The following is a 135,557-nucleotide window of genomic DNA, read 5'->3' as shown; positions in this document are numbered from 1 at the left end:
AAGTTTATGACATTTGAGTGATTATTAATTTAATGCTAAATCTCTAATATATAATTTATTTATAGTTGCTAACTTGAATATCACAGCAATTTGGTTTTCATGTATGTTTGTGTGCTTGAACTTTCAGCAGTTCACTGCTTACATTACAGTTGTCCTACCAAGCTTGATTTTGTTTGTATTGGGGAAATCATTCCAAAGAGGGTTATACTGTGATGACGAGAGCATTAAGCACCCCTACAAGACTAACACAATCCCTACATGGGCAGCCTCATTTGTTGGCTTATCACTCCCTGTTTTGTTTGTAAGTTTATATTTCCTTTAGATAATTTTGGAAAATGTTCTTTAGTTTTTGTTTTTGATTTTCTTCCTCCTTCCCCACATAAGAGGAGAATGTCAGTTCGAGTCAATATAGTATTAATGACGCATAAAGGGTTATTTTTGCCCTTTGTTTTTTTTGCTTTAGTACACAATTGCAAACAGTTTCTCCCTGTCTTGAATTTGCCAAGACACAGTTAGAAATGGATATTCTTTCCAATTAATGGTTATATTTTTAATAAATTTTGCTCACTCTTAAATTCACCCACTTACAAGGCAAAAGGTTTTATGTGAAAATAAAACCGAGGCAAATATGTCCCTGTAATCAGTGATCTCTCTCTCTCTCTCTCTCTCTCTCTCTCTCTCTCCAAACCATTTGCCTTCCCATGACTCAGAGATTAAACTTTTGGTTGGTAGTATGATGAAAATTAATTTTTTCCCTTAAAACTATGAAAAATAATCTTCATTGAAACAATTTCTAATGAAATGAAAATGAACTTTAAAAAAGCTATTAACAATGGAATAAAAATGGCATTGCTCTGAATTAAAAAAAGATGCATAAGTCAGATATACTTGTTCATTTGTTAATAAAGAGAAGGGAAAGCAATCAATTACTCAAGGTGATGTGACTTAATAAAAGTCCCAGGAGGGGTGCAAAGCTCTAAAATATCATAGAAATACAGGGGAAAATGTTTTAAAAATTTCCTATTAAAAATTACAGTACTACACTATGTTATTATTGGGAAAGCAGCCTGTATTTATACATGTATATTAATGTAGATTTAAAAAATATTTTTAAAAAAGTATTCTTTTCACTATTGATACAATTGTACAATTTGTAAAATAACATATTACAATTCATGTATCATGAAGATCGAAGGATATACAAAAATCAACATACCGGGGTACTAAAAACTGAGAAACTGGGGTGAATGTCATAAAAAATCCCTTTCCAATGCTAAAACCATTGCATCAAAAATACCAATATTTATAACAAAGCTTCCAGTATGTATTGATAATGCTAGCAAAGACCAATTGACTAATACTGATACCCAAGAAGGGGTTCGAAGTTAAAGACTGAAAGATATATATAGATTAATGCAAATATTTGTAAAATTATTTTTCTGAATATCTAATATTCTACAATTTGTGATTGTTTATAATGTTATTTAAACTCAATTCATTAACAGGTAATTGTCATAGAAGCTTCCAGATTTTCAGTCTCCAAAAGAAATTTCCTTGATGTGACCAAAAGAAAGTTTGTGATCTCGGTGTACAGAACGTTGAGTTCCTTTTTTTATGGGGCAGCTATAACCCAACTATTAACTGACATAGCTAAGTACAGTATAGGGCGACTGAGGCCTCATTTCTACACTGTGTGTAAACCTAATATCCAGAACTGTACTTGGAACACTGGCTACATCGAAGACTTTTCATGCACAGGGACAGATTTGGAAGCTATCAACGAAGCAAGGTAATTGTGTGATGAAATACCTCAGTTATTTGTATGTCAATATAATATCAAAAGGAAAACTCAATTTCAGTGCATCTTAAGTCTGTTTGTCCGTGTATCAGTAAATGTTAATTTTAATATATATATATATCAAGCTTATAGTGTTGCTTATTTGGTCGTATAACGTACACAACATGTACTACATGTAGCTTACAATTTCTTCTGTAGATTGTCTTTTCCGTCTGGCCACAGTTCCATTACAATGTATTGCATGTTCTTTGTTGTTGTAAGTATACTAAAACCAAACCTGCATGACAACTTAATCATCCATATTTAAAAATTATGACATTAGTCTCGTACAATGTACTGGTAATAGCTAGCTTATCATTTAGACCCACTACCATTGTCAAAATTAGTACATGTAATTTGTTTTTACATTATTGTACATGCATATGTATTTATAAAAGATATTGTAATTAATTTGGTATTGAGGTCATCTAATTCATCAGTTGAAAAATTGCTGTCTGTTTTTGCCAGTCGTATGTCGTGCATCACGTTCGTTGTAAACGTATGGACATTTTCAGTTTCTCATATACAACCGCTATCCTGATTATATATAGTGTGTAGCATCTCCAGGGAAAGAGGAACATAAATTATTTGAAAACATTCATATTACCATTGGAATTGAAATTATATAATGAACCAGAGTATTACTAGGTTAACACCTCCACAATTTTTTTTTCTCATGAATTGCAAATTACAATCAATAATGTATTTTTCAGATTTGCTTTCCTGACTCATCATATTTCTTTACCAGCATGAAAACTGATTAGTCAATGTACTTGACAGAACAGTCATATAAGAAATATTAAAAGGGCTGTATCATGCTCAGTATCCTGACAGGGCTGTATTATGCTCAGTACCCTGAAAGGAATGTAACATGCTCCGTTTCCTGACAGGGCTTGATATGCTCAGTACCCTGACAGGGCTGTAGTTCGCTCAGTATCTAGACAGGACTGTATTATGCTCAGTATCCTGACAGCTCAGTATTCAGATATGACTGTATTATGCTCAGTATCCTGACAGGGCTGTATTATGCTCAGTATCCTGACAGGGCTGTATCATGCTCAGTGTCCTGACAGGACTGTAACATGCTCAGTATCCTGACAGGGCTGTATCATGCTCAGTATCCTGACAGCTCAGTATTCAGATATAACTGTATTATGCTCAGTATCCTGACAGCTCAGTATTCAGATATGACTGTATTATGCTCAGTATCCTGACAGCTCAGTATTCAGATATGACTGTATTATGCTCAGTATCCTGACAGGGCTGTATCATGCTCAGTATCCTGACAGGGCTGAATCATGCTCAGTGTCCTGACAGGACTGTATCATGCTCAGTGTCTTGCTAGGGCTGTATCATGCTCAGTATCTAGACAGGAATGTATCAAGCATAGTATCCTGACAGGACTGTATTATGCTCAGTAACTTGCTAGGGTTGTATTATGTTCAGTATCCAAACAGGGCTGTAGCATGCACAGTATCTAGGCAGGACTGTATTATGCTCAGTATCCAGACATGGGTGAATTAGGCTCAGTTTCCTGGCAGGGTTGTATTTTATTCAATATCCTTACAGGGCTGTATTATACTTAATATTTTGTCAGTACTGTATATTGAGGTGATTGTTTGGACCCATGGGCCGCAAGTTTGATAGTATGATATCCCTTTAAAATACCTGGCAATCATAAGAATCATGACTGATTGCTGACTATTTGTTTTGTAGATGTACCTACAGAACAGAATGCGGTGGAGGAAATGCTGGCTGTTGAGGCCAGTGATACAGATCCTTGTGTTTATCATAGCCTACTACACCTCCATCTCCAGGATCTCTGACTACATGCACCACTGGAGTGACGTCCTGGGCGGATCTGTCCTTGGAATCTCTGTAGCCATTCTAGTGGTCAGTTTCAATTCCAATTAAAATTAGAACTTTTATTCGCTCTCCGGTTTTCGATACTTCACATAGAAGATCTAACAATAATTCCATGAAGGGTCATGTCAAGGTTCAACCTGAATACGTTATCTTCTTCATGCGTTCACGGTACCAGGTATATAGAAATCTGAGCCAGTATGACATGTTCTTCAATATATATAGTGTTGTGTACACTGTACTTCCTCTCACTGGTTCTCCAATCTAATTAAAACTAGATTTCTATATGATACGCTATCTAACAATCAGAGAGGATTGAGGGGATAAACAAGTGTAATTTTAATTAGATTGAATAATGCTCTATTCTGTGGGTCATCATTATTGACAGATACATTGTACATACATGTACGTATATAACCAACCTTTGTGTGAGCCTGAATCTTTTATTCCTTATCTTCAATTCTTCAATGAAAATACAACATTTGAATTTTGAACTTTATTTCAGTACTTGTATACGATATATTTTCACTTTAAATTTCCTGCAAAGTGAATTATAATAAAACATTTTTTTTCTGTGCTGCAAAGCAACAATTAACTTGCGTTATTGGTGTAAGATCTGGAAAACATTTTCGAGGTTGTAAATCTATCAGAATGTGACCAAAGAAAAGATTTTGGATTACTTTATATTGCATGAATGTCTGATAACAAATTTAATATAGCGTCCGGTCACACTGTTGACTCTTATCATAGAGTTGGAGTTATATAGTTGGTACACCGTACATGTAAACTCTCTTACGTGCTTGCTTATTTGCTCCAAGCATTGGGGCTTATCTAAATTCTCAAAACTTTGAAAATGTGGTCATCATAACCTTGGAGATTAACAAGTTGTTTTAATTTTATTTCAGATCTTCTTTGTGTCTGACGTGATGTCAGATGTTGCCTGCTGTCAGAGCGGCAGTATCAATAATCCCAGCATTCCCCTGTACACAACACACTCTGAAGAGGACCGCATAAGTGTAAAGCATTCAAATGATTCACACTTATCTCCTGGGGGTACAAGCCATGCTGCTTCCTCCCAACCTTGACCATATTCACCTTTTGGTGTTTGTTGCACACTTGGCTGTTAATTACAAAGTGCTTTGTTAATACATTTGCTTTTTATAGCCTTTCTTCTGATTGATATATATGTATTCATGTATTTATTAATTCATCAATATTTTCCTTTGTATACACATTTATTAATTATATTATTTTTTTTTTAAACTTCTTTCATATTTTTCTGTGACATACAGCTAACAATTTGATTCAATAATTCTTTATCTTTCAAGAAATGCTTGTTCTTCCAGCACATTTTATTTGTGTGAACTTAACATGGATCTGTTTTAATTCATGGGTTTCCTAAAATTTCTCACAAGTTGTTGGGGGTTCCTTAGATATCTTAAAAGTTTATTTAGAGAGACTATTTACCTAAATAGAAGTGACAATAGTGGAAAATAGCAATTTTATTGTGAAAGCCAAGTTCAAATTTTCTGTGTAAATGATTTTAATCAAATTGATTTTAAAGCACAGATATAAGGCCATCAATCTGATAGAAGTTCACTTGAATGACTTGGTTAAGTATTAAGGTGGAATAACACACCTGGAAAAAGTCACTCAAATTAACAGGAAATGTTTTGATAATGAAAGATATAATGATAAATAAACTGTACAAATGTCAAATAAGCGAAATATTTGTAGTTTGGGGATAAAAAATGAATATCTAAAATAATTATTCAAGTAAGTAACAACAAAAGCCCCTGCGGGATTCGAATTCGGGATGTACGGATCACAAGTCCGACACTTTATCCACTCGACTATGGGGTAAGTTACAAGTTTCAGTCCTTAAAATTCTTTTAATAAAATGAAATGTAGTTTCGATCAGCTGTCAGCCATTTTGTGATGTTGTGTTATTCCACCTTAATAGTAATATTCTACAAAAGAAAGGAAATTTTGCACGATATATATATGTAAAATTAAAGTACAGATATACCTTTTGAGCGTATAAATCTTTACATGTTATAAGTTAATTATAAATTTATTTAATGTCAATTTTATCTTGATATTTACATTTCTGACATAATTTTGGCTACTAGCTGGTATATTCTGTTTATTTTGATGTATGATCTTCTTTCAGCCTCTTAAAAAAAAATTTGCAACATGAAGAACAGCTCAAATTAAAGCATGCATTCATTGTAAGTTATTTAGATATCATCAAAATTTTGACATACCAGTACCGGGTACATAATTTTTTTGAATCCCAACTATATTATTACTGTACATACAGGCCAGGGACACCTAATTTGTAAATACTGGTAGCTTTACTGAAAATTTCATTTCACTATAAAATATCATGTACAGTCAAACTTAGTTATCTTGAACCAGATGGGACTGTTTAAAAACTTCGATATATCCGAGTATTCAGGATATCAAGGGAAAAATACTTAAAAAATAAGACGTTGGGACTTGCAAATCACTTTGATGTATTCATTGTATTCGACATATCGAAGTTCAACTTTACTACATTTGATTTTCAGTACCAGTATATGTAAACAAATGAATTTTTCCCAAATGGTCCAAGAGATTTCTAGATTTTCACACTACTACAGTTTTTAGTGGTCTTGTTTTTTTTTTTTTATAGTTGGTGTTTAATATTCATAAAACATTTTCTTTGCTCTATTTAATACAATAACATGTATATAGCCATGTTTAATAGTAGGATATCTCTACATATCCATTAGTTTAGGTTTTTATTTATTCTTTCATCTTATATCTTTTTTTGTTTGATATATGTGTACATGCCTTTACCCAATATCTGTTTGATCAGCGAATGCATACCTTAAATTTCTATAATCTGTAATTTTTCACAGAATATTAATCTTTACTATGTTGGTTTATGTGTGGAATATTTTGTAGAAACAATGGTTAGAATTTATATGTGATTGAGGAGGAGGGGGATTGATCAGTAAATAAATAGTGCATGCTTTTCTTTTCTAGCTGCCTGATAACTCTCCAGACTATAGTGGTATTCTACAAGAACATTGACTTTTGTCAATAAAAATTGTTGAAATATTTAACATTTTAGTTTTTTGTTCTTTACTAAGATTAAGTTGTACAAGAATTCATTGATGGTGACCATCTTAAAGGGTCATGCAGCTTTAGTAATGGATGAAAAGAATTAAGAAGTCTTTGATTTTATCCTCTGATACAGAAATTCAGTTCTAGGTTTATGCACATCTTGTAACTAACAAGCATTCTGTTTTTGTAGTATACGAGAGAAAGATAGGGCCAAGAGACCAAAACAAAAACCAAGAATTTTACATAAAGGTCTGCTAAGATCCTGATCTTGACAAACATATTCAAGGTCTATGTACACCCTTTACCTACAGACAGTTTTGTGGTAATGTTTGGGCAAAATTTTAGGTCAAAGAAATTATGGCTCAAAATTGGATTTCAAAAAAATCAACTATGACCTTTTTCATTGACTTATAAAATAAGTTCAAGGTCTATGCACACCTTTAACACACAAACACTCTATGTGAAGTATAAACCAGATAAGTAAAAGGTAAAGAATATATGGTCACACAATGATACCTTAGCCTTTCCAAGAAATGTGTTTCAAGGTCACTGCATGCCTATTACCCTATGGCACTCTGCTGGTTAAAGTACAGACCAAATTGGGCCAAGGAGAGAGAAAGCTAGGCAATAACTACATGTGACCGTATAATATAACGTTTATCTAGGTTGCCTGGTATTACTTTCAGCCCATTTTTTCCCCTAAAGATCTGCAGCTGTGCAGCTAACCAACATCCTGCTGTAATTCAAGACTACTATTTTCCTGTTTCTGGGGACAACTGTTCTTGACATAAAAAAGAACAGTCGCTGAACATTTTGCAAATTATTTAATTCATATTTTTATGGATAATGTTTACTTGCATGATTATCACATCACTTGCACAATCACACAGACACAACTTCACTGACATCATATATTCCACACAAGTCTCCACACTTCTTCACGGAATGTTGTCTACTCCTTGGAAAGAGATTCCCAGTATTTCTGATCCCTCAATATAGCTTCTTTCTTTTTCTCCAAAAGGATTCTTTCCTGGAAAAAAAAAATACCGTAAATCTCAGTCAAGTTTTCTTTAGTTGATATGAAAAACTATCTTTATAAGGTACATGTATACATAAGTTAAACTGTCCTTGCAACTGCTTAATTGCAACTCTGGAGGTACATATAATACCTATACATTGGTCCATTAAGTTACCAGTAGTGTGTAATAGAATTTTCTGTGCTGATAATGTGGATGGTCAACGTATTGGTACCTATCAGATCTACCTTAAAATTTCAAATGGGATATTTGTGGCTAAAAACTACCGAGTATTAAGTAAAGAAAAAATCTAAAAATCTTCCAATATTTTCCTGTATCTTTATTTATTTTCCCTTGGACTGAAATGTCACACTTTCATTGGTTTAAACATTGCACGTGATTGCCTCATATATCTCTATATTTGTGCTGTGATAAATAATATTAGGCAATGTGGCCATCACTGGCCGACGCTTCGCTTACTCATTTCGACATTTCATAGTATTTAATACATAAACCGACTGCCGTATGTTCTTAAAGTATTTGGAGTAGTTGCCCTTTGAAATTCTTTAAAATTAGAGTAGTTGCCCTTAGAATATTGACGTCACATTGTTTTGTCTGGAGCACAACAAAATGGCAGCGTCAACGTTTGCTCAAATCTCTGCAGAGGAAAGGGAGAAAACATTTAAAATTGAATAGCAACAATCATTGTAAGTAAAAATGGGTGAAGCAAAGATTTTTCAAAGAGTATTTGAAAGGTGAGATTGAATATTTTAAAGAGTTTAAATGTATTGAATTGGACGAAATGTTAGGAATCTTGTACACGGCGTTGCTTAGATCATCGCTGTTTGTAAATAAATATGTCACTTGATAGTTCTCGAGGAAAACAAAACACTTATTAGGTTAGTTACTGACTCACTACGTAAATATATTGGGTTGATCAATCTCCTAGATGGCGAGGCGAAGCCGAGCCGTCTATGAGATTGATCAACCCAATATATTTACGTAGTGAGTCAGTAACTAACCTAATAAGTAATAATAGAGGTCTTCTTCTCCAGGAGATTAATAAATTCTAAAAAAAAAAAAAAAAAAGGTCTAATCTTCAACTCAAATCATCTTAAATGTTCCAATTTCCAATACAGGTACTAGTAATATGTCATGTTAGTTGGGGTAGACATCTCCCATCTTTGGCTTCTATGTCAATTTACTGTTTACTTCAGTAATTATGGTAGATGTTTCATACTCGTGCAGTCACCTCTAATGCATTCACATTTATTTAGATGGACACAGCTAGAATATGATAACTTTGAATTTATTTGCAGAACTTCAAAAAGAGCTTAATTAACTCTGCAGTAATGGGATTGAAGCAGTTTAAAAATGTTATTCATAATGATACTTACACCCTTTAAATCTTTTTTCTGAATTTCAGTCTGAAAGAATAAAGAAAAACATACATGTATAGGCATTGTATAATATTGGAAACCCACATAATTTCCAGGTATATAAAAAATTGTAAAAACTAACTAAAGTAAAACATTTATGTGACATCATCCATTGTTAAACTCACTCCAGAAAATCTTCTATTGTCTTGCTCCCCATCCAATAACTTGTAGCTGTCCAATAATTAAGTGTTTACTTTTTAGACAGCTACAAGTGACAAACTGTACAACTGCAGATAATAATGAGGCAACCACAAAGAAACACAATAGAAGGGAAAAAAACCACAAATAAAAAGTTTCTCAAATTTCATGAAAATTTATCACAAATCTCCATGCAAACTTGCGTAGAAAATTCATGAGGAATATCGCACACATACAGAGAACACTTTACATACAGATGTACATGTATTTGTTTACATATAACATTTTAAACTCACGATGAGGTCTTGAATGATGAATTTCTCTGTCAACTGTAAATTCTGCATAACCACTACGAAAATTGGGAACCCAACATAGCAGGCTGTCTGTAGAAAAGAAACAATTCATGACAAACTGAATGACAGCTGGTGTGGGGATAAATACATGGTCAAACTTACTGTCATCTTGATAATAATAATGCATCTATCATGTTTATTAACCAATTTATTATCACATATTTACACGAAAGGTAAAAATTTGTTTACAACAGTTCACTTGGTCTAATGTACACCGTATATTGTATACAATGCATACATATTTCATTGCTATACATGATATACTTATAACATATAAAATATATAATGAATAGACCAATGGTTTGTGTTCATAGATAATATAAAAAATTGACAGAATAGAAGAAAAAAAATTAAGAACACAAAATATTTTTTCAAAATTAAAGGGGTTTTCCTTTAGGACATATCATGCATGTTATAAAAAAATTACGCATTGGAATATGTTTACTTGAACCTAAGATAAAACTCGTTGGCTGGTAATATTCAATCATATGTAATATCAAACTTACCTTGAAAACCTCAAATCTCCAACTCCCCATTTCAATTTAGTTAGCAATAAATATGTTCCAAATATGACCTAGAACTACATTTCGTAATGGTGAAGTTACTGTTGAACAAATTCGGGAAAAAAAATATTTGTAGCAGGGTAAGTCGTTCACCGACTATTTCGAGTTAATGGTTAAACTTATCTTGTTTAAATAAATAAATTACTATTTATTTAATCACAAATAATATAACCCCTGTTCATGCCCCTAACGCATCAAGTCCGCTTTGATTTTCAAATAAATCCACTATAAAAAAAATAATCTGCAAATTAAATGACACAAAATTCAAATATTGAATGTAATAGATTTCCGTGTTGTAGGAGATGCATCTTATCCCAAAACGCTCGACAAATAGAAAATGTTTGTTATAATTTATTATCAATATTTTATCAAGAGCTAATTTTCAGATTTCAGTAATCATGCACGTAGCATCAGCACCCCCCCTTCCCCCGGGGGGTTTTCTCGCAGCAGACAATTTTAAAAATTTACATTAAAAATAGAGTCCCCCCTCCCAATTTTTTTTTTTTTGGGGGGGGGGGGGGGGCATACAATAAATTGAAGTGAAAGTGAGAAAATAAGGAAATCAACAGTGGAACTGAAGCTACAGGAATACTTCGCTATACCCCCCCCCCCCCCGCATTTAAATTTTATTTTACCTATTTATTTTTTGGCTTGTCCCTTACTTTTTAAAATAATGCTACGTGTCTGGTAATCTTATTGATTTTAAATTAATACCAAAGACGGATATACCTACAAATGAACGGTCCCACATATTAATTTTTAACAAACTGTCAACTTTCCACACCAAGTCCCTGAGAAGAATCCTAAAAGTATTTTGGCCAAATACTATCTCAAATCAGGACCTTCTCAGCAGATGCGATCAGGAGGATATGGCCACTATCATCACCAGGAGACGATGGACCTGGATTGGCCACATACTCAGAAGGGACCCTGAATCCATCATAAAGACAGCCCTCTTCTGGACACCAGAAGGAAAAAGGAAGAGAGGGAGACCAAAAGTTACCTGGCGGCGAACAGTGGAAGCCGAGATGAAAGAGCATCAGAAAAGCTGGGGCACTCTCCAGAAGCTAGCCAGTGACAGACAGGGATGGAGAGCCCTCGTTACTGCCCTATACGCCAAAGGCGTCACGGGCAGTAAGTAAGTAAGTACATATTAATTTGTTATGAATACTGAAAATACTGTTTCTACTTAAGTTAGCATTTCAACTACTCTTCAGATTTTCATCAGCTTTTATTGACCCATTGTGTTTTATTAATGAAAGTGGTTTAAGCGTTTATAGAGAATATACACGAAGAAGAAGTGCACAGAGTGAGTGCAAATATCTACATCTACATAATATCTACATCTACATAATATCTACATCTATACACGAGTTAGCCGACATGAGGATACCATCACTTTAAGTCGGCGCAACACACCCGTCATTTATTCTTTGGATCTAACACGAATTTTCAAAGGATAGGCCGTTGGTTTGGTTTAAACTTATTTTATTGTAATATAATTACAACGGGATTGGGTGTATGTTCTATAACGTATGTAGCCCTCTCCTTGTTATATTAAAGTTTTGTTTTGTTGTTGTTGTTCTTTTTTTTTAATTAAAAAAAATGTTTTAGTTGCAAAGAAGATTTTAGATCTTTGGATTTGCTCTTATGTGTAAATACTAGATAGGTATCATTTCAATTCAAATCAATGATAAAACCGATATTGGGTGATACTGGAAGGATACAAATCATTAATGTTGTCATGTTGTAAATTTTGCGGAATTTACCGGGTAGCAGTAAATTCAAAATTTACAACACGACAATGTACATGTATAACTGTACACAATCTATCCTGGTACCAAATTAAACACTGCCAAGCAGGCAGCAATGCGCCAGACAAATGCTTTCTGTAAAGTAAGAAAAAATAACCAAACATTCCTAAATTATGTATCCTTCGGGACCGATATGGAAAAGAACAAACATCGACATCATGCAATGCGACAGAGGTGAGTTCACTTATTTTTTGCAAAGCAAAAGGTTTCCAATATTGTTATTTTTTTTTTTCAAGTGAATAAAGATTTATTTATGAGCAATTTACAGAAATTTGGTGTTATGACTGGTAAAATAATAATAAAACCAAATTAAAAAAAAAATAAACAGTTGCGGAAAGACGGTACCACATAATACCAAATACATAAAACTATTTTTAATTTGATATACATTATACAATGTGTGAGTAAAATACAAGCTGCAGATTTGTTGCTCACTGGTCTGAAAGTTTTTTTTTAGATCAGTGAGCTTGTATTGTACAGTACATGTGCTTTTCATATTTTAAAAATATGACTTTCTTAAAGAAAAAATAGGGGTTAGTTATGATCATTCGTTCTTACATATTAATGTACAAATAATGTACGATAAATAAGATTCTTTTTCATGATTGATTCTGATGTTAATACATTTAAAATATTTTGTTTTTCTCTATAACCTCTCCCCACAAATTTGACCATCAAACTATGTATATCGAGTGGTTCGTTCACATCCAAGTTGTGATAAAACGCAATAGGACATATCAAAACCTTACAATATTTATCCTGGTGATGAAACCAAATAAAACACTGACAGAAGATCTAGAGTTCTTTATCATTTTTATTTCAAAAATTATATTTATCTCGATAACGTTCAACATCCTCTTTAAAAAAAATGAATAAATTAAACCATCTAATGTTACATGAACTACAATAAATAATTGTGTCAACTAGGATGAGTTAGAATGACACCAAAATAAAATCTAATATTTATGAAAATGAATTAATAATTGGTGAATATAAAATATATACAAAAAAAAACCCCCGCTACAATAATAAGGTAAATTTGCTTCATCTGGATATCTATCGTTTATCGTATGTTTTAAATTGCTATTATAATCGTTTTAAATTGGCGCTTTTTGTTTGTTTGCTTGTTTGTTTTTGAAAAGTCCTCCGCCCAAAATGACGAATTGTTAAATACAACAATACCATTAAAAGAGTTCCATATTTCATGAATGTATCATTCTGAGCATAAAATGACATTAATTTTTATTCATACGTTGGAATATTATCAGATAGTTTATCATGGAGTCAGACAGAATAATGCACACATTTCTTCTGATATACATTCACATATATAAATCTTATATATAAAAAATCTTACAGAGTTGATGGATTTTGTTGCTGTAGACAGCTGTCATTAAAAATAATTTCTGATTATTGAAATGCATACAGAAATATTTCTGTAAAAGATATTATACAATATGTTTTCAATATTCATCTTCAACACACGGTTATTAGTAAAAGCAAACATTGGTCTTGCACATGTATTAATTGTATTACTTGCTGTAATTGGTGTTTACAGCCCCATGAGTAACCACACTTACAGTATTTAGTATGGGCAAGAGCGACTACTGTACTGCTGTTGATATAAATTAACATACATGTAGGCGACCGATATCTTAATATATCAAAGAAAAAAGAATCCCTCGAGGATTTAAATATTAATTAGCTGCATCTTTTTTTCTTATTCCTTCCCTTTTCTTTATTAATTGAATAAAAATTAAAAATATATGCAGAAACATGTTTTCTTTCAGACTTTCCATTTTTTGTATGAGCATGTACATGTACTCTCTGTTTTAAATGACCGAGTTCTGTGGCAGAGAGTCAATAGATTCACTTAAGCGCGTTATAATCGTTTGGAGACATAAAGCACAAACTGTTTGTACTAGAGAGTAAAGCCCGCTGTTAACTAAGCAGTGTTGACATAGCAGAATGTGAACTTTTCACACAAAAACGCCATAGAGAGGGTTCTGGCAGGGTCTTGTTTGTTCAGAACGAGTAGTTTCACCGGTATAGCTATTTAAAGCGATCGAAATTTTACAGAAAAAGCAAGATCTATGAAGCTTTATATATTTTATTCAAGAAAATGAATTGAAAATCATGTTCTCTTATGACAAAGATTAATGCTGAATAAGAGGTTCTTCACAGGATCAATGGCCTTAATGATAATGATCTGTCCCGTTCGTAATTGGGACACCGACATAAAGAGTTGTAATCTCCATGAAAAAGATTTTTAAATACAGATTTCGAAAGTTTTCACTCCCCGCCTACAATTAAACAAACATGCAAAGAAAGCGCCAAAAGGCGGCGTGGTGAAATCATATCAACTTCCAGATTCACCTTGACAACTTCCTCACATCTGCAAAACAAATCTCAACCAAGACCAAGAAGGATTGAATTTTAAATAACTCTAAATTTACTAAACAAATATACGGATATACATGTGTAATCCGTGCAATATTCCAGTTTTTGCCCTCCGTAGCTATAGAGGTTGACAACAGGCACCGGAAGTGAACATTTTGACCACATCGACAAAATCGTTTGTACATACAATTTTCTTATTTGAAAGACTTTGGTTGCATAAAATCAAGATATCAAATGCATATATATATAAAAACATAAATCATCAATTTAAACATTCATAGCTGCAAACATGAAAACAATTTATATAAAATGTCTATTTATTGCATTTTTCTGCGAGAAATAAAAATGTTACCATAAACCTTAATCTTTTGGATTGCTTATAATTAAGTTGCAAAAGAGATCTCAAACACAAAATGAAAGCGAAAGCAGACTAAATTTAACATATATTTATAGACAACAATTTAGTTTAAAAATCATTTTCTGTTAATATTTCACGTACACATATCAAGCACTTGAAGAAACGGATTTCTGCAGGAGTTGGTCACTTTGCTGTATCACGGTCACTTACCGTGATTATCCAACTGGTTTCTGAGATTCTGGTTGCTAGGGATGACCCAGAAATGGCAGCATGTGACAGAGCTGAGCCTAGTCATCAGCTATGCCAACATCTTGCCTAGTCTGAATCAAAATGCCTTATATCTCACATCCGCCATTACCTGTAAAACAGAGGAAAAGTAGGTAGATTTTGTCAAAATTGATCCACACAACTCAACTCATAATAGCCTGGTATTGAGATTTCCACGGCTCCGGTGCAACGCTGCAAGTTCTAAAGAGCCGCTCAATTGTTAAGGCTTGAATGAATTTTGAAAGTACTCGATTGAAAGACCGTCCCGAAAACCTCAAACATAATTACAACATTTCTAGCTAATTATTCTACATAAAGAAAATTCTTTAAACATCTCTTATTTGCTCGATGTTGTGGCATAATCGATCTTTTACACATGTGTTAAACTCCCCGCTTTATTCAAACTATTGATGGCTTCCCTTTTGAATAGGAAAAATTGGAGATATCGAGTTTCAAAAAATGTCCTTACAACATTTGGTGACGTCACTTGTCATAATTCAATATACATCAATACAAGTATTTAAATGGAACGTATGGAAAGCTCGTTGTCCGACCCTTGATAAACAATCACAATACAAAATGTAAATTATTCAACATCGATTCAAATGCTCGATAAACGATGTTGAGCAATGCCTCTACGGACGACTAGATATAAAGTTTCTTATTAATATATCTGATTCAAATTATCATAATGGTTTTAATTTTAAATATGATGTCATCTGATTCATTAAAAAAAATGGAGTGGGAAACAAAAGGCCTTACATTCGTTTTTTGTTGGGATAATTTTTTATAAATATTGAAAAAAAAGACAAAAAGTAAAGAAAAAAACCAACTGATTTATAAAATAGACTGTTTTGCGATAGATTTTCTATTAAACATAGAATAGCAGGCCATATTAAACAACTCATGAATGCGTGATTTCACCCCAGTTGTAAAAAAAAATCCCGAAATGTGATGCCTGAACAATACTGAAAAGAACAGCAGAATAAAAGAGGTGAAATTGATGAGGCGGTTAACGCCACGTGGTAAACGGTGAACGACATCTAAGGTGACATCTGCTGACTGTTATATATACTTACAGTAATGAAGCCGAGCCGCCTTTCTTTCTGGTCATCCCCCGCGTCCGTCATGAGGAATTACCATAACCAATGGACTTACACGGACAAAGGGCCCCAAACTCCAACACAGTGAAGTTTTACTCCATAAATGGCTGCCTCTAACTTGTGTAAATGAATCCCCTGAATAAAAAAAGTCAATATTTGTTAAAGTATGAAATGCTTGTTCTAACATATAACCGGTTTTTATGTAGGGCTCCATTAGTCGTCCAAATATAGCCAATGGATTAACGTGGGACCGCTGTGGAAACCCCTAATGTTGACAGGACTTCTTAAGAGATCTCAGAATCTATGGCAAAAAGGACACAACTTATACATACACGGGGTATTACATTTTGTTAGGTCTAGCACCCCTCCAACCCAATCAAAATACGGTCTCTGTCATTATGAGAGTTGCGCAATTTAGAATCACGTTCTAAGGAAATAAGATCCTATCTAAATTTAGAAAAAAAATTGTGATTGAATAAAACCGATTTGATTTCAATTTATTCAGAGCCTTTCACTCTGTATAATGTTGTTTAAATCTAGAAATCACGTGCGTTCAGGCATTTCATTGTTTATCTCATTGTTAATCATTTTTAAAACAGGAGGTGTTTAAGATTTGTTACACATCTATATAAAATAGGGCATTTGTTGAAAAAAGAAAGATTTGTAGTCAATAAGTTGTTAAAATATGCCTCGAATAAGTCACAGAAGGAATGAAAATATAAGCTAAAATAATATTAATTTCGAAATCGGTATGAAAAGTTTAACGCATCAAAGAAAATGAATAAGTCTGAAGGATGACACTGAAGTATTGCACAATTCCACAAAGGACCGTGTTCCTTTTCCTTGGGGTGTGTTCCGATACTCGCCAGATAACATCTTCTAATGATAGAGTAACAAGCTGAAAGATTTCACTTGGTAGAAATTCAAGACCTCTGATTGCAAACAATTTCTAAAATTTCAACTTTTTAAAAATCAATCAGAAACAAGATATCAAAATTGGAATTTTTCAAGGCTATAAAATTTGATCCCATGTTTGACCGATGAGCAGATTAAAAAAGCGTTTTCCTCTTAAAACTAACATAAATTAGTTCACTAAATGTAATTGAAGTATACACAATTTATCTGCAGCTGAAGTTTGCGGTAGACTGAAAAAAATATAGGACAAAAATTAAGATCTTTTTTTGTTCATTTTCTGGAATAATTACATCAAATGTTAAATGAATGAAATTGTACCCTGAACAACAAAGTCAATTAAATAAATGATGAATGCTGAAGTAAATGGGAATTTTATTTTTGCTTCACTGAACTATGTCAATATTGCTTCGTCGATTTTCTTACCCACGTTTAGAAATGATTGCTCGAAAGATTTTTAATACGACACCTCAAATTTAAAGCATTCCACGCTTTTCACTATACAATGACTGTTTTCATAAAGGATGTTTTCCTCTGACTATCGGGTATACACCTTAATTTTCGCGTCAATGCATGTTTTCGATATGTACAGCAAACATTAAGAGATTTTTTTAACTTTCCGATTTATTTTAAGTGATGACATTCTGTCAACTTTATGATGCCTCTTGGCACAAAATTAAAATACACATGTATTTTACATGTAATGCAAAATGTATATATAACATTTTTGGGACTTAAACTTCGATAAAGTTGATTCTGTCATAGATTATTAGGATAGAAGGGTTGAATGAAATACAACACGTATATTTCACTTTTTTTAACACACTGGCAACCTTTTATATAATGAACTAAAAATAATGATATATATATATATATATTTATATTAATTTACAATAAGTAGGTTTCTGGAGAGAAATCTAACCTTGTGTATTTTTCATCAGCTGTGTTTCGTCGGTGTATATCCACCATTTTGAAGATCGGCATTAAGGATTTCGAACGCATGCAACCTCTGCTGAGCGACCAATATAATTGCGTTTGAATCCCACGCCGCGTGAACTTGTTTCGACAAAGCTAATACTCTGTACAAATATAAGTGGTCAATTCTCAAATGTTTATTCTTCAGCTCTATGAGAGAACTCGCTCTAGGTAACTTTCTGTTAGAAGCAGCCAACGTGTGTACGTTCTTTCAAGCTTCACTTGGTTTGAATAATCGGAGTTAGGTTTACCAATTAAATTCGAGTGCAACACGGGTTTTCATATCTTTCACACATAAGCAATGTCCCCTTTTCTAACGTTTCGAAGTCATTTACAAAATGAATTGATCGTTTAATATGTTGGTATTGCATTTTTTAAAATGGACCGGTTTTCCGCCTGCATTTTGATTTAAATTGTAGGCGTGAAGTTGAATGCTAGATATTTCTTCTGGTCGGTTTCAATGGAAGTTGAATAGTCTGAAATGATATTAAATCTTGGATTCACATAGCCTTCATTGAAATGTAAGGAGCAAATCTTATACTCCATAATGAAAAAAGAGGAAAGATTGGATCATTCAGGGGCTATTAAAATTTTATACAGGCATTTGAAAGAAATTGAATGCAGATTTGAGCAGATGAATCATGAATTGAAACAGCTAGGTAGATTAATCATGAAGTTGTTTGGAAAGAATTATTGTTCCTACATGCAATATAATAAAATTTGCATTACCAACAACACAAGTCAGTTATGTAATGCAATTGTTTTAATTTTACATGGGCAGGACCTTAGTTCTTGCAGTATACATGTATATAACGACATTAGCGAGCAATGTTTTGTGTAAAATTATATATCTATCAATCAGTGATGTATGAATCATTGTATTGAATTATACAAAAAATGCATAAATTTCTTGCAATGCTCATACTAGTACTTGTATTAAATGGAATACATGCACACTGTTACCTGTTTTTGTAGAATTAGGCGTGTAAATGATAAAATACCGGTTATATACATTTTTTATTTTTAATCAAACTGAATATAAATACCACGCCTTCAAATTCTTTTGTAATTTTTTATTTTATGATTCAATAAAAAAAATCAACATTTTACACAATGAACTTCATAATGTTACATGTATATATCTTGTCAATTACTGGCAGTAAGGTGTAGCTTATCAGAAAATTAAAAAGTTTAATAAACAAGTTTATATCTTCAATAGTGTTTACTCATTTTTACCTATAAATCATGTAATGTATAGATGAGATACGTATAGATGATGATATAAAGACGAAAGATTGCAATGTAGACAAAATATTAAAGCATCACCGAGTTATATAAAGAAAAAAAAATTAATGCATCACCGAGTTTTATAAAGAAAAAAAATCAATGATGTCTATTCTTGCCAAAGCATTTACAACCAATTGTACTTTTTAGATTTATTTGTATATAATTGTAACACGTTCATTATAAACCAGTGTTCTGGTTTTAAAAGAATAAAAAATTGTAGAAAGTAAACTGAAACACAAAGCCTTTTTTGAATGTTGCAATTTAAATACAATTTTAGAGGTTCAAAGTATCGATTAAAAAAAAAGCAGTTTATGTACTTGTATTAACTTTTTTTTTAAAACTATTTAGAAATCCTTATACAATGCTACATATGTCTAAATATTGTCAGCCTTTGACCATGGAGAGAGAAAAGCCAATTAGTAAAAATACGATACTTAAATTGATAAAACATTTCCCTTTATTTTCTAAGTTTTAAAAAAGTTAAGAAAATGCGATAAACACTTTTTACAAAATTGCCCTTAAGCTTCATACAATAGTTTGCATGTCCCATGTATTTTCTAAACTGAGATATCTTCAGTAGTTTCCAAGGTGGACCATTGATATTTTACCCATAACATAAGAATGGTTTCTATCAGAGATATGGATTTACCAATACAAATATGTATATAAGCATATTCTAGTAATCAATCCTCAAAAAGTAAACATAGCAGGTACATACTTGATAAGTAGGTCATATTTAGTTTTCATGAAAATGATTAAATAATATTTTGATAACGTGCGTATGTGAATGATTGCGATGATATTAATTATAGTTTTATGATTATATTGTACCGTTTTAACAGTGATATCGCTTTTCTTTACGTTGTTGTACATTTACACAGTAAAACAATCAGGACTACAATACCTGGTATACCAAAGCAATATGTTTGCACTGTTTGAATAATTTAATTACAAAGAATATAGCCCATATAATTTTCATAGATTCAAGGTAAGTACACAATCTATTATTTAAATGAAGGTCACACATTTAAGGTTTTATCGGTGAACTTTTACCAATCGTTATTGTTATATATGGACATTGTCATGATATACATACATGTTAAGTAATAACTTAATCCTGATCATAATGGACAAGGCATAGTCATTGTTTGAAACAAAGTAACATGGTTATATTTTACAACACATATTAAGCACATTGTACAACATTTGGTGCGTTATACTGTAAAAATATCAAATTAATGCTGTACCCATTATCATGGTAATAATGTACAAAGTATCATACGTTCACTTTTTGGGGGAGATGAATCTCTGAGTGTCAATTTAAACCAACATATTTTTTTAGCCGTTCAAAGATTTATCAGAGATTGTGGCAGATTCTCGTAATTTCAATCTTTCAATCTTACTGCCTAGACCAAATTCAAACAGAACTGTTTTTTTTTAAATACATGTACGTTTGGTCAGTAATTTAACTATTTTAGTAATATCCATTTCTATGTACTTTCCATTCTAAACTACTATACAGTTGTAAATTGTTATACTTGGTAAGAACCTCGTAAGTTGTAAGAACTTGTGTTCGAAACATTTGTATTTGTTTATGCAAAAATATGTTCAAATCAAATCAAACCATACGTTCACTTTACAAAAATATCATGGTTGCCTTGCCTTGCCCAAAGTATTTGTACTGTACAAAATACAATATTTTACTTTATGAAAGTATCGCTGTTACACATTACACAGTAATATTGCTACACTTACAATAAAAAAGTTACTTGTAATATGTAACATTTACTCCTCCAAAGTAATAATGTACAAAGTTTCATGCTTACACTTTACAAAATTATCATGGTTGGTTACACAAAGTAACAGGGTTGTACTGTGCAAAATACCTGTACATTGTTTTACTTTAAAAAAGTATCATTGTTACACAATACAAAGTGAAATGGTTATACATGTACTCACAATAACAATGTCAATTCCAAAGTAACAGTGTTGCTCTTTACAAACCTGGCATTATAATGATTGCACTAATCAAGTTTATCCCTAAAAGATAAACAATGTTATGTAGAAAGACTTTGATTTTTTTAATGATAAAAATCCGGAATTTTTGTGTCCCTTCAAACCGTTTTTTACCTTTATTTATCAAAACCTTTATACGCTTGTGCATACTCATCTATTTCCTTTTTCCGCTGTATCAGAAATCCAAACCCACCCCTCCCTACCCCAAATTTTGAATTTTAACTAATTTCAACCATGTTTGTTTCAAATGCTCTGTTTCTGCCTGTGTCTTTTTATATGTTTCAGAAATGTGCAGAAAAAAGCCATCGTCATGACTCAATTCAGAACAAGCCTGGTTAACGTTATGAGGAATTGATGTGTAGCACACTGAATTTTGACAGTAAAACATTTGCGGTCGGATACTGTTATTTCCAGGTCCGACTGCACTTATATAAACCTTTTGTGCTATTTTACCATAAGCACTTGTTTACTTAATCAAAATATTGTTATCTAATAAAAGGCATGACATTTCTGCCACCCATGTGTTAAGTGCTCTATTTTGGTTAATTTTTGGATAAAGTGGAGCATATAGATGCTAAACCTGTTTCCTTTTAAAATGCACATGTTCAATTTTTAAAACTGATATTATTTCTAATTAATCCCATAATGTGGCATCTCTGTGTTTTGCTTTTAAGCAATAGTCTTTTCGTAATAACACGGTATTGTGGTTACACGGTGACATTTTTACATTTCACAAAGTGTATTTTTGTCATTCCATTCAAAGTCGCATTGCTACATTGTACATCGCATTTACATTTTAATTTCAAAAACTTAATCATATATCTTCATCTCTCAGGTAAACGTATCTATGAATATGATTTTAATCAGTATATGATTTAACTTTAAAACATCGAAATAATCGTAATTATCGTTCAAATCTTACTAGAAAATACTGATCTGAAGCAGACAAGCGAACCAGCAAATGCAGTTGCAGATTGCAAGCAAAGTATTGAAGGTACTGGTCTGCCTTCTAAAATATGTTGACATATCAGATTAACTACATTTTTACAACTATCATATGTATTGTATAACTTAAATTGTTAGAAATTGTGACTATGGGAGCTTGATACATCTATTTTATTTTAGAAATCCTCAAAATATTCAATACATTTACGTTCAGATTTTTTGGGATGAATTATATAATTTTGAAACGACAAATTCTACTTTTTGAACATCAAAATCATGTGCAATATTTTAATTGTAAAGATTTGTTTTTTTCTATGCCATTTCTATTTAAACCAGTTAAAATATATAATTATTGATCATTTCATTGTTTAAAAATCAAAATTTGAAACTTGGGTTATCTCTCTTCTTTTTTGTTAAACGAAAAACTATGTGTAATCTTTGGAAAAATAATAATAATAATAATAATAATAATAATAACCCGCCCTCATTTCTAACATGTTGGTTACTTACGTTGGTTAGAGATATGATATTTAGCCGGTTACACAATTACATAATTTTGTCACATTCATTTTTTGCAGAGTGGAAAATCTCAATTATGTACTAACAGTATCAAATACAGACGGGATTAATGCGATTTATTATTACATGTGTAAACATTATCATATTAATTGTTTAATTTGGAGTTTATTTATTTGGCACATTTACTAAAGAAAATCTTAAATTTTTCTGTATTTTCTGTAAAGATGAAATGCAAACACTGTAAGGCTTAGCAGTTATCTTCCCAAACAGAAGACAGTTGCTTGTTTTATAATTTCATATTTTTAAGAAAAAAATATTTATTTAATAAATCAAAACAAAATTGTTACTGATATGTACTGTCTCCCCACAAATGTTTATTTAGAAATAAAATTTGGTGTTATGACTATAGCAAGGGGGAAAATAGTCATAGGTTTGTTCCCGTTTTGCACACATTTGAAAATTAGGTATCAAAAAATGTGTGCGAAACGGGAATTTGACCAGGTGAGATAATTGCTTAATTGCTATAGTCTATATCACAATTCCTGCGAGGGTAATTGACAAGAAAATAAGTAAAACATATCTACTCGCAATTTATATATATATATATATTTAAATTTATTTTATCTTACAATATAACTTGCATAAAAGCACATTTACATAATAATCACCATCCATATTCATGAATTTGATTTCAAACATTAATTTGGTCATGAACAATTTCATTATTATTTTTCAAATAAGAAAGATTATTGCAAAAATGTTGAATATGTAGCGCCTTTGTTTAACTTACTGCCTACAGGAAGAACATGTACACGCTAAAAGTTTGAAGAGAAAATATCATATGTTAATATTTAATTATCGCTTTTCCTGACATAAATGGAGGAGATGTGTCTAGTGAAAACGCTGCTTGATATTTTTCATTTATGTTGTGGCTTGAATAATCGAAGAAATAGACACACTGTATGACGATAAATCGGCAATTTTATATGCTTCAAAAACTGTAAAGATTATTTCACAAAACGTATCAAACGTAGACCTAATTCATGCATTTTCAACTTTTTTCAGTATGAGTTCTATCGCATCAATATTGAAATATTATTTTTGTCAGATTTTTTTTTATGTATTTAACCTCGGATTTGAAAAACCAGAAAGTGATTCGCCATATACTAAAGCGGTGATGTCATAAGAACTACCGTCAAGGTTGCTACTTCAAAGATTGAAATATTTTGTGATAAAGATCTGTTTTCTTTCATAATATTCTTTCTGATGATACCAAACAATCAATTATAAACATGCGTTTTACATAATTTGCAACTCAATTATAAAAAGAGACACGGAGTACCCCATATAACTGTCCATGTAGTTTTCCCCTTCATCATATAACTATCCATTGAATCAGCTTCCAATTGGCTTGGGACCAGCAATTTTTTCTGATTCATTTTGTTTTATATTTAAGGTAAATGGACAAAAATATGATAGTCAAATCATCTAATCATTATTTTTTTTAATCAGTGTGTGGAAATTGAAGACTTTTTAAATATATCATTATCTTTATTTAATCAAACGAAAAAAATGGTGATAGTTATTAGACCTAAAACACAACAAAATGTCTATATTCTTCTTGTTTTATCGTTAAGGTGCTGATAAAACACAGGTAAAAAAACAGGTAAAATCTTTGACCGAAAGCAGACTATAATTGCTATCACAACACAATTCACACCTATTGTTCTATACCCAATTATCAAATGTGTGCAAAACGGGAACACACCTAGTCATAACACCAAATTTTATTTTTAAGTAAATTTTTTTTTGGAAGACAGATATGTATTAAATAGTTTCATGATTTATGAAATTAATAATTTGGGACTATAATTTTGGTTTTTGATAACATTTTCAGAGTTGATTTTTTTTACAGATGTCTCTTTATTATGCAATATAAATACGACATACAAATGTCCTTTTTTGGTGTTACCTGGGTAAATTAGTCTTTTAAAAAAAACGCAAAGGTGCTTCCGCTTATAAAAACATTGGCCTGACACGCTAATGGAACTCCATTGTATATATGTAATTGATTTACTTTGAGCTGTTACTGACCAATGTTTAATCACATCGATGCCCAAGTGATTATGTAATAATATTTAGTTCCTTTTGTTAGTTTGTCTTTTTTTGTTAAGAAGGCCGCAAGGCCTGAGGTCAAGCACAGGTGTACCTATTATCTCAATTATCGTGACTATCTTTTTAAGGTCACGTGATTGCTCATTTTAAATAATCTTCTTTATTAGGAAAATTTTTACAACTTTGTTTCGGTAAATCAACCAATCCTAAATTCTGATTGGCTAAAATCCTCGAATCCAAAGACGCAGGTTTGTCGGTGGAAATGCGCCCAAGCTTGGTCACTTCTATCGACGCCATCCTAAATAAAACATCTGATAACAATTATTATACTTATATCTCCTTTCTTTGGATTTCCAGCCACCGTAGAGGACGAGCCATATTTGGAAAGCTCCCACGAGTAGAGCTGTTAATTGATCCAACAAGGATAATATCCCTCAAAGCGAGTTATTTCCCCTTTTATAACGAAAATAATAATAACACGGGAAAACACCCAAAGTAACAACGTGTTAGTACATTAAACGATTTTTTAAATTTCAAAGTCCAAAACGAACGCACTTGCGTTGATTTAGTCCCAAATTTAACGCACTCTAGAAAAAAAATCCGAAATGCATATTTTTTTTCAAATTGCGTTGTCATACAGCGCTATATTTTTCCTCTGAAAATTTCTCTCTTTACCTTTTCCAATCGTTGTGGTTTTCTGTATGAGGCCGTAATGGTTAAAATTTGCAACAAATATAGAAAAGTACATGTAAAATATACATTCCAATTTCCGCTTGATTGCACTGAATGAGGAGCAGAATACTAATTCAGTTTCATGTTAGATTAAATTAACAATTGGAAAAAGTTAAATTAGTTTATTTAGGATATAGAAAATAGGAAAATGAAAAGTTGGTGCATCGTTTTCATGCGCAAAAAAAACCCCTCAACAACAATTTATGGACGATGATAAAAATTGATAATTACTTGGCTACCAACAATATCTTAGATATATCAACAATATCTTAACTGTTTTCTTTTATGTTTCCATTGCCTATTCTAAATAAAAGAAAATTATATTTAATGTTATTTGTGATTGATTTTTGTGGTTTCGAACCACCGTTCGTTCGATCCTCAAATCTTCTGGTAAATCGATTTACACATGTACAAACCTACGGATGCTGTGCGAAATTTACATGTATCTACGTTCATCAAAACTTTTGGAACTGTGTACAGTATTTGAAAGAACAGCGTTGTATGTGGGTATGTCCTTTACATTCTCTTCAGTGGTTTCGGGTTTGGAGTTGGGTTTCAGATCAGTATACTGTACAAAAGAAACACGAAGAGAACCATTTTGTATAAGTGATAAAAGTGTTACTTGCACACCTTAACGAGATAAGTACCTTAAAACTTTTAGATAAACACATCGTACCACGGTTTTATAAAAAAAAAAGTCGTTATATATTGTACTGATATAGCGATTCCTATCTAAAAACAGGCACTTTTTGGCACAGCAATGGTTTTTCTAAAATATGAAGAAAAAACATGGAATTGCGTTTCCCCCTTCACTTCTTTGGACCATGTTAAAATTAAATTGAAAATAAGGGAAGGAGCAGTGAAGTTGAAAATATAGGTATACCCCCCCCCCCCCCCCACACACACACTTTAAAAAACGATGCTTCGTGCCCGAAAAAGGTTATGAATTGATTTTGTACGGTACGATTCTGAAAATATTCCTTGATTACAGATACAAATGTATAATGTTTCAAAAATTCAGCTTGAACGAGGTACAATACTAGTATGTTCTAGTGAAAACTTTTTTTTCTCATGAATAAAACACATGTATTATCTGACATTTTTATCTTAACATAGAATGGGATTCAATACATTTCTGTCAAAATTTGCCATTTTGGGAAATCCAAACATTTATTATATCACTTTAGAGTTATCTCGCCTATCCTTTTCCAACTCTGCTCAGGTGCATGATTCGTAGATCCAGACAGGAAACCTGCGTTTAGTCCTTTTTGGATATTCCGTTTTGAGCATCTGATCTGTTTCAGTGCAAGACGTAGACATATAAGGTAATGTTAATAAAATCTTATAGAATTTTGAACACACGATTATGTACACACCAATATTTCTTCTGATTTTTTAAAAAATATTTTTAAATTCACCTACTGGCTTATTTTTACAGCAATTATATACAAGTAGATTTCATCACATGTTGTCGCATTTTACAAGGTTCTTTAAGACTTTAAAAACTGCATCTAAACTGTCAGTTAGCATAACAAAAAATAAAAAAGAAAAAAACCCCGAAAAAAAACAAAAAACAACAACAACAACACGCCTTTCTCTTACTTTAATAGCTTACGATGAAAATAATCTCATTATTATTACTAGAAAGTTTTAAAGCTTTACTCATAATAAAATCCTATTTCCATTATCTCTTTGACTTGATAGTTTCCAAGCCACGGTCGATTGACGGTAATCATGTAATGGCTGTCATCAAATCATTCCTCTTTCTCCACTGTCCTGAGTCTTTACAACATTCGGTATAGATGTATTAAATGTGTGTTTCAGATTATCCCAATCAATTCGTTAATTGTTAAATTTGTAAGAGGAATTAGACCTAATAGCACATAATGCATCTTCCAATGATAGAGAGAAAAAATGACTAATGTCATATATGAACTACTCGTTTTTGTTTCCCACAGAACACATAATAGTGTTTGAAATAAGCTCGTAACTTTTTTTTAGTTTTATAATGTTATTGTTCACCAAAAATAGCCGCATAACAATATAAAAACAGAATGTCCAACATTTTATCATGAGGGGGGCTGAATTTCAGATTATTTCCATCAGAGGAAGAGCAAACTCTTTCTTGAACTCAACCTTACATGTAACAAAAACGAACAAAGTGTCGATAAGATTTTCTATTTGATTTAATACAGTGCCCGCCCATCGTTAAGATTATATTGTTCTTAGAATCTTTCTAAATCTGCAATCCAAACGCAGGGAGACCGATTGAGAAAGATTTTACTACATTTAGAACACAATAAAACTCAAACAAAACGGAGATCCGATATCTGTGACAGGGAACACAATTTAAATGTCAAAATTGAGACGACTGTGGATTACGGCACCCAAAACTTGGTTTATAAAACAAGACCCCGGCGATTGTGTATACATGTACTCTTTATCTGTTATATCTTGAAATCTTACAAACCTCCATACACAGTATTGTAAAAACCATCCAAATTTTGTGTAATTTAGTGTGTAATCTGGGCGTGCAAAACATTCTTCAACAAAAGGCTATAACTTGACATTGAAAGAAAATAAAAGTTTTGTTGGATTCATTCAGTGATATGATATCAGTATAATTTATATGATGTCAACCTGCATTATAAAATTGTGAATTTTTTTTTACATATATAATGGAAATGGAAATGGTCCATGTTTGAGCTCAAACAGCTGATACGAGGGCCAATAAAAAAATACGAAGACTTTTGTCATAGCTATGTTACTTAGCGTCAGATCATTACTAAATTTGGTAGACATAATTTAGCAATAGTTTCAAACAATTTGCGAGAAAAAAAGTTAAATTTTCCCTTATTTCTAAGAGTTATTTAGAATCTAATAATGCAAAAATGAGGCAACGGCGCACGGTCAAAATTTGTGTTATGTCAACAATGAAACAATGTAATGTTGAAAGTAATATCTCTATAAATTGGGCTTAAAACCAAATGAAATTGAAACCTTAAATTAAGTAAAGTCATGGTATTCTATGTTGGTGCACATATATATCTGTTAGATATGACTTTCATAAAAAATATATGATAGAGAGCCACATTGTCTTTGTATTTTTTGATTGACCCTCGTAGACACGTAATGTTTAGCAGACATGCGTTTTTAGTTGTTTTAGTGCATACTGGCTGCAACTTTTACTAAACGATGTCGAACAGTGCTGTACTTTGTTGCAGCCTTTGTTACATAGTGTCAGATATAAGTGTATTTTGTTGCAACCTTTATAACAATGCAGTGTCGCGCTGCCTGTTGTTTCGATTCCAGGACTCGGGTACAGAAGATTTCACTGATGATACTATTGAGGGCAGAACAATGATGCAACATGATCATTCCCTCTTTCTCTCCTTTCTGTTCCTGCTATCTGTCGCCTAGTAGATATCGTCGCAAAAAAAGATAACAAAGAACGTTCGCATTCCGATACAGCGTTCAGTTATCTGGACGTTACGGGTACCTGCCACCTCGGCATATACATTATTTATCAGTCTATTCTCTGTTGTCACTGTATTAGTGTTGAGAAGAGATGCCAATTACCCATTACCTAACGTGTTTTAGACGTGACAATGCAAGCATAATGTGTGTTGACTTAGTGTTTGAAAGCCCCATCATACAAAGTGTGATCTCCGGCTCACACTGAATGCTAATATTGACTCCGTCCCCTGCCAACGAGATTATTAACGCGTGAAGTACTGAAGGGACGAAAACTTACCATTGTGTCAACGTTAGGGCATCTCCAAAGTCAAAAGAGATTGACCATTCACAGAGGTCCACAAGGACCAAAGAAGTACACCGCCTACTTTTGATGATCCCTAAGAAATCTACATTGCAAAGACTATATTTTCATATTAGATTACCAGTATGTATATCTTATGACGTTTCTTATATTTCCCTCAACAATATTTTGTTTCCTTACATTTCCTTTAACAATAGTTTGCTAGCACAAACCGACTACTTTTATTTACTCAATTTTATTAAACCTATAAACACAACTACATTAACTCTTTAAATATACTAGTTACCCGTATGTCCTTTCTCGTTAATTACTCGTGTTTTCACCTTTACACGGTCTCATATTATCAAATATTGACATAACCTTACAAAAAAATTAAAAAGGAATGTTATTAATTAATGATAAATAGATTGATCCACACCAGTACTGATTTTATACATCAGATTTATTCATTTTTCATTTCTTCATTAGATTCATGTTTATTTTTTTTAAAATCTTCTTTCGTATCTGTGTATATGAAATTTGGCACAATAGGAACACCATTTTAAAGAATAACATGTTTAAAAAATCTATCTGACAGTCAAACCACGGATTCCTGGACTACATCCGATGCACCAATGGAATCATTGTGCCAGACCAGAATTGTGTCATCTTTGTCCTCTATGACGTCATTAACGCCAAGAGTTCGAGACAACTGTAAACCATTTAGTTCAGAAGCAACTTCCATTTGGTTAACATATAAAGGATTGCGAGAGAGTGAATGTTCTATATCGAATACATGCAGGTTTCGGCTTTTCTTTTTATGGTTATACTGTCTTCGTTCATGCACAGAACTGCTTCTTCTGAATACTTCAGTTCTATGCTGTCCAGTTTCCATACTGTGAACACTGAACGTAGTATCGGGACTTCCTCCTCCCTCCAAGAAACCAGGAAGTACCGTATCATAACTTGGCTCCCATTCATCTAAGCGACTTAACCACACGCGTACACTGTCAGTAGTCTCCAAACGCTCCTTAGGCAAGCTATGAAGATTCACAAAAGTCATAGGGTTTGATGGTGGCCATGTCATGGCGCCATCAGAGTCACATGACATAGAAGACCAATCGGTTGTATCTACGTAATAACTGCTGTAACTGAGGTATTCCGAGTAAGATGATTCGGTGGAATCGCCTATGGTGTATTCTGCAACAGAGTTGCTCAAAATATGTTTAGGTTTGGGAGAACCAAACCCTTTGCTGCCTATTAAATCGTTGCATTCGTGTGGAAATAAAGGTATATCGAGTTTCTTTCCCATCGAGTATTTCTTCACTTCGGGTGATTTTGAAACAATGTTTGTATTTTTTGTATCACTGGGTTTAAGCGGGGGTTGTTTGTGTTTTGTCTGTGGTGTTTTTACTTCTGCTGGTATAAACGATAATCGGGGGCGTTCGTTGTATTGTTCTAGGGCACTGTCTACACTCCTGATCGGTTTGGTGCTTCGACTACTCACATTGAGGGTGTTCGTGTTTCTGCTGTTGCTTGAGTTCAGATCACCGTTGCTCTCTCCAACTACAAGGCTTCCATTCCCCGAACCCTTACTGGACTGGCTCTTTTTCGATATTGGTTTCTGCTTTCGCATGGATTCAGAAATCGGTGTGAAAATAGACTCGATCTTAATCTCAGATGCTGTATTACTTGATAGATGGTTTATTTCACCCGGTTTATTTTTCTTCGGCTTTTTATTTGTGTCACCAATTTTAAGATTTGTTTGATCAAAATCAAAAGCATCGTCCGTCGAGAAATTGTCATCCTCATTTTCCTCGATATAACCGCAGCTGCACGATTTTAGGATGACTCCGAAAACATAGGTACACAATAAAAACACAATGCCCAATAATTTGAAAACGTAGCTTTGACTGGATAGTAATACCCAAGTCGCAGCCATGACAATATTTTCCACAAGAATCACGCTGTAATACATAACTTCTGTACATCGTATCACTTTGAATTTGTTCACGATTGCATCGAAAATGGACAGGATAGAAAGGCCCAAAATTCTCGTTGTTTCTAATGCTGAGCATTGGTTATTGCACTTTGCTTTGATTGAGAGTATCAGAATGAGTGTAATGAAATGAAGACCTATTGGAATACTGATCCAAAACGTTAAAACAGACGACATTACTATGATAGCACCACAGCGTGAACTTAACATGAGAATTGTTCCCATCACGAGAGAAAAGATCCCACACGGTTTTTTAACACGGCGGTCTCCATCAAGGAACTCGTCAGATTCGAAAAGTAAGTTTCCGAGGTTGAACATAGTGAACACAAAACCGGAAGAGATGACGGAAACACAGATAGTGGCTATTGATATGGCTGAGAAGTCGTTCGTGGTCAGAACAATGAATCCTTTTAACAAAATGTACGGTAACGTCTGAATCAGAACCTGTATGGTTCTCAACAGAACAAATTCTCCCCAATCATGTTCGTCGTACAGCATGAACAGTTTGAGGTACCTCCAAAGAAGTCCTATCTGGCCACAGTGAAGGAGGCCACAGATGAACCTTCCACATGATTTCCCGGAGAAGTCCATGGTTCGAAACACCAACACAGCAGAAATGATATTCGTAACGACGAATCCCAACACAATGAGACTGGTCACGACTGCGGTTCTCCACAGATCTTCGCTCGTCGCAGCATCGTTCATTTGGAGCGATGTTTCCACGATGTATGTCGCCATACTCAGCAGAGAAATTACGATTCCCATTGTTTCTCACTGGAGACAGCATGTTACAGCGCCATGACTGTAACTCGACAATTCTTAAAAAATATTAAAAATTCATTGACTCCCGTAAATCCTCCAGGAGTAGCCTGATACTTCTTCGGGGTGAACAGTATAGTATTTCTCAATTATCTTTTCTTCTATTGTTGTCTTCGACTTTCATTTTAAAACACATATCCAGTAAAATGAAATCAGATAACATCGCCATTATCAATTAGCATTGGAGGTCGGCACTTTCTTTGCAGTCATACATGATAAATACGTAGATTACGACTACAAACAGGTGTAGTGTCTTTAAATCCTTTGTCTACAAAGCGGAGCCATTTAGAACTTTGATCCCGGGGTGCATTGCTGGGTCAGCGGCCAGTTGCTGTAAGAATTAATCATTTCTTCCGTTCCTGTGGGAGACCTACCTCGGTATCCTGTGAATGAAGAGAAGTCATAAAATGTACTCTTAATACCATCTAACGTATCTGAACAATGTAAATTTAAAGTATAACACCATGAAATTTAATGCAAGAGTAAGCCTCCAATTCGTCCATAGTGTGCAGAGGGGTATTGAATCGAATCAGATAAAACATCTTTTCCGTTCTCGTGAAGCGTTAAATCAAAACGAGGACCGAAATTCGGGATCTATTTCCAGCGCTTTAAATACATTTCCGAGATGTCCACACAACGGAGTTCATATTTATGCCGGGGTATTTAGTCCTAAGTATAATTTCTTTTTTGAACACAGAAGTCTCCGCATGCAAGATATCCGTCAACTGAAACATAATCGTACACGTTTTGCAATTTCTTTTTAAACTGAGTGATGTATGGACAAGATATACATATTTAAATTCTTCCATCGGATCCACGAACTCTATAATTACACATGGTAATTCAGGAAAAATCGGATATCTTTTGGCGAGTTTTTGTAAGCCGTAAGCCGAGATTTATGCCTGTGCTGAAAGCCAATTATCGCATAATCACTTGGTACCCGACTAATATATTCCGCACACGTTACATTACAGAGGTTGCCTTTCTCTCTCTCTCAGTGTCGCCTTTGTGAGTCTAAGGAACTGTATGGGTAATTGCAACATTTACATTCAGAATGTGAATGGGATCAGGAGGAGACAGTTAATTATGAAAATATATTCCATTCAAAGATTACCTGATGTGACTTAATCGTGTAAAGTGTGTTTAATGCGACCCTATATGCTTTAAAAAAAAGATATGGTATTTGGAAGTCGCTATAAAACCTAATTATTATCGTCTTTGACTACAAAAGTAACCGATATCATCTTGTACATTCAGGGGATTACAAATTATTCTGTGGACGAATTAATATGACGATCCCTCAATTAAACTATTTTAATGTGTTTGATCAGTAAGTAAAAAAGCAAGAATCAACATCCTTTGATAATAGGTTTTAAATGTACACAGCGCCAGAGAGTGAGAGGTACATAAAAATGGGTAATAAATAGTTCGAATTAAAACACTGTCACGTGACGTCTTTATGAGCATCAAATTTGAATAACGTATGCAGACAGAGCGATACGATCTTAACACCGAATTTGATAACTGGATGGAATTTGAGTAAGAGGATTCTTGTTGCAGGTCCTCGATATTGAGGTTTTCCTTTCATTTAATAATACAGGGCGTTGGTACAAGGGCCGGGCAGATTGAACCTCTCTCCCACGCCGGAACTCGGAGTACTTTAACACCGTCAATGTGTGGAGTCTCTTTGTTGCATAGATTCTTACATCCTTTCATTAACTAATATCTTAAAACCCGTAAATCAAATCAATGGCATAAAACAATGTGTTCCAGTTTGTGGCTGGGTATAATTACCAGGTTTATAACAAATGAGGAAATCTTGACCTTTAAAATTAAAATCACTAGCTTGAAATACGTCATATTTTAAAGAAAAAAAAATCATATTTTACCATTATGCAGCAAACATCATCATTAAATTTCCATATCAATCATCTTGTCGGTCGTAAGCGGGTGCAATGAAATGGCTAATGTCTTTGAACCACGAGACCTAAACAACATTACCTATATGAATAAAGATTTATGAACCTCGATATTAATGCCCGTAATTGCTTTTTTACTTCCCCACTTGTTGACCGAGGATTTAGATCTTCACACTGGGTGCTCTTGTAGAGTTTAATAAGTGAAAAAATGTCGACGAGAGCTCGGAATAATAATAATAACCCTGGTCCGATCGTGCTTATAGAGAGAGCGCAGGCGACGGTTTGGTTCGATGAAGTGGGGGTATAAGAAGATTATCTACCAACACAGTTAGTGATTGACTGTCAAAACGTAATCACTCCACACTATGACAATACCTGTCAAATCACTGCTATATCCGGGCTTCTGTCTCCTAATAAGGAGTATTCAGTCTTGTTCTGTCACCTGTGAATGATTCAGTTTCCTAATTCCGGATTAACTGTGTACTCCATTGAAAACATACACAGCTAGAGGATTACAGACTTAATTAATTTGTCGAGCATTCACCGTATAAGGATATGTAGTATTTGATTTTTTATAAATCACATCTTTAATATCTGAATCACGTTGCTTAAAAGGTAATCGATTTAATAAATCCAAATTAAAATCTTTCATTAATTAGAAGTATAAAATAACTTACATGAGCTTGGCGATGTCATTGCTGGACTATTGCCATTCAATCTCGATGAACTACCCATAAACATCAGAGCTCGTGTAGTGTTGCTTCGTTGCGAAAAATACCTGAAAACCATCAAAGAGTTTTTAAGGGATATATTTTTCACACACTTCACAATATTTTGTCCTTTGAATACGGAAGAATCACACATAGGGGTGTTGTTTAAATGTGCTATTCAAACAGTGTTACTTTTTCATCCACAAGAATAAGCTGGTGAAGCAAGCATATCTGTAGCCAAAATCGATGACACTTGAGATTTAAGACTCTTTGTTCGATATTTTTTAAATAACATGTTTGAATTAATGGAACAATAGTCAAAATGTGTTTCTTTTTATCTATTTTCCCACATTGCCAATACAGAAAATTCCTTATGTTTCACAGACGCATATGTTGCAATTTTCATTCTGTGACACTTTCAGAATCAGAATCACGTGATCTAACACATAGAGGCCCCGCCAATACGTTCTTTCATCTTTTTTGTAAAAGAAAAGATAACAAACAGCGATAATATTCTGTAATAGATTTTTTAAACCCAAACCTGAGAGGACGCGCTCAACACAGACTAATTTTGAACAAACAAATCGCCATGAGGCGCCATTGGCGGTCATTTACGAACCATTTCATGGAGTCCCCCGATTCCTTGTCACATTAGACTTGTAAAATATAAAACAAATAGCACGCTCGTCTGTCTCATCTGAATTCAGATTTTAATTCCACGTCGTAAGTCAGAGATAGAGTTTAAATTCCACGTTAGATCTAAACAATCAAATCAATAGGTTATCAATCTCCATGTTATATATTTCCACTGTAAAAATAAGATCCTTTAAAAGAGACGGGTGACTGGTTTTTTTTTTGTCGATAATAAAGTGCGATAACGGCGAGACAATGAGGACTTATCTACCCAGCTCTATCTTTCCTCTCTGCGGGCTACAGTCTATAGTGGGCCCCCAAAGACCGATGGAACTACTCGATGACCTCTTGGAATAGTTGGAAGTTTCTTGAGTATTTCAATTATTTTTGTTTATCTGTTTGGACACTCCTGGGCTCTTCATTATCCTCTGGTAACTGGGCATAATCTTATACGTGAATGACAAAACGGGATGAAAAATGAAGACTGAACCTTACTGCTCTATTGGACATGGGGCTGTGAAGGGAAGTTATTGTGTTTCAACCCTTTTGTTGATTCGGTGTAAGTTTTCCTAGTGGCTGTGTTCGGCTAAACAAAGCGATGTCAGACCTATCAAATCAAATACAATTTAGGAGAATAAATAAAAATTCTTGTTAAATTTTGTCCTCTTTGTGTTAAAACTCACGACAATGCCGCGATGTTAATTCATTTAAGACTTTCACTGAGAGCCCCCTCTGACTTTCATTCACAACTTACTAGTGTTACAAAGTCTTATTAGTTTTTTTTTAAAGGCTAAATAAATCTTTGAATACAGTTGACACAGTGTTGTAACCCTACCGAGTGTCTTTTCTTTATTCGGAGTGTTTAAATATTGAATTATTTGGAAGATCACGCCCTATCACAAAGAGAGAATTTGCATAAGACATCAAACTCTGTCGGTTTTTCACCCAACCTCTAAACATTCCGAACCTTTTAGCCCTGCTACATCTCGATGATTAGAAGGTATAAAAATATAAAAAAGCTATTTTCAATAAACATTTGCCTGAGGGTACCTCATGATGGTTTTGCATCCGCTCCTTTTCACTTTTATATTCTTTTTATGTGTATCCATTTAATTTGATTTTAACTATTAGCAAAAGATGGGAGAATTAAGCTTGAAACTAACTCAAGTCTGTAATAATCTAACATTCCGCCACATTCCACAACTATATGCAATTTCTTAGTTCTTTGAAGCCTTACACAATATGGATTAATTGGGTTTTAGCTAATGCACATCTGTGCTAACACAGGTTTAAACAGAAAGTCGGTCTTACCTTTACATGTTCGTCTGGCTTCACCTCGGGTCGTCTGCCGAAAATGTGACAGAAGAGGAAAGACTTCTGACGTAGCAGAAATCACAGAACTTTGTCGTTTGTATGAAAAGTGAGGCTATTAACAATGCATCAAAGATTTGTATGGGTCGTCCATATTGACACGCCGATTACAAATATCAACAAGATGAAACTATTGATTTTAATAATGGGTTCTGTATTACATACATGTATATCGTGTTAAATTTTGCAAACACGAGCTATTGAACGTTAACTTATAGTTTATTTTTGAACAAATCTGACTCATAAAAGAAGTTGCACGGTCTGTATTCTTCGAGAACCCAAAGACCCTGCTTTAAAAGATTAATATTGACCTATAGGATCAAACGAAATCCTTTAAACTACTCGGTCGGGGAACAGCTGAAATAGAATGTAGCTGTTGTAAGGAGAAATCGGTTAGTTTTGTTGTTTTGTCGCATTATTGACGGATAAATCAGAACTGGGGCCCCCAGTCAAAATCTGGGCATTTTCTTGTGTACATTATTTTATGACTGGGATCCGTCAGAAACATTCCGGTATACCCCTAGCCCTGGGAATCAGATTTGATCCCACTGTCTGCCACGGTGGAATTTTGATGTGATAGAATCAATGATTAATTACTGCGATATCTTGACAAACAAATTTCTACAGTGCAGCACACAAAGGTCTATTAGTTAAATCGGTTTGTCATGCAAATGATGTTGCATACATGTAGATGTGGTCTACTTACATGTATATTTAAAGTAAATGAAATCCATAAAACATCTCAATTATTAAACGTAGATAAACAAATAATATTAATTACAGAAACAACATATGATAAGAAAGTGACGTGAAACAACTGTCTGTTGTTTGGCGTCCTTAAATTTCAAGTCTTGTCGCATCTTATTGAAATAGAGGTCGGACATGCGACATTTGAATTCCAAATTAAAAAAGAAAAAGAAAAGAGGAATTACATGTAAGCCATGTCTCTGTGTCTGGTTCAGTATAATTAGTTTCGTTGCAAGCCAAAGTTTAACATAGTGGTTTGTATCGCATGTACTTAACAAAATAGGTACACGTTTGGGGGGAGGGACGTGCTTTGGTTCCGACCATGTCTTGGGTACACTCAACAAAGAATCAAAGCGCAGAGAACGGCGGGGACAGGCTGAATGAACCTTCTCTAGAGCGCTGAATGGAAGGGTCCTTGAAGGCATTTACTTTCAAACATCGGGTTATTTAGATTGCAACAAACTTAAATCAAATTAATTTCAATCTATAATTGCTCACAAACAAAATTACAAAGTGGATTCAACTCAAATTAATAGAAAATCCAGCCCAAGAACTCTTCATCTTTATTTATCTTGATAATGTGAATGAATGAGAAAAATGTTTTAATTGAATCATCCACACAGTTAACAGGTATAGAAACCACTCGGAGAAAAGTGGGTATCTGGCAACTTAAGTGAAGAAAATTCCCAAAGAAAGAAATATTAAATATTGACAAACTCTTGCTCTTTAAAGAACGCACGAACAAATCATAACAGAGGAGTTGATTACGATCCAAGATAAATGAGACAGATCTGGAATATTATTCCCATTTATTTCGCAAGATAGAGAAGGTGATTTGAAAATCGATATTAAAAAGTGTGTGAAAGATAACATAAATTTATCTACCCATAACCTACCCGAAGAAATTACAGCTGAGAACTTCATTAATTGGAATTATGTAACAATGAACCGCCGGCCTGAATTCTCTGGTTACATGTATACGTGCAGTGATTAATTGATGCACCCTGGCACGTGCTATAGAACCCCGCTGTACATAGATAAATACGGTATATACTCTCCTTCAAGTTAACAGTTCAGTTCAGTTTTAGAATAGCTTTACTCCTGATAAATGCCAAAATGTTACGTCGAAGTACAGTATTTACAAACCTATGGAGATGTATTCAATTAGTCATAAACATATGATACTACAGTATGTTAAATTAGACTTCATATTAAATCATTGTCGATAATATATTCCACATGCTTACGTACATAAAAGGCAAGCTTAATTGGTATAGATACTTGCTAGCGCTATAAACAATAAAAAGGTTGAATGTTTTGTTGCAAAGAACTTATGTCCTACATTCAAATAGGAATCTTGCTTTGAAAATGCACTTTACATTGTCATCAAATGTGCAATTCCAAAGAGGAGTAACTCTCATTGCCACATGTCATGAATATGTCGTACATTTGAGAGTACATGTATACGCGTAAACTATATATATTTCAGGTGTGTTCCCGTTTTGCACACATTTGATAATTGGGTATAGAACAATAGGTGTGAAATGTGTTGTGATAGCAAATATAGTCTGCTTTCGATCCGTGATTTACCTGGATTTTTACATGTGTTTTATCGGCGCAATAAACAAGAAAAATGACAAGATTTCGTTGTGCTATACGACTTATATATATGCCAAAGAACATTAATATTAAAAAAAAAATTAAAAATTCAGAAAATTATATTTTGTGTTTTATGATTACTGATAATATCTATAACAAGATTATAGAGATTTTGTGGTGTTTTACGATCAATCACTATCAGCGATTTGTTTTCTTTTTTTTCCATTTTATACTCGATTTTCATAAATGCAATAATGGTTTACATTAAATTTATAATTGAGTGAATAAAAGTAAAAAATTGTCGGTCCCAAGCCAAGTGGAAGCTGATTACTGATGGATGATTATAGGATCAAGGTGAAAACTATCCCAGTGAAGACTACTCCTCATCCAAGCTGGACCGGTTATATTATCACGATAGCGTGTCCATCCAAGCTGGTGAATTAACATTATTAATACTTTTTGCATCAAAGTGACTATAAATTTTGTAGTATAAACAACATTCAGTAAAAAATGATGTTTAATTCTGCAATCTCATTACTCACACTTAGTGGTTCATCATGGCTAATGCTATGCTTGTAGTTACTTTCTTGTCCAACAAGTTTGGCGGTTTACGTCTCGAATTCAACGGTCATCAATACATGGTATCATATTTCACAAATATTTACTATGGAAAGGCAATTATTAAATAAAAACACTATGCAATATGTTCATACTTGAAGAAAAAAATGAAGCTTTGTTAAGAACATTTTTAAATTAGATTAAAGAACACTTATGTCATTTTTTTTGTATGTGAACTTGTACATAATAATAATAATACTTTTCTTTGATTTCAGATCAATTCTCGGAGAGGAGACCGACGCTACTGGAAGTGTGTGATTCCGGAATGTGCTGCCAGACTCAACACGCATCATGAGTTCATCACAAAGTTCGTGCATCACCACAACCATGAACCAGATGCCATCGACGTTAAAGTACGAAGAATCATGGAGAAAACAAGTTGCTGTCCTTTAAAAAAAGGACAATACGTGGACCATTTGCATGTGTTTCCAACGAAAACGTGAAAGCCTTAAGATTATCTGAGATTCCACCGACTCTAGCCCTCTGCTTTTAATCACTAAATTTGTACGTTGTATAACGTATACATGTACATGAATGTATAGCCCTTACTTTTTATCTCAGAATTTAAAGGATTCATACTTCTAAAATAATTATGATCTATCTATGAATGAAGTTTGCATGTATAGTATCAGGCATTCGGTGAATTCTACTATTTGCGCACACATTACGATTCGCAATACTTTGTTAACTATGCAGTGACAGCTTTGTGTGCATTTTTCTTGAGATTAAAACTTTTATACAGTGACATAATTATTCAATCATACTTAAATGCTTAAAAAATTTAATTGTTCTCTAGCCTCGCCTACTATTAAAGTAAAGTTAAGTTACATGTGTATTCGGAAAACAATTTCCAATTTCCAATTGCAATAAATGAGAGTGTATGTATTATGATGTAAATATTAAAAAGTCTTATACTTTATGATAAAAAATGACATGTGTTGTAAGATGAATTAAATATATTAAATATCATTGCAAATAATGTGTTCTTGTTTCTTGTCCATACCCCCGTTTTATAATACAGACTATAGCAATTAAGCAATTATCTCACCTGGTCAAATTCCCGTTTCGCACACATTTTTTTGATACCAAATTTTCAAATGTGTGCAAAACGGGAACAAACCATATTTCATTACATGGAATAAAAGGTGAGCCCTCCTTTTCTGCATTGAATTTCAATACAGATGTTTCAATCATCATATGACTGTAAAAGCATAGGCGTCGGAACCGGGGGGGGGGGGGGGGGTAGAGGAGGGAGCTAACCCCCCTTTCCACTTTTTTGCAAAGTTATACATAACCATAATCAAAGACCTTTTTTTATTTTGCTTGTCAAGATTTTTGATCCCCCTTACTTTCCATTTGCTTCTGACGCCACTGATAAGTGAATTAAATTCGGCACATAAAAAGCCTATTGTATTTGCCAATTCGCAACGAGAGCATTGAGACAAATAAAGATTATAAATGGATATAGCCTTCTTTGCACCAGAAACTTGGGCATTGTTCATCCGTCTGTAATAATATTGTTTATAGCTGTGCCCCAAACCCCACCTTAATCCATAACCCTAAAATGGTTGCACTCTGTTGTTGCTGCAGCTGATGGCACTTGTATGATTGATCTTATATTGTAAAGAACACGACTTATTGTGACAGCACTGCTGCATTTGCCTCTAGAGGGAGCGCACAGGTGGAGGAACTCTGGTGGCAAAAAGTCATCGTCATCATCTACGTACATCATCACTCAAAACGAGGCCCTGCAGCCGCGCCATCTGGTGTTGCAAGTGTACAGAAAACAAACTTTATTGTCACGATATTTTTACATCCGTTATTTTAAAACTGATAATTTTGTATTTTACACGATTACTTTCTATGCACCTTTACAAACTGTTTCTTAATAAAATTACATATCGTTTTAATGTACTAAACAGTATCAAATATTGTCCAATAAAACATTTTTTTTTCGTTCGTGCACACTATGAAATACTTGCAACACACTGTATTTAGACCTTTAATCAGTCAGGAAAAGTACATAGTAGTAATTAACTTAAAAAGTACAGACTATGTCATGACCTGGAATTCGATTTTTCTCCAGATCGACTATTTGTACTTTGATTCATGTCCCTATGATGATTCACCTGTCCTCAGTTTCTAATAAGGAAACTTATCATCGGGTATTGCTTTATAACGTATTTCATCGTTTGATCACCGACTGGAAAAAATACAAGTACTTTTGTACACGATGAAAAATAACATCTCATTTTTGTTATTCCTTGGAATTAAGTATTTCTCCATCCTGAACATCAAACATCCCAAACAATCTAAGAACATATAAGTTAACAGTGTACTGTACAATTTTCTAAAAGAAATAGAATAGATGAGAAGTAATATACAGACAGTGATCCTGGAATCACTGTCTCACGGTACCGTATAAGCCTAGATTTCCATGGAATGGATATGCTTGTTTACGGAGGTAGTACATTAATAACTATCATCACATGCAATACTGAACATAAAAATTATACTGGTGCAATTCTCTATAAGAACATTACCGTACTTTTATAGATTAGGATAAAAAACCAACAATATCAATTGTACCATTATATAAAATAGAGGTTTAGATATAATAAACAAACTCGGTAGTCCAAATATTTACTTTAAATAGTCACGGAATGAAGCACAAAGAATAGATAAAAGAATTCGGCTAATAGGCCTCTTTTTTAAAAGCTTTCCTTGTGAACTTTTACAGACGCAAACTTTTCCGTGATACAAATAAACCCTTGTATAAGGCTTTTACATCACTGGGTAATACCGGTACCTTCCTTGGCTGAAATACTCATTAGATGTTTATCATTTCATCCAAACTGCTATGATTGAACAAAAGATGAAGACTATTACTGTGACAGAGAACAACAAATCACACCTAATCTTGTGATAGTAAAAGAAGAACTCTTAAAAAGATATCATTATTTCACTTCCATAACACTGTTCTAATTTTTAAGTCAAAATGATTCAAAAACTATAAACACACTTCATTATAGTAATTCTGCTATTTTATTTTCAATAAGAATAGCTTTTGCACATTTACATGATTAAACATGATTGAACTCTTTCTAAATTCAGATAGGCAAAAGTAGCTGCTCTTAGATTCACAAACTCTACCATTTACACAAATTCAAATGACTTCACATGCAGATCTAGAAATGACATACCAACACAAGTGGGATCAAACATATATATGTACAGTACATGTAGTTGTAAATGTTAGGTGTCAGAAAGATTTTATCTATATTGGTATATGATTTATTTTACAAAAACATATTTTACATATAAACTTCATAAAAACCTAACGAATTTTATTTTTTTAAAGCTATATAATTTGTGATATTGATACATGCATTAAAAGTTGTTTAAAAGACCCTTAAACAACACTTTGTTAAGAATTATCATGTAATTCACAAAAATCAAGTATTTATCATCTAATATCGTTCAAAGTTTTAGATTTCTAAATTTTCCACACAATAGTCTCACTTCCTCATTATGTGATTCAAAACATGTTACTGAAGACGAAAATGTTATTCAATAAAGAAACTTATTTCCATTGCACGCTAACTTATCAATTGAATACCCCCTCCCTCCCAAGAAGGGAGGAGGGTTACAAAAACATGCAATATTTGTCTGCAAATGTTGCAGAAATATTCCTTTTGAAACTATTACATGTGGATAACATTAAAATGATAATATGCAATCTAAAAGCAGTGTATGGTTAGACAAGGAGAGAATGCACCGGTTTTTTGCCAGGCCACATTTCCTTGGCGTATTTCTTTTTCTTGGGTTCCTTCGAGACGTCTTCCACATTAAACACAACAGGTGGGTGAGCAGTAACAGGGGGTGCCACTGGTTCATCAGGTACAATGTCAGGGGCAAGATTGGGAACGTGAAGTCCCATCTTAGCAGCAATACTATACGTATTTGCAGCAGAGGACAAGTCACCATATAAGCTAGGTGTTTGATAGGAGAAACTTTGTAACCGTTTTGTAATGTTGTCAGTCATTGATGTATTCTGCACTAGCCCGGTGTCCAATTTTTGACGCTGCAAAAAAATGGGAGAAAATTAAAAAAAGTACAAGTTATTGAGAATGATTATAGTACCGGTATAATACAGTCAACATTCTTTATCTTATAGGTCTTTGCATTGTATTCCAAGTCACCCAAAGAAAGTGTTGTTTTTTTTTTACCTTATTTGGAATAACAGTAGTTTGAATCATGTTTCTGAATCGTCCGACTGATGGATCAATGTCCTCTGTGAAAATGAAACATAAAATTACAGAAACAGAGTCTAACTAAAGCAAACTGAAGAAAAGTAAACATTCTGACTGCAAAAAACCCAAGGTCCATCAATTATTTTATAGATCCTTTTAAATTCACAAGATCTAATTTTCACTTGAGTATGTTTGTTATCAATCATCAACATAATTTTTGAATCAATGATCTTTTTCTCAATTAAAAACAATTTAATTCTATTATTAATAAGAATATACATGTAAGTCACATCATGTTATGTGACATTTAGTTATTGTGAATGAATATTGATTAAACAAGCTTAGTTTAGGATTTTCTTCTACACTGTTGAACTATGAAATATCAACCCCTATGGTCACAAACCTGGGTTGATGACTTCATCCTCCTCCATAAAGTTTACATGGAAACTCTTGTGCTTTCTCTTCAATGGATTTGAACTGGAGTCTTTCCCAATATCAACCATTGAAGAAATTCTTCTATTGTGGGCAGTATTGAATTCAGTCAAGTTCTATATAAAATACAGAAAACAAATCATTAATTTCTTCATACTAATCAATACTCTTCAGCATAATACAGAAAACTGCTTCACTTAAGAATATCCAAGCCTGAAGATTTTGAGGATTATTTTTCTTCAAGAAAAAGGTACTCTCTGTTTTGTATCATAAAGCTTTTTAAAAAAGAAACAAGATTATTATTGTTACTGAATACAATATTTACATCTAGCTCGGTCTCTGTTTCCGGCAATCCCAGGAGGCCTCCCTCTAGGTCCTCTCTTCGTTTCTCGTTGTCATCAGAGATCTGCCCAGTAATGGCTTGTGGTCTTTCTCGTATTATATAAAGTCTGGTAGAAGCTCCAAAATGGATTTCACTATCAATTGGAACTTGCTGTGGTTTTCTGGATTCTAATCGGATGTGTCCAATATGCGTACCATGAGCTTGATTTCAAAAATGTTAATATTATGATATCATTCATGTATATGATAATAAGGGGAAGAAATTGAAATGAAAAATGGAACTTGCCTATGACTTTTGTTAACAGATTTAGGTACACTGTATCTTAAAGGAGATCCTACCATTAATACTTTTTACAGTCAATAATCTTTCTAATACTTTAAAAATTGGGATTTTATGGCCAACAAAATAAGTTGAAAATGAAGCGTTTGTGACTAAAACTTACTGCTGCCAAGATCCACAATAAAAGGCCTTGACAAGTGTTTGTGCCACACCAGGGCTGCATGAACTCGTGAACACGACTGGTGGTCAATGCAAAAATCACACAGCTGCTTGTTCCGTCCAAAGAAGTAACACTTCTTTTCATCTATCATCAGTTTCTAAATGGATGTTGTAAAAACATGTTATAGTATTATCAATTTCTAAAAGAATGTTATATAAACATGTTGTACATGTAGTATCATCAGTTTCTAATAAAAACATGTTATAGAACATGAAAACATGAAAAAAAAAACCATCAGCCTAGCATATGTCTACTGGCTGTGGACTAATGTACTGAACTTTTTTCTTGGAAGCAGATTAATCATAAGAGGTTGAAAAACAATGATCATGTTACGAAAACATGTTACTGATTATGAGCACATTTTCATATTTATATCATTTTCTTTGCAATAGCAAGAAGGAGTCAACTGGAATAAGGCATGCAGTATTCATGAAGGTGGCAGATTGTCAGTTACAATAATGTTAGACTGATCATGAGTTAACAAGAATGGTTAACAGATTACCATTCAAATTTCAGTATCATATTCCTTGAATGTACTTGAAATTATCTTTTTAGATAAAGTAGTCAATCTATATTAGAATTCTTTGTAAGCTAAAGTAAGACCAAACCCTTCAACTTGTTTTTCCAATATGACCAATTTAATTTGATCATGCCAACAAAAAATTCAGTACACTGTATTCCTTTTAATTTTAGCTAAATTTGCCTGAAATCCCATTTTTTAAATATGATTTTTTTTCTTTAATGGAATTGTATTAAGTTCTACAATGATTTTCAAAAGATTTGGAGAAATAAATTGGAGAAATAAAATGACAGACTCAAAATGTTATGTTTTGATATCTTTTTAAATTATTAATATGTATATATGTTTCTACCCGAAAATTCATGGTATAGTTAAAGGGAACATACAGACATATACATGTATCTGTCTCTATGAAACAAAGATGTTATAAATGATGACTAAATTGGAAAACTCTGGGATAATACACATTATGTGTAGATTTCAGGTTTGTGGATATGTAAGATGTTTTAATAGCACACTGAAAGATCTTAAATACAAGTTATGCTGATACTCCATCTTATTAATGTAGCACTCATGAAAAAGTACTGCATGTGTATGCCACATTGCAACACCACTGTCCAAGTGCATGTTCATTGTACTATCATATGTTTCAAATACCTGCAAATATTTTATTACCTGAATCATTTTGCCATCCTTCGTACAATCCAAATGAAGTCCCGGTGGAGGTTTCCCTGCCCTGTGAAATAATAGGTTAAAACAATAATATACATTTCATGTTATAGAAAACTACCGACATACTGGCCACAATGTCAACTAATGTCAACTAAAATGTGCCCTCAGTTGCATTGATCTTAACAGATGATTGTCCATATCCAAATACAAATTCCCTATCTAGATTGAAATTACCTACAAATTTTGTACAATCTTTGTTTCAGTTTTCAAAATCTTATTCATATATGAATTGAGTTAATTTACAACCTGATCAAAGGAATTACAGTCAACTCGTAACCAAACATACTCATACCCAAACAGACTTGTAATCAAATAATCTGAGTAAAAAAGACTTGAATTATAATATCATGCATGCCTTCAGAGAGGGAAAAGAATTTATACATTTGTCAATATAATTAAGATTGCATGTACAATGTAAACAGAGATTTTCTATCAAATGTTGATATAAAAACCTCGATATTTGGCAAACTTATAGGAGATGACATTATATTATCAAAAATCTACATTAATTTCACTCATAATTTCTTAATTATTGTAATTATATCAAAACCTAATCTAAACAGCTTATCTTTATATTAACAAACCAAGTATCATTGTTTACTGCCGGACAAATTGATTATGAGTCGGTTTGGGTACGAGTCGGTTTGGGTACGACTTCACTTGATTCCGATCAAAGCATACACTGTTAGTATCCCAATTAACAACATTAAATTGTTTCAATTTCCCCAAAACCTATATTGAGGAACTTTCGGATAATAATAATGATTGCAGATAAAAATAAGAATCAGTATATCCAGAGAAATATAAGTATTAGTATTATAGTATATACGTCCCTGGTATATTACATACCAGAGACATTATGTCTCTGCACATACTAACAAAGGAATTTATTTTACTCTATAAGTATCACAATAAGCAGCATACATTGATTACCTATTAACAGTGTTAGAGATAATCATTAATGTTTTTGCATAACAATTCCAGTGCCACTTGGTGATTGTGTGGTTTTATGTTGCAGCAAGATGCCTTCAGATAGGGTGTGTTAGCCATGTATTTAAAATATCTCATGTTCAACACAAAATAACCAATAACTCATCAAGTAAATACCATGTAATATAAATCATTATTCCAAAGAGACGCATGTTAAAATAATTTTGTTGAAATAAATGAATTGTTTGCAACATTCGAAGTCTCAAACATATTTGACTGATGAATATAACGACTTTGTCGGGCATGTCAACGCACATGTAAAATAATAATGCAAATATATGCTTTGAACAAGCTTAGACTAATTAGATGCATTATCTACAAAAAAACATAGTCAATTTGAAATATTTGTAAAAATGAGCAGATAAGCAAGGGTATCTACCATGATGGGACTTCAAAATTGTTTACAAGAGGTCCACCTGAGCTGGACATTTTCTCATCACAGCGCCATCTGTAAATAGCAAGGGTTAGCTTTTTTCTGTTTGCCGATCTCGATGCCCGAGAGCCAAGAAAAGGGACGTACTAACATACGTCCCTGCCAACAGGCAAGTTAAAAAAAGATTTTGTTTCAATTTTTGAAATTTTATGTATCATATTTGTTTAAAAACACAATGCATTAGGCCTACAATCACTGAGTGAAGTTTGATAACAAAGATGCCGAAGTTTTAAATTTCTGAACTTTGAAATTAATATTTTGAAATGTTTTGTGTTTCTAACTCTCTAGACTGCACATGCCAAATTTTGTTACGTGGTTTAATTATCAAATGTCATTAAGCAAACAAAGCTGTAAAGTTCTATACATGCCAATTTTGTTGAAAAGATCAGTCAGATAAAAAGTTACCCGACCCCACCCCGGAATGTATAATTCCCATAGTTCTGAGCACGGATTTCCAGCACAGAAACTATTGTAGTTTTCAGCTTGGAAACAACATGTTCCCCTCTCGATTTTTTTTGTTAGCCTCAATTAAACGTGAAAAATGATTAGGTCAAAATTAACGATCGAAATTGTGTAATCTCATTATATTTAGTGACAGATGTAACAGCATAGATTTAAACAAAGCGATTTTATATTCACCGGTATAGAAATGCATTGACAGGTTGACAAAGGGAATGGCAGAAGCATCAGGAACATGGTATTCCTGCGTTCTAACGGAGTTCAATCAAGATTCATGTCTAAATAACCACAGATGCGAAATCATGCTGAAGACCTGGAAAACTATATCTCTTTTGGGAGCTTTGTTTAATACCGTTCCATTTCTCATACTTTGCTTTGAGCCTCGGCTTCGGAAATGTCGCTTCTGTGGTTTCTTATTGTTGGCTTTTACGGATTTCCTCTCTCTTTTCTTGAAATATTTGAGCATTCAAATTCGTAGCCGTTTAAAGGAGACTTCTGAAATTACGCAATTTATTTTTAACATTCTACTGATCAGCGCAAACGTTTGCTCATTTCTTCATATTATTTTGTTATCAGTCCAGAAGGTGATAATGACAACGTGTCCGCCAAGATGCCAAAACTGGATAACAAAGAAAACTTGGCTTTTGGCATCTCTTCTTGCATGGATCGTCTCGTTGGGAATGGGAACATTATTTATGTTCAAAATGGGAAAGGGAAATGTTGAGGAAAAGAAACTGTTTATAAAAGTTTACAGTGTCACTGTATTTACCTTCCCGACCACAATGCTTGGAATATTGCTAATTCTGACTCCGATTATAAAGAAACTGAAGAGTGGACCTCTCCCGGATAACGGCGACCAAAACAATCGTTCAAATGAAACAGCCTCTCGCATTACCTGCATGCTGGCAGTGGCCTATATTATAACAACGACGCCGTTACACGTCAAAGAGATTCTTCAATATTTCATCTGCTTCATCACCGATCCCTGGTTTTTCGTGTTGCATCACGTGGGGACGTCATTGACTCTTGTCAATCATGCCATCCACCCACTCATTTATATATTGAACGTTACAAGGTTTCGAACAATATACCACGGATGTCTGGCTATGAAACAGAAATGTCTGGGACGCTCATTTGAAACAACAACAATAACAACAGCAACAACAACAGAAGAGGAACAGAAAAATCCTGTTTCTTTGAAAACTTATAGACAGAGTTCATGCTAACATTTCTGTCATTGATTGGGATCGTGTATCTTAATTTCCAAATTATTTAGTATTTAGAGGGCTCATAAAGATGCATGCATATCTCGTACTTACATAAAATATAACGAGGAAATGATTATTTGTGTATTTTAATAGTTCATACATCTTCATTTGAATGACTATAAAAATAATACATGTATTTCTCCTATACATGTGATAAATTATAATTATCACACGAGGATTCATCATTAATATGATTAGACGTAAATTGCACATGTGCATACAACTGTGAAGTCACACAAAAATTGATTATGATGCATAAAATTTTTACTCAATATTTACTTCATAGTAGCGAATCTTGCAATGTCATGAGGTTTCCCCCGCAAATCGGGTTATGATTTTATTCATTGACTAATTTGAATAACTTCGTGGGTTTAGGGGTCTAAGTAGATTATTTACATAAGGTAATGAATCAACTAATCAGAGATTTGTTTAATTTAGCTTGAAAGTTGATGAAAAATTAAAAATTGAGTTTAATTACAAAATTATTTTTCTTCAGATCATTTTTTCTGGATGGATTAGATAAGAGAGAGAGAGAGAGAGAGAGAGAGAGAGAGAGAGAGAGAGAGAGAGAGAGAGAGAGAGAGAGAGAGAGAGAGAGAGCCCTTAGATTGAAATGTCGGAGAGTCTCATGTTTGCATTTTAATCTTCAATTTAAATTCTTAACCATAATCTGAGGCTCCTCTGTCTGTCACCCTTGCTTTTATTATTTGATGTTTAAAAATCATTCAGTCATGAAAATGGGGGGTTGGGGGTGGGGGTGGGGTTCAAGAGTCGGAGGAATCTCAAATTATCTACAGTGTAGTATACTAGTAATACTTTAGCTCCAGAGGCCAAACATTTTAACATTTTATTAATAAGAGACCTGCAGGCCCTTAATGGCCAGCCTTTTATAATATTTACAGTTTCATTTATGTTGCAAACAGTTTCTACAAGTATACAAATATTGCCATATTTATAACCCCCTCCCGCTCACACAATAAAAAGCCCCAACCTCTGCCTCATGGCCTAGGTAGTAAATTTCACAAATAAACATCAGGACATTTCAAACATAATAACAAAGCATGACATTATCTTCCACGACTGTGAAGGTACAGAAGGACAACATTATAACATAAATACAGTTTAGAATGTGGCCATATTAGCAGCACCATATAGAGCCTGAACCCGTATACCAGGGGCCATCAATTGCACAATTTAGACAGACGACTTAATGGACATCAAAATCATGAATTTAGTTTTTTTCATATATTATGAGAGTAGAGATGATGATTTTTAAAGATTTAATACATTTTTACTACATGTATATGGCCATATTGGTCCATCCTAGGGTCTGAACCTCTGATCCAGGGACCATGAATTTCACAATTTTGGTAGGGGCCTTAAGGGATATTATAACAATTTATTTAAAGTCGGTCCCAAGACATTTATGCTGCATATTTGGACGATTTTTAACAAAATATACACCTGTGAAAGAAGTGCAATTGAAATCGATGAAAGGGAAAATTTCCAAGATAACTTCATTCACACATTATAATTTTCCCCTCGTTAAAATTCACAGGAACGAACACAGATTTCATACGGATATTCATAATGGGGAATGTTCTCGGAATACCTCGAACAATTTTTTAACGTTATCATCCGGGTTCCTTCATCTCTTTAGCAATGGAAAATCCCCGTAGACTTTTTATTTTTAGCCGTGTATTAAAACCTGACAAGCTAGAGGGGGCGTTTCAAAGGGGAAATCTTGGGATATTTTCATACTATTAAATAAACATGGTCTGAACCGAGAGGTATTTATACATACGGAACACAATTTATACATACGGAATAAGAAAAATATGCGGCAAAAATATCTGGGGACAGACTTTAGATTTTTCCCACATGTGTGGAAGTAAAGAAGATTTTGAAAATTTGGTTTTTAGAACATATTTGGCCCCGCCTATGAGACCCCGGGGGTGGTAAAGCCTTGAATACCACAATTTAGATTCCTCTTACCATAGATATGTTTTACACCAAAAATGGTAACAAATGGCCTTGAAGTTTGCAAATGAAGTTAAAAATGTAAAATTGTTAACATACGACGCACGGCGACGGACGAAGACCATCTGCAATTGGTCACCTACAGGTGACCTAATAATCAAACAACAAACAGTTGATGCCGTAATAGTATTCTATTGTATTGATGCGATTTCTAATGAAAAAATTCAATACAAAAACAGGAAAGATTCATTATCTGAGGAATATTTAACCTGTAGGCAATGATGATGAACTAATTGCCACCACTGTATCAAACAAATCAATTTTAGTCAAGCCTAGGACTGGCCCAGGAGCTTGTCTGTGACAGAACGCGTTAACGTAAAATAACGATACCAAAGACACTTATTTAACTCAGAAATGGACTCGGTTAACAATACAGCTAATGGTACCAAGTTCGACTCTACATGGTACACGTGTAGCTATCCAGGATATACCAAAGGTAGGTCGAAATGTTGGGAGTTAGAGACCTGTGAACCAATGACTATATTCTTACAGTCATTATCAGTGTTTGGATTTGTATCCAACGTAGCTGTTTTTATCTTGATCTGTGCTGTAAGACGACTCCACAAACCGATGTACACCGGGATCCGAATGCTGACCATTCCTGACGCGTTGTTTTTACTGACTAGATTTCTTTTACATTCATTCCGTAAAATGCCGACCAAACTGAAGTTGGCCATAATTTACAGTATGCTTGCTTCATATCATTCCTCTATATTTCATGTGATACTCCTGTCAGTGCAACAGTATTTGACGATAGCCTACCCACTGAAATGTATAACTTGGATCAGCAATAAGCGAGTCATTATTGCATCAGCTATCATTTGGGTATGTGCAATCACAATTAACATACCATACTTCTATATTGTTTTTATCCAAGATAATTTTGACTTAGTACCCATTGTAAACGCCATCTACACCTTCTCGCTCTTCGCTGGACCTATAATTGTGTTGGGAATTTTGCACATTTTGAAGATCAAAGCTTTAAAGAGGTCATTGGTAAACAACATTGACAAGACCACTAAAAGAGTATCACAGATAATATCCATCGTTGTAGGCGTTTACATTCTCACAACCACTCCAATCAACACCAGAGACGTTATAGAAGCATTCGTTTGTTCCATGATTGACACGTGGTATATTGTCCTTGGACATATTGGCCGTACTTTGCTCTTGGTTAACCATTCCATCAACCCGTATATCTATTTCATTAGTACCCCACAGTTCCGGCGGACGGTCAGATACTGCTTGGGGTATAAAGGAAAAAGACACGGGGGATCCAGGTCTCAAGGACAGTCGGACACAAACCAGACAGTGACCACTTCCGGGACAGTGTCCGTGAACTCTGACCCCTTTTCTGTAGTCTCTCGGTGCTCCTCGTTGGATCCACCAATCACGACCCATTTATAGATGTCTCTCAAACGTTATGTCTTGTGAATACCGGTATAGGACTGATTGCATCCTTTCAGATTTGCTTTTAATACTGTAAACCTGGGCATTTCCGCTTGTTGTTTATCGTATATATTATTTCTGCAATGTACATAGAATGTAGGCTTACATTGAAAATACGTTGTAGATAAAGGTGTAGTAAAGGATAAGGGACGCTAATACCATGGAAGAAAAAGTCCAGTTAGGGTTTACAATGTACGAGAATATGGAATTTTCTTCAATGTAATACCTTATCTAGCGTACAAATTACGTCTGGGCCTCGTAGACTGTGATTAGAACTATTATAATTGATGGATTGATCGCTGTCAAACATCCCGTGGAGATTATTTACTAATATTGAGTTACTTGCCAGTGAAGAGATTGGACTGTACATGTAATAAGACTAGTATATCATTTTTATCGGCTATTTTGCAAATAAATGTCCTATCGTACCATTTTGAGACTCTTAAAAATTGGTGCAAGTTTGGATAAACATTTTCTTATCAATTTTGAAAGAAAAGAAGATGATCCAGGATAAAATGTAGGAAAAATGTCTTTGTTCCAATGACAGATTATTTATCACGACCTGTATATGTATTGAAAACAAATTTCCTAATAAAATTTGAATCAAAAGTGTTGGCATTTCAAAAAGCCGTGTTGATATTCTCAATGTTGTACATGTAATGAAGATGCAAATATCTTACATTTTTATTGCAAAGAAATAATCCTGTACATTTACATTAGACAGGCGCTAGCACTAAATAGAAGCTGCTGAGCACCAAGACTTCATGTTTTTATTTGTAGTTCGTCATTGCATATGGTCGCATCTCTGTGTGAGGGAAATAGAGTCAACGGGATGTATAACAACAAACAATATGCTGCTGTTTCAGACACATTGCAAACAAATAATAATTTATAGCAAATCAACATCGAGCCCTAAAACAACATAATTAATCATTTTTTGTTAAATTCAGAAAAGAGGATTATTTTCTTCTTGTTTTAAAAGAAGAATGTTTTAAGGAAACTTTCAAAAGTACAATTAATTTTTATTACGATATAAACTATTTGAAATGGGTGTTACAATCTTGCATGAGAGTCCCTTTATAGCCTGGGGCGTCATTATTATGAAAGATGACAAATCTGAATCAGCAGACTAAATATACCAGATGATCGATGCAAAACTTACGTAACAATGATACATTGGTACATTTTGTGCTCCGCTTAGTCACAGAACAAACATCAAAGAAACTTTTATCATTTAAGAACGCTCAACGGTGAGCATGAAACACAACATGATAGCCTTTCACAAAATATTAATATAATTCACATAAAATTAACGTTTAGATTTTGAATTCCTTAATATTTGTATTATGGAGCTTTTACAAAAATATTCGAAAATTGACGCCATCACGGAATTTATTGTTATACTCTGTCCCGAGTTTTTGCTTCCACCACTTTTTGCTTGATATTTCGATAATAATAAATACCTTTGGGCTCAAACTACGTTCATCCACTAATATGAAAAATGTCCAGATTATCTGTTTTAAAACGCCCCCTCTACCGCCTCAGGTTTCAGTACACATCCCAAAATAGAAAGTCTACGGGGACATTGCATTGCATCAGCCATTAATAAGCCCGGATGATAACGTTTAAAGAAAGATGTAAACATTTCCCATTATAAATCTCCGTAAGAAATTTGTTTTCGTTCCTGTAAACTTTTATGAGTGAAAAGGGATAATTTGTCAATGAAGATATCTTGGATATTTTCCATTTCATTGATTTCAACTGTACTTCTTTCACAGGTATGTGTATTTTTATTAAAAATCATCAAAAAAGTGACGGAAGCAATAACTTGGGACACACTATAGTAAATCATGGATTAGTATATTTGTTAACTTACCATTATCATAATTTCATTTTGTCTTGTGATTAGAAATATTCTATTAATTTAAAATCACCAAAAATGATATATTAAATGTTAGGTACCCTAACAATTGAATACTTTGAAAAATTTCTTGCATTCAGAAGAAATGAATGCAAATAAGGCCAGAATAATGTATACAAAACCTTTTTAAATCAAATGAGCAACAGTTGTACCATGAGTGAACTAAATTTAATTTATAATTAAAAGTATACTGTTCATGTACAGATGCTGTAAATGACTGTGAAAAATTTACACATTTTTAATTATTACATTGCATGCAAGAGAGAAATATTTTCAGTAACTATACATATTTATTGCATGAACAATAGAGAAATATGATTTTTTTCAACGAAAAAGCAATTTCCGAGGCAAATTTGATATTTTTGGGGTTATCTCAAACATTCATGCTTTTAATTGTTTATTATACCAAACGACATACTATTAAACAAAATACGTTGAGTTCTAAGAGTTTTTCAATCTTTATAAGGCGTAGTCGTCGTGATTGTTTGACTTTTATGTTAATTTCTCTCTTTTATTTTAAACAAATCCAAATCATAAATAGTTTAATAGGTATTTTGATATTAGAAAAATTCATTTTGTCAATATTTCAGATTTAATCGAGTATATCAATGTCATAAGCTCATTTCGGTTTTTTTTCTATAAAGGTGGAATGGGACATCTGTAGATATTGATGTGGATTAATGTACATTATAATTGAATTACTTTCACCGTTTTAGAATTTTCAAATTTTACATTACCCCCCCCCCCCCCCCCCCCAAAAAAAAAGCCTTTAAAAATATTTGGAGAGGTAAAAATTGTAAAACCTCCAGCGAGATTCGAACTCATGACTTACAGATTCGTAATAAACCCTCTAACCCATTGTGTTACGCTGTCGGGTGACAATATTGGGAAAGAAACTACTTATATAATTACACTTGGTTTTATTGTTTATTTCGATAAATGTGAAACCTTCTCACAAAATGCTTATCTGAGGAATTGATACGAATATCCGGTCTTTCAATATGAAAGTAATTTTCACGCCAGTCTAAAGCACATCTTTGAATTCCATTGGGAAATATAAACATCCTCAATCTGTTCATAGCCAACATTCTTCAATAAAGAGCATTGTAAACTTTTCCATCTTCCTTAGATGCTTTTAGTATGTTTTACAGCAGTCACCTACGCCTCATAACCCCCTGCTCCTAATTGCACGAAGTGGAGAAGCAATTCACCCTCTCGAATGATTTGCAACTATTTTGTCGATACCTGCATCTTCAAACATTGACTGCAAATACTTTCCGAGTGTTTACACTAATAACCTGAAAGGAAATCTGACAATACTTTCTTTCCCTAAGGGAGGGGTTGCCTATATTACGAATCTGTCTTTGAAATACAAGAAAGGTGCTGAATGAAGAAATCTACAATATATCGTTGATTTTAGGGACTGTTAAACTGAGGGTTTGCTTTTTGTTTAAATTTCCAATCTTAAAGGCTACCTTTAACAGATTTGGCCAAAACCTCCTTAATGATTGATCTGTTTCATGTTAAAGTAAACTGTTGCGCTTTGAGCTCTTTGTTCTAACTCAAATCTCGCAATACAAAAACCTTTGAGTTATAAAAAAAAACACACTATAATTACTAAAAACCCTCGTCCATCATCTTAAACCCACAGTCAGTACTAGTCTCGCATTTGCTTACTGACCGTTGGCCTTCTCATTCAACTTTTCTTGCACTCGTTAATTATTCATGCTTTCATATTTTTATCTGATTGGTCCATGCAATTATTTTCTGAAGAAAATCAAGCCAATCTCAAAAGCCCTTACCTACTTTACTAAGGATAAAATCCAATATGGCAGAGTTTACAAAATCCATTTGCAAGAAGTTTTCCTGAAACGAATTAAAACTGTTCCAGAAAGAAACAGCCAATGCTCTTCTTTTTAAGAGGGATGTGTAAGCCTTCAAACTTTGTTATCTCCTGGAGATGATACTCAAACTACGAAGTCCAGTACTTCTTTGACCAATATATAGTTTATTAACAATCGTGATCGTACAGTTAAAATTACATCAACTAAAAGCAGCCCATATCAAAGAGTCTGCTCAACCTCATTTCACATGGGTATTATAAGATTTTACTTATGATGGACAGTTCTGACTAGTTCGGCCCATCTACGACGATCATGAGTGAACATTTAGTGTTCAAATTTAAGATTAATATTTTATTTCTAAAGAAAGTAACAAAACTGTCAAAACTGCCAATCAAAGAGTACGGATGCAGGATTTGAGTCTCCGAGTCCTGTGTCTCGGAGTCCCCCACCCAGGTATGAGACATCACTTACTCATAATACGTTCATTCATACATGGCATAAAAGGTTACAAAGATTAATATATAGAATATAGAATACATGTCTCAATATAGAGTACCAGAGCTATCGTTGCAGACACAGAATCGCCAAATATGACATTTGTTTTTAAACTCTCAATTTGGATATGATTATGCCCGTATTATTCACCTGGTTTTATAACATCATTTAGGAATACTACGCAGTGCTACAAGATTCACAGAGTTCATTCTGTTAGTTATCATTAACACTATTCAGTGCGCAGTACCTAGGTACACACAAGTATCATAGTGACCAATATGTTATACTAGCAATTCAAGGTCACAGCATGGCCACAGATGCATATTCATTTTTTTCTTAAATGAATTAAAACTGTTCCAGAAAGAAATATTCAATGCTCTTCTATTTAAGAGGGATGCATATTCAATTAATAAAGACAGCCGGGGAAAAAGTTTGCGCTTTTGATATTTGCCATTGTGCTGGATGGATGAACAAGGAACCGACTATAAAGTCCGTAATTGTAAGCGGATGCGAGACTGACCGTGGGTTTCCGACGATGATTAAAACCCCTCTTCCTACAGTTCTTTTTCATCATCAATTGTTAAGTTTTTTCCGTAAGCTTCACCCTTACCTTTATATACCCTGTTTTTATGACAGCATCAAAGGCACCCCGGTCTGCGAACATTTTGTCACAGAAGAGGTTGATATCAGAAAGGCTACATTCATACCGAGAAGAAAGGTGGAAAAAATTACTTTAAGCAATATGAGCTGCATTTTTCATGTTGATTTTTTTCTACTAAAATGTTCTTTTCTACTAAAATGACAAAAATATTATAATGGTTTTTAAATGTCTGTTAGCCATATTTTTGTGGAAAAGGCCGTTAAGAAGCCTTATTTGGAGCAAAATTGAATTATTGTCGTCCTTTACAAAATAAGAAGTTGTTGTTTAGCAGATCAGTTGTACATGTACATATATCAAAGCGGTGCATATTACTTGGATTTTGATATTTGATTATTTCTGAAAAAATGCCACATGTTTAACTTTGTTATTTACAAGCAAAATATTGCATATAGGGTACCCCATTTCTCTGGATGGGTTGTGTTTATCAATTCAGGGTTGACAAATTGATTATGGATACTGTTCACACAAAAGAAAACCTGGTTTGCTGTCACATTGAGAGCTTTGCTCTTGTTAATGTACTGATTTTGATAACCAAAAGAAAAAAAAGAGAAAAATACATATTTCATAAATCAAGAAAAAAAACTCGCAATAAATTCGCTGAGATGAAGTATGCTTGAAAACTTTATTACATCACTTGTATAATGTATTGGTTTCTATCTAGTTTTTATAACATACTCTATAAATCAAGAAAACGTTGAAGCCTTTTTATCGGTTAACTTAAAATATTCAATATATTCATATTATTTAATAGAGAAAAAAGCATATGCTACACAAACGATGTTGGATAAATTCACTGCAAGATGAAGTATGCTTGATGACTTCATTACATCATTCGTTTAATGTATTTGTTACTTTTTTGTTTTTAATTTGCTAAATTTTTTCCCTTTAATTTATTCTCCAACTACCATACAGACAAAACTAAACATCATTTAGATGGTGACCATCTCAAAGTGCCCCGCTTAAAGGGACATGGTCACGAATTTGGTCAAATTCTATTTTTCTATTTTTATTCTTTACAATGCTTTAGAAATGCAAATCTAATGATCAACTAAAATTTGAGGGTCAGTCGTAGAGTTATAAGCAAGCAACAGGGCTCACAATTCTTTTTCATGTAAACAAGGCTTGTGTCCTGTTTTTGTTTACCTTGGACCAATAAACCGTTAAAAATTATTTTTCAGGCTGATTTTTCTCTCTTCTAATTCATTTTAAGCATAAATAAATAGTTCCTAGTGTTTATCAAATTCATTTTAGGTCTAAAACCTTGAATGTTGACTTCAGCTTTCAAAACGTAAACAAGAGCGTTGTTTACATGAAAGAGAATTGTGAGCAATTACATGACAAATGACACGCTCATTTTGGTTGATTATTAGAAATGCCTTACCGAAACATCGTAAACATTAAAAACGGAAATTTAATTTTTAAAAAACCCAAAATCATGACCATGCCCCTTTAAATAATGGAAAATGGACTAAAAGCATTTCAGAGGATTTTGCTTTGACATTGACCTATGACTTAATTTGTTTTAGGTTAGCATAGACCTTAAAATCTAGCTCATTACCCCATATTAACAGGCTTTTTTGGTTTAATCTGAGCAAGTTTAAGACAACGGAAAATAATTCAGGTCTAAAAATGGATTTTAAAGAGATGACCTTCACGTTTGACAGAGAAACTTTGTAAAAAGTCACAGCACACCCTTTTACCCAAAAGCTCTATTTATGTGAAGCATGAGCCAGGATGTCTGAGGGGAGAGTAAATATACTTTGTTTTGTAGGGTCTTATATGACATTGACCATTGACCAGAAACATCATTCAAGGTCACTGCACACCCTTTGACCATAGATACTCTATGGGCGAAGTATGAGTCGGATTCGACCAAGGTTAGAGAATATATGATCTGGACAAGGATTTTGCAGATAATTCTGCTATGACCTTGACGTGAATCTAGAAACTTGGTTCGACGTCACTGCCGAAACTTTACCCAAAGGCACTCTGTACGTAAAGTATGAGCCAGATTGGGCGAAGGGGAGAGAATATATAACCCGGACAAGTGATCTCCGACGGTCAGACTGACGGAACGGCGGACGGACAGACTGACCACTTTAGGGTGCCCGCAGAGCAGGGACCTAATTAAGTTAAAGAACATTCTACTTTTCATTGTTTCCATCTATTTAAGTTGATGAGATTGTAACACGTTGCTCATCATTTTTAGACTACAGAGATACAATGTGATTAGTTATCAGAATAAACTAATGTTCTGATCGATCTTCGTTTTAATACGTTTTCTCGACTTTGTCAGGTTGCTTTTTTTTTAAATGTAAGTCACAACTCCCCATGGCAATTAAATATATCAAACTATTTTTTTTAATCCATCGTAGTTTTAATATTGTATAAGGAAGGAGGATGGTATTATTCTTAATAAATAATGTTAAGGATAAGATTTATTGATTACAAATGATATATTGGTTTAAAATTACTTCTACTTATAAAAGTAAATCCCTCTGACAAACTATTCTTATTTAAATCGTTTGAAAATGTGTTTTTATTTTGAAACTTTTTAAGATGCCATCTTATCGGATAAGTTTTAAATATGCAATTAACCAAATAAAGATACAGTTTGTTATTAACGCTCCTACCTACATGTATGTTATAAATATAACATCACTAATTGACTAACTATTCTCTTAGAAAAAATAGTTTTGGACTCATTGCAATAAAGTGTACATACAGAAATTTTTAAAAACATTTTTATCACAAAGAATGTGCCATTTTTTCCCATGGAGAACTATTCGAATAAAGGAAAGAACCGATGCACATAAATCAATAGTTAATTTACGAAAAAAGGGAGAATGCAAATAATATGATTGATTAATCGGATATAACTAAACATAAAACGATCTACTATTGAACTGCTTAATGTTTTGCTTTGTTCTTGTAATATTCTGTATGCTAATTTTATACTTTAGAATGTTTCATGGCGAATTAAAGCCAGCTTACGTGAATACCCCAAGCCCTTATTTTCAAAGTTAAAAGCTACAAATTTTACTCACGGTTTACACAGTATTAAATGGTTTCATGCAAATTATATGATACCTGTAGGCGTCCAAATACATTTTCCAAAAACAACCGAGTTAGAAATATACGCCCATGGCTCTTGAGGCAGATACAACCAACAGAAGCACACGCGTACTGATACTTGTTGAACGAGAGATGAATTTTTCCTATCCATACTCTGATACAACCGCGACAGAATCTGGATGGTATACCTGCTTGTACGAGGGGTACACCTATGGCAAAACCTCCTGCTTGGAAGTAGAGGGATGCTTCCCAATGACCATTTTCTTACAGGTGTTGTCAATGTTTGGCTTTGTATTCAATGTAACTGTGTTCATTCTTATATGTGCTGTAAGTCATCTTCATAAACCAATCTATACAGGAATCCGTATGTTGACTTTTCCCGACGCGTTGTTTTTATCCAGTAGATTTCTATTGTACACCTTTGAGCATATACCGGATGGACTGAAAGTGACTTTAATTTATTTACATTTCACTTCATTTATATCATCCATAAATCACGTTTTACTTCTGTCCATCCAACAATATCTCATGATTGCCTATCCTCTGAAGTGTCTCAACTGGATAAGTAACAGACGTCTACTTGCTGCGTCAGGCGTCATTTGGATAACGTCCGCCCTAGGAGCGTTTCCCTTCATCTACATTACGTTCATTGTCGAGAAAGACCAAGAAGCTGCTTTGCTGAATATTGTGTACACGGCACTGTTTACTATTGGACCCATATGTGTGCTGGGCGTTTTACACGTAATGAAGATTATCGCCTTGAAGAGATCATTGGTAAACAACAGTGACAAGACCACAAAAAGAGTATCACAGATAATATCCATCGTTGTAGGCGTTTATATTCTTACTACAACGCCAATTAACGTCAAAGACGTTTTAGAAATGTCATTCTGCCCCATGATTGACACGTGGTATATTGTCCTTGGACATATTGGCCGTACTCTGCTCTTGATTAACCATTCCATCAACCCGTATATCTATTTCATCAGTACTCCACAGTTCCGACGGACGGTCAGTTACTGCTTTAATTTTGGTAAACATAAGAATAGAGTATCAAAGGCTTCTTCTCAAATTGAACAAGCGCAGGTAATATCCAGAAGATGTCCAAATGAATCGTATGGAAATATTTTTTCAGTTTACTCCGACACGGAAATATCCTCCATTTCTAGCCAGTGTGGACTAAATTACTCGATATCTTCTCATCTGTAAGTTATGTAGCTTTTTTCGTTGATAAAAAATGTATATTGATATTCATATCTCATTTATTCTGAAATTGAAATCTGTACGATAAAGACTTTGTTTATCATTTAATAATGCACACATCGTTACCACTAGTAATTTTTATTAACGTATAATATATGTACATTGTCTGAATCTATCTTTAGAATAATGTTAAAGGACTACAGGAAATAAAATAACATTTGTTGATACAAATATCTTTGTTGATTTTCAATGGACAAGTTTCGATGACCTCATGCGTATTAAAGAAAATATTTAATTAACTTCTGCTTGCGCCATTGATATTGCATTTTATATATATATATATATATATATATATATATATATATATATATATATATATATATATATATATATATATATATATATATATATATATCTCTCTCAGATAAACAAATTCTTTACATACATGTTTGTAACGCGCAAGAGGGTAACAACCTGTGTCCCCCGAGTAGAGAATCGGGTAGATTTCTGCCAATATGTACACCTGCGCATGCGCCTTTATAGAGACGAGATGTTGCGTACGTCTACGTCTTCATTTGTTGAGGGGAACATTGTCTGCATACAGTAATGATATCCCACTGATTACACAGAGAAGAGAGGATGGCGTTTGAGGAGTGTGGAAGCATGTATTGACACTGATCTTGTATCAATTACTGTGGTTTCATCAATATTCGTTGAATACCAATTTTCGTGGATTTCGTTATGAAGTTGAACCATGAAATTAAGTGTTCATTGAAGTGCAATTTCTAATAGCATTTTATATTCATAAGACCACTGGCCACGAATTTACGTATCCTTGAAACCGTGATTTTCACTTTATCCACGAAAATTGATACCCTTGAATATTAATGAAACCACAGTAATATTAAAGTAAATCTGATTGAAAAGACTGAATATTAATATTAATGTAATATTACTTAAGTTTACTTTGTCATCAATGCAATCGATGGTAAAATTGACTTTCATAAAAGACGTACTGAGTTCAATAATTTTTTTTACCAAATCGCACCAGAGACAAACAGTTAACAGGGATAAATAAGAATGGTTGTTTATGTGGCTTTTTAGAGTTTTGAATGTTAAATTTTGGTACGCAATTTAAAATCAAATTGGCTTTGAAAATTTTAAAGCAAATTACAACAATCTTTGGTTAACACATTTAAGTAAAAACTAGACTTTGACCCGTGCGTGCACGGGTTGACATTGCATATCGGACATTTAAGAAATAGGTACATCGACACACCTTATTATTGACATTTACATAACAAAGATATAAGCCTACAATAATGCTATTAATTTCACTACACTTTCCTTAGTTTGAGTAATCTAACTAATCGAAAAAGGCCCTCACCACAGTTAGAATGCCTCCCTTATACCCGTAATGTAGCAGAAAATTGCAGAATCGCTCCGGAACGATTTTGGAGAAAGTTAATGAAGTTGCCTTGAAAATAACAGTCAAATATCACAACAAACCTTTTTGAGACTGCAAATACCTTCAACTAAAAATTTTAAGCAATGGAATGGAAGAATTCAACACCTTTTTACCAACGCACACCTATTTTCTTTGTAAAACTTGGTCCGTAGGGCATTATTCATTTTTACGATAAAACATATTCTATCTTCATTCTCCTAACAAATATAATGTAACTTTTTTGCATGTAATCAAATATTTTTTGTCATCACGAAGACAAATGTAAGTACATTGTACTTAGTTGAAATTTATATTTGTTATTTTATACTTTCTCTCATAAGAAATCATTAATATATATAAACAGAAAATATAGCAAAAGTCCAATGAAAATTTACCCATATTTGTATTATCATTTCTGAGTTTATTCATGCAGATGTGATACTAGTATTGTGGGAACATAAACTAGAGATCCCCTTAGCGTGAATGTATTGCGCAAGCAAATTTTCTTTCAATTTGTTCGTGATATCAAGCAGACTGTCTCTTCTGTACGTCTTAACCAACCCTTCAAGACTGCGGTAGTCGCGAGCTGTTCCATTTGGGTACCGGCCACTTCGTTTGGTGTTTTCAACGTGAAAGATTTTCAATGTTCTGATAGCATATGTTCTGTTTCTTTAACATTACTGATAACTCTTGGCCCTTTCTTCTCGTCTCACTTTCAACATATACTAGCTTTCAAGACACTGGTAGTCGCGAGCTGTTCCAATCGGAGGATCAGCCACTTCGTTTCAGGTGTCTACAACAGAGCCTCGCTGCACAATACATGTATGTCGTCACTAGAAATCGTAGTAAAAGGAACCTAATTGTTTTAAGACCTTTCGGAAAGATTTTCAATGTTCTAATAGCATATGTTCTATTTCATTAACATCACTGATAACTCTTTACCCTTTCTTCTCGTCTCTCCTTCAATATATACATGTATGTGGCCTTCATTTATTTTGTTGCAGTTGACTGAGAAAAAATAAACTTCTTTATTTTACTTCTAAACAATAAGTTGCTACATGTATTTGGTGCATGGTATCTCTAAATTTTCTTCTTTAGGTCAAATTTTACTATCATTTTTATCACTGTTCCAAATAAGAATTTCAGATAAAAAAACTGCTTTGAATAAATATTTGGGAGCACCCCCTCCCACTATACTATTCAACTTTCCCGTTTCATTTATTAATATAGATATACGGTATATAGGTAGAACACGATATGTTCATTGTTTATAGATTTAAATATAGGGTTTACTACAAACCTGTCGTGGTATAACAATGTATAAAATTTAAAAAAACGCTCGTGTATGCATATCTATTTGCATTATTTATACCAAAGTTGTCAGATGTAAAGTATCTGTCCAATTTTTAACTCGTTCTACACTTTCTGTCATGACGTTAATTAGTCTATACACGTTTCTGTGCACCCCGTTCTGGAAAGTTCTTGCTATCAATATACAAAATGACATCAAATTACTACATTTTTTTAAATCAAGTTTTTGTTAATAACCATAGATTGCCGATCCAAGGTCATTTGTATCTGCCCGCGATGCATGACGAATTCGTCTTATACTTTTAGCCATGCATGACGTTTATTAGTCAACCCGCGTTCTTGGTTACCCCGTTTTTGAAAATTCTATCCAATTCTCTCACCAGAGGATGTGCTTCGCAAACGAATAAGTATCAAAACTAAAATCGAGCATTCAAGAAATGAATTGGTGCATTTTAAAAATTCAAAATTTGTCAAATCCTAACTTTTATGTATACTCTAAATAAGTTCGCGGTAAATGTATTCAGCTCTTGTGTAATCACTCAACATCATTTCATTGCGAGCATATATTTTGATGCAAACAACCCCTGACTTGCTTAACAACAACCGGAATCCCAGAACTATTTTTAAACAACATTTATTGATCGTCAAAGCTGAGATGATTCGTCGCGTAAGTAAACATACCCCCCATTTTGTACGAATGGTTATTGCATCATACTGTACAAGTACAAATCAGATGTTCCTCAAGTTGAACTCGTATATTTTGAATGACTACTTTTCACACTATAATCTTATAAATCCGGAGGAGAACTTTCCGTCAAAAAATCATATTTTCTACCTACAAGTAGTCTTATACACTTCATGAAAATAGTTTGAAATGACTCATATTGACATTAGCAGCACATTTTTTCCTGAAGTATTCCGATATGCCAGGCCTACTAAGACTCAAACGATTTATTCGTATAAAAAACTGAATTATAATTTGAAAAAAAAATATTTGCATGTTACTATTATTGTTTTCTTTGTTTAATTAATAAAATTTTGGAAGTCAACACATATGACTTAAAGGGACTTGGACACGATTTGAGATCAAAAATTTTATTTTTATTTTTTATGTTCAAAATGATTTACTGGTGCATTTTAAATGAATGACCAAAATATTGAATGTTAAAGTCAAGTTACATGTACAAGCGAGATACAGAGGTAAGAATTGGTTGTTATGTAAACAAAGCTTGAGTCTTATAATTGTTTACAAAAAATGTAATGTAGAGAATTACCATTTCTTAGTCAAAATGACTTGTAAAAACAATTTAAACTAATTCAGTATCTTCATAAATACTATTTTCAACAAAAGAAAGATACAGTTGATTGAAACTTGGACGGACCTCTTAAAGAGTCTCATGTTTGCATTTAAAGCTTCATTTCTTCAGCTTGGAGTTTAATCCCTAATCCAACATTCATCTGACCGTTACTCTTGGTGTTATTATTTGATGTTTGCAAACATCAACTCATTACGGAGGGTGGAGGCAAGAGTCAGAGGAGCCTTATCTATACTCTAGCTCCAGGGACCAGATATTTTAAACTTTTGGTAAAAAAGACCAGCGGACGTCAATTGGTCACTCTTTAATAATATTCACAATTTCAATTATAATGCACACAACGTGATATACTTTATTGCTACAAGCATATAATGCACATGGAAAGGTTTTTAAGATTTTAAAAATGTATAATTGTTAATAGACTACGTACATGTAAACCAACGCCAATAAGTTAACAGACAGATAAATCAGTTTTGTTTAACACGCTGAACATTAAATTTGATGAAACAGTACACAGTAAAACCATTACAATTAGCATATCTAAGGTACGCTAGATTCTGAACGAAACATGGGTTCACTTATAATAAACTAGGTTTATCAATTGTAAACTATAGTTTACTAGATAACAATTCGTTAACCATAGTTTTTATCTGTAAAACCACATTTAATTGTTTTAAACTATAGCTTACGAATGCTTCTCAGTTTATCTGTCTGTAAGTAAATGTTACCAATAGGTTTTTCTGATAAATGATTTTAGAATTACATCTGTAAATTATAATTCAATTCGTTAATTGTATACGTAGTTAAGAGTTTTAATAATAATTTCACAAATTGTAAGACTATATTTATCAGATGAACTATGTTTTACAATAACTTTGTTAATACGATTTAACTAATCAGAGTTCAGATTCATGTTCAGATTTCATCATATCAACATTTTATTTTATTATCAACTCGTAAATCTAGGCACGTATTTCACAACTATTATTCCCACAATAATCTGCGCCTCCTGGTATTACCCTTACCATCGGCCTTAAATTTTGGGCCCTTAGCCAAACCCGTGACGTCATTTTGTACTTGCATCAGTCATCCTTCAAAAAATTCAAGAGGTAAGACGTGTTTTTGTTTCAGGTTCTGTCAACCATTTTGTAATGTTTTGGTTATGCCGTCGTTTTGTAAATTATTTTGTTACGACGAATTCTTATTACAAATTCTTAATTCTCTCAAACCTTTCAATCGCCGATGACAAGTTAAAGCTTAGATTTTTTATGGATTTAATCGGCACATGTAGCCATTGCTTCAAAATAAAACGCTTCACATGTAGCAATTGCTCGATCGTGCACGTGTTTTCAAAAACATCGGACGATTCTTTGTTTTATCTTACAAATTTATATGTGTTGATTTATTCTTTTTAGCTCACCTGAGCCAAAGGCTCAAGTGAGCTTTTCTGATCACAATTTGTCCGTTGTCTGTCGTCGTTGTAGTCGTCGTTGTCGTTGTTGTCGTCGTCGTTGTTGTAAACTTTTCACATTTTCATCTTCTGCTCAAGAACCACTGGGCAGATTTCAACCAAATTTGGAAAGCACCACTAGGTGAAGGGGACTCAAGTTTGTTAAAATAAAGGACCACGCCCTCTATAAAGGGGAGATAATAGAGAATTATTGAAAATGTGTTGGTATTATTAAAAAATCTTCTTCTCAAAAACTATAGGCCAGGAAAGCTCAAATTAAAATGGAAGCATCCTCAGGCTGTGTAGATTCAAGTTTGTTCAAATCATGGTCCCCAGGGGTAGGGAGGGGCCACAAGAGGGGGATCAATTTTTACATAGGAATATATAGAGAAAATCTTTAAAAATCTTCTCAAAAACTATTAGGCCAGGAAAGCTCAAATTTGAGTGGAAGCATCCTCAGATAGTGTCGGTTCAAATCATGGTCCCCGGGGGTAGTGTGGGGCCACAATTGTGGGATAAATTTTTATATTGGAATATATAGAGAAAATCTTTTAAAAAATTTCTTTTAAAAACTATTTGGCCAAGAAAGCTCAAATTGGCGTGTAACCATCCTCAGATAATGTAGATTCAAGTTTGTTCAAATCATGGTCCCTGGGGGTAGGGCGGGGCCACAATGGGGGATAAATTTTTATATATAGAGAAAATCTTTAAAAGTCTTCTTCTCAAAACTATTAGGCCAGGAAAGCCCAAATTTGAGTGGAAGCATCCCCAGATCATATAGATTCAAGTTTGTATAAATAATAGTCCAGGGGTAGGGTGAGGCCACAATGGGGGATGAATTTTTACTTAGAAATATTTAGAGAAAATCTTCAAAAATCCTCTTTTTAAAGACTTTTTGGCCAGAAAAGCTTAAACTTGTGTAGAGGCATCCTCGGGTAGTGTAAATTCAAGTTTGCAAAATCACAGTTCCTAGTGGTAGGGCGGGACCGTGATGTGGTTTGATTTTTACATAGGAATATATAGAGAAAATCTTTAAAAATTTTCTGGGAAAGTTTTCGGTCCAAAACTCAGTACTTAGTGTGAAAGCACAGGTTATGCAGATTTAAGTTTGATGAAACCATGATTCCCTAGAGAAAAGTGGGGCCACAAAATTGGGGAGGGGGGTATATAGGAATAGAGAAAAATCTTCTTACAGGTACAACAACAAAAGGGGCTTGGCATTTACCAAAAAATAAGACGTTGATAAAAATTGGCAGATTTTCAATTTTTTTTAGCAAGATCTACTGTACTCAGTTGTCAAGATATTTTGATACTGTAATGCTAATTTGATCAGAATTAAGGCAATTGATGCTCAGGTGAGCGATGTGGCCCCTGGGCCTCTTGTTATTTTTAATGAGTAAACTATGCCAAAAAGGAAGGTTTGAGAGGCCCCGCCTGCACCACATGCAAAGCCGTGCGACCGGAAGCGGGTCGCAACAGATAGCTCTGGCTCTGATGGTCCCCAGCATAGTGTGGATCTGGTCGATCTATCTGGTCCCCAGCATAGTGCGAATCTGGTTGATTTCTCCACTTCACCTAACCTAAATAGGGAAACCATGTCGACCCAAAAGCAACCACCAGCGCTGAACAGGGAGCAGTTGGACGAGGTGACACGGGCAGTGATTGCAGCCACGTTTAATTGTAGGGCAAAGACCTCTCATCCCCAGAATGAGATGACGCAGGATGCATCCGCAGAGTATACTGACATTCTACCTACACTAGCCATAAGTAACAATCAAAAGTCTCATGTGCAAAGTTACCATAATGACCTTGGGCACAATGTTTCGAATAACCTTAGGCTAAAAATAGCTAACGGCGAGTATGTTAACTTGGGGCTTTTAGTCGATCGCACTAATGAATCTGATCCTAATGACGATACAAAATACTTCTCTATGCAAGGTGGCAACATTACCTTGTCATCCAAATACAAACCCAAGGTTATTACAGATATTCAGGTATGGACTGATGCATTTCTGGTCTATGCCTCTATATATGTCCTAGCACACCCTGAGTGCAGTACAGCTTTATTCAAATATATGCATACTATCAGGCTAGGGGCTAGTCGTGCAAAAGCTCTCGGCTGGAGAGATTATGACATACAATTCCGTTTGAAAAAAAGAATGTAATTTAAATATGTCATTTGCTGTTGTTGACCAAGAGTTGTGGCTTTTATATATGTACAGCCCTCTGGCTGTTCAAGGGTCTGTGACACAAAACATTCCCCTTAGATGTTATGAATTCAATTATAAAGGCCAATGCAACAAAAGTGTATGTCAATACAAGCATGAGTGCATTTTGTGTTCTTTAAATCACCCCTATATCAAATGCAGACGCGGTTCAGGTTCTGATTCAACTTACAGGCCAAACAGCGTTTCAACATCCTGGCGCCCTCAGTTACCTAGAATGCAGTCAACCACGTCCACCTATGCTAGACCTGCCCTACCTCAGCGTCCCAGAGCCCCCCAAGCAACCCACCAATTTAGACCTTACCCAAGCAGCATTGCTCACTCTCCGGTTAATGTCCTAAACTAAAGTAAATATCTCGCTCACTATCCAGATCAACTAGCTGCTTTTGAATTATTACAGGGTTTTACATATGGGTTTAAGCTTGGTTACCAGGGTCCATGGGTTGCATCAGACGCTAAAAACCTTAAATCTTTGTACTGTTTGCAGCGGGAAGCTATGCAGGCCGTCAACAAGGAACTAATTTTGGGGAGGGTTGCGGGCCACCTTTGTGTTTTCACCACTTCCTAATCTAGGGTTGTCACCGGTGGGCATGGTACCTAAAAAAGATGGCTCATTTCGATTCATTCACCACCTATCATACCCATCTGGATCTAGTGTTAATGACTTTATTGACAAAAGTTTGTGTTCAGTCAAATATTACTCTTTTGATGAAGCCCTTTGTATGTTAGCTAATCTGGGTCCCGGGGCACAAATAGCTCGCCTTGATATTAAAAGTGCCTTTAGATTGCTACCGATTCACAAGTCTGAATTTGAGTTGTTAGGTTTTAAGATACAGGACATGATTTTTATTGACAAGTGTTTACCATTTGGCTGCTCTGTTAGCTGTGCTAAGTTCGAGAAATTTTCAACATTTTTAGAATGGGTATTTAGGGACAGATCAAGTTGTGACAACATAGCGCATTATTTGGATGATTTCTTACTAGCTGGAAAAGCTGGATCACAGGACTGTGCCTATCTGATGGGTGTTTTTAGGGAAATTTGTGCAGAGTTAGGAGTCCCATTAGCTGAAGACAAAACTCTTGGTCCCGCAAACTGTCTAGTGTATTTTGGTAAGAAATTAACACATCTAGTATGACTGTTAAGATCCCCTCGGACAAAATTCAGCAGTTAAAGTTCAAGTTGATGCATATTTTACAAAAACACAAAGTTACTTTACCAGAACTTCAAGAATTAACTGGGTTGCTGAACTTCTAGATCTGTATTCGTGCTATCCCAGCTGGTAGGGCATTTGTTAGAAGGTTGTATGATGCATCCTGTGGGCTGTCGCGTCCTTATCACAGGCGTAGGGTTACTGAGGAAATGAGAAGGGATATTGACACTTGGTTAATGTTTCTAGAAAATTTCAATGGAGTTATCTCATATTGACTGGTCAACTGGTCAAATGATTTTGATCTCCAGTTATATACAGATAGTGAAGGTAATGGTGATTTAGGATGCGGGGCGGTTTTGGGTCATCATTGGGCATACTTGGGTTGGCCAGACCATTGGAAGGCATCAGATATCTTCTCGGACATAACATTTTTGGAGCTAGTACCTATAACTATGGCTTTTGCAATTTGGGGCAGCAATCTGTCTGGTAAACGGCTAATATTTCATACTGATAATGAAGCCTTAGTTTCAATTCTCAATTGTAATACCTCAAAGTTCAAAAGAGTCATGTATTTGCTTAGGCAATTAGTTTTGCAAGGTCTGATGCTTAATATTCAGTTCAAAGCTAAGCATATAGCAGGGATATACAATGTTAAAGCAGATTCTCTTTCCCGACAGCAATGGAATCGATTCAAGGCCAGTTTTCCAGGAGCAAACAGCCAGCCATCAGCAATTCCTGCATCATTTCTGCACATGATTTACAGCTTAGATCCCAGGAGCTTCCGAGTTATGCTTTGTCAAACAATACCTGCAAACTATATGATACTGCAGTAAATGCATTCCATTTGTTTTGTCGAGTCTATCAAAGTCGGCCAGTTTGGCCCCCATCTCAGTCAGATTTAGTCAATTTTGTGTCATATCTATCACTGCAGAAATTTTCAGCCAACACAATTAAAACATATATTGCAGGCACCATGGTCCAGACCCTCCCAAGCATCTGCCATTCATATTATGAATCTACACTTTTTACAACTATATTTGTTACAGCATTCTTTGGGTTTTTCCAGAATGGGCGAGTTAGTACAAAACACTAAGCAGGATGTGGGGCATGCTATCCAAGTGCAAAATGTGTCATATTCACCACTGGACAACACAATTAAAATTGTACTTCATCACTCAAAGACTGATCAGGCGGGTAGGGGGGCTGCTATTCAACTTAAGTCTACACATAAGATTGTTTGTCCTGTGTCTTGTATTAGCAGGATGTAGGGGCTAAATCAATTGAACTGCGATTTAGTATTATCAAAACCTTGGAAAAACTTTCTAGACTGATGCCATCCACCACTTTAGTTTGGTTCCAGATTTTGCCCAGGGGTGTATGGAGGGGTGGGAGGAACCCAGTAGCTTTAGAAGAGGTTAGGAAGCGAACAAATAGGGCTGTTGCATCTGCACTTAAAAGGTTGGGTGGAAAATATATAAGATATCCAGAGCTGCGCATTGATAGCCCTGGTTTGTTTGCCACAGACAAGGTACATCTTTCTGGCCTGGGCAGTGATTTATTTCTGTACCGCTTGCAACAAGCACTACAAACATTCTTGTCCGACCCCACTGTGTTTGCGTCGCCTAGAGTAGGGGAAGAGGGGACATAGCTGCGCTATGACTAATTTGGTCATAGTTAGTCACACTTGACGGTGACTTTATGTTGTTGTTATTTCACCTAGTCCACTGGGTCTCAGTCATGTTGACTTGAGAAAAAAATTTTGTGTGTTTTTTCTTACTTGGTCAATTTGCAGACCATTTAACTATTAATGAACAGCATTGTTGTCAATCAAGGGCACTTTTTCACTCCTATAATAAGTAGTTGTCTTATACTTTTATGCCTATCGGCATTAATATTCCCTGCCCTCGTGCTTTGATCTCGCTTTTTAATTTTGTAATAGCTTAATGGCATATAATGATTAATCTCAACCTATAGCCCTCGTTCATGGGTGTAGCTCTACTGGTGGCGCAGACTATGCTGTGCATAGTCTCGTGGCGGCATTCTGGCTTACCAGTAGTGCTTAAGTCAACAGTATTAATTGACAGTTATTTGCATTTGTATACATATTATGGACTAGGTGAGCAAGCAGTTGAGCATCTGTTCCCAGGGCTCAAGCTTTTGCTTTGGTTGTTTGTTAGGGATGCCCTATAAGGCAAGAATTGATGCCTGGCTCCCACATTTTTAAACAGCCATAGCCAATCATCGCCAAATAATACTTAAAATAAAATACTGTGTAATTGTTTTTCATTGGGCGATTCCCCAAACTTGTTTTGTTTTCTGTATTTCGTCTTTGATAATTGTAGCTTAATTTCATATATATTCATTACCACACAACTTAACAAACTGTGTCTTTAAAATGTCAAACTATGAAATGTACACTATAATTTACATTCGCTAGTTATATTTCAGAGCAGTTAACCGTAGTTTACAAATCGTAAAAACCTATTTATCAGATTGAACTGTGTTTTGCACTAGCAAGTGCATATTTTTAATGTTAAATTTAGAATATATTCTAAAACAATGATTATCGCGTTAGCTATGGTTTACAGATTACGATAGAGATTAACGTAATTGTAGTTTACGGTCTGTAAATCCTAGTTAACGGCCAAAAAACGTACTTCATCGACTGTTAAACTGTGTTAAGTTCATTATGTAAATGTGGAACACTTATCCTAGAAATTTGTCAAATATAATTATTTATTTCTTTAAAAAATGATATAATTTGTTTAAAAGTAGAAATATCATGTCCATAAATATCGAAATGTAATAATTATCTTTAATGGCCAAACAGCTTAAAATGCCAATAAAAAATTACAACGAGAAAAATTATGGAGTCGAAATTATCTGTGATCATGCAAATCAACACATTGTGTCCTTTATCCTAGTTTTACAATTTTTTTTACAGAGGTCGAAGAGGAGTTGCGCTGATTAAAAAATCTGAACTGACGGACTGACTGTCGAACGGTTCAACGCAATATGCTCTTGCAACTTGTTGCTTAGGTATAATGCCAGGGTTAAACGTATTGGGTAATTTTTTTTATCATGATTAAAGAACAGATTGCAACACTGATGACGACATAGTACACTTTCCATCATCTATTTTATTGATGAGGGTCATTATATCTGTGGTTGTGTATAAACTATAAAGCAAATCAATCATAGGCAAGCCATAGGAGTCATTTGAATGAACTGGAGCTTGTTTGTAACAAGACAGGTTGAAGTACCAATACAATACAAACTTTGAAATGGAAAACAATACAACTAATGCAACCGTGGTTGATTCCTCATGGTACACCTGTTATTATCCAGAGCACACACAAGGAAAATCGACATGTTGGGAGTTACAGGAATGTGAACCAATGAACAAATTATTACAGGCATTATCAATGTTTGGATTTGTATCCAACGTAGCTGTTTTTATCTTGATCTGTGCTGTAAGACGACTCCACAAACCGATGTACACCGGGATCCGAATGCTGACCATTCCTGACGCTTTGTTTTTACTCAGTAAATTTATTACTTACGAATGGGATGGAATACCGATCGAGGGTAGAAGGTTTATAGCGTACGTTTATTTGGCTTCATTTTACTCGTCCATATTTCATGTAGTCCTCCTGTCTGTTCAACAGTATCTGATGATAGCTTACCCCCTGAAGAGTCTTACTTTGATCAGGAACAAGCGGATTCTGATTGCATCAACTATTATTTGGATATTTGCATTCATAATTAACATGCCATACTTTTATATTGTTTTCATCCAAAAGAATTTTAACTTAACCCCTATTGTAAACGCCATCTACACTGTCTCGCTCTTCGCTGGACCTATAATTGTGTTGGGAATATTACATATTTTGAAGATCAAAGCCTTAAAGAGATCGTTGGTAAACAACAGTGACAAGACCACTAAAAGAGTATCACAGATAATATCCATCGTTGTAGGCGTCTATATTCTTACAACGACGCCAATAAACGTCGTAGACGTTTTAGAAATGTCATTCTGTTCAATGATTGACACGTGGTACATTGTCCTTGGACACATTGGCCATATTCTGCTCTTGATTAACCATTCCATCAACCCGTATATCTATTTCATCAGTACCCCACAGTTCCGTCGGACGGTCAGTAACTTTTTTGGGTACAACAACAAAACAAGAAAAGGACACGTAGGGTCGAGGTCCGAGGAACAGTCCGGAACAGCTCAGTCAACCGCCATTTTCCAGACGTCGTCACCCCGTCCTTCTACCACATCATCTAATTCATTCACCGCAACACATTTATAGATATCTTATGACAATGTTTTGAAAGTTACAGCCGTAGTGGTTATAAACGCTCTTCTGTGATTATGGGTACCAAATGCTTATAACCTTTTTTTGCCTTCCAATGATGACACACCAATGAAAAAATATAAAGGAAACAGACAAAAATCGAATACGCTTCAATAAGGCAGCTTCTCCATATTCATCATTAACAAGTCAGACAAATTCAATTTTTGAAAGACTGAGAAAATTTCTTGAAATGATAAATTATTTCTGTAAAAATGTTATTTTACAATGATTTGGTGATTTTTGAGTAACTGCTTTTTTCAGCATTGATTTTTAAAGCTGAATTTAATAAATATTTTTGTGAATTGAGTAACGCAACCTGGTCGCTTTCTCGATTTTAATTTGTCACTATTTGACAATACTATCAATGGTGTTTTGGCTGATAGCAAATTAGGTAATACGATCTAAGTAGTTCCTTTTGCTTTAGGGTATGGGGTTTACCTGAAATATGACAGATTATAACTAACAGATTGATATTGTCAACATTATTTGTTATTAAACGTTTACAAAGAAATCGATGCACTGCACACCACGTTTTCACATCATAAGTATTCACATTTAGTCCAGTGTTACTCTGACATCTATCTAAAATGGCATTTCCACTAAAAATAACTGTTGAAAATTTTTTATTAAATCAAAGAATAGCTAATAAATTTGATAACAATTAATAACAATTTATCAATTCAAACGAACAATTTTACAAAAATCAAAAAAAGTCTGCAGTGACGTCGCGCACGGTGTTGGTGTTAAAATGTCCTTTAAGGGTGCGCGCACAGTATTTGAGTATTTTTAAAAACAAAAATTTGGACATATGTAATTTTATATACCGATCTGTTCGAATGTATACGGACTTAAACAAAACATGTAATAAAATGTAGGAATTTTTGTTATATTTCATAAATCGGTGTTAAAACCTGAAATTTTTTCTAGAAATGGCATGTAGATAGGTAACACTTTTTAGGTACATTTCTCAAATAAACTACATTATCTCGGTGAACTTTCATTTTGGGAGGGAAATCTTTGGTGGACTAATTATTTTGATCATGTAAGAGATATACGTCATAACGTTTTTGACGTAATCAATGCCAGGAATCGACGCCGGATCAAAGAATTCCTAGAATGGAGTTGTAGATACGTTAAAAATCCTCGAAAATGGCCAGGGCAAGATGAGTTAATTGCCAAAATATAAATTGTGATTCAAGAACTTGCAATGATCTATTGAAGTTTTTTTTTAAATATATGACATTTTTAATAAAGAGAAATTGTTTCTGTGTAAATTTATGAAAATTTTCGTAATATATATTTTATAATAATTTAATTTTCAATGATAAAAAAAAATTCGTTATGCTGGAGTTTATTCAAGACAAGTGTCACAAGAGATATGTTTCACAGTCGATGCGTAGCATGGCGATCACAAGAATCATGCCCATTACAAAAATGCATGTTGGCTATATTTCATAATAATAGAAATCATTTTAGAATGTGCATTTTCATAGGTTGTATAGCCATTAAAAAAAAGCAGATGTGTCCGCAACTTTTCTTAATAGAAACATTTTAGAATGTCAAAATGGAATGTCACACTTTCATAAAAACACATTAAACTACATAAGCAATGAAAGAGAAAGTAACTTAGACACTTCTTTTCAAAAGTCGCGCAGAAAATTCACAAAAATGAATCGCAGTTAGAAATGTGCTTTTTCTCCCAAACAATTTGATGCCAAATATACAAGCATTGCGAATTAAAATAATTGATTTTTAGAAAAAAAGGTACCAAAGTATAAAAATAATAATAAGATATAGGAATAATAACTTAATGACAAAATTGATGATAAATATCTGAACTTAACCGGTCGAATTAGTTTATTTTTACGAATAAGATATAGACGACATGGGTACATGTACATGTAAACTGACGCAATGACGTTAAACGTAATGTGATGATGAACATGTATTTTGATTATTTCAACGGGATCTTTGACTGCTACACTACGAATTAACATTAATGAAAAAAAGGAAACATAGAAGGGTAGAACAGACTCGGGAATGAAAGAGTTTTGTATATCATTTTTGAACCAAGAGCTATTCTTTACAATATATGACTAATTTCAGAGGAAGTTCATTTAAGAATTTAGGAATAAGAATTGAAAGCTGTGAGCGAATCGCATGCTTTTGAACATTGATATTTCTTACAAATATTTATTTATATAACAGTTTTGAAATATAAAATCTCTTACATGTGAAAAAAAATCAATTTAAAAGTCTTATTTTTTAATTTATTTGTATGTTGTGGTTAATGAAATGCATCATTACGTTATGAGTGAAAATGACGTTTTTGACGTTTTTTAGTTACCGAAATTAACACCAACACCGTGCGCGACGTCAGTTTAACGAGGCCGAGTACAGAACGAATACGCACGCTTTCGCGCAGTGTTTCATTTGTATTGTGACGTCATCCTTTTGCTTTGTTGACGCCATGGCGTGTTAGTTTCAATTGCAGATATTCAGCGAAATTTGTTGAAAATAGCTCGTTTGATGCGTAACATTGATATTATATTGTGGAGTAAACATAAATGTCTCGAAGTATAAGCTATATTTGGGCTCCAGTCGAAAATGTGAAGAGGGTTCAGCAAGCTAAGCCCTTTGTCACGTTTTCTTAACCCGCCTAAATATAGCTTAATTCATATATTTCAAAACAGTAACCATGTATTTTTTATTAATGACCCTTAATATGTGATGTTATATATTTATTTATTACTTAAATATGTCTGAATGTTTTAAACATACTATAAAGATCACCATTTCCGCCTTTGTCAAATAAAGAACAACCATTATCTGACAAACTGGGAAATTGGGCATAAAAAAACCAACTTTGTTAAGACCCCTGGAACAAACCAGGAGGTAAAAGGTTTTTTTTATTTGAACATTTGATGCCTTTTAGCAATAACTTTAATATGTAGAACAGAAAAAGAAATCCCTAGGGCAGAAGTTTAAAAAAATGGTAAAAAATGTGCAAAATTGATTAAAATCCCATAGGGTCCTATGTTAAAAATAAACAAACTTTTGAGATGACCCCTTAAACAAACGGTGTGGTAATGTCTTATTTTTCTATCTTAAAATAATAATTATATAAGTAGAAATTCATTTAAAAAATTTCATAAAAAATCTAGGGCATAACAAATTAGACCCGGCCTCGTTAATATCAATTTGAAATACTGTTGAATCAGAGAGTAAATTGTTTTTTATTCAGTGAGTGTTGTGCTTTTTTCTAAGCTATGAGTCTTATAATTCTAATGAGGTTTGTTATCATTATTAAGTGTCTTCACACATACAGTAGAAAATGATTTAATATGACGTAAAACAATTTTATCCAGATAAAACCCTTCGTCTTTCTTTTTTCTCAGCACCCCCCCCCCCCCCTTTAACTTCTCCGGCGTTAATGTGTGCATCTCATAGATGTAAATGCAATACAAGGATGACATTATTTCCCGTCGTCCCTGACCTGCGATTCATTTATTTACTCACTTACGTCAAAGTCTTACCAAGAGTTTTTTTTTTTTTTTAAAGGTTTTCAGTCTATATTATCTTCTATTTTTTGACATTAAGTCAAAGTCGTTTCATTTTTACGATATCAGATCGTTTTTTCAGTTTTTCACTTGCAGGGTTTTGTATTTTGAAAGACATCATTTGTGTACAAAGTCGAGGTTCGTTATGAACTAAAAGGTCTTTCAACTCGATTATAAGATGGTCAGCAAATGAAAGAAAAAACTCTTGGTTTGGTTTTGTGACGAAGATTGCTCCTGGATTTTTTTCTCGGTAGCGTAGCCGTCTAGCTTGCATTCGGTTAGTTATCAAAAGGAATCCCCTCATTCTAGAGACAAGAGACTCAGAATGTGACTGTTTTTATGTAACTTTTAGATGTTACATGTAGCTTGATAATTGTCGTTTCTTGCTTTATTCGTTCACATTGTATGTAAACTATATTTATAATTATATAATAAAAATGTTAATACATCAAACCGTATACAAATAACATATATGTAAGTGGGTAGTGGTCAGCAATTTCTTTTAGATATCCCTACCATAAGAATTGAGTACCAGACTTTTCCTCTTAAAGTGAACAGATGTCCAAAAAGATCAATCAATTACAGAGTTTTTGCAAAGTCAGATTACTTTAAGACTTTCAATTCTAGCTTTGTAAAGACATTGAAGTCAGTGGTTAGCCCATTTGTAAGTGAATTTCATGCTGACAAGGAATACATGGACTATGTATGTATTGCATTTTGAGTGGTATAATACATAAAATTACATTATAAACGTTTGTAGATATGAATCATTTATATACTGTTTACTGTATTGAAAAAATAATTGGTTTTAACAACAAAAAAATCAAAATCATTATAAATCCAACCTTATGAACGATAGAGCAACAGTTTAATAACAATTTTATTATTTTTAAAATTAACAACAATAACAAATAACAACATAATGAAACTTGACACCGAATATAAAGGATGGATTATGGAAATAGTCACAATGATTTGTAATTAATTTAATGCGATTATATCAAACTTAACATGTAGAGCTTGCTCTTGTTGTAAACTTCAAAGTATCTTAATTACTACATGCTTTACATGTGTTAAAATATTTGTTCATTATGTCTTTAAAATCTGAAAAAAGGGATGTAAGCATTAATTGTCATGTAGCATGATATATAAGAGCGAGGCATGCAAAGACTAGGTATTTATAAACTTTCATATTGTCATAATGAAAACTTTATCCTATAATGTGGCAAAACAAGACACTGGCTGATAATTATTTCAGAATATAAGACATTTTTTTATGATAGGTACATAATGTTAAGAATGTTTGTGTTTTTACAATAAATGTTTTGTTCTAAACAACGATTTGGATCGTCATAATATGGTTACACATTTGTTTGATTACATAACATAAAAGTTTAAGAACAACATTTACTTTGATCAGACTTTTAAATAAGTTTTCTTCATCAATTTAACACTTGGTGTTTGGAAAATGCAGAGTGTAAGCGTAATTTAAGTCTTATTTTGTGTGGAACCTTTTGTCTTTCTGCTGGTTCGTCTGGCGAAAAATTTATGGGACAACTTAATTCTGGGTCCGTTTCATCTGAACTGCTTAACGTTTCGCGCTCTGTAAAAAATTCTCTATCCTTAGACGAAGATTCGCTCACAGATATGTCAGGACAGCTTGAGGCTGATGATTCGGACCTCGATGACGACGATGAAAAGAGTTCCGTTTTGGGAATGCTTTGTTGGATATCTGTGGCATTCTTCTTTTGGCAGTCACATTGTGCCCGAATGAAATCAATTTCTCTTTTTAAGTCATTATTTTCTGCTTGAAGTTCCGCTAATTTTCTTTCCATATACTGTTCAAGAACTTTTCTTTTGACCCTTGACCTGCGTGCTGAGACATTGTTCTTCAATCTTTTCATCCAGTAAAATAAATCTTTTTGTTCATTGGGAACAAAGGTTCGCTTTGCCCGTGATGACAATTTGACATTTGGGGAAGCCACCACGGAAGCTGGATCTTGGTTTGATGCAATAGCATTTGATTCTTGAAATATACTAGGTTGCCTGTTTGCTAAATCTCCATATGGGTATAGATTAACATTTTCGAAGGAATATGGTTTAAGTTGTCTTTCTTGGTCGCTGTTACACAAAAACAGGTTTCTATTCATCTGAAGAAGGCCATAATATGCTGGCATATTTACAACCTGTTGGCAAGAATCCGCCATTTTGTTGACCTTATGTTTCTATAAGTCAATCAGTAACTGAAATAAAATAATTCTCTAACGTATGACAAAATGATTGATTCTTATCAATATTAAGTTCATAGATAATCTGTGTGATGCTTTGATTAATAGTTTTAGTTCATTTCCTCTTTATAATTTAAATGCAGAGTCTACATTTTTAAATCTAAAAATAATTTTAAAAAAGTAGTTAATAAATGATTATTTGGTCTTTTACCTTAAAATAATACTTACCTGCACAAATGGAAAGGCCTGATTGCTTGCAACTTCTTGGGAAGATAATCTCCGCTACGCAGTGATATCTTGTTTTGCTGTAAAGAAAAATTTAAAAAAGATAGAAAATAAATACTTTGAGCTATCACAAATTAGGCTTTCAAATAGAAGATGATAAGAATGTTCCAAATATATTACGATTGCATATAGTTGTAATTCGAATATCTTCCGAAATCAACATTTTTTTTTTTCATTTCTACCTGTTGTAAAATTATTTCAATAACCTTGCTTGGGTTTATAATATGAAGAAATCAAACATCTCAATCTTTTGGAACAACTTAGAACTTCTGCACTTCCATGTCGATCATAGGAGGGGAGATTGAAAAATGATTATTTTTTCTTTATTGCAATTCATGTTGATATAGTTTGAATACAGACTTAGGATTATCTAAAATTATTAAAATACAAAGCAAATATTGGGGAAACGAGTTTATTTTAAAATGGGAAAAAAATCTGACAGCAGTTTTATTTTTTCAAATACTTATTCTTACTTTTATCTACCCTCCTGATTTCATTCCATATAGATCTCATCTAAATTTCAGAGTCGGCAAATGAAATTACATAAACGATAAACGAGCTCATGAACGCTTCAGTTGTTTTTAACTCTGACATTATTTGATGTTATTGGCATTTGAAAATTGGGAACTTTCAAAATGTTGTATGATAATTAAATTAACACCCCGTCATAAATTATAAAGAATGCCATGATATGACTAACTAAAATTTCTGTGCTTTTTAATAATAATAAGGTACAACCTTACCGTGTAAATTATTTAATCCTTCTCTTCCGTTGTTGGTTACCTTTCTAATATTCTGAAGATTGTATGGTTGATAAATACGATTCTCCTCACGAGACTAATTCTCACGTGTGTGATTTTTTTAACACATTCTCAGATATCTCTTTATCTGACAACGCATTATAGAATATAGATAAAAATATTTTAAAATTCTCGGGCGTTGATTGACGTCATTATGTGATAAAATTGCAACTGATACATTTGATCCAGTCTGATTTTAACAAACATACCTTAAAAAATTAACAAGACTTTTAGACCCTGAAATAAAGATAAGCAGTGGATTTTTTTTCCACCATGTTTCACACAATTTTGTAAGTGTTAACCCCCCCCCCCAAAAAAAAAGTGATCTTCTTTCATAATACCGGTAAAAAAATTGACAACATTTACATAATGCAAAAGGTCATAAAAGTTAAACAAAAATAAACAATAAAAATGTTGGGATTGTTTTGCACGTCTATTTCTTTTTCAAATTTAACTAATCAGGGTAAATAACATGTACTTAGATAATTGGAGTTTAGTACTCTCAGGTATTTAAAGTATTAGCTTATTTCTTCAAAAGGTTTATAACTTTTCATATAAAACAGTAATAAAAGAACGGAAAATATCAAGAAAAATAACCATAAATAGCCTGATCTTTCAGCCAAAAATACACACAAAAAAACCCACCAACAACAAGAACAAAAAACAAACCTCAGCGCGTCTTCTAATGGAACTTATAACACAGGAGAATTAACAATTCATTTCATCTCTCTCAAAACTCCTTACCTTACAAATGGAGGCGGAAAAGCGACGCAAGCAGACACGAGACTTTTCGCCACGTGTTCAGTGTTTAACAGCAGAATCGACTGTATTTCTGCCAACGTTAGCAAGGATGGTGATAATTTCTTTCTTGGGTGAGAAAAACGTTTACAGGTAATATTACATATACGGATTAAACTCAAAGGTCACCTTTCTTAACAAGTATATAACATCGCTTTTTACTCGCAAAATAAGCTGTTCGTAGAATTTCATTTCTGTATCACCAAACTATGCAACAAATTTGCTTGCAAGTTCATAAATGAAAAGAATTATCTGCATCTTGTTTAAACAAAGTAAATGTATTTCTTGTATGGCATCTCAAACGTTGCAATACTTAAAAAGATGTTTATTTGCATTGTATAAATTATCATTTGTATTGAATAATTTTGTATTTGTAATTTTTGTTTATATTGAATAACTGTACATTTTTATTGTAAAATTTCTTTTTGTATTGTAAATTCTTTCATTTGTAAACAATAATTCTAGATGTATTTTATTTTAGGGATAATATATATAGGTTTGAAGGATTTCTTTAATTATTTGAGATGATCACTACTTCAATGACTGCTGGTTTCAAATGTATGCTGCTTCTTCGTATTAGTCCATCGTCCTTAGGCAAGTCAATAATAGTCTGTGTAATCTGATTCTTTTGTTATCCACATGTTGTCAAAGACAGAGGAATTATACATACTTGAAAAGTGTATATTATTTCCCAAAAACCTCAAGAAATTCGTCTATTGATTGCTGAAGAGTAAAAGCTGTGATTTATATGTTATTGTAGTAGTTACTCGGCATTGTTTTGCACTGGCTTACCTTCGAGACTGATGAAAGTCTCTTGGTTTTGTAAAATATGAGACTACAGATTCCTTTGAGTATATCACATTTCCTTACTTTGGTTACAATATAAGACTACGGTTTCTTTTGAGAGCACAACTTTTCATATTTTTAGAAGAACGCTGCTCACGTACCAAGTGATACATTTATCCCTTGCTGCTGCCATGTGAATATGTCACAATCAATGTATAAACCCGTGGGATTCACACTGTTTGCACGGAGAGGGAAAGAGAGAGAGAGAGAGAGAGAGGTGTGCATCATCTACGTTTTTTACACAATGCCTATGTTAGAGGCTTTATGGTTGATGATGCATGTTTTTGCAACGTTCTCGACCATTTTACGAGTACAGGTAAACTAAACGACTATTCTAATTATTGTATCGGGGGTCTCTACAACTAGTTACCTAAGCTGATCGAGCACAGAATTAACCAAGCATTTAGGACTCGATACGTCAAGACTTCGAAGTAAATGTAAAAGCTACATTAACACACATTAACATTAACACACTGTTCTGCTTGGAGGGTAACTATATCATTATTGGCAAAAATTGGATGACTTTATGATTCATGTATTCACCAAAAAACTACTCATTTACGCGTTGTTTACCACCCCCTTTTATTTTAAGGTGGTATGAGACATCTGTCGATATTAAAGTGGATGATAGTATATAACACTGTGTCGGATAATTACCTTTCAAAAAAAATCCCACAGGAAAATAATTTTTCCCATAGGAAAAACAATATTCCAACAGGAAATTTGAAATTTCCCATCGGAATACAAAAGCTTCCTACAGGAATCTCAATTCCGACAGGATTTGATTAAATCCAATAGGAGATATTAGTTTCCTGTAGGAAAATTTGCTTGTTTGAATCAAATTCCTACAGGAAATACCATTATCTTACAGGAAATATAATTCCTCTAGGATTTTTAGAAAATCCTATAGGATTGTCAATATTTCCTGTAGAAATATCATTTCTCCTTTGGGAATTATAACTTTCCTATGGGATATTAATTTTTAAAGGTAAATATCTCACCTGTCAGGTGAAACACACTAAAAACAAAAGTGGTTAAATGCTTTAAGAAAATGGCCGATATTCTAAGCTTTTATGCAAAACAGGCACCCATTATTTTTTTTTAAAATATGGCATTGCACACAACAAGCATCAAACTTGGCTATGGTTTTATTAAGCAACCCAATGTTTATATTTTCAACCACTATACATGTGGTTAAACACGAACGAATTAAGCAACCCAATGTTTATATTTTCAACCACTATACATGTGGTTAAACACGAACGATTAACTCTGTTCTAAATATCATCATTTAATTAAATAGCTGCTAGATGGTAAAATAGAATATACATCTTAAAAGATTTTCACGTTTTAACATAAATCAAAGTAGGGAATGATATGAAAAACGACCAGTACTTACGTATTTTAGGAATATTATTCAAACACTTCCGCTCGAAATTTCACAGGAACTAATCAAATCTCGGTGAAGTCTCGTGAACTTTTATTCGAGTACCTCTGGGTTTATCATATACTTAGCAACGATAAAGAAACAATTCCGAACACATTTGCAGGGGTGATTTTGTTGTGTCTGATATGGCTCAGTGGTAAGAGTACCTGGCATAATCTAACTTTATATATCTAGAGTTTTTTATGTTAATGTTTCGATACCACCAATATTATAGGCAATATTTTTATCTTATCTTTTGTTAAATATATTAAAAACTGAATATAGTTAGAAATTGTGCTTTTACAAACTTGTATTGTAATATATTTGAATAGATTCAATTAGGAAAAATAAATTCAAAATTGTATTTTACGACTAAACCGAATAGGCATTTGCGCCATCTTATTCCTTCATCTTCTTTTAAAATATTTGACCCACCAAAATACGTTAGTATTGAACGCTCAAACCCATTGTGTTACGCTGTTAGATAACACCTCTTGGGTCAGAAAATATTATTTAAATTATACTTGATTTTGTTTTTTATTTCGATAGGAAGTACGTCACAATATAGAGGTGTCCCATACCACCACAATTAATCATGGTGGTATGGGACATCTGTCGATATTGCTTTGGATCAAAATACATGATAATTAAATTACTTTCACCGGTTTGGAATTTAAAAGTTTCACAATATTTCACCCTAAAAAAATACGTTTTAAACTTTTTGGAAATGTGAAAAATCTCTAAAGTCCTCAGCGGGACTCAAATTCATGACTTACAGATTCATAGTGAATGGTCTAACCCATTGAGCTACGCTGTTAGGTGACAATTATGGTAAAGAATTACGCTTAAATTTATTATTTATTTCAATAAATAGTACGTCACAACATGGAGGTTTTCCATACCAGCTTAAGCTCTTTATAGCCTATACGCTATCGGATATGTAACAAAAACCAGTGTGCAACTGGGTGCTTCATCAAAGCGCTACCGATGATTGATCAAAGTATTGAAAGTAAAGAAAACTATTGATGCGTATTTGCTTTTCGAAATACATTTATTATGCAAATTCAAATTTTCATTTATCTTAAGATTGCAATTGTTTTTTTTTAATGATCAGATACAAGCATTTACTGAATCTTGCCAGTGTGGGGTTATGTTACGACCGTTGATTACGACAATCCATTATTTTAACAGTAGTATAGATTGAGAGAAAAACCATTTCCGACAGTTAGTGGCATCATGGTTTTTTGTTATTAAAGGTCATTATTTTCTGTTTCTGTAAGCATTAAAGAGGCACAACAGCTAAGTTTCCTCATATTGGTTATTTCTTTTTGTATACACAGTTGTTATCTATGTACTGAAAATTCGAGTTTTTTTTTTAACTGCAATACTAAGCTCGCAATTGTGTTTTAAAAATATTCCGGAACTTTTGAAATTTTATTTGCGTACAAATTTTGAAACCGAATCGCTCAACATTATCCAGAGTGTACCAAGACTTCGTACATATATATTTTTTAAATACGGCTACATAGTTGAAAATACCTCATGATTGATCTCCTAAAACCTATGAGATCAAAATTGGCAATGTTTAGATTTGGTGTACTTCCCCGTGGGATTGAAACAGGTCGCTACAAAGGAGAACCGGTGGAGGACAGAAGATGTAACTTATGCGACTTGAACGAAATTGAAACTGAAAAGCTTTTTTATTACATTGTGCATTCTTTAAAAAGCAGAAAAGTCATTTATTTCATACAATTGGATATGACGTAAGTTAAAGTAAAAAAATTGCCAATTTCAGTTCTCTATTTGTTGATCAAATATGTCCCTACCACCGCCAAATCTCTTTTTTTATTCATGAAATATACAATCTTAGACAGAAACACTTGACAAACCCATCTTCCTCTTAAAAAATGTAAATTTTGTTCACAATCCAACAATTTTAAAGTGACTTATATGTCCGTTGGAAAATAAGGTGTATTGGTGTCACATCTGAAAAAGAAATTTTGTTATTTTTATGTAATATACACATGTCACTATATTAAACTATTTACTTACTTATTTATTTACTTCACGTGATTTTAAACGACAGCAGTTGTCAGTGGACTTGGAGGTTATTTTATACAAAAAAGGTATTGAAAATTATTCATGTATAGGGTCCTGCAAATAACAAATAAAGGGTCTTAAGGATTACATTTACTCAGGGGCGAAAAAAATTCCACTAATAGGAACGAAAAACTACTTATTCTACATTATAGCCTCTTTCTAAAACTAGGTTGTCTTTCTTGAAAAATCGAACTCTCCTGTGTTATGAGATTGCACTTTGTGAACTTCCGGTAGGTACAAAGTTCCGAGTGATCTCTGGATTCAAGTAGATATATCAGTTTATGATGGGGAAATTATATTGCTGTGCTACAAACTGTCATAATTACAGCGGGAAAAGTGTTAACAACCGAAAGGTGACTTTGCATAGATTTCCTGTCAATAAAAGACACAAAGGTATATGGAAAAATCGTATCTGCCGCAAGAACTGGAAACCAACGAGTTGTTCAAGACTGTGTTCCGAGCATTTCGTCTCTCTCTCTGGTCCCACAAAGGAACACCCATTGCCATCTATCTTTCACCACAAAGTATTTAAGACTACAAACGTGGGTGGTTTTTGTTTTAACATCGCATATGCATATGTTCACAAGTATAAAATAATTATATTACACATGTGTAATTAGGGGCATATAAGTAATGTAGTCTGGGATATAAATTAATCATTACAGAGGTGTACTGGTTGAAATAACAGGTCTCAGAAGTGTGCTTTCAAAGTATAAAAGTATTATTTTCTGCATTCTTGTTTGTGTACCCCCTTATTAGTATATATGGCAGTATTAAATACTATCACAACATGAAATTTCTTAATTTTTTTTCCACTTTAGAGGATGATCTCATGTTATATAATTAGGAGTAGTACAATTTATGGTTATCAGTAATTTATATCACAATTCTTTTGGACAGATTACGTCAGATATTGATATTTAATATGATCATTTACAGTTTGACCACACACCAGAAGTTTTGAAAGAAGTAGTCGATAATCAACAAGAACATATTAAAGATGGGTCAGGTTCAGAGACTTCGCAGTCAGATTCTGCTGAAACATCGAGCTTCAAAGTTAATTCAAACCAATCAGTGTTGGACACATCGATACTATTGCATGATTACTGTGGCTACATTGACACATCAACCTTATCCCAGCCGAAGAATAAATTCACACAAACTGATGTTCTACAGAATAAAAGTGTTGGGATTCAGAAAAGTGAAAGTTACAGTGATGTTTCTGAAAATAATGATGTTTCTTCAAATATTACATGTGATAAAACAACAAGTACAACCTTTATACCCTTTTTAACCATCGAGGACATAAAACAGGACATCTCATTTTACACTGGTTTACCTAACAAAGAAACCTTTTATTTATTGTTTGAACACCTATCCGTCTATTATAAATGTGAAGTTTCTGACGTTCTCGGAGGAAGACCAAGAAAACTAAGAGAAGTTGATGAATTTTTGATGGTTTTAATGCGTTTAAGACTAGGACTCTTAATTCAAGATTTGGCTCAAAGATTCAACATATCTCCATCAACCTGCAGTAAAATATTTAATGAATGGCTAAACTTGATGTATGAACATCTAGAATTTTTAGTAGCATGGCCAGACCGAAATGTCATCAAAGAAAATATGCCCGACAGCTTTAAACGAAGATACCCAAATTGCCGTGTCATAATAGACTGCACGGAGATCTACACGGAAACACCTCAATCATTATCCAACAAAGGAAGAATGTATTCAGACTATTAATCACACACGACTTGGAAAGTCCTTATTGGAATCAGCCTTAATGGTGTTATTACACATGTGTCGGATTTATGGACTGGGAGCACATCTGACAAGCAAGTAACCAAGTTATCAAAACTTATTGAAAAATGTGAACCTGGAGATGCAATAATGGGTGACAAGGGATTCCTTATAGCTGATCTGTGCACTCCAAATGGAATCCATCTCATAATACCTCCTTTAAAGAAACATGGACGGCTAACAAAATGTGAAGTAGAAAAAACCAGAAGGATTGCGAATTTAAGAATTCATGTGGAACGAGCAATAGAGCGAATTAAAAATTTTAGAATTATTCAAGGTGTAGTTCCAATATCACTTCATGACAAGATGTCCAAAATAGTGTTCGTTGTTTGTGCTCTTTGTAATCTCATGCCACCTCTTATTCAATCATAGTACAGGGCAGTCAATCTACATATATCTCATTTGGTTCCTCTATAGTATTATACTAAATGTCATGAATTTTCCTAATCTAAAGAAATCCCGACTCCAAGCAAATATGTAGTGACTGCAATGTTATTATGATTTCACTGTTTTATGAATATGTCTATTCCTTAAGAATATGAAATAAATAATAATTCCATGTATAATTGTTTTATTTTCATCAAACATGATCACAATTTAAAATAATGAATACAATTTGCAAAATTTTGAAATATCTCATTTGCAAGGTAGATTCAATGTTTTATTGCAATTTCTTTAACATACAAATAATATACATTATTACCAGTACATAAATCTTTGATTGTTACATAAATCTTTGATTGTTGTCGTGCTAAGATTTTAGTGTTAACAGAGTTTTTCTTAAAGCTGCTTGGTCCGATTTTTTGTCATTACAGTATCAAATATTTTTTTCATAAAAGCCGTTTATCTTAGAAAGTTATGGACTTTCTCCTATTTACACCAGCAGAATCGGTCTCCTTTCAAAGTTACAAATATTCAAAGTAAATAAAATTAATTTCTTATTGGGCAAACGAAAAAACAAACCGAAATGCATCATGGAATGTTGAGAAAAGGGAACTGTTTGGTTTCGTCCCCAAAATGATTGGAGTTATACAACCCACGTGCTATGCATCGATTGTAAACAAAGCAACCCTTAGAATTATTAGCAAACAAAACGTACACAGGTTTATTTGTAATATCCCTGAACATTATGACCTTTATTTATAGCGATGTCATAGCCGTAATACAACCATACCCGTCCTGACGTCAGGGGTGAATTTTAGCATGAGGCGAAATAACCCGATACCCTTTTATGTCTTATGTTTTGTTAACAAATTTTGTACATATTTTTTTTTCATTGAAATTTGGCTTAATTGACTGGGAAAACTACTGCAATGTGTATTATTATACATATACTTAGCATAACCATCGTTTAAAAACGTGCACAAAATTTGATACAACATCGGACCGAGCAGCTTTAATGCATCATTTGAGAACAGAATTAAAAAATCTTTACCCATCACTATAGTGTTGTATATTAAATGCATTGAAAAAATACACAACACCCAAGAAAAACCTTACTAGCTTGCATATGGGTTAAAAAAATGGATTAACTGTCATGGCCCAGTGTTTACAATTTAAGACCCCGTTTAACTCTGTCTGAAAAAAGTTCAGGTAACACTGCAGAGCAAAAAAAAGTATTCAATTTTGGTAACATAACATTTTCCCAAAGTTCTTCATCATAGAAAATTGTTTCAAATTCTAGACCTTTATTTGTCCATACAATAAAGTGTTTATTTCCAAAAGTTGGTTGCCGACACTTTTTTAAAAATTCAATCAGTTGTTTTTTTGTCATTTTATCAAAAGACTCCATATTCTGTTTTTTGTATACACGTACACTGAATGGCGCCAGCAACTTTACCTACCGGAAGTAAGTACCTCCAATATTGGAGAGTCAAATAGGGGAAGTAACTAGGTTATCGAAAGAGGCTATAGCCCTACTACTGTGGTGCTGTTTCTCACTTTCAAATAACTAGGTCAATGACCTACTTTTTATGCTAGTGACATCAGAATGTTTATTGAAAAAATTGTCAAAATTGTCAATCCATTCTAAGGTTTTCTTTATTTTGCAGTTATTAGAACTAATAAAACAATTTGATGGTTAGAAAATTAAAAAATACGAAGAGTTTTACTAGTTTCATATTTCAATTTATTTAAATTTAACTTAGTCCGAATTTCCTCTATCCATTTTCAAAATTCTACCCATTTTTGATTGAGTTTTACAAAAAAACTAACTAATAGGAGCTCCAAACCATTGATTGCCTATAACTACTTTTATTGTCTTTATATTGTTGACATCAACATTATATAAGGTCAATGATCAAATTTTCGATTGTTCAAGTATTTCTACACTAATTACGAAATCGGAACGTTATTTTAAATGAAACACCTGACGTAGAAAGGAAATAAAAAGTTTTGATAAATGCACCTAAGACGGTATACAAAAATGCCACCCTGGCAGGGGATAAATATCTTGCAATCTAATTAAAATTAGATCTTAAATTCGTTCACTATGATTGCTATACTTATGTGTGTTGTGTGTACACTGAGTGTAGCGATCGTAGTGAGCGAATGTAAGATCTAATTTTAATTAGTTTAAAATATATTGTATAGTGTTCTTGCTTTTCTCGTTAACTTCGGGATCTCCACTTGATTAATTTAAAAAAAGAATAGAATCAGTCTGAAAAAAGGATTCATTTTCCAATAAAAATACAACATGTCATACAGTACGTAGTAATACGACTACCATACAAAATTTACAATCACTCAATGTTTTTGAAGTCACGTTTTCACATGATCACGCTTTTGCGACCACGCTCTGTGGATTATAGCGCTTCAATGTCAAGGACAAATCGATCAAAAGAACATGTGTTTTTAAATCACATTTTTATCACATTTTGTTTTATCTCATAAAAAATATTTATATGTTAAATGTAATTGAAATTTGTTTTAATAAAAAAACAAAATAAGTTCTGATATGATAAAAACTTAATTCACTCATTTTAATTTGTTTGGTTTTTTTTTTTTACTTCGATTTGAAATCCTATATATGATAATGTATACCTGAATAAGAAGTAATTTAGGGTAAGATCTAGTAAATGATTCAAGAGTGTCTTTTTGGTGCTAGAACCATTATAACATCATATTTGATCTGATGAAACTTTTCCCCGTATTTTACGGCTTTTAAGGAATTATGTAGAAAATCAAACAATATTTTGACTTTCTATATTTAATCACGGGAAAAGTAATCCCGGTACCTATCTTAAATTTGACTTCATATTACTTTTATCCTTCATGTTTCATAGAAAATGGTTGTTTAAAACATGATTTTTCATTGTGTCTATCAACAATTTAAGCCCCGGTACACCATATGAAACAAAGATATTGTTATGAAGCATCATTGAAAGAATTTATCATGAATTTCATAAATCTGTAGGCACCTTTCATTTACTAGATCTTGACCTAAAGATCAATTCTATGAAAGAATCAAAATTCGGTGGCCACGCATAGTCACGGATTTTCCAATTTTCCAATTTGATAAACTTTGATGAGTAAAAAAGGCTACGCGATTTATTTGTTGCTGTGGTCCCGTTGCCATGGTAACAGAGTGTAAAGATGTAAAAATGACGTCGACATTTAATGCTTATTTGAGAACATATTGTAAGTAATGTGCACAACTTAGGGACTCTAAGGTAAAATATATTACTAAACAAAATTGTCATTTTTCAAGAAAAGAGGCCAATAGGCCTTAATGGTCACCTGAGTAGCATATAACCCATACACAAACTTGTCGAGGAGTTTCATATATTCATTTAATTGGGTATCATTCTAGAGTAGAAAAATTATAAATTTGTAATCACGACCACCTCTCTGCCTGAAGTCTTTCAAAAAGAACTAAGAAACCTATAATTTTGGCGAAAAACTTAAAGATCTGGTCATGAATTCAGTTTTCCTTTCAGGTGTGTGGGAGTAAAAAAGATATTTTTTAAACATTATATGCATTAACACCTATACATCCTTTTTAGCCATGCCCTAGAGTCAAAACCCATCATCCGGGGGACATGAAATTTAAAATTTTAGTAGAGGACTTCTTGATAAACATAATTATAAAGTCAGTTTTTCAAACAGATGTGTGAGAATAGAGAAGAAGATTTTTAAATATTATATGCATTAACACTATATTGCCATAATGCCCCCCCCCCCCCCCCCCCATGTACTGAACCCCTGACCCAGGGGCCATGAATTACACAAATTTGGTAGAGGGCTTAATGGATACCATAACCATTCAACCAGTTTTTCTCCTCACATGTGTGGGAGTAGAGAAGATTTTTGAAAATTTTGCTATTTTGCATATTTGGCCCCACTTGTGGTGCCCTGGGGTTGGTAGAGCCAAGAATTTCACAATTTAGATTTCTATTACCATAGAGATGCCCAACACCAAAAATGGTAACAGTTAGCCTTGTAGTTTTTAAGAAGAAGTTAAAAATGTAAAATTGTTAACGCACGACGGACGTCGCACGAAAACGGATAGCAAGAGGTCACCTGAGTTTACTCTTTATACAAATATAAATCCGTTTTGAACAACAAACCTTCGTCTATGAATAGACAACAGTTGACCTTACTGTCATTTTTTCTTGAATGTCGAAAAAAAACTACCAAAATATTGTTACTGACCAATTTCAGAGTTAAAGAAACTACTTACTACACTGCTTTTATTAGATTATCTAGCTTTAACAACAATGAAAGGACCAGAATTGTCTTCCATTGTTACATGTAACATCTAATGTTTATTATTTATTGAATTCACCAAGCTAACCCAGCACTATACATTATATTCGCTTGAAAGACACAGAGCCTGGCAACATTCAGGAATTATGAAATAGAACTTAACAATAAATAGTATGAGAAATATTTATTACTCCGCTATTACAAACAATTGGTGGATGTTGGCCGCATAATGATTTTTTGTGGGGTAACTGGGGAGCCGACCAGTGTGCCAGTTTAACTACTGTGGAATCATTAAATTTCGTGGGGGCCAATTTTCGTGGATTGCTTAATTTTTACAGGTTCATGGGGACGTAATTTCGTATATTCTCTGAAACCTACAAAGGAAATATGACTTTATTACCCTAATTTAATAATTCGTGGAGGATGTTAATTCGTGGTTGAGAGGTACCCACGAATTCCACGAAAATTGAGCCACCACGAAATCTAATGATTTCACAGTACCCATGTAGGGACACACTGTGGGCCCGAGTATGAAACATCAGTGCCCGAACCTGAACGATCCCCAGCGTTCTAAGGTGGGTAGTGAGACCTGCCCTTCTCAACCTGTCTCCTGCAGTGCTACCTGGTTTAGAACTTTGCATGACAAAGGCTACTTTATCAACCAATTATTACATGCACAAGCCTGTAGCATCCCCTCACTGGAGTGAGGTGGATGTGGCCCCACATATACCCAGTGTAGGCCCCACTATACAATAAACCCAATTTTACATTGTAACCACATGGCGCAGTTAACTGTAATAACTTTGCCTTTTATAAACCATATTGAATGATTTAATATTTATATACTATCCCCTAGCTTTGAAAGCAACTGGGGGGAGACACCCAGGTTTTGGAGCAGAAAGTGTCAACACATACCACTGCGGACTCCCCAGTCCCCACCCCCCCCCCCCCCCTAAAAGGACCAGAATTGTCTTCCATTGTTAACATCTAATGTTTATTATGTTATAACGTTTCCTTGGTCTTAGTGTACGCCTTGTAAATTTGAACCGCTTTTTTAATGTTTTGTTTATAGTACCTCATGTACCATGAATTAATATTAGTTTTAATTAATAAAATGAATTAGCAGTAATTTTATTTACTTGCATTATAATTAAAAAAAGGCACATTCTTTCAATAAATGTCCTGGTCGTCTTGTAAATCAATCACCGTGCACCAATCAGTGCAGAAACGACAGGCTACCTAATTACTGTGCTCTAATTGATTGTTTACGAGATAATTGCATTCAGCGAGTAGATTGAATAAGGAGAACTGACATACGAACATGTTTTCTCTTGTCAAAGGTCGCCATGATGGTATCGCGGAATGATATACGAGACCACTAAACCAAAACTGTATCAATTAAAACAATATTTATTTAATGAGTACGAAGTTCATTCAACACATTCTACAAAATAATTACATCACATGAAATACGACTTTAATAACTTATTGAGAACCTAGATAAAACATGTAAATAACATTTTATGAGTTATGCATTCGATTGACAAAATATAAACAGCGTGTACAATTATGAGACAGGTATATCCAGGTAGATAATGATCTAATGAGGTGACTGATAATCTGTGTACGATGATTTGGACTCTTGGGCTACTTCCCAAGGACTGGTTCCCAGGGTAACAGGGTTTGGAGGAACGGGCCGCGAAGAGACGGTATGGGGATTTGACTGGGGTAGGACTGGATAGGCACTGGTTAGAATCCCGGCATACAGGCGGGATCTCATCGGCCACTTCTAAAGAGAAGAGGAAATTTATAATATACATGTATATACACATACAATTTTATGATGTGTCGTGGAAAATAATCCTGCATGTGCATACTGTTCGGCATACTGTTCGGTTGGCTTTGTGGAAAAGTTTCTCAATCAAGCAGAAACTTGTCATTTTATAAATAATTATATCATAACATGTCTACGGTTTGCAAAAGACTGACAAAATAACAGTTTATGAGGAGTAAAAACCCAACATTTCAAAAGACCTTTAATGTACAAGTTAACTAAGCCTCTGCCGTATCGTAATGTCGATCAGTAGTCTGATGCCATATTCACCGCGCAATAAACTAAGAAAAATACATGTCTTAATGCAAACATTTTCCACAAGCAATTAAATGTCCATGTTCCGATATAAAGTAACTGTTGCACGAAGTTTCAGTCACCGGATTGGAGGAATTATAAACGATAAGAATTCTTTCATAAGCCCATGTAATACACGCATAAATATATTCAAATTTAAAGCTGCTTGGTCCGATTTTTCGTCATTACAGTATCAAATATTTTTTTTGGTTTGGTTTCGTCCCCCAAATGATTGGAGTTATACAACCCACATGCTATGCATCGAATGTAAACAAAGCAAACCTTAGAATTATTAGCAAACAAAACGTACACAGGTTTATTTGTAATATCCCTGAACATTATGACCTTTATTTATAGCGATGTCAAAGTCGTAATACAACCATACCCGTCTTGACGTCAGGGGTGAATTTTTGCATGAAGTCAAATAACCCGATACCCTGTTATGTCTTATGTTTTTTTAACAAATTTTGTACATATTTTTTTTTTCATTGAAATTTGGCTTAATTGACTGGGAAAACTACTGCAATGTCAATTATCATACATATACTTAGCATAACCATCGTTTTAAAACGTGCACAAAATTTGATATAACATCGGACCGAGCAACTTTAATTTCTGTTTTAAGGAAGAAATGTATTTATTTACTTGTAAAATTTGTAGGATTTTTAATATGCCATTTGACACACTTTATTTTGTATTTATATGCTTCTTATATTGGCTTTTTTGCAATAAAATGATTTTTACATAAATTCAATTTCCAAAATTCCTGAACTCATTTATTTGTGTACATAATAAGAATTTAAGTTTTATAGCCTCCATATCACCAATTTGTTTTTGATATTTTGAAAATGGTCAAAACTGGGTGAGTTGTTTTGATAAACCTAGTTTCTAAGTTTATACATTTCATGTAATATTTTTGTTTAATTTTGAATTTTTTTGTACGGGTTTTGTTTATAATAAGCGTTTTAGTTGAATTTTTATATCCAAATATTTACTTTTACCAGTGTCTTTGTATGTTATAGCACTACAAATCGATTTTGTAAAAAGACATATAACATCAACGACGATTTTAATATTCAATCGTACATTTGTTGAAAATTATCTAGATATAAGTAATATGTAACCATTCGTTAAAGGACTATATATGGTTTGAGCCTAAAATGGCCCCCTTAAATGAACATTGTCATTTTACTGTAATTCTTTGTTTTATTTGTACAAATATACATTTGATTTTTTTTCATAATTTTCATTTTGATTTTAGTGGCCACAATTTAAAAATATGACATCATAAAGTTAACCTTTTCCCACCATTTTCTCATTTTTAGTATAAAACAGTTTGTTTTGAAGCAGTTTTTCTTTCAGGAAACATTGAGCGACTGCTTGAACAAACAAAATATTTTCACCAAAGATGTATCTCTCCAATACTTATAAGTGACAAAAGGTTCGTTCTTGTTCAAAGAGTCGCTCTAAATTTCCCTTTCGAAAACAGATAAGAAAAATGTCCATTTTTGACTGATTTTGAATGAATTATAAAAAAATAGCGTCACTTCTGACGTCATATACTGCCAGTGGGTGCATATGAATCAAATAAATAGGTGAAAAACATATTTCATATCCACTCTTTTATAAAATAACACAACAAATTAATGTACCTGAATCATTTAAAAAATAGCGAATTATGGGGGCCAAATTTGACTAATATCATATATAATTCTTTCATGGGGTGATTAAATACGGTCGGGCGTTATCAAATCTATCTAATAAAGAAAGATTTCTAATGACTTATACGAAATGTTTTACATAATTATCCTTGCATGCAAAACAGAGAAATTTCAACACAGATGATTATTCAGATTTAATGTTATTTGTAACTTAGAAATATAATGGTACAACCACACTATCAAGTTTAAGTAATAAACACAATATATGTTAATTTTTTTTAACCCGAAAACAGTGTGCTTTCTCATTTGAATTTGGCCAAACAAAATGAATGTGCGCAGAATCTTCAGAAAAATGACTACTTAATTCCCATACCTTTACTGGGTGCATTATACCATTGGCCGCGAATAGCTGATTGTCGTCCACCCCCTCATTCAGTGTCCTCATCAGGTGAGCGATGTATGTGGTAGCCAAAACAAGGACGTCTAACTTTGACAATTTTGTATCCGGCGGAACCGCCGGAAGTGTCCGCTGGAGATCCATAAAAGCACTACGCAGCGTCTTTACCCGCGATCTCTCACGAGCCGCGTTCCCGGCAATAATGGGCCGAATTTTTCGGAATCCACGGTCTGGTCCAAATTGACTGTTTTCTGTTGCAAAGGTATAATAGTTATCTGCACTGAACTGATGCATCATTGCATTCTGGGAATCACACATTTTGACAATGTCATTTGAATTTCCAAACTATTACACTTTCAAAACCTTCTCAATGTTTCATTTTAATAATTGCATACTTTTACCATCTGGACTGTCAGTTTATAATTTCTTTCATTTATATATTCACGGGTTTTTCTTTGGCAGGTCGTGTGAAAGGCCAGTTTTAAGCAGAAAGTTCGGGCGAAATACTCTGTTCTGATTGGTCAAAAGTGACACTTACAGCACGCGACATTAATCGATCAAGCGGTTTACTAGACAAGATGGTTACATTTCAATCATGGTAAAAACAAGACAGTGCAATGCGAGTCTAGTTTACGATCAAATAATGACCATCATAAGTATAAATCAGACAATGTCAATACGAGTCGGGGGTGATTGGCAGTTCTGTGGTTTTCAGTTTCCTTGTGAAATCAATTAAGTCCTCTAAATTAAGCAACAAATATTTTCATTCCAAACAAAGCAAATTAGACACTTTGTCTGCAAATCGTTTGATGAGAAAATCTAGAATAGGCAAGGCACCGAACATTTCATTTTAACTGAAGTCTGAAGAAGATAACCAATAAATCTGAAAGATGAAGTAACATGGATATGTTTGTATTGATAACGTTTTATTTTTGTATCAACAGGGGCCACTTTCTGCAAACCCTCTCATCTTCTAGAGGCCAGTATTCTAAAATGTTTTCACGGAATCCTTATCTTGTAGATACGGTAAAACAACAAAGCGCTGAGATTTTTCGAAACAATTGTAATGAGATGCATCTATAATTCAGTCAAAAATTCTGATTGTGATAAAATTGGTCAAACTCGTTTATTAATTCGTCCCACAAATGAAATTAATTAGTAATTTTCGTTGTATTCTATTAATCAGCTGTATTTTATTTCTAATTAACCCAAATCTTTGTAACAATTTGACCACATGGCTATATCTAATAACCAGCAAGAATATTAAAGATAAATGTTAAATCGTGCTTTCTTATGCTTACTAATCTTAACTGAAAGCGGTTGTCAAAGAATTCAGATATAACTGTTTAGCAAGATTTTTTTTATCATTAATAAGGTTTTTATATGCACGAAATAAGGAATAAACGAACGATTCATATAGCTTAGATATGATGGGATGAAATCGGAGAAAACGGAAATACAAAGAGTCCTATGGTGCATACATTTAGTTTGCAAGATAGACGTGATTAAACATGACCTAATGGAATTAGATGACAGTCAAAAAAACATGCAGCGAGTTTTACTTTGCACACATGTATTTCTACTCAAAATTATGGAGATCAAGTTGTGAGGCATTTAATGTATAATCAAAGTAGATGAGACAGTTTTGAATGATTTATGATAGATTTATTCATCTTGTAAAATCATAATGAGATAAAAATAAACTGTTTTCAGTAAACTGTTCTTTATACTGACTAAACTAAATTATTGCTCAGAGAGGTTTCTATCCTTCATAACAATGAGCAAAAAATTTGCGGTAAGTTATAATTTGTGTTGTTTGGGGGGGTTTTGCCTGGAAGGGTGGGGCCGTTGAAGAGCAAAAATGTTAAAAACTTTCTGATAAAAAAAGCTAAATATTTTACTAAGATTAGATAAAACTTCTCTTTTATTCTAAATGGAAGTGTGGTCGTTATAGATTGAACATTAGTAATAAATAAAATACCATAAAACAAACAAACGAGCATCTCAGATTCTCTTCGAACTGGCGGCCTCCACCCACGACTTTCCTCATTTGATGACTTATTCATGATTCATAAAAAAATGCAGTGCTGGTGGACAAAAAACTATCAAGTCATAATTAATATTGGCCTACTATAGCCATAAACGATTAAAGCCCCCAATGAAATGTCCGGACCGGCCCTTCCTGTCGACGCATTGACGAGGCGGCCAGTTAATGACAGCTGGTTGCTGGTCTTCCCGTGGGAAAATAATCATCACCAGTATTTGTAAACAAACAACCTTAAACGTATTTACTTTTAGAAGAGACTCTTTGAGCAAGCTTGAAAAATATTATACTTGATGTGACTCAATCTATACCCAATTATCTTTACAGTCGTGTTTTTTCCAGTATCGATACTTCAGCATAGTAGATGAAATACATTTGAATATTTTTCATTTAAAAATTGTGTTTTAACATAAAATGTATATTGATTAAAATTGCTAAGTCACACACATTTTCACAGTTAATGTCTTGAAAGCACTACAATCAAAAAGCGTCCAAAATAAGCGTACAAATGCAATAAGTTTTAAACAGAGTAAACAATTGTGCACACCTTTTTATTATTTTATGCACTGAGACATGCGATGTGGATTTTATTCATACATACAACTTATTAATGTAAGTTCATCAAAGTTAATTTCATTTCTTATACATTGCGTCAATTACATTTAGTTGTAACAACTACAGGATAAAAACAGTATATACGCTTAAGACCGCGGAATATTAAATGGCAAGATTGGAAATTTACAGCGTACGTCAATTTCACTTGTTGCAGTCAAAACATTCTAGATGGGCGGGAACAAATTGACACGGACGGGATTGAGACTGTACATGTACATGTAGTTATATGAAATGTATTTTCAATCCACCTCGGCATTTCTAACTTGCTATATACATGTAAGTAAAAGCGATCGAAAAACATTATATTTAGTATCAACAAAGTGATTGAAAAAAAATTATTTCACCAAATAAGTATATAATCAGCAAATATAATACGCAAGGCAAGGCATTGTCCGACGACTTCAGAGAATCAGTCGTCACAAGTCTGAAATCAAGTGGGGCCATAGTTGAAACGGGGTTTATTCACAGAGAACAATCAAAGTTCCCATTTATAAGATTAAAATTATATCCAATAATAGAATATATAAGATGTTTCATATAAGAAGTCATCGGACAATGCTTTGCCCTGCGTATGATATCTCCGAAGTGGTATCTTTTCACATTTGCTGATTATTTACTTACTGATGAAATAAAACGTTTTTCAACCGCTTTTCTGGTACTAATTAAAATGTATTTCGATCGCTTTAAATTATTTAGCAAGTTAGAAATGCTGAGGTGGATTGAAAATACATTTCCTATAACTACAGTTTCGATCCAATGTTTTCTCAGACCTCCGTGTCAATTTGTTCCCGCTCATTTCAAATGTTTTGACTGTAACAAGTGAAACTGACTTAAGCTGTATATTTCCAATGTTGTCAGTTAATGTTCCGCGGTCTTAGTTTCAGATTGGTATAACTTTATTTGTATCAGATTCATCAATTTTACAAATAGAGATGAACAGAAACTTTCACTCACATATGAATACATGTAAATATAGACATAGATAAATGATGACATTAAAAGAAAATAAATAAATTTTTACATGTTTGTTTGTAATCAGATTCTGGAGCATTCTCCTTCCAACAAGAAATTTTTCATACCTCATTTTTATTGTGTACGACTTTCTCTTAATCCAATAATATTCATATTTTGTTTATTTTTAGCTCAATTATTTCCAGATCAGCACATTTTATGATTTGAAAAACAGATATTGCTTGATTAATAATATCAGTATCTTAACAATATCATTTTTCACATGTAAATATTTTAATTGTATTTCTTACCGATACGTGCTAATTAAATATCCCGTATTTATATGTATCTGTATGTACATACATCAACTCGGAATCCCATCTGTTGCACCGTTCATTTTTGAGTAATATTATTTCATTACTTTCATATCGTTCCTTGTTATTGTATAAATTAAATCATTCATTCATTGCATACATATCATAGTTATAATTTTCTTTCTTCTTCATTGTTTGTGTTAGATTTACAACTGTAACATTAGATCTAATGCCAAGCATCTATATGCACAAACCTACCAATTTCCATGTGTACATTGTATCTTTTTGTGTGTGTGTGTGGTTTTTTTTTTAAAACCTCTATTTTGTTTTTTAATCCATATAGTCACATATAACATGGAATGTATGGTTAAAAAAAACCCAAAGCTATTTCTCTATTTCAAAAACATATGCACCGCGGGGAGATCATTATGGTATACATTGATTGCATACCCATAGAATTATCAACAATTTTTTGTGGATTGTAATCTTTCGATCCATCATTCGAGGGGATTAAATTACATGGTATCTGCTTGCACCTACAAATAATTAATAAAGTCTGTGCATAAAACGGAATTTGTTTTTTGGATGATAATATTAATGGATAGAGATATATCAATTTAATCCACCAAAACCGAGAAACTACGAATTTTAAGATTGGTGCAGACAGTAAATAATGCATATGAAATATATAGAAAATTTTATAAAGATGTATAATTTCTAATGTATCGTGAAAAAGTCTTTAGAAATAACCCATTACAACAAAATATAATAAGGGATATAATTTATTAACGAACAAAACACCCGACGGTATTCTTGATAGAAAAAATAATAAAGCAATGATTTTGCTAAATGTCAAAACGTTTATTAACTCTTTTCTCCGACATTCTAAAACAATATATTTCAATGTGTTTCCTATTAATATAGAATTGCACAAGCGCACACGTAAACACGCCGGTATACAATATAGGCAATCTTGACTTGACGAATAGGGAGACACCGTTAGGATTAAATGCCACAAGGAATGTTTGTGATGATGTTAAGGAACTTATGAAATGATGAATGGCCGGTTACTCATGCTGGTGACGTAACCGATATTCAAAATCGAAAAAATATTTCTGCAAAACATCTTATCACTAAAGATAGGCTAATTAGTACTACATGAATAAAAAAAAACATTTTTGTCTCAAAATTGTATATGTAAATCTTATTATTTGGAGGATTTCGAAGCTTGTACCAATTCGTTTGATAACGAGTGTACATTATACAATGTATGCATAATATATATCTGGCACTATATCGGGGTTCTCATTCCAAATTTTTGGTTAATGTTTCATTATGCTTAAATGCGATCATGGCGCATGACGAAAATATTGAGCACAATCATACACAGTCTTTAAAATAATACGCATTGCAGTTCTAAGAATGACATTGTTTGAAGATTTTGGTACGTAAACACAACAGGAAGTTTGAATATGTTTCAACTATTGAGTTTGTTTTAAGCGTTAGGCAATTATATAAAGCTGTGCTACGCTGAATATACATATATAAAATCTTTATTTTTTTTATAGCATGTTTGGTCCTCAGTGACTACCACCAACAGATATTTAGGGCATGGATGTACCCAACCCCTTCCATGTATTTCATTTTTTTTTAAATAGAAAATATAATTTGCAAAATATTGTACAAAAAAGTAACACATTCAAGTCAATAAGCTACATTTAAAAATCGAATATTTCGATTTATTTATGAAAACAGCGTTTTATCTTTTTATGCTATTTTTTTCATTTTCAAAATGGTATTGAAAGGGAGAGGGGTATCCTTGTTAGTTGTGCCTGTGGCATTATCCTGATTACTTGGAACGGATTGTGATATAGATACATGTATCTTGTAAGTTGATATTATTGTTCGGGGTTTATTTTGGCATTTTGCTCTCCTACGTACGTCACACATCTTCTTTATAATTATTACACATACAAGTACATATTTTGGAAAAAATTTCAGTTTGTGTTTAGACATTTTAATATATGCCAAATGGGTTATTGTTCTAAGATTATGAAAAAAAAACAATTTAAAGCGGACACATATAAACATAAGAGGCTCTGTAAATGCATTATATAAATATAAATTTTCTTTTTGTTTGATCAAATAATTATTATAAGGATCTGAAATTAAAACATCTCATTACATCTCTAATATAGATAAATCCCAAAATATTGATATAAATACTTCAGCACATAAATATAGATTCACTATCTCTGTAGAAGTATTACCTGTGGTAGTCTTTCTTTACACAGCCACGAGGGTTTTGACTGACAATAAGAATTGTCTCTCCTGTTAAACTGTGCATCCGCAATTACCAATGACCCCTGAAACGTTTAAACAATGATACACAATTATCGTTTATTTGATGAAATCAATATTGTTTTAATGATCGAAAAGAAACATTTTTTCCTCTGTCTAGATACAATTTACACATTGTTTTAGATTTAAATTCGTCTAATGCATTTACCATTCTGATTTCATAATAACTTTCAGTGAAAAAAAAATCTTAAATGCTGTTATGTTTCATAAAAAAAATTATATAATTACAACTTTAGAACTACAATTATACATGTATTCAACTTTAAATTTGGTTTATGTTAAATTAACTAAATAAAAATACACTAGATTTTGCAGAGCACAGACACCCATGTTTTAAGATGAAGGAATGCTTCTCTATTTCAAACTCAATTTTAGACTTGCTCAAGTCTCTACGCTTTCTTTTTTATATTTCTAGCAAATTTCACTGTGTTTTAGAACTTTGATTTCTTGCTCTCTACTATTCTTTAATGTCATCAAACATAGATGTTTGGCAACATCTGAAGGTATTAAAGAGAGCACTGAAATTATTAAACACAGAGACTTAAGAAAGTCTAACTCAATGCAAAAACCTTGATCACCGGAACTCTTAATGGATAAAATGGCTTTCAATCAGAATAATACACTGTTACCCTGGTTTCTTACGTCAAGACAATTGACAGTATTAAGGAATAAGAAATCATTCATTTAGCATCATGACGTTAATAAATATGGTGGGTGTGACCAAATTCAATAAGTTTTATCAGTTTTGATCACCCTCGACCGTATTTGATCACCTTATAGAGGGCGAAGCACTCTCATAGGCCCGATGGACCCGCGAGAGCGAAGATCTCCCTATAGACAACACGTGTATATCTTTAATGAGTAATAAATCCATTCAAACTATCCTTGTGTGTTCTTAAAAATCAATTCCCAATTACAAGAACAACTATTCCAAGGAACTCCGAATGATAAAAAGATTTATCTCCATAAGAAATATGTTTTCCATTCCTGTGAAAATCTCTGGGTAAAAAAAAATTATGACGTTTTAATGAAACTTTCTTTTAGCATATATGTGCATTTGTTTGATAGAACCCGTCAAAATGTAATTGAAGCGATAACTTGAGACATGCTAAACTATATTATATAAGGACTTGAACAAATTTAACAAAGGTCCGATTCTTTTGGACCAACAATAAGATTAGAGTCCATTATATATACATTAGACGCTCAACCGTTATAGAGACTATTCATAGTATGAACCCTATAGTGTATTTTTCTACAAACGGTAAAAAATCCCAGGCTACCAGGAACAAGTTAATTTTGTTATCAGTCTGCTTTAATGTTAATTTCACTGAGGAAATCTAACTTTTTAAAATTATTAAAATTCTGAGAAGTTAAAATGGTGTTGTTTTTTTTAGTTTTGTGAAAAACTTTCCAAAATTGCTTTCTATCGACCAATGCTAGGGTTATTTTTTTTAAATCTCGTGATTTTGTTTTAGATAAGTCAAACGTTTTGTTTTAATCATATGATAAAAATCTCATGAAATTAACATGTTGAATGACCAGCTCACAATTATATCAAAACGAACGAATGTTCCGAATAAAACTTATTAAGGTAAAATTAGTGCATATTATTTTTTTTTACCAATGATATAAATAGCTAAAATTATATTCGGTTTTTCAATCAACAAGTTTGAGCAACATTTTGCTCAAAAGGTGCACGCTAGAAAAATGTCATTCTGCATTAGAAGGAGACTTGAAGATTTTTTTCAATTCCATCAATGAATGTATCTGTTTGAAAGCACGTCCAATGTTAAAATCAAAGTACCGAAGGACTGGCGGGAGTTGATTTATTGATGTTTATTTATTTAAGGAATGAATTCAATATAATTTAAATATTGAATTCATTGCTTATAATTTAATTTTTTTAATCTTCATTGCGGATAAAACCTGTCATTTGACCTTTAAAATGACGTAAAATTGTACAAAATTCAAACGTAACGTCAGGCATATTGATACGTTTTTGACGTTAGTCTTACTATGACGTTGGCAACATTCTTTATACAATATAAAATAATTTTTTAGCCAATCAGAAAGCGCGTCACAACCAGAATTAAATTATTTTAAAATCAATGATACATGTATGTTATTTTGCATGACAAGTACAGGTAGTTTCTAATCTGTATCTGAATTACGCACATTTTTATAATATGAATTTTCGGACCTTTTCGACACAAGCATGTTGATAAAACCCCATATGAATCATGTTAAGTAATATTTAAAGATAGAATAAATTCAATCAAACTATGTATCAGTGATAGAAATATTTCTGGAAAATATATGGATCCAGCTCTCGTCTCGTTCGACCAAACGCTCGGCTATCGCCGTTAATCCCCGACAAGCAAGAGAGACTCTCTGCTTGTCGGAGATTTACGGAGTCAGCCTAGTGTCGAGTTGAACGAAACTATATTGAACTCTGGGGTAAGAATACACACAACTACAAAAAATATCTAAATTGTTCGTACCATTTAAAATCTGACTATTTTCAAGGTATTTACAAATATGTTTCCTTGAAAAACAATGCTTTAGCATACATTATTTCAAATTTATCAATTATTCTCAAGAACTAATTCTTGTCAGCGGCGATGAATTGTGCTTTGGTCCAAACACTGTTTCACTCTCGGTTTGTCATAGTAACTGCATTGAAGAGTTGATTAAAATCAACTCCCAAAAAAACCCAAAACGACCACAATGTTACACTATGAAATGCTTGGCCCTTGCGGTTTCTGCACTGAACGCGCATTTAACATACATGTATCGGATTAACAATGAGTGAAAGCATTATATTGTTTATATTTCCACGTCTCTAGTATCTCTCAGAATCTGTTTTTTAATTATACATGTATATATAAAGTATAAAGTTTGCAAAAATGAAAATCCATAGGTTACCATAGATTGCTTTTCAGTACATTCAGTTCAGGAAGTCTGATGTTGATCGTAAAATAATCCACGCAAAGGTATGAAGTTAGACACGGTTCAATTGTATACACATCGTTTATTGGAGGAATTTGAATAAACTTTATTAATTAATAAACTGAACACTGGTACGTTTGAGACAGTTTTAAATGCTCGAATTATGTACATACTAGTACTAATGATGGATAAATTGCTTATAGCTGATTAGATGGCATCGTGATTATCATTTGATATACAAGGAAATATCAGTTGTTAAAATATATTATGATATAGACAGCAAAGTAAATTTCAAAAAAGAAAAACATAATCTTAAAATATCAATAACAGGCCAAACAAGTTCCTTTGAAGTTTATTTAGCCCTTCAAAATTATATCATACATATATCTTGTACATAAAGAAATATCTACAGCTATGATATAAAACAATTAGTTCAGTATTATTCTAATTACCCAATAATTATACTATGTATTTAAAGAGGCTAAAATCCCTTTTTCAAAAGTGAAAAAAAGACATTCATAACGTTAAACAATGAAATAAAAAATCTATAATGTCTCCGAGAATACTATAACAAAAAATAGATCCGATTTGCAAACCTTTCTAGGTGCAATGATTGATGACTGAATATCATATTTTTTTTTCTCTGACAGATTATTCTGATTACATGGCAGACAGTCTTTTTTAAAACTTAAACTGTTTTTCGCTGTGTTTTGTAAAAGAGTCGTGCATTTTTGTATTACAGTGTCGCCCAGTTAAAACAAAAAGTTCATTTTTATATAGTGAAACAAAAACTCGTCTCTTACGCAATATTCGACTAAAAGTCAACATAGTTATCATTCTTTATTCTTGCGTCAAAAATTATCGGCGGTGTAATATGGAAACAAGATCCCCGTATAGAAAACTTTTGTTTGCGGATAACCTGCACCGAACCACGTATCAGAATTTGTCTAGATACTTGCTTATATTAAATAAATGAAGATTTACATTGGATTATTTATCAATGGCGACGGTGTACATAATTAGTGCACGTGCGTGTAAACTAAGCGACGGAAACGCGATTCACTATCGGTCTGATCAGATATCAGTAGCAGCGGCGGAGGGAACAAGAAATATTTCCATCCTGATTGACAAAATACATCTGTGTAAGGAAAACGGGAGAAACCTTAAAGATAAAGTTGAAACATTTTGTCCGAAATTGCTACAGAAACAGCAGTTTTGCCTACAAACTATGGTACACTGATTCAGAAATACACTACATTAGCTGTTCCAATTGTTTTAATTTATGGAGGAAATCCTTAAAATCACCTCATGTTTTTTTTTATTCTTTCAAACTGTTCTTCCTTTGAATTAGACGTTCTAGGTGCTCTTTTTAAATATCTTACTAAAATCATTAAAAAATGGGTTGCCCATTTATTACAAGATTTCCATCATACATAATTTGACGAGAACTACTTTTATTTATATGTGAGTGACCGTCTCTTCTTTTGTTTTATTTATACTTCCAAGATTAGGGTTCACGATGACCAAGCGACCAAACAAAGGGTAGGGAATACGCACCATTGTATAACTATAGAACATGTCAAAGTGATTATCTAATTAAGAAATATGTGATGTCTGGATTTTGAAATATATTTATACTGTAATTCAGTATATCTGAGCTTCATCTGGATTCCAAATCGTTTCCTTTAATCGTGTCCCACCACCCTTTGACTCAAAAAATTCTTCCGTTTTCCCGATAGTTGGTTCTCAAAGAATGTTAAACAATTGGCGCTGTTTCATAGCATGATATTAGGGAGGGGATATAGACCAAGGAAGTAGTTTGCCTTAATCTTCAAATTTTTTATTTTCATGAATCGCTCGGGGTTTTTTTTCTGTTTTAGATCATCATGATATTGTGTAAACGTTAACAAACTGCATGCATTATCAATTTAGTGTTAGCCTATTTTAAAAGAGAAAATACATGCTGTAGTTTCAGTAATATTCGCGCTCGAGGATACCAGTATTCGGAGATTTATGAAAGACCCATTTTCGAGGATACGTAAATTCTTGGGTAGTTCCTCTTCAAATGGAGATTGTTGACATTTTTCTTAATGTGTTGAAAATTTGGTTTCTTGAATCCGCTAAAAACAACGAAATAAGAAAATAAGTAATCATAAAATAATGATAAAACTACAGTATTTAGCAAAATTTGTCTATAATTACAAATGCATTTATACATGCACGTGATCAATATATGATTTAAAAAAAAATCATATACAAAGGCATCCGCCATTGAATTATTATTCCATTGACTTCTTAAACTCTTGGAACTAAATATAAACAGCGATAGAGGAAGTAGATTTCATGTTAGTAGGTCACCCACACATAGCCCTCAGCACTACATACCCAGCATCACAAATTATTCAAACCAAGACCCTAATACTGCAGACTAGATGCGGCAAAGCCAAATGTAATGCAAATTACAGAAAATGTTCCATAATTAAAAAGTACTTAGCTTCCATCCAAACCTGTTAAGTGGAAATAATATTTTCATCATCGAGTTAGACGGAGGGATATGCGAACAGAGCTGACAAGTGCATGAAGGGTATCTTCGGGCTACCTGACTCATTTTCTACAATATTTATAAGAACTGTTTAGATGCTGTTTTTTTTAATTTATGTTTTCGTGTGTGAATATATAATAGAATAGGCAATGGTGGTGTGTTGAAATGATATGTAAAACTGTGAATTCATCATTGTATTAACACATATAAATGAACAGAACACTTGTTAAGTTTTTGTTCGCGAGTAATTTGTTTAATCGTTTTTTGATGATCTGCAATGTCGGTTTTGTCACTGGGAAACTGCCGCAACTTCTGTTTGATACTACACAGAGTATTTGAAGAATACAGGTGCTTGAAGATGAAAGTGTTTCCACTGCCGGGTGAAGTGAGAGCATCAAATGACCGTTAAGTATAGCCGTGCTGATTTGTGTGTCAAATATTGCAGTTATGCTAACGAGACAAGACTGCAGTGTTTCCTTTCCAATTACTCATATCTAAATCAGCATTAAGTCTGATCAAAGAATAATAACCAAATTCTTCGCATGTTTATCATTCGATAACTTGGTAAATCAACGGGAATATTATCAATGCGATAAATAAACTTTTACAGGGCGTTTGAATGAAAGTTGTGAAAATGAAAGTACTTGACGAATTTGGAGTATCTGAACACAAGGGTTCATATTAATTGCAGGACTGTAACAGAATACCCCTGTAGGGAACAATCGACAATAAAGTTCCGTATAACGCGACAGTTACGATAAGCATATTAATACGACGAGACAAACTTTCGGGCGGTTTGTCCACTGACGAACTATGTTGCTCTCGGGTTATGTTAAAATGAGTTCTTTATCAAATCTGAAAAGAAAATTATCAGTTCTCAGCTAATTAAGTTGGAAAATATACTGGTTTATATGTCAAGGAAGCAACCAATAATTTTTGACGGTCTTCGTCGCGCGTCATATCACGTGACCGTGGGTTCATGGATCAGTCGTCAATTTTGACACACTTTTTTCGCGTTGATGGATACAAATATTCCGTCTAGTTTCTTATAAAATAAACTATGGATCATTCATATTTGCTAAGTTTACACGGAATACTCCGAGCGTTGGCATTTTGCTTACTTTAGCTCACCGCTTATCAAATACACAGCAAACACCGCACGAAACGAAAACGAAGACAACGAGTGAAAGTGGTACATAGAGGAGAACGCGATTGTGACACGAGAGAAGTTTCTTCTCGTAAAACGGGACTGTCCTTAGAATGCCACGACGGAAAAAGGAAGAAATTATCAGTGATGATGAAGAAGACTTTTCAGGTGAAAACAACAGAAAATTTCATAAACCAATTCAAAGGAATGCAGCAAATGCACGAGAACGCGCAAGAATGCGAGTTTTAAGCAAAGCTTTTGTGAAACTAAAAACAACCCTACCTTGGGTACCAGCAGACACAAAATTATCCAAACTAGACACTCTCCGTTTGGCGTCTAGCTACATAGCTCACTTAAGACATGTGCTCACAAATGATGAGGAAGAAACACAACAGCCACCATTCATGCACCCCATGAATTTGGTAAGTTGGAATGTTTGTCTAGTAAACATGTATGGGGAGTTAAATGACATTTTTGTGGAAATGAATATACACTCTATTTATCTTATTCAATACGAGATATTTATATACATGCAGCTTTATAATTGCAAGTTTCATTTCAAGAATTTGTTGTCTGTTGTTTATCTATCATTTAAACATCAAAGAAATAAATCATTTTGAAAATATATTTCAAGATTAGATACATAATAAACTTTAGATATTGTTGAAAAATTTTGAATATTTAGATATTTATATCTTGATAAAATTATAATTTTTTGTTGGTTACATGTAGCCTGTTTTTGTTTATGAATAATAAGGTGAAATAGTTAAAAATAAAGTTATCCAGATGAAGATTATAATTATTATCAGTTATATGTATTTATTTAATATCAATATGCGTCAAAAATGTTGAAAATAACAAAAACAACATTCTGCAAATTGTTTCTTTCATGTTTGAAATAATTGTCTTTGAGTAAGCGATAAACTTTTTAATGAACTCGGCACTTGTAAATATAATCTCAAATATACATGTTCTATTTCTTGTACGATAAAAATGATTAAGCTTTAAGTAACATTTCCCCTTTCTACTCCAGTCTAATTTAACGTGAACAATACATTGAAAATAATCAAAATATATCATAATTAAACAGCTCAAAGAGGAGAAAAATACAAAATAGCCGTCACGATATTTTATAAACATAGCAAAATCTAATAATAAACTGAAGCTGATAATTCTTTATCTAAAAAAAGGAAACAATACAAAAAATACAAAAAATAAAAAAACAAAACAATCAAATCAACAAAAAAATACAACCTCTCTGAAATTTGCTCCTTTTTTTTTAAATTTTAATCTTTAAAATCTGTAAAAGCATGTTTAACAAAATCCCTTGTATTATTTTCTCAAATGCTGAAGACAGCGTTTTGAAAGAAAACTTTTAATCGATTAAATCTGGCCAGTGATTTACTATGAGGATGTTTATATTATGGACGTAAACATTGAGTGTGATAAGGTGTTTGATCACCCCCTCCCTGCTTAGCTGTCATCAACTCACATTCTAACCCTCCATACATAACATCCGAATGATATCGTACCTCATAAACGCGGTTCCGAGTGTTTGTCTAATTCATGTGTATTTTAAATTTCGAAATTGACGGGTTTTTTTTCCTTGAGAATTATTTATTTATACAGTATACATGTATTATGAAACTGAGTTAGTAGTTAGTTTTGCAACAACAAAAAATACTCTGATGTTATGTTTAACCATTAGGGTTTTATCTACTAGCTGTTTTTTTGTGAATTAGCTTTTTTGTGAATTATTGTCGACAATTTACTAGATGATTACGATACAATAACTAGAGACGATGCATAAATTTGCATTGATGTAGATATTGTTTGCTAGGCCATCTAAAATTATCTAAATATTTGACATTTATGAACTTTTCATGTTGATTTTCGTCTTCGAGGAAATTTTCTTGATGCAATTATCAACTAATTGGAAAAATGAATGAAAATTCACCGAAACATAATATACAGTTGGATCCCTTCATGACCTTACTATACTGGGTCTTCATAAATGATAATTGCGCTAAATTCAGAAGATGTGTGGGCGAATTTCCGGCTCTTTCCTGCGACCATTGAAGATGGTACTTCTGCTTCATTAATATTACATAATCAGATGAAATTCATCCGTAAGCTAAACTGCCATGCTTATCGTATATTTAATAAGACATATAATCAATTAATTAGATAAAATGACAAATTTATCTTCGACAATCTTTCCATTAACTGTATTACTTGCAACAGTAGATGTCTTAGGGATTGCTAAATATGCTAAAATGGAGACTTGATAAATTTTGATGTGGAAACTGTTAAATAAAAAAAATGTGGGGGTTATAATTGTTTCAAATAAATTTTTATTTTGTTGATTGAAAGAAAGTAGGGTTAGGAAAAAAATGAATAGCTACTTTAGTTTTTTAATATCTAGAAAATATAAACCACTAACTTTATAGGTTAGATAACTGTTTAGAACAGCTGGAAATGGTGAACTTTCAAAAGGTAAAGTCGTCGCATTCCAAGACTGTCCATTGATTATTTCCTGTAAGTGTTACCATGTGCTATATTTTTTCTTGACTTTTATGAAGACGTCCGCGCTTTGATAGAGTATTCAAAACTATAAAATAAACAACAATGATTAAAAGCTTTGGGTAATTCAAAACATAATACAGTTTCAACTAGATATTTTTAATCTATAATTTTTGGAAAAAAAATTAAACTCATTAGACGAAGCATGTTTTATTTTTAAATCCAAGAAGACGAGTATGCATATTTTTCAAAATAAAAACAGACAAAAATGTCAGTTGATTTTTATCGCTTTTGATGTTGGTATCTTATTCTACCTTGTACTTTATAGATAACGGTTACATTACGTTTATGTACGGCATATCTTTTCTATTTTTTTATTTTCAATAATTTGAAACTTTCGATTGTGAGTGAAATTCATTTGAATGTTTGATAAAAAATTAAAATTTTATCTGACAGTTAGTGCTTTAAAAATGACACTATGCATAGTCAATATAGGGGATTTTTGCTCGGGAAATAAGTTATCATATAAAGGGCATTAGACTAGTTTGAGCTCAAAATTTTCAAATTTTATTTCACCATTTTTAATTACTAGAATAAATTATTGTTGTTTTGGGCATTTTAATGCTTTCTATAATTTTGAATGGCATTAGTCGAATTACAAGCGAAATACAGCAATCAGAATTTTTGAATAGTAAACAAAGCTCGAGCTTTGTTTTTGTTAATAAATTTAAAATTGGTAAAAGCAGGGACGTACATATATATACCCGGTACGTCACTTGTAAAAATTATATCTAAATCTTATGTTTCTGTTTTGAGTTATTTTTTGAAAACAACAAAACTTGTTTGTTTGTCACGAGTCATTTTCTGTAAAGAAGTAATATATTTTATTATTTGTGAACAAAACATGACGATCTTTTTACATAACAAAGCATTCTATTTTCTACATCTCGCTTGTTTCTTAATTTCTTCTTTTTAAATGTTGGTCAAACATTACAGATACTCAAGTTAACTTTTAAGACATTATAAATGGAAAAATAAAACCAGAAAATTTTGAGGTCAAACTGTGTCTTGGTCCCTTTAAAGCAATGTAAGCTATGAATTTCAGACATTTGAGTTGTTATGATAAGAGCCCCTTATTCATTTTATGCATGAACGAATGCATGTAAGAATGTAAGAATCATTAGATTTTGTTATCATTTGAGAAGAAAAATGTTTATTTACTAGATAAAACTTAATGTATTTTTTCTTTATAAAAACTTATTTTCTTATACTTTGGACTGACAGTAACGAATGATCGTCAATGGAATTTTTCCGACACAAACTACAGTAACTTTCAGATATAACCTGTGATGATTAAAATATTAATCTTCAGTTAATGTTACATACAAAAGAAATATTCATAGGAAAGTTTTTGTTAAAAATTGGTTTGAAAGAGTTAATTTTTCCTCAGAAATCATTCTATTTTAAGGTATAAAAATACAACATTTATACATAATCTATTTTTAGTATATTTGTATCAACGCACATTTTAGTCAACCACATTGTATTATTGGAACAAAACTACATAATAAAGCAATCATTTCATTAAAAGACTACTATAAGTTGAATCTTGAACTAGAAAAGTGATATATAATTGCATGATGATGCATAGTAGCGTTGTATTCACAAAGAGTAATTTAAGATTAAACAAAGCGTAATCTTATTTAATGTATTCTATTCCAACGTATTTCCTTTCGAACACCATTAAGAAATAATGCTCTTCCAAAAACAAAAGGTCCGAGACAGAAAAAAATGCAGCCCATATCGCTTATTTCATTTAAACGTGTTTCTTTACGAACACACCATTTTAAGAAGGCCTCAAGTATCACCCTTACAAACGCTTGCAAATACGAAGAGCTGGAGACAGAAAGCCTTTACATAACTTGAAAAAACATTAGATTAAAAAATTAAGAGAGAGTGGAAGAGTTGGAGACGACAGTGTTGTTATGTAGACCGGGATCTCAGCCTTCTCAAATGAGGTGAAGCCAGACAATGGTAAATCTGCACACTGACACAGGGGTCATAAATTTGTATCGGTCTCGTAAACATGACAGGATACATCACATCGCCAGCAAATCCCACCTACAGCGTCACTAAGGCCTGATAATGAGCTCTAACCTGTCCCCCAGAAGTAGCTGTCACTAGAGCTGCTCCTGATCAGCAGGTTTCTTCAAGTGTCCAGTTAAACTTAGGTATCTACTTTACCCGATGAAAAGTTTACTGATACATGTATTCTTGGGTTTCCGGAAGTAAACGCTGTACAGAAAGATATTTTTCTATTGAACAAAGCATCACTGTCCCCAAAAAATAAAGATAAGGTTAACATGATACATGTATAGATATGAAATTATAAATAAATTTTAAACTATTGTCTGGACGATTAGAACACTCTCAAGCTGTACATGAAAAAATAGGTATTCTACTATTTTTAACTTAATACCATATAACTATAGTATGAATTGATGCGATTTTCAACCTTTAATAAATTTAAAGCTGCCTAATAACTTTTGAAGTTAAATGCAAATAGAAAAAATGTTCGTACGCATTGTTATAAGTATAAAAAATAAGATTTTAATATTTTCGCCTTACGTAGAGGTACCTGTTCTGTAAAAAATATTTACGGTGAAAAGAAACCATGTAGGATTCAATATGACTTCCTTTCCTGAGTTTACTTTCCTAAACATTTCATAAGCATAAAAGAGAATCACATATTTCCTTCAAATAAGTTTATATTAAATTATTTACTTACAAACTAAACATGTTGTTTTATATGTCGCCAAAATAAGTCAAAAAGGTTCAATAAATGAGTTTACTTCAAACTCGATCTCTTTTTAAAAAAAATATTTATACAATGTTTGCTTTCAGTGATTACAGTGTCTAAAAATGGATCTTTAGATACAATATCAAACGTTGTTTTCTTTAAGCATCTGGTTACTGTTGTTGACGAAAATTAAGTCAACAAATAGTCTTTCCTACATCGATTCTGTTCCTACACATATCTTCTATATCAGTGCATGTTCTTGGTTTCGGAAAGGATAAAGAATATGACGATGAAGAAATAATGAATATTACACATGTGGAGAGAGCGGATAGAACAACTTTAGATAATTTACTTTAGATAATTTACTTTAGATAATTTACTTTTATCAATTGTTAGACATCTGGAGGTCACTGTGGGAACATATTTTGAAACATCTGCCAAAAACTGCTAGTTGTGACAGGCTATCATATAATTGTAGTATTACAACTCGAATTGCATGACTGAAAAATTGAAATATTATAATAACAAATCATCGTTATTCTTAAAACAAAATAAACTCGTTGGTTAGATAATAGATATTTCTGGATTTAGAATTGTACTTTTTCGATAAAGTTCTGTGACATAATTCTTGAATCGCTTGAAGACAGGAAATGAAATGCAATAGCTCATATAACTTGAACATTTTCGGTTGTATTATTAGTTAACCCTATAAAAAAAACCTCATTTCCCCGAAGCAACTGTAAGTGTTAGACAAACGTATAACTCTACTTTCTGTCACCTTCATAGAATCATTTATACTAACTAACTTTGCTACAAGATCAAATCTGTTTCATCTATAAAACATTTATTACCATATGATAACTGTGGGAAAAAATATCTTGTAAAACATAATTCTTTTTTCTTAACAATTATCATAGGGAGCATAAAAAGCAAAAAAAAAAACAAAAAAAAAAAACAAAAAAAAAAACAAAATACCTAAAAGAAAAACAAAAAACCCCATACAAGTCGGGTTTAAACTTTGACAACATAATTACATTCCAAACTATTTTGATGAATGTTATCAAACTGTAATTGCAACATACGAATAAAAAAGCAAATATATCGTGGGTGAATTCTTCGACAGTAGCAGTTATACCAGGACAAACGTAAAAGTATATCAAGTGTTCATTAAAGGCCTTTGAGGCATTCAGAAGAAAACTATAGAATTCTTAATAAACTTTTCAAAGAAGAAGGTATACAGTTTCTTTTAATATAAGCCCTAAAATTCAGAAGTTGTTTAAAACTCATGAAAATACACATTTACCATATTGAACACATGTGTATACAGAGTACCAACTGGTGCCCTTTAATTCTGCTCTTTAAAGAGAATAATGACTTGAACTTTGTGCCATAGTTTCAAGATGTAGTAAAAAATGATGGTAAATGGCACTTTTTCAGTTTTTTGAAGAGGGAAATGTTCGCTGCCGTCGTCCACAACGAAATTAATATATTTCTTGTGATATAAAATGATAAAGTTATCATATAAATTTCATCATGGGCGACGGCTGCAGACATAGTTTTCTATTAAGAAAAACGATTGAAGAATTGGTGTCTTCTGCTCAGTTTTAAGAAAAATACGGGGAAATGCACTATTTATGACGTCACAATTACCCCTGTGAAATTCTAATAAGGTAACTACTTATAGATTTTTATAATTTCTATGTATTCTTGTGGATATACATGTTAAATTTTAATTTATTGTGATATTTTCAAAAAATATTTTAAAACAGGGCAAATATGACTAAAACTGTACCTAGTTCTTTGAATCAGAAGTAAAAAAAATGTCTGAGTAAAACAAAACTTGGTTACAACTTCTTTATAAGTACAATGTATAGATAATCCTTATCGCACTTATCAATAGCTTTTGTTGGTTGTTTTTATTATAATTTGCTTGTAAAAAGTGTTTTGTGTGAAAAGGCCAAATCATTATAATTCAAATTCATAATGACGTTATAGGGTAATATAAGCGAGTTAAGTTTTTTTCAGTACATTAAAATACTCAATCCAGTAACTTTATTTAGTTGAACCAGTTTAAGACCATCAATCGGTTTTTTCAAGTTGTGTTTTCTTTGGTGTCGCAAATTAAACAATCTTACAGCTAGATTTGCTATAACCTGAAAATACAAAGTAATATAATTATTTTGGCCACATCTTTATATTTTGTGGCACTAGATATACTTTTTAAATTCTTTTACACATTTAATTAATTTAGAACTGTCTTCTCTTTATTTTCTTTAATTTCTGCATTCATTTTAACATGTAAAAATTGTAAATTAATAGGTTGTTACACATATACATGTATATCAATTTAATTTATGGCATTTAGTTTTATGTGCACTAACATGGTAGATTTATTCCTTTCCTTTTTTTTTTTTCATTTTTTTAATTTTTTTCATTTTGGTATTTTTCATTCAAAATTGCATAAAAAATGTCATTGGTATAATGATATGACATATATATACATGTACATAAATCTATATATATTTGTAATTGTAATAAGTGGATATTTTTTGCAATTCTGTTCAAAACAGTTATAATATTATTTTCTTAATACATTAACACCTATCAAAAAAGTTCAAGTTTTCTTCAATGACGTGTCCCCTCTTTTTACTAGGTAAAATTGACAAAAATAAAAACAGATTTGGAAGATTTATAATCGAAAATATTGCGATCTTTAAAAATTTCGAAACTTCTCAGACCGCCTCTCGAAATGTCTTCATCCGGGTATTCCGGTCGTGTGACTCGTGTACGATGCATAATCCCCGAAGATTATATATTTTAAACCTTGGCGTTTATACCAGAAATGTTGAGGTTTTTTCATTCTAGTGAATGAATGGTGTTTTTTTCTTTTTGCGCAAACGAATATCCATTGTTTTATGGCACAGTATTGATCAAAATCACGAAAGCAAACGTACATCGTTCTAAACAACGTTTACTCAGATTGGATTACATGGCAGGCATGTAAAACTGCTTTTCTTTATCTGCAATGTCCGTCTTAATGTCGTAATGTGATGTAAACCTGGCTAGCACTGATCGATATGTTTTATAGATTGTTGTTTGAATTGAATTCAAAAAAGAAAAATGTAAAATAATGTTGTTTTAATTGATTATTTGAACTTCTCAATTTTTAATGAATAGAAAAAAGTACTGATCAATACAGAATTAATAGTCAAATTTTATACTACAAAAAAAACCTTTTTGTTGAAACCATTTATTATCTTAGATAAATGTAAAAAAAAATAAAAGTTTAATTTTTATATTTAGCTCTTCTTATTTGCATTATGTTAATTTTCAAAATAATTAACATAAACTTCATTCAACTTCGAATTTCAAACAGCTGGCAGCCCAATCAATCACCTGATAAGAATAAAATTATATCAGTTTGAAATTAAGCCCGTTTATCATGAGAATTGATTTCGTATACAATAAATTTCACAGTTACAGAAAGTGTTTGTTGAAAGAAAACTAGCAAGCGTTTAGGGGCCAATGATCGCCGAATAAGCCTATTCATTCAACTACAAAAAGGATCACCCCAAGCACTCTCTCTCTCTGTGTTCATGAAAAGAGTGTGTAGTCACGCTGGCGTGGCCCACGACGGTTCCCGGCGCTCGTAAATAAATTTGACACTTTGAGAAATATACTTATGACAGTTGTGACCAAACGATGAATATGATTTTACGAATGTTGTAGCGTAAATTAATATAGAACAGTGTGAGGCCTTATGGGTGGTACAAAAACCTGCACGGCTTCACTATAAATTGTAAACGAATGAGATTGTTTTTCTGTTTATATTTGGCCATGGATCATTTTGCTTGTAATGCAAAGTATTGCACATAGAATGTTGTTACCATCTTTGAATTCCGGTGCAAGATTTTTATTCCTTTTTACAGGTAATAAAAAATCTTGAACTGGTTTCTTGTCCATTATTTGTATGTTAATTATTCTTGTGAGCGAGTTATAAAATCTTGTTTTGCACTTCAGCAAATTAATGTACAATGTTCACGAATCACATGTGCACATTACTGTTGAGAATGAGGTTATGATCAAAGAGTATTTAGAAGCGACATTGTACCGTCGTTATGAAGACTCTAACAATGGGCGTTTTATGCAAAAATATGGCGTTTTTTTCAGTTTCCGATTTATTTTTATTTAAATAATACTTTTAATTTATATATTGAAAGGGATTAGGGAGCAGGCACAGTCTATTCTACCCTTCTCTGTTTATCAAGGTCAAAATGAATATATAATAAACACATTGAAGTATTCGATATACTACTATGGATGGTACTATTTTGACTTTTGTTTTCTAATTCCATCAAAAAAGAAATTTTCTTTGAAATTTGCTTTATTAAAAAAAAATAAGTACGGCATAATGAAATTAGCATAATAGTCTTGAAAGTTTTGAATGTAGGGACGTTTTTCTTACTTTTGGATACCGTACTTTTGAAAATAATATTTTTTATCAAAGCAAAAATTCTTAACATAAAAACTTTGAAAACTGGAAGACATTTGTGTAATAGATATATTCGGGGTTCTAGTTAAATTGTACACCAATAGCTTTCTATATTGATATACTAGTATTTGCATCATGTATGTGTTATATTTTGCTTTAGTGTTTACAAACTAAATGCTTTATAGATCAATCAGCTGGATTGCTAAACAATTTGCCACAAACCAGGTTTTCTTTGTGTTGAGTGTTGGGACCATCCCTAATCAGAACTATCTGGTTGCTGTGAAAGAAATCTAAATATCAAAAACCCATTGGCAATATAATTCAAGGAGCAACGTTCTTGAAAAGCTTTATTTACGAGGTTTGAATGTGAAATACAAGGACAACTTAAATTAGGCTATAACTCAAATGCCTATTTGGGAATTGCAAAGATTACATTAGATTTGGCAGATAAGATAAATTCCGTTTCCTCTATTTTCAGACTTGGCCTTTTACATTTAGCAACAAAGGAAGTGGGTCGGGCTCGGAAAGCAAATCTCCAGAACCAATGAAATTGGACGTTGACCATGAACATTTAATGTCGGCCAATGGCGACGTATGACGTCACAATTTGTAAAAGACTGTATACCCAGAAGAAATCCATATATGTTGTTTCTTGTGTTCCATTATAATTGTTAATTTCGTTTTGTCTTGGCATAAACTATTGCTTGTTCAATATTCCGGTGACTATTTTGCATTATTTGATAGTCGTATTTTACAATTAAAAAGGTGCCATTTACCTTAACTTTTACTTAAGCGATATGAATTTGGCATAATAAGAGGTTTTTTTTAATAATAAAATCCGAATAGTTTAAAACGAAAATGGAAACGGAAAACTTTATTTAAAACCTTTTCTGGGTTGTAATCTTTCTAACCCTGTTCTGGAAATAAAAGGAAAAACTAATATGATTAATGATTAATAATAATTATTTCTCTTTATAATCATTTACTGAACGTTATTCTAGGCAATTGTTTTCCAATAGTTTTAAGAATGTGTACGCCTGTATTAAAAATCGGATATTTTTATAGCATTGGTGCTTTCTCCTCACATTGTAAAATTGTTTTTTTAGGGACAGCGCATGTAAATCTTTTTTTTCTGGTTTTATTCTATATCTGTAGTTAAAAACAAAACTATTTCATTAATTTATTTGCGTGGAAATCTGTCTGTTTATAGAATGTATTTTACTTGTCATGTATTTTGTTACATAGTCATACTTCAATAGACAGGAAAATCCACATTTTGTTAATAAAGGCCCTCCTCAAAGCTTTTTAATCGCAACTCTATAACATGCATGGTTCTTACTTACAATTACCTGGGAAAAACAATAAGTAATTGAAATGAAAAAATTAATATAATATGTTATCATGATTTCACAAACACTCATGATTTTTGAAATTGAACAAACCAAACCCCCTCTCGTTCTGGTGTAATGAAATGGTAACAAGTGTTATATGGAATTGAATGTTTAATCTTGTTTATCAAAACTCCTAGCATTTTTCACAGCTTAAAGAGTACTACTTTAGGGACATTTTACGCCTCATAACGTCATCTTATTCACGCAAAACATTGCTTTTGTGAAGCAGTTAACAATGAAGGAACGGTTATTTGATGATTTACTACTCCATATTTAAAAATAAACTAACCAAAATACGTCCAGCTTTATCAGTTAATTTTTTCGGTTTTTGGACTTAAGATTTTTTTTCCATAATAACTTGTCAAACTCGTAAAGAATCAAATTTCACTCCATAATTGTTTACTAAGGATTTTTCCATTAAAGTCATTTAAGTGAACGCATATGTATTGATTGGACATAAACAATTCATTCATTATGTATTAATTTGATATAAACAATTCATTCAACAACCTACAGGTTTACCAATGAATAAGCTGACCTAATAGCGGATCAGTTGATTGTAATAAGTATTCGTTCGTGTATTTCATTCAGATTTTAATAATTTTACTCAAAATAGTTTTTATTTTTTCCTTTTTCGTAGGAAAATGTGTATGATGTATATCTGTATAAATTGATTCACTGTGCCTTTTCACAACAGACATATTTTGTACTATTTTGTCATGAACATTTCCTTGTCGTCTTCTTAATAAATTAAGAATGTGAAACACGACGTCTGTTATCTTTGTGGTCATTATGGAATGATATAAACAATGTCTGAGCATAGACCGAAAAGTGGGCAATGATTTTAAAGGGTGGTTGTTCAAGCAAAGAAGCTATTTTTAAATCAAAAAAAAAACATTCGAAATACCATGTTTATGTAAAGATTTTTTAAAAAATGATTTGATACTTAATTAGCTTTAAATTTGCATTCAAACCAAAAATCTTTTTAATTTTTTTTTTCTAATTTGTGGAAGGATTTTTTACCCAAAAGTATGAAAAAATTAACACTCCTCCTGTATAGCCATCAAGATTAAACAATATCTATATACACATTTAATATTTAATTACAGATTTAACTTTTGATATATAATCACAATGGAGGAAAATATTAACAGTTACAATAGATCACTTAATGGAGTATTGGGGGAGGGTGTTAAATTAAAAAAAATATATCATTGAAAGTTCAGTATAACAAATCTGTTGCCTGTACTTCACTCTTACACAAGTTTGTCGTCGTGTTTAAAGAGTTTATTTAGATTTTTTCCGATAGAAGAAAATTGTGTCCGAGAATGCATGAATCAAGAAGGCAATGAAAGACGATCTAGTGGGTGAGATGTGAGCATTTGTAAGATGTTTGTCGACACCTCTGAGAAGGAACACCTGACGCGCCATCTGGAGGGGAGATAGGAAGCCGTAGGGCAATAGTCTGCAGTCGAACAGATTAGTTAGGCTTGAGAAGAATATACCCACAAGATAGGTACAAAAATATCTTCTCATTCATAATTTGTTTTAACTGCTTCTGTCAATACTGCCAAATAAATTGAGTTCACATCTTACTTGTACGTTACATTGTACTTGTTTTTTTACTAATTTTTCAATAAAATAAAACTTACTAATGATGGTCTCAATGGAGTTTTGGAGTCCATCAATATAATTGTCATTATTTTGTTGATTATTTTGATTTTGCAATTTTTTATGAATTTTAATCAGTGTGCTTAAAAACAAAGAATAGCAACCTTTCGAGCAATTAGATTTGAATATCTTTCCGGCCCAAGATGTACAATATGATTCAAAATTAAAAACAAATTACTATATCATACGAAGTGAAGCCAGAAAACACGGGAAAAGGATAAATGAAATTTCAAATAATTTCAATCAAGAAATGAATTTAATAATATTTTTATTGATCGACGTATCAAAGAAGAAAAATTGACTGGAAAACTTCATTAATGCGACTGATTGACGTAGATCGAGGGTTTTCTTTCGAAAAAAAATTGCTAGTGTTTTTAAAGGAAGGTGTATATATATATATATATATATATTATTGTATATAGATATGCGATATAAATGCATAAATAAATTGGCTCAACACCTTGCAGATATACGACCAAAAATATGGCAACATGTATACATTGACAGTTTGTTATTGTCATTTTTCATGCATTAAAAACAGAATGAAAGCAAAGTTGGTCAACAAAGAAGGTATAAGACTTTGTGTGGATTTGTGTAGAATCGTATGTAGAATAAATACCAGGAGCATATTAATATAGAAAAGTGAGTATACATTTCCGTTGGCCTTCAACTGTACATGTATTTCGTGATGTGTCTTCCTAAAAAATCTTCTCTGATGTTTATTTGGCAAGCGTTGTTTTCCACATTAAGAAGCCTTCCGTAGCTCAAGACAATTGTGATTGATCATCAACAACCCCAATAAAGGAACTGCATAAATATAATGTAACTTGGTGAATTGTTAAATCATTAGTTTATTAGTCAATTTAACATATATACTATATCAACCGGTTAGTTCTTTTGCTGTCATATATTTCATTACAAGATTTCAATAAATACAGCCTAATCTTCGGGCTACAGTGTATATTGATACTTTTGGTTTCATAGCCCAATTTAAAATACTTTATTGCATCATTAAATGTCCTACATGTTTCGACATGAACTATACATAGCTGCTGCAGTCGACACTTCTATTGAACAGGAGAACATGGTATTTGTTTAACAAGGTTGCGACATCAATAAAACAAAAGAAGCTCGAGAGTATTCAAACCATGAAACATTTAGTGTCCTGAATGGTTTTTTTGTTCGCTTTTCTTTCATTCTTTTTTTGAGTGGTTTTGTTTATTTTTTTTTATTTGATTTGTTGTTGTTGTCTGTTTGCTTTTTGGGGGGGGGGGGTGGGGGTGGGGGGGAAGGGGTTGGCTTAAAGATTTTTTTAACAAAAATTATTGTATTTAGATCAATAAAACAAATGAAGCTCGAGAATATTCAAACCATGAAACATTTAGTGTTCTGCGTGTTGTCTTTTAATTGGTTGGCTTTTTTTTCATTCCTTTTGTTTAAGTGTTTTTGTTTAGGTTTCCCTCCCCCCTTTTTTTATTTGTTATTTTTTGTTGTGGTTGTTTGGGGGTTTTTTTAGGGGTGAGGGGAGGGGGTTAGCTAAAAAATGTTTTAACAAAAAATTATTGTATTTAGTCCAAGGATGATTACGTTAAATGATTTCACATTATACAACATGTTCGTTAAACGTGCCATACGGTCACAATTATCTTAAAGCCGACATGGAAGCGTTTATTTTTATACTACGGAATACTGCGTATTGGTGTCACATTGATATATATTAATTTACCACTTATTTATCTGTAAAATTTACAATTCAATGTGGATAATTCACGCTTTGATATTTAAATTCTCCACTTAAGTCTGTAAAATTTACTCAAAAATCTGTTAAATTCATGCAATGATCTGTAAAATTCTCTGTAAATTAGTGTGTGATATATATATTTCAAAAAAAGTGTGAGTTTGGCACTTATACGCGTCCATACTGTCCCGTTCTATAACTTTATGCGTTACAATTCATATTACATATATCTTTACTTAAATACCTATAAGGAATTCCTAACGCTAAAGATAGGACCATTTTAAGATAAATTCAGTTAGATGCATGTAATAGTGTAATATAATTTTAAATCATATCAAAGAACGTGGTCTCGAGATGAAAAAAAGAATCATTACTTCTTTTTCGTAAATATTGTAATAAATGCTTGTTGTTTATTTTATGAACGAGAGGGAAAGATGGAACAGAAGGAGTATTTTAAAAATCAAATAGGTAAAAAATTCAGGGAATGGTGCCATTTTATTTCATAACTTACACCAACATTGGTATCAAAGATATCTTACTAATTCAGGGAAATAAAAACCAGCATAAATTGGTTTGTACAGAGTGTACTTTAATTCAAGAAAATGTTTCTGAAATAGTTGAAGACCAATGTGCGTATGTAGAAAAGTCTTCTGTAAACAATCTATTTTCTTTGTAACTAGGCTGTAACTGCCATCCAAAGGCCATGGTAAAAGTAGTTCACTGCATATTACCGCAAAAACTAAAGGCACGAGATGAAATCTTCTTAAATCTTTTTAAATTACTTCTGTTCAAGGAATACATTTCCATAAACTCCAGGTTTCGCCTCTTGGTTAATACTGACATTTCGAAACCCGCGTTTTTAGTATTTTAAGCACAGCTTCTTAGGGGTAAGGTTGTTTGCAATACTATAACCACAAGCCTTAGAAGGACCTGATCAATACATCAAAGTAACTAATTTGTAAAAAAGAATATCAAATGTCATGTTTAGCTTAGTTTCTGCTAAAGCAAATAAGATTTTTTCTTCTATTTTTCTTATTTTTATTGCTATAATGCACATGAATCATATCTAAATAGCATGAATTGTGAACTTGTCGAACTTACTATTTTTCTTATATCTTTGCGCTTCACTCAGTGATATTTATGATCTCTGAACAAAAATACGATTATTTTAACGGGTCCCACCCATTGTTTTGATAAAACTACAGCATGTTCGTCTGAGGTATTTCCAGAAAAAAATAATTGCAAGGATGTGTCTTTTGATTTATAAAGTACAAATTAATTCATAAACTGCTACGATCTTCGACGTAATGGGAATCAACATTTACACTGCAATTCGCCGACGCGTGGTATGGATATTTCTCGTGGGAAGAATTTTATGCATTGTCTCCGCGAAAAATTGTACTGATATTTCATTTTATGCACAGGTCTTTTGGTGCAGGTGGGTTTTTATTATTAGCCCAAGTATCGATAAATGGAAATGACTCATTAACTAAAAGAAGGGAACAAAATATATCTTTGTCTTGTTGCAGTAGCATAAACATTTTTTAAAAATAGATGTAACTATTAACTATTAAATACCCTTTGTAGGACCTGATCTTTTCATTATAGATATTATATCATTACAAATCCTGAGCGCATGGCCATTAATATCTTTCTACATCCAGAAGAAATCATGATACACATTTATATGTTTTATAAAGTATGACTATCTTATGTCGAAATGACATTTTTTACACGGTTTACATATTAGAAATACATAGTTCAATATATAATGCAAATGTATTGATTTTATATTGTTTCACTGCAATTTTGATTATTTTACTCATATTGAAATGTTTACAACGTCAATGGTACGATTGCAAGGATGTGTCTTCTGATTTATAAAGTACAAATTAATTCATAAACTTTAGAACGAACTGCTACGATCTTCGACGTAATAGGAATCAACATTTACACTGCAATTCGCCGACGCATGGTATAAATATTTCTCGTGGGAAGAGTTTTATGCATTGTCTCCGCGAAAAATTGTACTGATATTTCATTTTATGCACAGGTCTTTTGGTGCAGGTGGGTTTTATTATTAGCCCAAGTATCGATAAATGCATATGATTCATTATCTAACAGAAGGGAACAAAATGTATCTTTGTCTTGTTGCAGCAGCAAAAACTTTTTTTTAAGTAAATGTAACTATTAACTACTAAATACACTTTGTAGGACCTGATCTTTTCATTATAGATATTATATCATAAGGAATCCTGAGCGTATGGCCATTAATATCTTTTTACATCCAGAAGAAATCATGATACACATTTATATGTTTTATAAAGTATAACTATTTTACGTCAAAATGACATTTTTTAAATAGTTTACATATTAGAAATATATATTTCAATATATAATGCAACTTGATTGATTTTATACTGGTTCACTTCAATTTTGATAATTTTACTCATATGGAAATGTTAACAACGTCAAAGGTACGCTGCGCATAAACAGTAAGGATCTATATCGTGTTTTCACCTACCGGGACTCAGGTCCTCAGATTTTGCTGTCTGTATCTGGTACTTGCAGGATCGTATTGCAAATCATATTTTTCGGGTATGCGATATAGGTTGCTCAACTTCTTTTATCACTTCGTTTATTTTGTTAACAAGACCGTCAATCCTTTTGTTTACGGTAATCATTTCGGTGTTTAAGTGGTCCTTCACCTCTCTTATCTCCTTTTTAATTTTGGACTCCCTTATTTCTGTTATGTTTTCAACAATGTTTTTTCAAGATGTTGATTCCAACTTATCCATTCTTCATAGGCGTCGGAACCGGGGGGGCTAGGGGGGGGGGGGGGGCTTAGCCCCCCCACTTTTTTTGCAAAGTTATACCTAACCATTAGAAACATAGCATGATAGAGGGTTCAGCCCCCCCACTTTTTTTCGCAGGAAAGATTATCGTTCCTAATTTACCTTGAAAGTTAAAAAGTTAGATTCAGAAGCATACTAGCCCCCCCCCCCCCCCCCCCACGGATTAGGAATTTCATGATTTTGAACAAAAAAAATTTGGTTAAGTAATTGTTTTTTTGGAAGTATAGGCCTAATCCCCCCCCCCCCCCCCCCCCCCACACGGATTAGGATTTCCATGATTTTGTGAATTACTTTTTTCTCAATATTTCTGAGGATTAGTCTAGCCCCCCCACTTTCAATTTGCTTCCGACGCCTATGTTCTTACTGTCATGCTTTCGTTCATACTTTTCATTTCTAGGGCTAGTTCGTACAGCAGTCCGCGAATTTCACTATTTTCACCCACCTCTTTGTCATCAGTAGTTTTTAGTCGTTTCAATGGGTAACCTTTTTCTCCTTCCTCGCTTTGAATGGAATTTTTTCTTGCTCTTTTTCTGTCAATTAATTCATAAATTCATTAACGACGTACGGGATTCGAGTTTAGAAGAAAGAGTCTTCTTGCTTAACACTTAATTTATCCGTAGTTGGCGCCATATTGGATCCCGGGATTTCCAATTCGATGATGTTCATAAAAGAAGGCTAGGACTGTACTATGGCCTGTATTCTCTCCTTTTCTGAATCCTGGTTTAATCAAGGATTAATCACAACACTGCTTAACACTTATAGTTTTAATAACTTTGTTTTCTAGCAAATAAATCACTATTATTGTAAGCCAGTAATGTTTGTTTTAATCGAAATAATTATCTTACGATTAATATGACTTCCAGAAATTTTCCCCATTAAACTGACACTAAGTCAGCAATGCTCAGACAGTGGTCAAGCAATTATCCTTAAAAAGATCAACTCCATTTGGTCCATGTAGTTTCACTACTTTAATTTTTTAATTGCACTTTTAAGGCAAACAAATATTACAGACATATTAAAATTAGCATTGATTTATTATATTTTTGGATCAATTATACTTAATTTGTTATATGTATGGCAGTAAGTGTAATGTATAATATTTCTATTCAAGAGAGAGCAATATAAGTTTTCTGGAACTTGTATTTTATTATCTTGGTAAAACTTTGTATTTTAATGGCAGTTTTGATGAAACACAAAGTGTTTTGGCATCACAGAGTAGAAGAGCTATGCATGTACTGTTTATTGTCCAAAATGAAGCTATTGCATTTGAACGTAAATACAAAATTGTCATTGTTTGATACATATAGTATATTATAGTCGTGAATTATGGGGACAACACCCAGCAAGTGATTTAGAGAGCAAACATTTAGATATTTGAAAGAAATTATTGTGTTAAGGATAGAGTTACATGTATGATGGTATATTTTGATTTGGGGCGTAAACTATTGCAGTTGGATAGAAAATATAGAATATTGAAATAGTGGATAAAATGAAAGAATGGTGAGAATTGTATTTTAAGCAATATACGTATACCAAGATATGGTAGATGAATGTGAAAAAGAGCTCTAACTGTTGGCTCTTGTACATAAAACAGTTGATTAACATTTTAGGTTTTGGATACATTTGGAACTGTAAAGAACAATTTAAAGGGACTTGGACACGATTTGAGATCAAATATTTTATTTTTATTTTTTATGTATAAAATGGTTTACTGGTGCATTTTAAATGATTGACCAAAATATTGAATGTTGAAGTCAAGTTACAAGCAAGATACAGGGGTAAGAATTGATTGTTATGTAAACAAAGCTCGAGTCTTATAGTTGTTTACAAAATATGTAATGTAGAGATTAACCATTTCTTAGACAAAATGACATGTAAAAAAACAATTAAAACTAACTCAATATCTTCATAAATACCAGTGTCAACAAAAGAAAGATACATTTGAATGAAATTGCACCAATACAAAACATATTTTTAAAAATGACAATATTCGAGCTTTGTTTACAAAACAAAGAATTATGAACTCTGTATCTTGCTTATAACTTGATATTTGACTTTCAAATTTTGACATAGCATTAAAATCTTCTATATTTATCAGTATAAACATTGAAAATGGAAAAATAAAATTTAAAAATTTTGAGTCAAATCGTGTCCAAGTCCCTTTAATGAACATTTATTCTTATGTTTTAGGTTGACCGATATGTTTATACAAGAAGGTCATAGCTACTTGGAAAATTCCCCAAAATACCAAATGTATAAGCACTAATATAATAATTTTGAAGTAGAAGAATATTTGAAATAAAACAATACCATTATACATGTACAATTTATATGTAAATATCTTTTATCCTCTCATCAACTTGAGATTGAACGTTGCAGATTTTATAATATTAATAGAAATGAGAAAGTTTGTAAATTATATGTATGTTCACTATCTCAGATTGAAGATGAGTTTCATTTTATTCTAATCTGGCCATTTTATAAAGAAATAAGAGAGATGTTTCTGAAAATAATATTATGAAAAGCCTTATGTCTTTAAACTCGTTAAATTACTCGCAACAAAGAATATCAAAGAATTGTGTAATTCGGGCAAATACCTTTATAAATGCTCAAAATTACAATAAAATATATTGTTTTGAGAATATACTATCAATTATTTTTATACTAATCTTATTTCCACTTCGTCACTTTATAAAATATGTACACTGCTATGAACACTGCCTTGTACACTGATAAGTGCACCCATCCGTAGACTAAATTTAAGATTGTAATTAAAAAAAAAAGACTACATATGTTTGTACACTTAACTTATGTATAGATGTTAAACCTCTAAATCGTATCATGGTTTTTGGTAATAAACAATACAATATCGTCCTTTTAACATTTGGTTCTATAAAATGTATGTTTTATTTAAATGGGTGAATTTTAAATGCATAAAAATTAATCGATAACAATACGTTATGCGGCGTTATGCCTCAGTAATAATATTTCACTGAAGTCAGCAGCAAAAAAGTGAATCATTATGATTACACATTATGATTACATTTCACTGACTGTAAGTTCATATGATCAAAAGTAACTTAAATTCAGAAATACTATTCTTTTAAAAACTAAACATAGAACTGTGTTATTTTGATGCAATTCCATGTTAATTTCGATCGGGTATGGCTTATTCTTTTTTTAAATCAACAGTATATTTTATCTTGTCATATCTTTTGGAAATATGATTTTATAATATTTCATTTATCTAATAAACATACTTTTTGAAAATTTTATCTATATATACAAAGTAGTAACAAAAGATGAAAAAAAAGTCATGGTAAATTTTTATATGCTAAATAAATCAAAATAGAACGTCTAAATTCCTGACTTCTGGACGATTATTTGTTATATACAAGTCATTAATGTTAGCAAATTCAAAATTTCAAAATCTCTTGATTTTATCTGCAACTGAAAAAAATGGAACAGCCACGCATTATATTGTTTTTCTCGACAAAACAATCAAAGGTTTACATAAGCCAACGTCTGAACATTACTGATCTAGTGTCAGTTGTGCTTATCTAATGCGGAAGTCTGGAATAGACTGTCTCGTACAGTTTTCCCTATTGCATTTATTTAAACTTCTGTGTTGCTCTATAGTAAAAAAAAAATATCAAGAAAAACAAGTAATTGATCATGAAGACAAATTCGGTTTTTTGGATTTAAAAAAAATCAGCTTGATTGAATTGTTGCCAGCCACACAGAAATTTTGGCCTTATCTAAGTAACCCATTTTGGGATTACATGTATACACACAACTCACACTAACATGTAACAGTTCTTATCTTAGCTTTAATGCAAACAATTCTTTGACTTTGAACAGTATTTTTTCATTCAAGTACGAATGGGCCATGTTGTAAATTAATGATGTCAATATTGATATTTTGTTTCTAACATGTAATTTAAATACATTTTATGCTTTCACTGTATAACTGTAACGATCTTCTAATTTTTTTTTCAAAATTTATTTTATGTTGCGGATTCTTTAATCTAATGAATGCATAGATTCACACTACTGAGCATACATATGCGTAACTTCCAAAATTGCTACAAAAGAGACCCAATGCCTTTAATCATTGCGTTTGCTTCTATCAAATAACCATAACTTTTTAGATATGGTTAGTCTACAAACGTTCATTTAGTAAAGATAAAGATAGATTTCAGATTTTAAAACTGAGCTTTTTCCTATATAATTGTACAGAGATTTCCTTATAAAGTATATCAATAGAGATAAAAATGGTTACGACCTTCCGGCACATTTAGGTAACTTGATGCCTAGTTGCAGATTTGTAGCTACCTGAAAACATTTAAATCCACTACTGGCACAAACGTGATTGCAACAATTATAAGAATGGGAGCCGAGTAGACACTTCTTCTATAACGGAACAAGATCGACGTAGAGCTTTAAGTATACTAAGAGAGGTAACTTCTGCCATCAATGCACAATTTCTTAATCAAAAAGGCATCATTGTTGTTCATTAATCTGGCGTGCTGTTAATTTTGACTTACCGAGTGGCTGTAAATACTGGTACAAAATTTACAACATGACTTTTATTAACCGGTTTTTAAATATTAATTACACAAGATAACAATAACAGTAAAATATAGCAGAGTTACAGGCATATTTTTTTGCCTGTTTGTAAAAAGAAAATGGTATGAAGCTAGCATAGGTGAGTATAAATAACTAAATAGGTAAGATTTTGACGTGGGTCGGATTTCTATATTCCATTCATCGATTTAAACCAGTGTTTCCATTGTTTTCTAAACTATAAGATATCAGGGCAGTGAAAGAAATACTGTTCAGCTTATAATTTTTTGTGTTCTAAAAATTTGAAAATATATAAACTAAGGCGTTACCCTTTTTTTTGTCTTGACTTGCCAAAGCATACTAATTTATCAGGGTAAAGCTTACAAGTATTGCAGAAGTCGACCAAAAATATCGTGGTTTTAGCTGATACTTGCTAGACGCTTGGCAGTTTGGTAGGTATCTGTTGGGCAAGCTTTTAGGTAGCTATTAGGTATTGCGTATCTAAAAGGGACGAATTTACATGTCTAATTTTAATCAAATGAGATAAAGAAATGTATAATTGACAGGCGAAGTTTAATTTTTCCCTGTATGATTGTATCTGCTGTTCACACTTAGTCTTTTACATTATTTTATTACAACTACTTTCTGGGTTCCTTTCTAAGCAATTTAGAAAAGGCATCAAAATAAACATTTTGAGAAGATTTTAAGTTACCTCTCTTTTCGAAGTCAATACGATTTTTTTGTGAATCCAAAACATTGAAATAATGAAAAGAAGGTATATCAATTTGTATATTTTAAAGCAATATGAGCTGTATTTTTTAGAATTTTATTTTGCTGCAAAAACCTGCTAGAATATGATAAGTCTGCATATAGCTTAAACTTTTATGATAAATAAGATTTGAAAAAAATCATTAATTTTTGTCAAAGGAAATATTAATCTATAGCAAATCAATTTTTGTACAGGACGACAATAATTCAATTTTGCTCCAAATAAGGCCTCTTACCGGCCTTTTCCACAAAAATATGGCTAACAGAAATTTAAAAACCATGATTTTTTTGTCATTTAAGTGGAAAAGAACATTTTAGTAAAAAAAAAAAATTCAACATGGACAATGCAGCTCATATTGCTTTTATCAATTTTATTAAAGAAACATCATATATCAGTAGGAGGCCAGTATCCATAAATGTTACAAGAATTAAGCCAATATTTTAGAGCAATGTACACATCGTGACCTGTTTATTTCTAGTTTTGTACTTTAGCTTGATAATAATTGTATTAATATTTGCATGAACCTTAATATTTGGACGATTTCTTAAAAACTTGCTGTATATGTTGCATTTGACCGCGTCATTCATTCCATATGCATAAACTCATTACATTATATGTTAGAATATTATAAAGGTTAATTCGGTCAGGATTCAGCTGTTTGTATTTCGATTGGAGATGTATGGATAAAACGCTGAATGCTCCATAAGTTTAATCCAGGAATGTGGCTGGATCGATTTGATTCCGTGAGGAAACTTCCGTCCCCATCCTTACATATGGATGCTATATTATTGAGCAATAACAAAAACTAAGCAATACTGATCCTACCTAACTATTGGTCGCAACGTATGTTTGTCAAAGCAAGGAAAGATCGACAGTAAAACTTCACCATCTGTAAAATCAATATAAACAACAGTTTTATTTATATGCAGAAAGGTCAAATGTATAGAAAATCGTTATCTATATTTGTTAACCAAAAATACATCATCTTTAATGTTGTTTTTTTTTTTAAAATTAAGCAATGAAATGTTTCAGTGAGCAATCCATTATTTTGAATGATGAGCTATTTCTGTCGTGTGGTGGCGATAGTAAATAAGTTATTCATCTTAAACGATGTGCTGTTCACATTTCATCTGTTTTTTGTTAAGGCGGACCCCTTCTTTCTTCATTACATGCCGTTTAACAGGTTCATTCTGTAGAGGATCTTGTTGTGGAATGGTGGCAGATTCTGGCCAGTAATTACCTCCCCAGAACAATTTTCCATGTTCCAAATA

General features: G+C 32.9%; 7 protein-coding genes, 2 long non-coding RNA genes and 1 pseudogene across 26 annotated transcripts in view; 5 read left to right on the top strand and 5 right to left on the bottom strand.

Moving 5' to 3' along the window:
- Positions 1–6,813, top strand: part of LOC128166092 (phospholipid phosphatase 1-like) — a 7,746-nt gene extending 933 nt beyond the window's left edge. Inside the window, exons 2-8 of one of the 5 annotated variants that reach the window (XM_052831020.1) lie at positions 150–301; positions 1,506–1,789; positions 1,997–2,054; positions 3,554–3,730; positions 4,606–4,716; positions 5,874–5,931; positions 6,734–6,813. In XM_052831020.1, coding sequence (XP_052686980.1) covers positions 150–301; positions 1,506–1,789; positions 1,997–2,054; positions 3,554–3,730; positions 4,606–4,716; positions 5,874–5,900 — 809 coding nt within the window. In that variant the 3' untranslated portion in view covers positions 5,901–5,931; positions 6,734–6,813. Of the gene's footprint in view, positions 1–149; positions 302–1,505; positions 1,790–1,996; positions 2,055–3,553; positions 3,731–4,605 lie in introns of all 5 variants that reach the window. The other 4 variants (XR_008241117.1, XM_052831018.1, XM_052831019.1 and 1 more) reach the window with 4 other exon arrangements.
- Positions 6,814–14,231: 7,418 nt separating this feature from the next.
- LOC128167410 (uncharacterized) lies at positions 14,232–18,704 on the bottom strand. The gene is made up of 3 exons (XR_008241235.1): positions 18,100–18,704; positions 16,242–16,400; positions 14,232–15,253 (listed from the first exon to the last, which is right to left on the bottom strand). It is a non-coding gene; the product is annotated as an uncharacterized LOC128167410 (long non-coding RNA).
- Positions 18,705–29,145: 10,441 nt separating this feature from the next.
- On the bottom strand, positions 29,146–37,057 carry LOC128167343 (uncharacterized). Of its 12 annotated transcripts, none has more exons than XM_052833019.1 (4): positions 36,915–37,057; positions 34,938–35,038; positions 34,636–34,702; positions 29,146–32,724 (listed from the first exon to the last, which is right to left on the bottom strand). In XM_052833019.1, the coding sequence occupies exon 4, from the start codon at positions 32,285–32,287 to the stop codon at positions 30,122–30,124; it is 2,166 nt and encodes a 721-aa protein (XP_052688979.1). In that variant the 5' UTR covers positions 32,288–32,724; positions 34,636–34,702; positions 34,938–35,038; positions 36,915–37,057; the 3' UTR covers positions 29,146–30,121. The 12 variants fall into 12 exon arrangements, with proteins under 12 accessions (XP_052688979.1, XP_052688980.1, XP_052688976.1 ...); XM_052833020.1 differs by lacking the exon at positions 36,915–37,057 and adding an exon at positions 35,875–36,038; XM_052833016.1 differs by lacking the exon at positions 36,915–37,057 and adding an exon at positions 35,590–35,829.
- A 5,907-nt stretch (positions 37,058–42,964) lies between these two features.
- On the bottom strand, positions 42,965–48,171 carry LOC128168105 (nuclear inhibitor of protein phosphatase 1-like). Its single transcript, XM_052834210.1, has 7 exons — positions 48,087–48,171; positions 46,661–46,721; positions 45,409–45,562; positions 44,949–45,166; positions 44,595–44,739; positions 44,168–44,232; positions 42,965–44,022 (listed from the first exon to the last, which is right to left on the bottom strand). The coding sequence occupies exons 1-7, from the start codon at positions 48,134–48,136 to the stop codon at positions 43,696–43,698; spliced, it is 1,020 nt and encodes a 339-aa protein (XP_052690170.1). The 5' UTR covers positions 48,137–48,171; the 3' UTR covers positions 42,965–43,695.
- Positions 48,172–69,482: 21,311 nt separating this feature from the next.
- On the top strand, positions 69,483–72,535 carry LOC128167736 (uncharacterized; annotated as a pseudogene).
- A 7,716-nt stretch (positions 72,536–80,251) lies between these two features.
- On the bottom strand, positions 80,252–83,493 carry LOC128167859 (uncharacterized). 2 transcript variants are annotated; one of them, XR_008241266.1, is made up of 3 exons: positions 83,437–83,493; positions 81,836–81,912; positions 80,252–81,622 (listed from the first exon to the last, which is right to left on the bottom strand). It is a non-coding gene; the product is annotated as an uncharacterized LOC128167859 (long non-coding RNA). The 2 variants fall into 2 exon arrangements; XR_008241265.1 differs by lacking the exon at positions 83,437–83,493 and adding an exon at positions 82,636–82,906.
- Positions 83,494–88,014: 4,521 nt separating this feature from the next.
- Positions 88,015–91,564, top strand: LOC128167056 (uncharacterized). The gene is made up of 2 exons (XM_052832561.1): positions 88,015–88,404; positions 88,802–91,564. The coding sequence occupies exons 1-2, from the start codon at positions 88,144–88,146 to the stop codon at positions 89,603–89,605; spliced, it is 1,065 nt and encodes a 354-aa protein (XP_052688521.1). The 5' UTR covers positions 88,015–88,143; the 3' UTR covers positions 89,606–91,564.
- A 4,199-nt stretch (positions 91,565–95,763) lies between these two features.
- On the bottom strand, positions 95,764–99,019 carry LOC128167214 (transcription factor 24-like). The gene is made up of 2 exons (XM_052832793.1): positions 98,532–99,019; positions 95,764–96,158 (listed from the first exon to the last, which is right to left on the bottom strand). Exons 1-2 carry the CDS (start codon positions 98,871–98,873, stop codon positions 95,970–95,972), a joined length of 531 nt encoding a protein of 176 aa, XP_052688753.1. The 5' UTR covers positions 98,874–99,019; the 3' UTR covers positions 95,764–95,969.
- Positions 99,020–111,345: 12,326 nt separating this feature from the next.
- Positions 111,346–123,449, top strand: LOC128164595 (transcription factor 21-like). Its single transcript, XM_052828526.1, has 2 exons — positions 111,346–111,903; positions 121,775–123,449. The coding sequence occupies exons 1-2, from the start codon at positions 111,595–111,597 to the stop codon at positions 121,892–121,894; spliced, it is 429 nt and encodes a 142-aa protein (XP_052684486.1). The 5' UTR covers positions 111,346–111,594; the 3' UTR covers positions 121,895–123,449.
- An 11,944-nt stretch (positions 123,450–135,393) lies between these two features.
- LOC128167318 (uncharacterized) overlaps positions 135,394–135,557 on the top strand; it is a 14,523-nt gene continuing 14,359 nt past the window's right edge. The window contains exon 1 of one of the 2 annotated variants that reach the window (XM_052832965.1): positions 135,394–135,557. This exon is cut by the window's right edge and continues 338 nt beyond it. The gene's annotated coding sequence lies outside the window, so the exon portion shown is untranslated. The other variant, XM_052832968.1, reaches the window with a different exon arrangement.

This window comes from Crassostrea angulata, chromosome 10, assembly GCF_025612915.1.
Source record: "Crassostrea angulata isolate pt1a10 chromosome 10, ASM2561291v2, whole genome shotgun sequence".
In the NCBI taxonomy this organism is placed as follows: Eukaryota; Metazoa; Mollusca; class Bivalvia; order Ostreida; family Ostreidae; genus Magallana; species Magallana angulata.
Note: the sequence above shows the minus strand (reverse complement) of the source record. Positions and strands in the feature narration are given on the sequence as shown.

What these genes read in the sequence shown, in the direction of transcription:
- LOC128167343 (XM_052833019.1), bottom strand. Translation starts at nt 32,287, where the DNA reads ATGGGAATCGTAATTTCTCTGCTGAGTATGGCGACATACATCGTGGAA.
- LOC128168105 (XM_052834210.1), bottom strand. Translation starts at nt 48,136, where the DNA reads ATGTCCAGCTCAGGTGGACCTCTTGTAAACAATTTTGAAGTCCCATCA. An exon ending in AATTTTGAAGTCCCATCATG is followed by an intron (nt 46,722 to 48,086) that starts GTAGATACCCTT and finishes ATTATTTCACAG; the next exon opens with GGCAGGGAAACCTCCACCGG. An exon ending in CTACTGTTATTCCAAATAAG is followed by an intron (nt 44,023 to 44,167) that starts GTAAAAAAAAAA and finishes ATTTTTTTGCAG; the next exon opens with CGTCAAAAATTGGACACCGG.
- LOC128167056 (XM_052832561.1), top strand. Translation starts at nt 88,144, where the DNA reads ATGATGGGGAAATTATATTGCTGTGCTACAAACTGTCATAATTACAGC. An exon ending in AAGTATTTAAGACTACAAAC is followed by an intron (nt 88,405 to 88,801) that starts GTGGGTGGTTTT and finishes GATCATTTACAG; the next exon opens with TTTGACCACACACCAGAAGT.
- LOC128167214 (XM_052832793.1), bottom strand. Translation starts at nt 98,873, where the DNA reads ATGTGTGATTCCCAGAATGCAATGATGCATCAGTTCAGTGCAGATAAC. An exon ending in GTATAATGCACCCAGTAAAG is followed by an intron (nt 96,159 to 98,531) that starts GTATGGGAATTA and finishes TCTTCTCTTTAG; the next exon opens with AAGTGGCCGATGAGATCCCG.
- LOC128164595 (XM_052828526.1), top strand. Translation starts at nt 111,595, where the DNA reads ATGCCACGACGGAAAAAGGAAGAAATTATCAGTGATGATGAAGAAGAC. An exon ending in TCATGCACCCCATGAATTTG is followed by an intron (nt 111,904 to 121,774) that starts GTAAGTTGGAAT and finishes CTCTATTTTCAG; the next exon opens with ACTTGGCCTTTTACATTTAG.